The sequence below is a fragment of the Hyperolius riggenbachi genome, chromosome 3 (assembly GCF_040937935.1).
Source record: "Hyperolius riggenbachi isolate aHypRig1 chromosome 3, aHypRig1.pri, whole genome shotgun sequence".
In the NCBI taxonomy this organism is placed as follows: Eukaryota; Metazoa; Chordata; class Amphibia; order Anura; family Hyperoliidae; genus Hyperolius; species Hyperolius riggenbachi.
The window spans coordinates 366,570,943-366,715,121 of NC_090648.1; the positions used below are offsets into that span (position 1 = coordinate 366,570,943).

Sequence of the window (144,179 nt, forward strand, 5' to 3'; positions counted from 1 at the left end):
ACTGCGCTTACACGGCTCTGGCCACACGTATCCTTCGCGTTCCAGTCCGCAATAGTGCTATTGCAGACAGGAACATGTAAAAAGGATACACTTGGCAGGGCTGTGCAGGCTTAATGACCCCTCGACTTACAAATTGAGAAACGAAACGCAGCAGCAGCAGGGAACGGAGGATCATGGAGGACCAGTGCGGGACAGGACGGCTGCTGGGGGCTTGCAGAAGCCCCAAGTAAGTGAAACTGTTTTAAAATTATCTTCAGTTTCGATTTAAACACAGGAAATGGATCCAATGTTAAAAATAGGATCTGCTTCCATGTGTCATAGAATACGGATCCATTTGCTGTGGCACGTTTGACGGAATGCACAGTCCCAATTTAGGGAATTTTACAGACGGGAAAATGCGTCCAATGAAAGCCTGTGAGAATGGACACTGTCCGTTTTCACTAGGCTAGTCGACGCATCCGTGTCGCCCAATTCGATTGCCACCATGATATAATACTCACGGGTCCCGCCAGTCTCTCCTACACAGCCCAGTGGCCAGTGTTAGCATGGGGATCTCTATTGGGCTAGAAACACAAAATTAAAAAGTCTGCACACCTGAATCATATGCAAAAGAAGAAGAGAGTGGCATAGGTGGTTGCTAAAAGTCGATAAATCAGACCACTAGGTCCTAGTAAATTCACTTAAGAAAAATCACTAGCACACCAATAGTTGCAAAATAGAAAAAGTTGTATTATTCTTATCACAATATTAGTCAACAAGTGTATGAAGACAAAATCACAGGGTTGTGTATTCATATACACTATATATACTCAGATACAATAGTATACAGGCTCGGAATACATGGTCACATATGTAAACAAAGAGAGCCTATTGCCGTCAATCAGCAAAGGTGCAGTTCAAACAATCTGGCAACATCAGGCAAAGGAGCCAGTGGGAGCAAGGAAATTGCATAGGCAATAAAGTCCAACAAAGTGACCCTCAGACAGGCATGTCCAAAAACCCTGACATCGCTGTTTCGGTAACTATACCTTTCTCAAATGGTTGCAAGGGCTTCTCTCAGGCTGCTGCTGATCTCCATTGGGCAGCAAAAAAACAATGGGAATCCTCAGCAACAGGGAGAATTCTCATTGGTTCATGTTGTCCCAATTAAAATTCTCCCTGTTGCCAGGGAGATTTGGCCTGATGCAGCCTATGGAGAGACCCTCACTTCTGCTAGCCTCTGGGCTGAATAGATGGACCGATCAGCAGCAGCAGGACAGGTTAGCAATGATGCGTTCAGGCAGACATGATTGAAGCAAGAGCGGACGAGTGGATGTGGAACATAAGGGTAAAATTGTTGCATGCGGATGCACATACCGTTTCCGTTCTGCATCCGCTCAAGTGTGAACCGGCCCCAAGTCAGACTATAGTATAACCCTCACTGATAAGGAATTTCAGACATAAAGCAGCTTCTGAAGCAGAGGATAGATAAAAAGGGTCAATAGTTCATACATCTTAGCTTCTGGGACACTGAAAGACTGCATCAGCATATGAGACAATACTAGATTAAACATTTTTTTTTCTTAACTGATACATAGAACAATAAAAAACTGCAGTATTCTAAATAAAAAAGTAATTTTATTTAAGTGTACCAGAGATATGAAAAGAAGATTTGATACTCGCCCGTGGCTTCCTCCCGCAGCACAAACCCATCTGAGTTCCACCGTCCTCCCGCGGTCTGCCGTTCAGCCCCGGTAACAGGCTCAGTCTGGTTCACTCTGGGTCTTCTGCGCATGTGTGGACTTCCGCAGTAGACCCTGGGACAACTGACTAGATATTTCCCTATGTAAGCACCAGCCAGCCTGCTAAAGACCCACCTTCATCTTTTTTCACAGCACTGGGAATAATGTAATGCATAGAACAAACAAACTTTAAAGGACAACTGTAACGAAAGGGATATGGAGGCTCCCATATTTATTTCATGTTAAACAATACCAGTTGCCTGGCTATCCTGCTGATTCTCTGCATCTCATACTACTTAGCCATAGACCATGAACAAGCATGCAGCATATCACGGGTTTCTGACATTATTGTCAGATCTGACAAGATTAGCTGCATGCTTGTTTCCAGTTTGATTCAGACGCTACTGAAGTCAAATTGACCAGCAGGGCTGCCAGGCTAATGGTATTATTTTAAAGGAAATAAATATGGCAGCCTCAATTTCCCGCTCGTTACAGTTGTCCTTTAAGTTAAAAAAAGAAGTTGTGGAGTCCATGTATAAGCCAAAATGTATTCTAAACTTTTGAATCATCAAAGTAGCCACCTTTGGCAGATATAATGGCTTAACACAATCATGCATTCTTTCTACAATGGAAATCACATTCATTAGAAAGGTCTTTCTAAAGGTGGCCATATACTGGTCGATTTGCCATCAGATTCGACCAACAGATAGATCCCTCTCTGATCGAATCTGATCAGAGAGGGATCGTATGGCCATCTTTACTGCAAACAGATTGTGAATCGATTTCAGCCTGAAACCGATCACAATCTGTGGGGCTGCCACTGCTGCCGCTCCCCCCCCCCCCCTCATACATTACCTGCTCCGGCCGGCGCGAGTCCCCTGGTCACCACGGTTTCCTTCTCCGTTTCGGGCTCCAGGGCTGCAGCTACTGAACTTCCTGTCCAGGGGAAGTTTAAACAGTAGAGGGCGCTCTAGTTCTGTGTAGCTGCAGCCCTGGAGCGGAAAGAAGACAGCAGTGGGGACTCGCGCCGGCCGGGACAGGTAATGTATACCCGCTGTATTGCGTCGGTCATCGGGCATTCGAACGCCGCTATCGACGCACTCCCGACCCGCCGGCGATCGAGAAAAATCTTCTGCACGGACGGATCGACGGGAAACGATGGGAACGATCAATTTTGGATGGAAATCGATCGTTCTGTCAGCGGTGTGCGAGGCGATTTCACAGCCGATTCGATCACTGTGATCGAATCGGCCGTATATCGGCGGGAAAATAGTTAGGTGTATGGGCCCCTTAACTGTGTTGAAGAAGTTCCCATAAATGTGTGGCACCTGTAGGTTGCTTTGCTTTCATCCTTGTCCCAAACCAACTAAATGGAGTTTAAATCTGGAGACTGTGCTGGCCACACCATGTTTACAGGCTTACCATCTTGATCTTTTTTTCCTAAGGTACAGTTGTGGCCTAAATGATTAGCCCCCTTATGAAATTAAACAACATTCCTGATTTTTCCATGAAAATGACCATTAACAGCAAGTTTTTGTTATTTTGGAAACAAATACACTATAAAACACAATCTCTACTAAGTTTAATTAGCATATTTTATTGATACACTTAGTTGAAAGGGAAAAAATTATACATCCAAAAGTATGAACCTCCCTGAGAAATAATAATCAATAGTGTAGTAGACCTTTACTAAGTTGGCACAGGTCTCCGGAGGGATTTTGGCTCATTCTTCCATTGTGGGACACATTGCATGGTTTCTGAGCATGGACATAAACTTTAAGCACACACCACAGATTCTCAATAGGATTGAGGTCTGGGCCTCTGTGCGGTCCACTCCTGGATCTTAGTTTTGGTTTCCTTGAGGAACTGTAGGACTCATTTCAATGTATGCTTTGGGTCATTGTCTTGTTGGAAGACCCAGCGACAACCTAAGCATAGAATACAAGCAGATTTCTGCATATTCTCTCTCAAAATGTCAACATAATTTTCTTTTTTCATGATTCCATGCACCGAAACAAGGCTCCCTCTGGTTTAAGGTCGCTACCTTTTTTGCCAAACATAAGCAACATCCATGACCATGTGCCCAAACAATTCCAGTTTAATTTCATCAGACCAAACACAGACTTCCAAAATTCATCTTTACCTTTCAAACGTTCATGGGCACACCTCAGTTGAAAGGTGATGTGCTGCTCTTTGAGTAAAGGGGTTCTTCTGGGACAATAGCCCTGAAGCCCACCATGATGAATAGCCATCACAACTGTGTTCCTTAAAACAACTCACAAAGAAGCCAGGTCAGCAACAATCATCTTGGCAGATGTCCGGAGCTCCTTGCTGTCATTTCCTCTCTGGAGTTTTTAGAAATCTTGCACTTACAGCCACGGCCAGGTTTATTTGTTGCAGAATTTGTCTCCTTGTACTTGGCAACTATGAAATGTATAGCAGTTCTAGACACTGTGAATCGCTTGTAAATTGCAGTGTAACCTTCCCCCTAATCATGAGCCTCTACTATCTTCTTTCTGAGCTCCAGACTGATTTCCTTTGTCTTTGGCATGGTGAATAACAGTAGTCCTTCATGTGTTCAGGTGCCCTGTTCCTTGGAGTCTTTTTATGCTGTTTGAATGTTGTTAGGAAGCCTATTGACTGCACAGGTGTGGTTTCAAGGCTGATTGGTAAATTACTGTAGGAGTGTTTTGAAAGCAAACATTCACATGAGGCTAATATTTTTAAGCACCCCCTTTCTACTATTTGATATAAAGCAAGCCTAAAAATGTATTTATGTTACAAAATGTACCAAAAGCTACTAGATAGCACTAATGTTGAATGTTTGATTATAACAAGTTTCATCAATGCTGCAAACATTGGGGGAAAAAAAGTTTAGGAAACTGTTCCACAATTCATAATTGTGGCCTCAACTGTAGTTTTGGCATAGCTTGGATTTATGTCTTGGGTCAGTATATTTCTGTGGAATGAACTTCTGACCAACTAAGTGCATATCAGAGTGTACTGTGTGGTACTGCAGATTGCTGTAGTAGCAATTTTGGTTCAGGGAGCCTCTTAGGCCCGGTTCACATTAGCGTTCGCTATCCGGATTTTCCGGATCTGATCCGGACCGCATACTGTACAAACGGAACGTACGTTCCGCATAGCAATGTAAAGTCTATGCGAACGTTCACACGCGTCCGTTCCGTACAGTACGGAGCCGGATCGGATCCGGACTCCGGACTCTTTTCCAACATGCGCTATTTTTTGGGTCCGGATCTCCGGCCCACGCACCCGGACCGGAGCCGGACCTGAGCCTGACAGCACCATCAGGAACATAGAAACCAATGGGGAATGGAAGGCACAGAACACACTGCCTACAAAAACCTGACGTTCTACCCCACTTCCTATGCGTATCCAAGCAGCCATTTCAGATGGGAACACATGGGCCAAGCATGTCTGGAGTGGAGCAGCAGTGACAGACGTGCTGGAGCTGTTTGTGGAGGTGGAGGTGAGGCCTACAGCGGAGGAACCTGATTCTATACATGCACCAGGTGCACCTTCTGCTGACCCCAACATTTTTTTTTCAAATTTCGCTATTTTTTGCACACGGATCCGGATGGCAGCCTGATGCATGCCTGATACAAACGGACCGGATCCGGATCGGAACCGTACGGTTCTGATCAGGATCAGGTCAGGATCCGATCAGGATCCGGTCCGTTTATTTGCCAAAACGCAAGTGTGAACGGGGCCTTTCTCTATACAAGTCACCAACCCTTGATCCAGCAAAACAGTCCAAGACATCACACTTACTCCTCAATGTTTTACAGTTCATGCCACACACAGAGGAACCATCCCTTTGCTTACTCAACCATGTAAAAAAATCCTGGGAGAAGAACCGAACATGCAAAATTTTGATTCATGAGTTCTTAACACCTTCCTCCAGATAATGGGGTTATTGGATTTCAGCCACCTGGAAAGCACCTTCCTACCATTTAAATTTATGAGTACTTTATTATGATGTTTTACCAATATACAGTTCACGCTGACAGCAAATCGGGAAGCCAGTGAAGCGTCATATTAAAATTAATTTTGATGGGAAGGACACCTGCCTGGCTTGCTTCTTGTATACCTGTTTTGTACTGAGCTCTCCCGAGGACGTCACATACCCAGGGAAAAGATGAAGGCCTGCCATAATCTACATCTCCCTAGAGGGCTTTTTCCCCATCTCCATTCATAGATGAATGGTATAAACTCAGCCAAGTTGGAAAAGTTACAAAGACAACAGAAACCAAAAAATGATCTGCTCTCGTGTTTTTCTATTCCATGTCCCCAGTGACCTGCTGAACATATTATGCATCTTTATCCGCTTTTATTACTTGAGCTAACATAAACTGGTGAGACCACAGCTGTTTATGTTAACAGAACCACAAAACAGCATGTACTTTGGTTTCTTTGCATTGTAACTAAAGCATAAGAGAAGCTGAGCCTTAACACTTGTAAACATCGTAAAATGTGAGATATGTCTAGAAAGTCTTTCATCACTTCATTACTAGGGTAAAAGATTGCTGTGAAGTTCATAAAAATGCAGGCAGTAAAGCTTCTGATTTCATGCAGGAAAGACCGGGGAAGCCCCTTGTCTGCCTCTCACAGGGAACTCGCAGAAGCTACATTATTATGATTGCTCTGCATAAACTCTTCTGAAACTGGATGATAATATTTAACATGCAAGGTGAGGTGATTTGCTTACTGAGCTGCTAACGGAGTATTTTGGAGCCATTTACCAGTGCACTATATGTGTCCCTGGGGACAAGAAACCTTCTCATTGAATCCTGTATATCCCTCTTAAGATAGGTCCACACTACTCCGTTTACAGATCGGATCCGTTTGATACAGATCCGGTTTGGTATTTTATTTTTTTTGTCCTCCTTTTTTAACTTTTTGAATATGTTTGGAGCATATGTTTGCAGTCCATATGTTTGCAGTCGCTCCCCCTTCACCTGGGTTGCCTGTCCCCACACCCATCCAGCTATACTTTGGAGGGCGGCATTGCAGGAAGTGACGCAGCGTGTGGAGGAAGTGGAGAGAAGGTAAGCTCCCCGCTCGCCAAATACTTTACATTTTAACCCATTTTGCAAAAATAGCTGGAGGGGGAGCGGGGACGGGGGACCCAGGTAAGGGAGGGGGGCAACCTCCTTCCCCCCGTCCGCTGTCACCCCCGTCCTGGCTGCTACCCACTCCAGCATGGCGGCCCCCTCCCCACCCACAGGCTGTGACACAGAAACAAATCCGTTTCTGTGTCCAAAACTGCATGTGTAGAGGTGGATCCCTTTTTTCCATTGCCCTTCACTACCCCTCCGTGTACGCGGGAGCGATCACGGTCCAGGAAAATGCTGCAAATCCGGACCATCTATTCAGGTTTTTAAAACGGATCCCCCTGAACGCAGTTGGATCCATTTTATTTTATTTTTTTTAAGTGAAGAACGATGCTATTTTTAACATTGGTATTTGTGGCTCCGTTTTTGATCCGGGCCAAAAAAATGGAGCCGCAGATACGTTTTTAAAACAAGTGAGAACCTAGTCTTACTGTTTTAATACCATGCTAGTCATTCTAAAAATTGTAGTAGGCCTGGGACCCACTGGAGCTGTGTTTCTCAATTGCCATCAAACCCCATTGATTCAAAACAATTCTTTGCTAATGTATTGCCGCCATGGTGGTGAACCCACTAGTGCGACTGCGATTTGGGCTAATCCCAATCACAAAACGTAACATTTTAGGTGCATTTGCGCGCAAGACAATTTATAGAAGCGCTGCAAAATTGCTTTTCAAACACTTTGCAGCAATTTGGGGGCCAACCTTTTATTTTTTAAATAAATTGCTATAACTACAGAGTGTCCCGATGACCGGCGTCCTTCAGTAGCTCTGCATCATAGCAGAAGAGATCACAGGCATTTCTCTGATTGGCCCTAGAGAAACACCTATGACCTCTTCCGCTGGGAAGAGCTATGGATGGAAGCGGGACATCGGGACGCAACTGTAAGTATAATAAAGTTTTTTTAATAGAAAAAACCCAGAAACACTAATCAGAAGCTATCTGGTTAACAATGAGCTTGCGGGGTACTCTGTAACAGTTCACTTTACAGCACTTCAAAATGCAGGGAGACACAATGAGCCCAGGCATCACTGCACACTGCAGCGATTCCATGGGTCCCTGGCCCTACTGTATATTTGCTGCGTCTTTATTCTGTATTAGAACATTAATGGCCTGTTTGCGTGCATGAAAAAAGGGTGGCAGGAAAAAAGGGCCCAGCTGGATAAAGAAATGGCGCAGGTGGATAACGAAATCTCAATAATGATAAACATAGTTAAGGAAATTGGTTAACGATAAATACAGTTTTGAAACAGACAGGAGAAAATAGTGAATAGATACTAACGTTAAGAATCGTTACGTAATTAAACAATATAACTTAACCCAACCCTATTCTCACACAGAACCCTCTCCTGGTGGTGCCTAACCCTAACCACCCCCCTTCCCCAGTGTTGCCTAATGCTATCCACCTCCCAGGTAGTGCTTAACCCTAACCACCCCCCCTGGTGGTGCCTAACCCTAACCGCTCCCCCTGCAGGAACACCCTTACACACATAGAAATAATTTGTCTTTGATAACATAAGATCTGTACATGCATATGAAATATGACAAAAACTATAATGTTTCAAGCTTCTGAATGGGAACATGTTTCAAAAACATGATTGTTCTAATGTTAACGATATTTATTGGGCACCCTTTTTTCTGCTTTGGGCGCCGTATTAACGATATATGCATTAGACTCTATGATGGCACCCTTTTTGTCCACTAGTCGCAGGTGCCCTTTTTTCTTGCTTTTGCCTGTTCACAGTAATTAGGCAGCAGTGCCAAATGGTATATATTACTAGCCAACGTGAAGGTCACAGTAAAACATGTTCAAAATAAGTTAATAGGGCCAACAGAGTTCATTTTGTCAAAGTGTGTCTGGACATATTTTTTAAGAACACCTTTATGACACCTCCCTGTGGCACAATAAGTATCATATAAAGTGAGCCCTGGGGGGTGCAATTATCTGCATCATGGCACCGTTCTAGAGCAATGCCAGTAGTTTTCTTAAGCACATGGATGCAGCTAGCTAAAAGTATACTTACGTTTGTTTTGTACAGCAGGAGACATTGGCAGTGCTGCACCTGAAATAACTATCCGCATAGATGTGCAGAGCCCGAAAAACGGGCATATTACACAACTTGCCTTCAAAACAGGTACAGCAAAGGAGGGTGTTAGCTTCAGCAAAAATAATATGTGCACAATTTATTCCATTTATTATAGACTCTTCCACGGCGATGATGTACCCTTATGGAAGAGGCCTAACCACTAGTCTCACTGTAAAAACATAATTCTTACCTTGTGCTGCTAGTCATAAATGGTATACACATTTTTTCTATTACAAAGAACAGCAAACAATTGACAGCGCTCCTAGGCTGCAAATGAAACACACATGCACACCTCTGTTTCATTTCATTTTCAGCCTAGGAGCGATGTCAATGTACACAATCGCTCATGTGGCCAAAATCTATTGAGCACAATCCGACAACACATTTCATGAGAGTAAATTTGGCTTCATTAGGTCAATTCAGTGCCTGTGGCTGCAGTGAAAGGAGCCAGGAGCCTAAGGAGTGCCTCAATAACATAGTGAGCATAAGCTATAACTGACTGAAACTTAATGGGTGTAACTGGAAAAAAAATTGTTTCACTATCATTTTATACAAAACATCAGTTTATTTGCTTGCTGGCCAACTTTCACCATTGTTTTATTTTTCTAGATTTTTTTTCTATATTTGTTAACCCTGAAATATGGACATGACTGCACTTTGTTTTATGCTAGGAAGTCATTGTAATTTTGAAACAGACATGCTTGGATAACCATCATCTATGTACCTTGTGGGAGATGAGAACTGCAGTAAAATAAATGAATAGAATGTGACATAGAACACAGAACAATTAGCCAGCATTGAATCAAGCATGTGGTTTATTATGGTCTCCTGGGAAAGATTCATCCTGAAGCTGTTACAACCATAGAACCTTTTAAGCACATTATACACACAAGATGCAGCACTATGTCACATTATTAGCAGGCATTTCATTAGCCTGTAATGTGTATAGCCAATGACAAGTGATATGTGTCTGGGGAAAAGAAGTAGATATCACTAACATACATTCTGGATGTTATTTAATCATATGTTAAGTTATAATTATGAGGAAAAAATTTCAGTGCTGTATTTCTTTCATGTATGAAATGCGTAAAATCTAAATTGTATACATCACATTTTAACATCAAATATCCTTTTTTTATATTGTTCCTATTTATCAAGTTGACTTCTGCAATTTTAAAACTTATTTTTTAAAAACGATGATCTTCTTGATTAGTGACGATAAACCTTCAAAATACATTTTATCAACAGGCAGTAAGATTACCGGTATATACCTCAGTATTCTTATTACGTTTGTACAACGCTGTATGTAATATAAAGTAAAAAACGCAAAGTTATATGTAAAAAAAAAAGTTCATACCTCACAAGAAAGAGAAGAAGAGGAGTTGCCTTAACTCTGAAGTATCATTGCAGAATCCTTTGAGTGGGAACACATCTTTCTATAGTCAATGCCAGGGGAAAAAAAGGGACATAGAAGACAGAAAGCCTAAGACTCTGGATACCTCAAAATGACTAGGCAGGGCAGATCATGACAAGCCTGAAGGACAAACAACTGTGTTTCTTTGGGCACAAATTATTTAGTTCCATATAGAAACAAACCATGAGCTATATAAAGACAGAGCTCAGTCAGGATCAGCTTGACAATGGGAAGAAGCCTAGGGATAGTCTCGTGAGAATTTCACTGTTAAAAACCAATTTCTTGCCAATTAATAGCAGCATTTAAAGTGTTGATTTAACTTTAAAATCCTTTTTTTCAAAAACTGAAAGTTTTTTGGATTTTTTTTGTTTAAGTTGTAGCCCCTTATCACCTTTATATTCCATGCAATTTGCAGAATTGTTGCATGTATGGGGGCCTTGCTATTTGCTAAATCGATTTCCTGTGATCACGGCTGTGAATTTCCGTGATTGCCTCACTCACTGAAAAAATCCGAGTCGATTTCGGAAGTCCGTTTCAAATCCGGATATTAATCACGGAATTTCCGGATTTTTTTTCACCCACGGCAGAATAGGTAGAATCTGTGATCGGGGGTATCCGAGCATCACTCTGGTTCTGCACATTTTCACTTTAACAGTTTTGCGAATTGCACTGAAGTCAATGGCACAGACTTTAGCAGTTACCAGCAAAGCCCCCGTAAATGCTACAATCACCAAATTTGCTAAGTATGTTAAGGAGAACAGTGGGAACAAGGAAAAAAAACTATTTGTACCTTGTAGTTTTAAATAAAATTAAATTTAAAGTTACAATAGGAAGTTTTTTTTGTTTTTTTTTGTTTTTTAAACTTGTTTAAATGACAGATAATGTAACTGCCCATTGGTGGTTAAAATTCACATACAAAAGGAAGATCAGGGAATTTCCTGCTGGGGTTTCCTGGTGGTCATGACCACCTGGAAACTCCAGACAAGGTGCGACCTTATTGGCAGGGATTGCTGTACAGCCAGAACACTGATGTATAAGGATCCCTGGAAAATATACCTATTTGCATTAACAAAAATACATTTGTAAAAATGACATGGTTTTCCCCTTCCCTAGCTTGTTAACACCTTGTCTCCCATGCAAGCTGGTATAACTAGAATTTGGAGTCCAGAGCATGTGGGGCTCCACACCCTGTGCTATAGCAGCCTGCATGGTTCATGAAGAGAATGGTTGCAAAGGCTCCACCTCTCTCCCAAAGCGGTTGTCTTTAACATGGACGGGGCTCTTCTTAGCCTCCAGTGCCCAGGAGGAGGTAGGGGTGCACATCCTGGGGGTAGTTTATGGAGACATTTATTAAGAGGACCCCTAGATGCCTGCATCCCAGATAAAATAAGGATGGGGTTACTGAAGTACCCATTTAACAAATTCAATAAAGAATTGAAAAGTATTAGTATTAACTAACCATAAATACTTAACTTTAATTACTGTTCCCATGTCAATATCCTCGTTACCTTGATTGAAGATCTCTGACAAGTAAAAGCTTCACATGTCACCACTGGCTCTTGCTATACTAAAGTATTGCATGCCCTGACTAAGCAATTTTAAAAGTGCTGCCGGGGCCCCCCATAAGTCTGTTTACAGACCAATGGGAATCTCCCCTGAGGATGTACACAGTAGGCAGAGAAGACAATGGTTCAGCTAGATTTTGCCTATCCTCATTACTAGTTGTTATAACCTAGCAGGTGTGAGGTTAAAATACACAATCACTTCAAAGTAAAGAAATAGATTTTCGACACTTTATCTGGTATTTGGTGGAGAAGAAAATTCCGGCAGGTATTTTACAGTCTGCCTGAGTCAGGGTAGGTGGAGGTGTGCTGCTGCAGATGGTGCTACAGAGAAATAGGTTGCTGTGTGTGGTAATAGTCCTTATTAGGACTTATGACCCCAATAGTCCTTGTCAGAATTGTGACCTCAATAGTCCTTATCAGAATTGTGACCTCAATAGTCTTTGTCAGGACTGATATTGATTCAGCTGTTAATTTATTGTTGTTACTGTTTGTGGTGCGTTGTAGGCTGCTTATATACCACCTGTATACAGTGTAGTGTGTGGCTGCATCACTGTTACACTGTTACAGCCCATCATGGTGTTTTTCACACACCCCCTGGTGGCCAGACCGCACAATGCCTTTCAATCAGTTCCAGCACACAGACCATGCGATCTTTGGTCACAATCGGTGCGCAGAAACCACTGGAATTTTGGCGGCAGACAGGCTAGAAGGGAGCTTGTGAGTTACAGTAACACAAATTACACACTATTTCAGGATATAAAACTGCCACCACTCCTGCAGAAGGGCAGGAGACCTAACCTCACTGATACTAATACCTGCAAATAAAACGGTTAAAACACACCCTGTTCTGACTAATAACGATTCTCGGTAGCGGATATTCAGAAGGCTAGGATTCTTTCTGTGTGTGGCTGAATAGCAGGTGTAGCTGAAAGATAAATGACGTTTAGATCTCTTATTATAAATGCAATATAAATAATTAATATATACAAAAAAACATTAAAATCAACAATTATGTAGACAATAGTAGCGCAGCATAAAAATAAAAAGTGAAGAAAATACGAATACTTAGGTTCAGTTGAAAATATGTTCTTTCTGGGAACACATGTGAAGTTCTTTGTTTCCAGAGCAAAGTTCAAGCAAAAATGGCTGCTGCTAAGTCCTCAGAGCAACAGCATGCTTTTGTGAATGGAATTTGGAGGACCCCTCCTTTCTGCCTGAAGCTTGGTTTTATAGAAGCTAGTTTTGGGGTGGGACCAAGCCGCCACCTCTGGTTGACAAACCAATCACAGTTCATGTCCTTGGAGAGAGATTTAGGTTTAAACTTATAAAACAATGTAATTAAAAAATGGGAAATGCCATATTTCTGTGGATGACAGATTCATTCTCTTCAGAATATGACAATTCCTATGACACCAGACTTGACGACCATATTATGTTTAGTTCCTGAGAGGTTTAATACTTTGTTGTGGCTTATCCCTGGCCCCCCAAGACTGGTATCAAAATGTCCATCAAAGCACCACGAATCAAATGATCTAACTCACATAACTGTCCCGGGCATGGTATTCCTTCGACATGCAAAAATCATACACAGCATTTATTTTCCCTCTGCCTCCAATGGAGCAGAGAAGTCTGATCTCCTGCTGGGTTAATCCTGTCTTTTCAGGAAGGCAGCAACACTTTGGCCATTTGGGCTTACTGCTGGGAAGCTTTCACACCTAGGTGTCAGTCAGAGACAAAAGGCGACTTCATGAAAAGAGTTGTGCTAGCAGCTGAGATGGCCAGATTCCCAAACTAAGACCCCCCAAGGCTCGACTGCCTGTTATTCCTACAGATAAGATTTTGATTTGGTTTTGTAACAACAATTGGTGCAGGAAACCGATTGCGATTGCATTTTCTGGTTTTCTGGCGTCACGGCTCTTTCATGACAGTGTTAACCAAGATTGAGTGTCACTGACATACAGATGCAAGTCAACAAATCTCTGGCACACAGTGTTGGGGCTAAGGTACATCTGACCACAGACACCTGGTCTTCCAAACAGGGCCAGGGAAGGTATGCAATGTTTATTGCCCACTGGGTAAACATAGTGAGGAATGAATGCGTGACTGTAGAGTGGAGTCCGTGGCACCACCAGCGCTTGCATGCAGGCCAGCCTCCTCTCCTGTTCCTCCCTCCTCTATCCTCTTCACCGTCCTCTTTGGCTGAGACTTCCTCTTCATCTGTGCACTATTCTTTCACTGCGCCCCTAAGCTCCCCAGAGGCTATTCAACCATACAGGTACAACATTGTCATGCTGTGCTGCAGCGGTTGTGCCTGGAAGCTAAAAGCCACACCATGCCCTGCTGTCAGCTCTGCAGACACAGACCAATTTAGTGGGTGACCTCACACAACCTTACTGTTGCAAAAGTGGTATGTGACAATGGTACCAATCTGTTGTCTGCACTTAGATTGGGCAACATTTCATTAACAAGTACCCAGAATTCCAGGATGTCCTTCGGCAGGCCAGGAAAGTGGCTGCCCTTTTCTGAAGATCCTAAATGGCCACAGCTCACCTTGCTAACATTCAAAGCCAATACATCATGCCAGCAAGATGATTAATTTGCGACAATCCCACAAGATGGGATTCAATATTGCTCCAGCAGCACCATTCAGTCATTGAGTAACTCTGTGACCTAAGTAGTAGGACAGGCTCTAAGGAGCTTGTTTATTTCCCCAGCGGTACTGGATACTCATGTGCGATGCCTGCATCCTTTTGAGGAGACCACTAAACTAGTCATTCCCAAAAAAGGAATCAGCGACATCATGCCATACATGAATGCCCACAGCTATCTTTCATCACCCAGTACAAAATATAGTCCTACTTGCATTTGATTTTCACAATGTCTTATTGGGCTGGTGCATGCCATTCATTTCAGACCTCTCATACATTGTCTTTAAGTAAAAATGTATTACGCAGGTAGCTGCCTAATTTTTCAGGACTCAGAGTGGCTGCAATTTAAAATATTTAGGCAGATAACTGCCCAATTTTTTTGAGCCACACATACAGTAGCTGCACATGATTTTTAAGCCAATTTATAGACCTTAATTTGAAAAATATATAAACTATATACGATTTTTCACATTTATGCATGAAAAAAAAACCTTTTTGTAAAATAAATATTTTTTGGGGGAAATGTTGACCTTGATACCCTTCTGCCATGCCAATGTCTGGGTTTTTGGACACTTTTTTTTTTAAGTAATTATGGCTGCAGAAATGCCCTGAAGGTTTTAGAAGTTCACCTGACATTAAAGTCAATGGGGGCTGTTGCAAACTGCTTTACATTAGTTTGCAATTTTCATCCATCACTACCAGTTTTACAACCATTCAAAAATCTTACTCGAAAGTAAACAGCAAATTACTTAAAGCACACCTGATGCAAGAAAGATGTGGAGGCTGACACAGTGGCGTAGCTATGGTATTTGACACCCGGTGCGGATAATTTACCGACACTCCCCCCCAAAAAGCGAAGCGCTCTGCGGCAAAAAAATGGTTGTGGCCATGACATCACATGGGTGAAGCTAACTGTAATGTAACTGTGCAACAGTAAGGCAGTGGGCTAATATAGATAGCCAGAATAGTTGCCCCCAGCATAGGTTAGATTGGTAGGTGCCCCCAGTATAAGTTAGATAGGTAGGTGCCTCCAATATATGTAGCCAGTATAGTTGCCACCAGTATAAGCTAGCTAGGTAGGTAGGTGCCCCCAAAACAGGTTAGATAAGTAGGTACCCCCCAGTATATGTTAGATAGGTAGGTGCCCCCAGTATAGATTAAATAGGTAGCTTCCCCCAGTATAGGTTAGATAGGTAGGTGCCTCCAGTATAGGTTAGATAGATAGCTGCCCCCAGTATACGTTAGATAGCTAGCTGCCCCCCAGTATAGGTTAGATAGGTAGCTGATAGCTCAAACCTCTGATTTTCGCTTTGCGAACCTCGAACGCAAACTTCCGCAAAAGTTTGCGAACCTGCGAACTTTGCAAACTGCAATAGACTTCAATAGGCAGGCGAACTTTCAAAACTACAAACACTAATTCTGGCCACAAAAGTGATGGAAAAGATGTTTCAAGGGGTCAAACGCCTGGAGGGAGGCATGGCCCGGGGAAAATTACGGATTTGGCGCACAGCAGGGTTTTAAGGGCAAAAAATCACATTGCATTGCTAAATTGGAGGTATAAAATGCTTTAAAACATCTTGCGTGCGTATATATCAACCAGGTAGTGTAATTAGTGTACTGCTTCACACTGACAGACCAAACTCACTGTGTAACGCACCACAAACAGCTGTTTGTGTAGTGATGGTCGTGCTGGAGTGGTGCGCACGATGGTGAGAGTGCAGGCGATGTCGGTTTTCAAGCCCATATGGTCGGGCTGAGGTAGCTCAATGACAAAACAACAGTGACTGTCCAGTTGACAATTTGGTCTGTCCACAATGTATTCATGACCTTATTATCTTGGGTGTGCCCCCAACACATTCATATAGGTCATTGCTTCATTGTGATACGCAAGCCCTTTCACCGCGGCAAGGTAACGATCACGAATGGGAATTGTCACATGTACATGCCTTTTGTTTTGTTGTTGCTGCCGCAGTGCAGGCAGAAAAATTAAGCAGGCATGTACACGCATCAGAAAAAAGATTATTATTTTTGTTACCGGCCGCTGCTAGCAGCAGCCTTAAAAATTCAGGAATCCACCTGGAGTCCTGAACTCTGTTGGAGGTGGTGGAGAAGGCAGTCAAGTGGCCTGTAGGCAGAGATGCTATGTGGGGACCAACTTAGTCTTAGGGCAGGCAGTCACAAGGCGTGCAGGCAGAGATGCTGTGTGTGGGGACTGACTTAGTCTTCGGGCAGGCCTGACCGGGCCTTGCAGACCAGGCATCCGTGGTCACATGGACCCTTGACCCAATGCTGTGTTCCAGAGATGACACCACTTGCCTTTCAACATCAAGGTACAGTTTGGGTATCGCCTTTTTTGAGAAATAATTGCGGCCTGGTATCTTCCACTGCAGTGTGTGGCTTTGCTTTTGTGTGCTGCTTTTCCTCAGGTGGTCATCCCATTGCAGTTTGTGCTTTTTCATCATGTGCCTTCATAAGGCAGTTATCCCTAAGCGGGTCTTGGGCTTTCCACGGCTCAATTTTCGGTGGCAGAGAGTACAGATGGCATTGCTCTCATCTGAGGCAGACACACAAAAAAATTTCCACACTGCTGAGTCCTGGGATGATGACACTTTGGTGATAGCTGCCAACTACAGTAAGTGTTAAGTGGGATGCCAGAATCAGAGCAGGAGGAGGGTGATATGTCACACTTCTGTGTGGAAGCTGAGGAAGATGAGGTGTTCTGTGTTAAATAGTCAACTACGTCGTGACAATCTTGGGAGTTCATGGCACATTCCTTCTAAACACTGTATTTTGGTTGCGGGCCACACGAAATCACGTCAGCGTGACCTCGAACAGACCTGCCGGGTGGCCTGCCTCTGGCTCTGCTTCTTCCTGTTGTTTTATGATTTTGGGAGGGATGAAGTGAAAGGTATGCACTGACTTGACTAATACAATGTGCAGTCACACAGATGCAGTGAAGGGTATACACTGACTGCTGGTATAATACAATGTGCAGTCACACAGATGCAGTGAAAGGTACTGACTGCTGGTATAATACAATGTGCAGTCAAACAGATGCAGTGAAAGGTATACACTGACTGCTGTATAATGATGACACGAATACACTTGAAATCCTATAATGAGAATCTGTTCTGGAGGGTAAGTCTGCCATCCATTCAAGTGAAAGGAATGCACTGACTGGTATAATGCAATGCGCAGTCATGTGCAGTGAAAAGGTATGCACTGACTGCTGGTATATAAAACAGTGTGCAGTCACACAGATGCAGTAAAAGGTATGCAGTGACTGCTGGTGGTATAATGCAATGTGCAGTCACACAGGTGCAGTGAAAAGGTATGCAGTGATTGGCATATAAAACAGTGTGCAGTCAAAGGTATGCAGTGACTGCTGGTATAACAATGTACAGTCACACAGGGGCAGTGAAAAGTATGCAGTGACTGCTGGTATAACAATGTGCAGTCACACAGGTGCAGTGAAAGGTATGCAGTGACTGCTGGTATAACAATGTGCAGTCACACAGGTGCAGTGAAAGGTATGCAGTGACTGCTGGTATAACAATGTGCAGTCACACAGGTGCAGTGAAAGGTATGCAGTGACTGCTGGTATAACAATGTGCAGTCACACAGGTGCAGTGAAAGGTATGCAGTGACTGCTGGTATAACAATGTGCAGTCACACAGGTGCAGTGAAAGGTATGCAGTGACTGCTGGTATAACAATGTGCAGTCACACAGGTGCAGTGGAAGGTATGCAGGGACTGGTATTATAATACAATGTGCAGCAGTCACACAGGTGCAGTGAAAAGGTAGGCACTGAATGTGCTGAACCTGGCACAGTATAGCAATTAGCAAGGGCCCGCTGCGACAGACACGGCTGTATATGCAGTGTCAGTGGGCCACACACAAAAAAACACATCATAAGAACATTAGCTCTCAAAAGAGCTGTTTTGGGGTGCTTTCAGCAATAAATATCAGCAAGGAGCAAGCTAAAAGACCTCCTAACTATCGCTTTCCCTATCTCCCCAATGTCTCTCCCTTCTCTCTCTAATATCAGCAGCAGACAGAGTGAGAAAATGGCTGACGCTGCTGCCTTTTATAAGGGGGGGTCCAGGAGGGAGTGCAGCCTGATTGGCTGCCCCGCGTCTGCTGACTGTGATGTAGATAGTCAAAGTTTAGCCCAATGATGTAGTATAGGGGGCAGGTCGAACTCACAAAGTTCACGTTTCCACACGAACCTGTGTTGTTCGCGTGAACAAGTTTGCATGCGAACCATTCGGGCCATCTCTATTAGGCAGCTGCCCCCCAGTATAGGTTAGATAGGGAGGTGCCCCCAGTATAGGTTAGATAGGTAGCTGCCCCCCAGTATAGGTTAGGTAGGTGCCCCCCCCCCCCCATCATGGAGGGGGAGTCAGCTGCGGAGAGGGCAACCTGACCTCTCCCTCCCTTCCTCTCCCCGGTCCACCCTCCATGCTCCCCCTTCCGACTGCAAAGTTAGCATAGGGAAGCGCTGTAAATAGTCAGTAACTCACCTCCCTGGTTCCAACCGCCGATCACTTGCCGCTAGTCTTCTCCTCTGTATAGACGATTATACACACGCTGCTTCCTGTTTAGCAGGAAGCAGTGTGTGTTTACTGCCACTATGCATAGGAGGAGACCAGCACTGAGTGATCAGTGATTGGACCCAGGAAGGTGAGTTACTGACTATTTACAGCGCTTCCCTGCACTAACTCTGCAGTCGGAGGGGGGAGCACAGAGGGCGGCCCAGGAGAGGAAGGGAGGGAGAGATCGGCCTGCCCTCCCCACAGCTGACTCCCCCCTCCATTACAGTGCCCCCCCCCCTTCCTCAGCGCTCAGGGTAGCCGGGATCACACCACCTGGTGCGGGTTGCACTACACCCTTCCCCCACAACACTTGTGGGATGACATTTATTTCCTTTTGAACAGTTTGGAATGTCTGGCTGTCCTGTTGAGCCTCTTTTTCTAATACGTTTAGCCATAGACGCTGAACAAGCATATGCAGATCAGATATTTCTGACTTTAGTCTGACTGGATTAGATGTACAGTATGCTTGTTTCAGATGTATGATTGAAACTCTACTGCAGCCAAAGAGATCAGCAAGACTGACAGGCAACTGATATGGTTTAAAAACTAAATAAATATGACAGCCAACATATCCCTTTCAGTTGAGGTGTACTTTAAATGGAAACTGTTTTTAACAGCTTTTTAATATTGCTGCTAACAGAAAACTGTGCCGACTGGGTAAATATAAATGTGGTCTCTTGGTAATGTAAATGGCAGCAAGAATGCTTTCATCTATCAAGATAAACATCACTGTCTTTGGCCATATTTGGGCTAGTTAGTGCAATGTTTAATTGTGCTAAATGAATCGTTGTGCAATGGGACAGTCTGGCCAGCCTGTGCACTGCACAGACGTCTTCCAAGAAAAATCTAAATGAGTTTTAACAGCAATTGTTTTAATCATGAAAGCTAGCATTGAATAAGGTGTTATGTAATGCGGAACATTCTGTGATGTGACACTTCCTTATTATAGGTGTATTATTATGTCCATGTATAGAGTTCTACACTGTACACCTCAGTGACTCCAGACAAAGATCAGACACCCTTGTTTAGATTTGCCCTTCCCTGCCGATTAACTATTAGCTTATGTCATGGTTGTAAACTGTCAGTCAGAAGAACCACTTCTATTTGACAAGTCCAAGGAATACTAACAAATTATAAAAATGATCAATGAAACATGCCTGTATCCTGACAAACGTTTGTTCTCACTGATTAGGTTAATCATTGAGTCTTTTTTTGCTTTAGAAAACCAGAATGAAAATACTACACTTGTCATGTGAAATTTGGAGCATCAGTCTGAATTATTGCAGTTACAGACACAAAATACACTGCATTTAAAGCGTACCTGAAGTAACAGGATGAGAAACATACACATATAGTACCATACCTACTAAGAAATTATCGGAAATCCCTTTCTGTTTTACAGGACAGCAAGAGTTAAAAAACAAACAAAACTTGAGTTGTTATTGTATGCAAAAGAGTTTCTCGGCAGCTTATAAAATTCAGTCCAGTTTCCTCAACATTGAATAGAAGTCATGACCGCTGAGAAATAGTGAGATAAGGGACCAAATGCTATTCATTTTCCCCCCTTAGTTTTCTCCTAGGTGATATTTTCTCAACTTGTAAATAAAATGCCTTTTAAAAACACCAGCAAACAAACAAATACTCAAAATAATTTTGTCAATACTTAATCACTTCCTGGTACTTTTTCCATTGTAGAGTGCTGAAAAGTATAAGATGAAAAATGATCTCCTAGAGTGAATTGCATATGGCCCAAGGATTCTAATGAGGTTTAATTAGGGGAACATTCAAAGGGTCATCGGTTCTGTATCCTTTTCAGCTAAACAATGCAGAGTGTGGAATCTAAACAGCAGCAGTGAGAGTCTGATGCAATCTTACAAATTAAGTTATATATATCATATATATTAAACGGAAAATAAAAATATGAGACTTATTTCAAAGCAACTAATGTTCTGTTTATCTTCTCTACCATATATAGAATTCATCTCATAAGTTTTATTTTCACTTTAGGTTCACTTTAAAAAGAGGACATTAAATCACAAATACTGAACAACCTTAGGATAGTGTAGATATTTTGTGGCATCTGGTGTTCCTGTGATTACTCTCCAAATGGCTCCTGTGCACGTGGATGTATACAGTCTAGTGTGCACTATTCAGGTAGGTACAACAACTGACTCCAAGCTAAACTTTGACCTGCACTAAGCCCACCTCTAACTGTTTAAACCTTAAACAGAATGTGATGTTTTTTTTAATTGATGGTGATGAAAAATGGAGCAAAGCAGCCCACAGATCTTTAAGGATCATTTTACCAAACAAAGGAGAAGATTCACAAACAAAAAAAGGTAAACTTAAGGTGCACATGTTAAGCAAGCTTACTGCAATTTATGCAATTTACAGTGTGAATTATGCAGAATTATTTAACTTGATTTATACATGCAACTCTTACATTGCTTGTACAACAAGCAATGTAAGTGATGCATGTATAAAGTGAGTAACTCACTGTGTAACTTAAAGAGACTCTGTAACATGAAAAAGATCCCCTGGGGGGTACTCACCTCGGGTGGGGGAAGCCTCGGGATCCTAATGAGGCTTCCCACGCCGTCCTCTGTCCCACGGGGGTCTCGCCGCAGCCCTCTGAACAGCCGGCGACAGGCCCGACTGTAATTTCAATATTTACCTTTGCTGGCTCCAGCGGGGGCGCTGTGGCTGCTTTCCTCTCTGAACTACACGGAAATACCCGATCTCAGTCGGGTCCGCTCTACTGCGCAGTCGCCGGAAACTTGCGCCTGCGCAGTAGAGCAGACCAGACGGTGATCGGGTATTTCCGTGTAGTTGGGAGCCGACAGCCGTCAGAGCGCCTGCGCAGGAGCCAGGAAGGTAAATATTACGTCATGGCTACACGGAGGGCTGCAGCGAGACCCCCGTGGGACAGAGGACGGCGTGGGAAGCCTCATTAGGATCCGGAGGCTTCCCCCACCCGAGGTGAGTACCCCCCAGGGGAATTTTTGAGGTTACAGATCCTCTTTAAGTAAAATGTGGAAAACTTAATGAGCAATGACTTGCTAAGTCTACATTTCTATTGTTAATCTACCCCAAAGGGGTGCCATAAATCCTAAACAATGCCACTGTTAATTTAAGTGCTTCTTAATGCTGATAGTTAAAATATAGGTAATCTTATATTACTGATAATTTACATTTGACTTTTCTCTCTCATTCATTTAGCGTGATTTGCCTACTTAAAACAGAAGGTACTTGCGATAATTCAGCTTTAAGTGAACATCTGTGGTTACCCACAATGTACCGATTTTGAATATGCTAATTATCTCTTTATGCCCCTATAGCCAGATTTGCATCCAGAACCGCTGGTGTATAGCACGCCTATAGCTTTACATTTTACAGAGCCACATCAACCCCACATGCAGACAGCCTGTTTTAGACTTTATATCCTCCTCAGTATATGGCAGGGATTGATATGGATCTGTGGGATAGGGCTTGGACGAGTACAACAGTACAGTAACCAAGCAGCTTGCGGTGACCCAAACCATAGTTTAGGAAAGTATAGGGGACTAAAAGAGACCAAAAAACCCTCCTACTAAAATGTAGTAGTAGGAGGGCTTTTTGGTCTCTTTGGTCTCTATTAGTCCACTATACTTTCCTAGTGGTTTGAGTCACCCCGAGCTGCTTGGTTACTCTCTCATTCATTTAGTCAACTCCAACTCTTCGTGACCATAGGAACTTCTTCACAACAGATGTATCTGTCAATAACGGCTTCTTTCAGCTGTTGCATAGGCATGTTCACAGCTTTACATATGCGATTAATCTTAGCCTCTGCCGTCCTCATCTTCATTTGCCCTTCATTTTTTCAAGCATCAAGGATTTCTCCAAAGAATCTGGCCTTCTCATTATGGCCCATATGCTATTAAACTTTTTCTACTGAGATAATTTTTCAACTTTGTTGTAAAATAACTTTTAGCACTTTGCAATTTAAAAAGTACCAAAAAGTAAGGGAAAAAGTACTATCAAAATTATTTGCAGTATTTTCTTGCTTGTTGGTGGCTTAAAAGGCATTATGTTGACAAGGTGTTAAAGCGGGATTGTCAGCCACAAAATCAAATTCCATTTACCCACTACTATGTGTATATTATACAGCCTGTAACCGATGTAATCAGTATCTAATCAGAAATGTTTCTGCTGTAATAAATCCTAACTTAGTCAAACTGGCTCTATTTGGTACATCCTCACTGATTGGCTGAGGGTAGTTCAGTGTGCATCTTATGAAATTTGATTTATGCTGTGCTCTTATGTGTTTACAAAGCAAGCTAGATATGACAGTGTAGTTTTCTAAGAGGGAAAAAAAGTGTACGGGAGAAATTGACATCAGGATTGGCTTCATTCAGAAGAAGTCAAAATGTAAAATGCTTGGAGCAGTTTTCTCTTTATTTACTATTATAGAATTTACTAAAATCAAAATGCGGATAGTACAATACGTATGTAATGTAGAAGTAGAACAAGTATTATTCAATTTATATATGTGTTTTCTCCCCTGGGATATTATGTCAGTCCATGCTGCTTTAAAATATCACCTAGGATAAAACACAGGAGAAAAAGTGAATTGGATATGGGCCAAAGTATCAGAAGTACTTAAATTGCACTGTCTGATGTTTTCAATTGTGCGTTTGAAGAAAGCTATTGAGCATTCCCTGGACTGCCAGAAGATCAAACTAATCCGTACTTAAAGACATATGACCAGAGTGTTCACTAGAGAGGTTGATACTTCTAACAGTTAGGGAAGCTCCTTGGAACTGTAATGTATGTTATGTAGGACATCATCACCTGTCAACATACAGAGCCTTTGTTGGGTAGCTGATTTCATAAGTAGCATCTTCTCATTAAACAGTGGTGTTTTTAGTTTGGTCACAGGGCTTCGGCTACATATAACTAAAGCCAGGGTAAGTTCTAGACTTTTTGCTGCCTGAAGCATGGTGGCGTGTTTTTTGACCCAATTCGGGATGGATGCTGATAAGCGAGTGTATGGGTCCTAATAGGTGTATGGCTGAGTGTGGATGTGTAGCTGAGTGCCAACAGTTAAAGGTGGCTGGGTAGGGCAGCATGTGGGCACACACACACACAACTTGCACTTGCGCAATCGGCTGAACCCGTGGTCAATCCACTTCAGCTTACTGCGCAGGTGCTCTTTACTGCTGCGGGAAGAGAGCATTTACATTACCTGCTACCCTATGTGAGCAGGTAATGTATAACGCTCCGCCGACACCACTCTGCATTTAACATTTCATTTGCTCTCAGGACCGGGCACCGTAGTCCTTGCCCCCACCCCATGAAGGTGGGGGTCACGGGACTATTTTTTATAGCTCTGTTAGATATAGGAAATGTTTCTGGTGCTGAAATTAGGATAATTAACATAAAACTGGGTTTTTTAAAACTGGTGCATTTTTAAGTTAGGCATCAGTAAGGGAATAAAATGGATAGGGGGTTACAGATCAAGTAGAAGTGTTAATGTTAACAGTTAGGGGAAGAGTAGGGTCAGACATCAGGAAGGAGATAGAATTAAGGGGGGAGGTAGGAAGGATTAGGCTTCAGGAGGGAGCATACTTTTGAGGGATGGTTAGGGCTAGTTATCAGGAGAGAGTTTACTTTTGGAAGAAGCTAGGGTTAGGCAGCAGCATCTATAAACAAGGCACAGGTTAACTATGCATGGTCCAGAAGTAGGTACGGAATATTTCTTGTTACCATACTCAATTTGAATATTTAGTAGGCTTAGTATGCAGCTGGTCCATAATGTTAAATGGACTTACTGTAGAACTCAGGATACTAAAAAGAGTTTTACATACCTGTGGCTTCCTCCAGCTCCATAAGCTCTGATCGCTCCCATGCTGCCATCCTCAGTCTTTTGCAGCACCGGTACCAGGTCCCTGCACTTCCGTCAGTTGCAGCCAGTCTACGCAGGAGACGTGCGCTCTTTGCGTATCTTTGCGTATCTTTCCAGCAGCTGCTGGAGAGCTGCTGGAAAGATACGTAGAGGGCGCACTTCTCTTATGCCAAACTGGCTCCGACTGACAGAAGTGCAGGGACTTGGTAGTGGCGCTGCAGAAGACTGAGGACGGTGGCGTTGGAGCGATCTGAGCTTATGGGGCTGGAGGAAGCTGCAGGCATGTATAAATCTTTTTGGTTCCCTGAGCTCTGGTACACTTTAAGGCTAGAACTGGTTAGGCTAGGTTGGCTAAGCCCAAATGCTGATTCCACCAAATGGTAGTACATGCACATGTGCAGTATGTTTCCTCATTAAATATAGTTGCAAAGAAGGTGGAGACTTACTGCTGAAAAAATGGTAGGTATTTCAGTGGGAGCTAGAACTCATTGCCCGTGAGTACCAATATAAAGAACATCTAGTACAAAGATCGAATTAACAAAACATCATTAATGCAGCCAGGGGAGTAACTACAAATCATGGGGCCCCCAGCAAAACGTTGATAGTGCCCCCTTAATGTTAACACTCATCCCCATGCCTCCCCCTGGTGACCCTCACAGCCTGGGGCCCATCTTACAAGTGTCATAAAGCAAGTGTGGCCATCAGGATCTTCACACCCCTAATGTGTAACCACAAAAACATCTACCTGGAGTATCAGAGTAGTTGTGGCCCTTCCACACCTCTGGGACCCCCTGCAGCCGCAGTGGCTGCTCCCCCCTAGTTATGCCTCTGAATGCAGCCTAATAATACACATTGCAGTCTGCCAGGACCTGACTTTCAAACTAAAGAACCAGCAGAGACACACACACAGACACACACACACAGACACACACACACAGACACACACACACAGACACACACACACACACACACACACACACACACAGACACACACAGACACACACACACAGACACACACACACAGACACACACACACAGACACACACACACACACACACACACACACACACGACTGCACTTCTGCCTTGTAATTAGTTTAGAGTTACAGGGCAAGAAAAGAGAAGAGCAAGGACACATGTAAGCTTGTTCCACTAGCGATGAGCGTAATGACCCAATTACGATTGCGCAAAATGTTGCGTAACTTGCGTAATTACGATTATGCCCGCAATCAGAAATTCGTAATTTCGCGGAATTATGCAGAATTTTCGTGTTTACGCAAAATGTCATTATTCAGATCAGTTCCGTAATGGAAACGGATTGTAATTTCGTGTTTGACGCAGAAATTCGTCCTTTCCTGATATTGTGTTCCAGTCCAGAGTCTCCAGATACATTTAAAGCGACTGCAAGTGCAGGGACCTTTGCATTATCACATATTGCAAGGCCCAAAACCAAGTGTCTCAACATGGCCGCTAAGTGCACCTTGACAAAGAGCACCTGTCTTAGAAGTGGCTACAAGTAGAGCCTCCTTGATACAGTTAAAGCGACAGCACATGTTGGAGCGTTTACAATATCAGTAATTGCAATCAAATGATCGACTTTCCACGAGTTTAGTAATTACTTTTATTTGCATAATTACTATTAGAAATGAAATTACTTCCATTTTCGTAATTTAAATAACTGTTTCTATAGAAAACCCGAAATTCCGAAATTTTGAGATATACACGAATTTGCAGTGGAATGCAAAATTACGTGATGGAAATTACGATTACAGAATTACAGATTACGTTTTGTAATGCAATTACGAAATTACAAATTTGTTCCATAGCGGCTAAATGCAAAATTACGCAAATTTCAGCTCAACACTATGTTCCACATATGTTACTTTTATAGTACTGACTGGATCTAGAGGAGCTCCATAACATGTTTTGTTCCTTCTTTAAAGTGCACCTTAGACAAACAATAGTGCTGCATTTATACTTCCCTGGGGCTTCCTCCAGCCCCTTGTGTGGGCTCCCTCACCGTCCTACCGGGCCACCACAATCATCAGCTGGCCAGCCCTGTCTCTTTGCTCTAGTCGGCTCAGTTGTGCTGCACCAACTAGCTACTAATCGCGCAGGCACAGAAAACTCTGCGCCGGGAGCATGATGGGGCAGCACAACACAACTGAGCTGACTGGAGCAAAGAGACACGCGCATGCCCCATGGCGCCCCCATCTACAGGATTTTTGTGCACTAGGTCACTAGCCTATTGGTTCTCAGTTTTCCTGTGCAGAAATTACACACAAAACTGACAATTGTGCTCCTAGCATTAAAGGATTTAAATGTGCAGTCTGATAAGTAAAGCAGATTCATTTTGCCCACTTTTAGAGCTGTCATTGCAGCTCAGCACATGTGTAAAAACTTATACACATTTGTTGTTCGGTTGAACACAACGTATGCAAATAAGGTTTAATTTGTCAAATAGTTGCCTGGCAAATTATTATTGCCAAGCACAAAATGACAACCACATGGAAAACCACACCCAATGCAAGAAAGCTGCTGGTGGCCACAGGAACCACTCATGTAAAGTCTTCTAAGAACTGTGAGAGTAAACGTACCAGGGTTTGTCATGCAGTTTCCTGTCCCACTTATTGGTGCCGATACAACTCTGAATGAGAACATCTCCCATTATAGCTTTTAGCATTTTTTCCATTCTGCTAGCTGCTGCTGATGGTGGTTAAAAAAATGTAGTTAGAGTAAAGTGTATAGATAGGGACACAATTGTTTATGATAATGGTTGAGCCACATCAGGTTTTGGTAATCGATAAGATACTCTGACAAATTGTACTTCCTGTAGTTAAGCATCAGCCCAAATGTGTTTATAGTGAAAAGCAAATAGATGTGAGAAGTTTAAAATAACAGCTTAATATGGCTTTCTAGAGGAGTTGTTATTGATGGAAGGTACTGATAATAAATATTAAATGAAAACTTGCTGTTATCTAGTCTCAAGAATTTACAGACAAAGACATTGGTTCAAATCCATGGTGTATTACTGCCTACTTCTATTTTTATGCTGTAATATATTAGACAGTTTTAACCTGTAGACAACAACAGTATGGAGAGACCCTCTTTCATGGATGAAGGCAGAACTCTCTACTAAATTACTGTATTGTTGATAACAGGATGGCGGTTTGTGTTGGGCATAATGACTTGTAAATTATGAGCTGTATAGTCATAGGGCTTGATTCACTAAGACAAATAGCATGCCTTATTAGAGTTAGCACGCCTTATGAAAATGAACACTGGAACTGTGTTAATCTGCACTGTGGAAACTAGCAGAGAACTGAGTGACACTGATGGCTGCTGCAGTGTGAAGGCGAGCTGGCTACCTATACTGAAAGGGGGGGGGGGGAGGGATTAACAGAGTCATCTGGCTACCTATACTGGAAGGAAAGGGGGAGGGGTCATCTGGCTACCTATATCAGGGGGCCATCAGGCTACCTGTCCTGGAGGGAAGGGGTCATCTTGCTACCTAAACTGAAGGGGGCGGATAGTGACAGTGGCCTTGGGTGATAAAGAGTACAAATCCGGCCCTGGGAGGAGGTAATAGTATACAAGGGCGGGCCAAACGGGTGAAAGAGGCATGTTTGCACTACTGCTCTGATAGTCTTGGAGACAGGGATAGCTGACCAATCCAAGCAGGCTTTGCATACAACAACCAGCCAATCACCAGTAAGGTACATTGCTTGCCGTGATTGGTTGGTTGTTGTATACTGTGTACCACATACAGTACAGCACAGCACCAGTATCTGTACCTGTTTATACAGTTTAGCACCAGTACATACAGTACAGTATACAAATGTCCAAGAGTCAAGAGGGGTAGTTTTATAGGGCGAGTATATCCCAAAATGTATATTTTAACTCGAAAATTTGGGGGTCGTCTTATACGCCGTTATATAAGGTGTATATACACATATACTCACATACATACATATACAGTATATATATATATATATATATATATATATATATATATATACACACACACACATATACATATACATATATATACATATACATATATTAGTATTTATAAAGTGCCAACATATTACACGGCACTGGACAATAAGCAGGGATACATACAATGTAAACTAGGGGTGACAGACAGAGGTAGCAAACATAGCAAAAAGTTATCCATGCAAAGACATAGCTTCCAAGTGTCCCTCTTTTGGAGAGACAGTTCCTCTTTGGGGACCCTGTCCCTCTTGCCTCCTCATTTGTTCCTCTTTCAGGACTGATACACAGATCTATGTAAATATATGCATTTGTCTAGGTTATTCCTATCCTTTAAATTGATGTATTTCTTATTTCCAAATGTTAATATGAAGGAAAATTAACCAGGATAGAAAGGAGGAGTGTGGTCTGAATTATAAAACATTTTTCTTATGAAAGCATTATGGTATGCATGACTAGGGGTGTGTCTGGGGTGTGGCAGATGCGTGGCTTAAGTGTCCCTCTTCCCTCTTTCTTATCTCAAAAAGTTGGAAGGTGTGTAAAGAGGGTATAAGATGCATGATTATGTGATTTTACACAGACCCAGCAATTCAAGTCCAAGTTAGTCCATGGGAAGGGTGTCATAGCTGGGGTTGCAAGTTAAAGGAGGGGGGAGGGGACGGGAGCCTGCTAAAGGGTTAAAATATATATGTGTGTGTATGCACGTGTGGGTATATATATATATATATATATATATATATATACACACACATATCTATATCTATATATACATACACATACACACACACATAGATAAGCACGCAGAGTCAGTCATACATTTGTTTAACTACATAGTATATATATATATATATATATATATATATATATATATATATATATATATATATATATATATATATATATTGTGAAGTTTAGAGGGGGTCGCAGCCAGCACGCAGTACACAGATGTATAAAACAAAGTCCGTTTATTGTGCAGTAGAAGAAAACAGCTTCAGTGCAGCAGTAATAATTGGAAAATAACAGTTCAGCTTACTTCAGCTTGGTAATATACAGTCCAGCAGGATCAAACAAAGTTCAGTTTTCATCAGGCCAACACCATACAAACAACAGACAGGGTATGGTTTGGCTTCCATCACATACTCCAATATTCCTTGTCAGGAGCTTCCATAGCATACATGCTACTCCTTCAACACCTCTCCTCAGACTGCCTCTGAGGCTGCTTCTTAAGCATAAATTTGCATCTCATCAATACCATAATTAGTGAGACTCTCAGCCTCACTGACAACCAGGTGTGTACCTAGGTGGGATCGGAAGGCCCGCCCTTCCTTCCCTCCCATCCCAGGAGTCCGGCCCTGAGAAGAAAAAAAAACCAAGCAGCAACTGCTTGCTGCTAAAATCCGGACTCCCTTCCTAGGACCACACAGGGTTTTAAAGTGACCATAGTCCAAATACCGGGGAAATATACCTCCCATCTATTACCCAGCCCCGATGGCCCCTACATATCCCCCCCCTCTGCCTCAACCCCGAGGCGGTGGAGGCACATAGACCCACTAAACAGTGGACTCGGGAAAGGGCATCAGCGTTCTGGTGCACTTTACCCGGCCTATGTTCCACCACATAGTTGAACTCCTGGAGAGAGAGAAACCACCGGGACACTCTTGCATTCGTTCCTTTGTTTCTTTTCATCCATGCTAGCGGGGCATGGTCAGAGATCAACCTAAATTTTCTACCCAACAAATAGTAGCGCAGGGAGTCCAGGGCCCATTTTATGGCCAAGCATTCCCTCTCCACTACCGCATAGTTTCTCTCAGCGGCCGTCAGCTTCCGACTGAGAAAAACTATGGGATGTTCTTCTCCATTAATCACCTGTGACAGGACCGCCCCCAACCCAACATCTGAGGCATCTGTCTGCACTACGAACTCTCGAGTGAAATCGGGGGCTACCAGGATAGGGTGACTACATAATGCCGATTTCAGCTCCACAAACGCTTTTTCTGTCTCTGCCGTCCACTGTATCATCACTGACTTCCGGCCCTTGGTCAAGTCAGTTAGGGGAGCTGCTAGGGTAGAAAAATTGGGAATGAACCGTCTGTAGTATCCCACTATCCCTAAGAAAGCTCGAACCTGTTTCTTACTGATGGGGCGGGGCCATTCCTGGATTGCCTCAATTTTGTTAATTTGGGGTTTTACCAACCCCCTTCCAACAATGTACCCCAAGTACTTTGCTTCCTCCATACCTAGGGCACATTTCTCGGGGTTCACTGTAAAACCCGCCTTCTTTAACGCATCCAGGACTGCTTGCACCTTGGGAAGGTGGGACTCCCAGTCTGAACTGAAAATTACGATGTCGTCTAAATAGACCGACGCGTATCTTTGGTGTGGACGCAACATTCTGTCCATAACTCTCTGAAATGTGGCCGGGGCGTTTTGTAACCCAAACGGCATTCTTTTATACTGAAAATGGCCCTCAGGTGTAGAAAATGCCGTTTTCTCTCTGGCGTCTTTGGCCAAGGGTATTTGCCAATATCCTTTGGTCAGATCTAATGTGGTTATGTAGCGGGCTGGGCCTAACCTTTCTATCAATTCGTCCACACGGGGCATGGGATAACCGTCAAATTTGGAAATTTCGTTTAATTTCCGGAAATCGTTACAGAATCGCAGAGTTCCGTTTGGCTTGGGTACCAACACAATCGGGCTTGACCATTCACTCTGCGATTCTTCAATAACGTCCAATTCTAACATGCGCTTCACTTCCTCTGACACCGCCTTTCTGCGGGCCTCCGGGATGCGATAGGGCCTGACGAACACTTTAGCCCTGGGCTCAGTAACAATGTTGTGCTCCACCATACCCGTAAGTCCAGGCAAATCCGAAAATATCCCCTTGTTTCTCTGAAGAAACTCTTTTACTTGTTGGACCTGGGATTTGGAAAGAGTGGGGGCTATTTTCCCATCCTCAATGCTGATTTTGGGTACAACACTCACACCTACCCTAACCGGCGTGGTCTCTCTCTCTCTTTCCAGGGTTTTAACAGATTGACGTGATACAGTTGATGGGGTTTCCGTCTCCCTGGCTGATGTACCTTATAATTCACTTCCCCCACTTTTTCAACGATCTCGAAGGGACCGTGCCACCTGGCCAAGAATTTACTCTCCACGGTTGGGATCAATACTGCCACTCTATCCCCCACCTGGAACTGCCTGATCTTTGCGGAGCGGTTGTATACCCGACTCTGCGCTTCTTGGGCTGCCAGTAAGTGTTCCTTGACCAGGGGCATCACCTTGGCAATGCGTTCTTGCAACTGGGAAACGTGTTCCACCACACTTTTGTGGGGACTGGACTCACTTTCCCAGGTTTCTTTGACCAAGTCAAGCAACCCTCGAGGTCTGCGCCCATAGACCAGTTCAAATGGTGAAAAACCTGTGGAGGCTTGAGGTACCTCCCGAACAGCAAACATCACTGCCGGCAATAAACAATCCCAATCTTTTCCGTCCCTTTGAACAACTCTTTTTAACATCATTTTTAAGGTTTTATTAAACCGTTCCACCAGCCCATCTGTCTGAGGGTGGTAAACAGAGGTTCTCATCTGCTTAATCTGGAACAGTTTACACACATCCCCCATCACTTTAGACATAAACGGGGTTCCTTGGTCCGTAAGAATTTCCTTAGGAAAACCCGTCCGAGTGAACATATTAAACAATTCTCGGGCGATAGCTTTGGACGTGGGTTTTCTTAACGGAAAGGCTTCCGGGAAGCGAGTGGCATAGTCGAGTATGACAAGGATATATTGGTGCCCCCTGGCAGACTTTACCAGTGGCCCCACTATATCCATGGCAATGCGCTCGAATGGCACCTCGATGATTGGCAAGGGCACCAAAGGGCTTCGAAAATGGGACACTGGCGCGGTTAACTGACAGGTGGGGCAAGAAGCGCAGTAATTCTTTACTTCGGCCTTTAACCCAGGCCAGTAAAACCTGTCAGTTATCCGCGCCTCCGTTTTCTCGGCACCCAGGTGACCTCCCAATGCTTCATTGTGAGCCAAGTCTAGTACCATCCTCCGAAACTCCTGAGGCACTAGCAGCTGCTCAACAACCTCTTCTCTGACCTTGGCAACCCGATATAACATATCCCCATGAACTGAAAAATGAGGGAATCTCTCCTCTGCCCCAGGTTCCTGGGGAACTCCATTTACCAGAGATACTTGTTCTCTCGCATGGGATAACGTTGGATCCCGCATCTGCGCAGTGATAAACAACCCTTTTGACACATCCAGGTCAGGGAGCATAGATTGGGGGGAAGATTCCTCATCATCCTCGCCCAACATAACTTGTAATGGGGAATCATCCCCCCCCTCTGTAACCTGCTCAGGGTCCCGACAAGGATGGTCAGTCTCATTTTCATCCATTGGCAACATGACATCATCTTTTTGCAATAATACATGATCATTTTGCAATACATTTTCTGCAACATTTGTATCTAGACTTGGTACATCAAGTTCTCGGGTAGGGGGAGGAGGGGCTAAGTTATTATCAGAGTCCTTAAACAACTTCCCCTTGACATTCTCCCACAGTACCCAAAATAGTGGAAAGTCTCGACCCAATATAACTTGGCACATTAGGTTTCTTACCACTCCGACGTCGTGAGTAATTGTCCCACAGTCCGTTGAAATCGACACTGGCACCACAGGATAAGTCTTTGTGTCTCCGTGAATACACACCACCTTAAGCGGCTTTAGCACAGTGTCAATAGTTCCAATCAGATCAGCATGCACCATGGTTACCATACTGCCTGAGTCCAGCAAGGCTTTGGCAGGTACCTGGTTCACACTGACGGGACACACAAAACTCTCCTGGCACTCTGCCAGGCATACCTCCTGGGCAAAAAAGGACACCCTCCGTAGTACGTCACACTGCATGGGTTCCTCCTGCAGTGGACACTGGGCTCTGGTATGGCCCCAAGCAGAACATCTCCAACACTGGATCACACCTCCCTTCCGGGGTGTAGCCATAGCAGGTGGCAACCCCTGAGCAGCTTTTGGGAATACTTCCCTATTTCTGGTGATGCTGGTTGCGGGGTTCCGTGAAGCACCCTTTCCAGAGTCAGGGAACCTTGCAACACGGGGTAAGATGGGGCCCGCCTGGCCCTTTGGAGAGAGTAGATCTTCCATTACGGTATATCTCTCCACCAACTCCACCAGCTGCTCTGCTTTTTTGGGGTCTGCATGACTGACCCATCGCTGTAGTCCCACTGGCAAGGCACGCAGAAAACGATCCAGCACGAATCGCTCCACCATCTCAGGCCCGGTAAGTACCTCTGGTTGCAGCCACTTTGTCGCCAGTTGGATAAGGTCATACATCTGCGATCTGGCTGGATGCTCCATCCGGTATTGCCAGCTGTACACCCTCTGTGCCCGGACCGCTGTTGTTATACCTAGTCGGGCCAGGATCTCTGCCTGTAGTCGATCATAGTCGAGGGCGTCTGCAGAGTTGAGATCGTAGTAGGCCTTCTGGGGTTCTCCCGTCAGGAACGGTGCAAGGATACCAGCCCATTTGTCTTTCGGCCATCCTACCCGCTCTGCTGTCCTTTCGAACGTTTTCAGAAAGGCTTCCACATCATCTGTGGGGGTTAGTTTCTGCAAAAAGTGACTGGCTCTCACCATCGCCTGGTTGCTAGGGGCAGCTCCTGCTGTCTCTCTCCCCTGGGCCAGCTTCTGCACCGCCTCAAGCAGGATTTTGGCTTGCCCCTCTGAGGCCTCTCGCAGGGCTTCCGTGGCTTGCTGTTGAGACACCATACACGCCTGCTGAGCCACCATACTCTGCTGTAGCTGCACAGTTGCTAAGGCCATTTGTTTCAGCAATTCCTCCATCATGCATACAAGGAGACTGGCCCTTTAAATGTCACTTTTTAAACGGAACTTTTTCTTTTCCTGCAGTGCTGCGCTGCCCGCATCCGAGCACCAGTTGTGAAGTTTAGAGGGGGTCGCAGCCAGCACGCAGTACACAGATGTATAAAACAAAGTCCGTTTATTGTGCAGTAGAAGAAAACAGCTTCAGTGCAGCAGTAATAATTGGAAAATAACAGTTCAGCTTACTTCAGCTTGGTAATATACAGTCCAGCAGGATCAAACAAAGTTCAGTTTTCATCAGGCCAACACCATACAAACAACAGACAGGGTATTGGTTTGGCTTCCATCACATACTCCAATATTCCTTGTCAGGAGCTTCCATAGCATACATGCTACTCCTTCAACACCTCTCCTCAGACTGCCTCTGAGGCTGCTTCTTAAGCATAAATTTGCATCTCATCAATACCATAATTAGTGAGACTCTCAGCCTCACTGACAACCAGGTGTGTACCTAGGTGGGATGGGAAGGCCCGCCCTTCCTTCCCTCCCATCCCAGGAGTCCGGCCCTGAGAAGAAAAAAAAACCAAGCAGCAACTGCTTGCTGCTAAAATCCGGACTCCCTTCCTAGGACCACACAGGGTTTTAAAGTGACCATAGTCCAAATACCGGGGAAATATACCTCCCATCTATTACCCAGCCCCGATGGCCCCTACAATATATATATATATATATACGCACGCACGCACGCACGCACGCACACACACACACACACACACACGTTTTCAGCCCACTTACAGCATTTTTGCATATAATTCACCATACAGTGAATTTGGAATTGAAGTCTATGACAGCAAATTTCACGGTTCATTAGGAAGCCATCATGCTCACATGTGTACATTTAAAAGAACTGTTTGTTAATCTAAGCACAAGATGCTACAGATAGCCTTGGGGGTCTTCCTCCAAATCTGGACCTGACTCTACCACTGCTACCACCACAGTCACAGCTGCTACCTGAAGTTTGGCTACACATTAGCTGAACTCTACCATCACACAGTAGCCAATCTCAAGCACTACCACTACTTTCACTGAAGCTAGCTGGAGTTTGTCTATACTATAGCTGAACTCTGGTGTCAAATTACCTGCCATATCGCGTACGAGAGGAATCGGCGCGGGAGACTTGGGTGCAGGATACAGCCGGTATATGGCTCATCCTGCTGCTGCACAAGTTCCCGCCAGTGTTAAATACTATTCCCCCTTCCAGGCCGCAACACTTTTTTTTAAAGATCTTGTTTTTTTTAGAATATCAGTTTAAAAGTTTAGGCAGGGAAACCTATTTTTAAGCAGGAGCAGTGACTTAAGCTGGCCACTAACGGTCCAATTTCTAGCGAAAAATCATTCGAGCGATCAGAAATTCTGATCGGACGAAAAATCGTTCACTACACCATCAACTAACCAATCATTGCTTCCTATCTATCATGACCACCAAGAAAATCCAAATTTCCATTCGACGAAAATTCATTCGGGCGACATTTTTTTCACTCGTTCATAATCGATTGTGTCCACCAATGGAGATTATTTACAACCAATCCGATCAAAATTTCTGATCGCTCGAACGATTTTTCGCTAGTAATTGGACCGTTAGTGGCCAGCTTTAATCATTCTTTTTAGCTCATTCTGAAGCTCCCAAGCTGCTGCATATGCCAGGTGTTAGTATAGCTCATCAGTAGATGGTTATTTTTCTCTTTAAAAATGTGTGCTTTCATTTAAAATATGTCCATATCTCTCTCTAAAGTTCCACCAGAATGGTTTGCTACACATAAGTGGCCATACACTTATAGATTTGCAGCAGATTCGTCCATCAGATAGATTTCTGTCAGATGCCTGTCAAGTCAAATCTGACAAGAATCTATCTGATGTGTGCCACACACTAAAAACAGATTTCCAATAGATTTCAGAATGTAATCTATTGAAAATCTATCTAAATGCATTATTGGACCATTAGATCCAATGCAACTCTATAGGCCATAGATCTGCTATCAGCAGTAGATCGACCTAGATTTTCCATCCTGTCAGATAGATCAAATACATTGAAATTGATAGAAATCGGCCGCAAATCAATCGATCGATTTGATAGAATTGATTTCTGATCGATCGATTCTATAGAATAAATCGACCGCTGAAATCGCCCAGTGTATGGGCCCCTTTAGGATTTCCAAAATGCACAGGTATTTAATGAGATGCTCTTATTTATCTCCTGGGATAAGTGAACCTCCTGTTAACCATTTTATCACCATTTTTTTTTAACACATGTATCATAACTAACTAATGTTGCTATTGTTTGTTTTACTAAATATTAAATGTGTCTTTGAAATATATATGCATGCATCATTTGCTACGATTAAGAACCATTGAGGTTCGAAACATGTTAGTTGTATAACATGGTGACTTTGGATACGTCCATAATAAAGTAACCTGTCTTTTGCGGACTTTCCCTTGTTGGCAATATATGCATACATGTTGTTGATATGTCCATTATGTGCTCCAAGCCTTTCTGGAGACCATTACATGCTGTGTTGGTTCCTAATATACATTCACATTTATAAACTACTTTAAGCTCCTGTTTGGCCTACTTTTTTCTTCAATGTTGGCACAAACTATTTATGTTCTACAATGAGGTAAACCACATGGTGTCCAAACTATTTCCTTTGTTGTCTGAACTGATATGACTCATACGAATGGTACTGCTTCAGCATCAGTTTCTTTCTTCCCTAAATGACTGAACTTCACCCTAGCCAAAGACTGATGATAACAGCTTAACAGCAAGGTTGATTTACCAGGGCTGGCAAACTTTACATCACACAAGAACAGGGCCAGGCCGAGGCGAGAAAGGCTCCAGCTTCAGGGTGCAGTTTAGGAGGGGGTACAGAATCACTCAGCTATCATTCCCCTATTGTGTTTGAAGCAGATATAAATAAGAAAAGGGTATACATGGCAGTGACTGCAAGCCAGATAACTAGATATTAAGGGGTTGGGAGCCCTGGGGCACCTCTTAGTCTAACAGCAATCTAGCGGTGGTCCCATGGTGGTCGTTTTGGCACCGCAGGAGGTGTCGCTTACACCATGGGACCTAGCGGTGGTCCCATGGTGGTGGTTTTGGTGCCGCAGGAGGTGTCGCTTACGCCATGGGACCTTGCGGTGGTCCCATGGCGGCCATTTTGGCGCCGCAGGTGTCGCGTAAGCTATGGGACCTGGCAGTGGTTTCATGGCGGTCATTTTGGCGCCGTAGGAGGTGTTGCGCAAGCGATGGGACCTGGCAGTGGTTCCATGGCAGTCATTTTGCACCGCAGGAGGTGTCGCATAAGCTTTGGGACCTGGCGGTGGTCCCATGGCGGTGGTTTTGGCGCCGCAGGAGGTGTCACGTAAGCTTTGGGACCTGGCGGTGGTCCCATGGCGGTGGTTTTGACGCTGCAGGTGTCACGTACGTTTTGGGACCTGGCGGTGGTTCCATGGCGGTGGTTTTTGCACCACAGGAGGTGCCGCGTAAGCTTTGGGACCTATACAAAATGGTTGGGATAGGTGAGATAGCTAGGGAGCTGGTTGCTAACGTAGGATTGATTGTTTTTATTAACACGGTTACTGAAATAATTCCGATTTTCATGCAGAAATCCATTTGGGGGCTTTTTGTAAGCCTCTGATTGGTGCAGGAATTCCGATTTTCATGAAGAAATCCTGTTTTCACTTTAAACTTCTTCTAGGGGCTTCCTTGTGATTGGCTTACAAAATTCCGCATTCCGCTGGAATTACGCATCGTTCCGCGGAATTTCCGCTATAGCGCTAAGGCAATTCCGTTCCAATGCAACGGAATGGAACCACCAAATTCCATCTGGAATCGCGTAAAAAAGAATTCCGCAGAACGCGGTGAGCATCCCTATTTGTGAGGGGTTAGTGAATTAGTATTTGTGTTATTGTAGTCAGACAACCCATGTTAGCGGTCTCCCTTAAGATTTCCATCTTGTTAAGTCTTAAGATTTTTAAAGATTAGTAAATAAACCACATTGGCCCTAATCCAATCCACTTTTTCTCCAATTATTCAGCTGTCTACTGTGCCCTTTCATTATTTGGTGTAAACAGTTTTATATTTATATATGATTTTGTTTGCCTTCTTTTTTCCTCCTAATATTTCATTGGCACTTATAAACTATTTAAGAGAAATAAAGAGTAGCACTGGGTTGCCTATACAATGAATCTCCTTTATTGATATATAAATCTCATTTGCATACTTGGAATAACTGATCATAAGTATCTATTGCACTGTTCTTAAAATCATCATTAAAAAAATCAGAAATCTCACTCACACATTCATACTAAGAGCACTCTGATTTGCCCTTTAAAAAAATCTAATTTCAAAAATGACTGCTTCAGAATATTCAAGAGAGAGCTAAAAATGGTTTTACCGTATATTATGTGCACAGTGCTGTTTTACAGGATATACTGTCACTTTTTGTTTTCCACTATATAGGTGACAGCGCTCCACGCTTCAGATGATTTTAAGAGTGCAATAGCTACTTATGAACAAACAGTTATTCCAAATATGCAAATGAAAGGAGATTCATTGTTTAGGCAACCCAGCGCTACTCTCTCTTTTCTTTTTTATTACCCCTTACCTTTTGGAATTGTGAGAAGGGAACCCCAACTCCCCAGAGTACAGCAACAGGATATTAGTGCCTAAACACCCCTTCTGCTCAAAATACAAACACTTCACCCTCCAACTGTCAGAAATACAATTTACTTTGCTCCTCTGTTATCATCTTCCCTTCTCTGTTACCATCTTCCCTTGTCTCCTTCACCTTTCTGGTCCTTACAGAGTAATTGCTATCTGCCACTGTGTCTCCAGCTGCCCTCTCATATGGCGGGCTTACATTTAGCTAAACTCCTAGACAGGCAGAAAGGGTATTCTCCTTTCTGAACACTGTTCCTTTAAACCTCTTACCTCTATCTACAGTGGTATGAAAAACTATTTGCCCCCTTCCTGATTTCTTATTCTTTTGCATGTTTGTCACACTTAAATGTTTCTGCTCATCAAAAACCATTAACTATTAGTCAAAGATAACCTAACTGAACACTAGAATGCAGTTTTAAATGATGGTTTTTATTATTTAGTGAGAAAAAAACCTCCAAATCTACATGGCCCTGTGTGAAAAAGTGATTGCCCCCCCCCCCTTGTTAAAAAATAACTTAAAGGTGGTTTATTACACCTGAGTTCAATTTCTGTAGTCACCCCCAGGCCTGATTACTGCCACACCTGTTTCAATCAAGAAATCACTTAAATAGGAGCTATCTGACACAGAGAAGTAGACCAAAAGCACCTCAAAAGCTAGACATCATGCCAAGATCCAAAGAAATTCAGGAACAAATGAGAACAAAAGTACTGTAATTCAAATCTATCAGTCTGGTAAAGGTTATAAAGCCATTTCTAAAGCTTTGGGACTCCAGCGAACGACAGTGAGAGCCATTATCCACAAATAGCAAACACATGGAACAGTGATGAACCTTCCCAGGAGTGGCCGGCCGACCAAAATTACCCCAAGAGCGCAGAGAAAACTCATCCGAGAGGCCACAAAAGACCCCAGGACAACATCTAAAGAACTGCAGGCCTCACTTGCCTCAATTAAGGTCATTGTTCACGACTCCACCATAAGAAAGAGACTGGGCAAAAACGGCCTGCATGGAAGATATCCAAGGTGCAAACCACTTTTAAGCAAAAAGAACATTAAGGCTCGTCTCGATTTTGCTAAAAAACATCTCAATGATTGCCAAGACTTTTGGGAAAATACCTAGTGGACCGACGAGACAAAAGTTGAACTTTTTGGAAGATGCGTGTCCCGTTACATCTGGCGTAGAAGTAACACAGCATTTCAGCAGAAGAACATCATACCAACAGTAAAATATGGTGGTGGTAGTGTGATGGTCTTGGGTTGTTTTGCTGCTTCAGGACCTGGAAGGCATGCTGTGATAGATGGAAACATGAATTCTACTGTCTGCCAAAAAATCCTGAAGGAGAATGTCCGGCCATCTGTTCGTCAACTCAAGCTGAAGCGATCTTGGGTGCTGCAGCAGGACAATGACCCAAAAGACACCAGCAAATCCACCTCTGAATGGCTGAAGAAAAACAAAATGAAGACTTTGGAGTGGCCCAGTCAAAGTCCTGACCTGAATCCTATTGAGATGTTGTGGCATGACCTTAAAAAGGCGGTTCATGCTAGAAAACCCTCAAATAAAGCTGAATTACACATAGCAAAGAAATGAACAGCGCTACTTAAAAACAGATGAGTGCTTACCTGCAAAAAAGTGCACACCCCACTCATGGGATTCAAATACACAATGAGCATACACATGACCTGTCTACCACTTGGAGGATGTTAGTTTCACTAACAATTTGCAATTTGTTAGGTACTTGTCCCTCCCACTGTCGAAGAAGTCTTTCCTCCATGGGAGGGGACCTAACACTAACTAAATTCTACCTATGCATATGCATAGCCTGGGCGCGCTACCAGTAAAATTGAGAATTGCGCAAAAAAAGTGGGATCAGCGCATCACCAGGCCGCCTCTGAATGGCCTCAGCTCAGAGATGCGCTGAGCCCCCCCAGAAACTGCAAACGCACCTTGAACCCAAACAGAGGCTCTGCATATACACCAAAGGAAAACTATTAAGTGGGAGCAGCTGACCAGAAATAAATCAATCAAACATAGCAAAGAAATGAACAGCGCTACTTAAAAACAGATGAGTGCTTACCTGCAAAAAAGTGCACACCCCACTCATGGGATTCAAATACACAATAAGCATACACATGACCTGTCTACCACTTGGAGGATGTTAGTTTCACTAACAATTTGCAATTTGTTAGGTACTTGTCCCTCCCACTGTCGAAGAAGTCTTTCCTCCATTGGAGGGGACCTAACACTAACTAAATTCTACCTATGCATATGCATAGCCTGGGCGCGCTACCAGTAAAATTGAGAATTGCGCAAAAAAAGTGGGATCAGCGCATCACCAGGCCGCCTCTGAATGGCCTCAGCTCAGAGATGCGCTGAGCCCCCCAGAAACTGCAAACGCACCAGCGCAAAGCTGAATTACAACAATTCTGCAAAGATGAGTGGGCCAAAATTCCTCCAGAGCGCTGTAAAAGACTCGTTGCAAGTTATCGCAAACGCTTGATTTCAGTTATTGCTGCTAAGGGTGGCCAAACCAGTTATTAGGTTCAGGGGCAATTTCTTTTTCACACAGGGCCATGTAGGTTTTGAGGTTTTTTTCTCACTACATAATAAAAAACATTATTTAAAACTGCATTTTGTGTTCAATTATGTTATCTTTGACTAATAGTTAACGGTTTTTGATGAGCAGAAACATTGAAGTGTGACAAACATGCAAAAGAATAAGAAATCAGGAAGGGGGCAAATAGTTTTTCACACCACTGTAGCACCTTCACTATTTCTCATCTTTTGAGGCTCTTGCTGCCTGTGTGTCTGCTTTCCTCACCCTTTCCAGATTACTGCCATTTAATGTCCTCCTGGACCAGCCTCTACTTTTAGAGACCAATTCTCCAGTTCCTCGTGTCCCTGACTGTCTGTCTGCTGTTTCTGCATTCTTGTAATCAGGTTTCCTCAAACTTAACATGAACAAAACAGAGACTGTGATATTTCTTCCATCTCTCTCTGCTGCCCCACCCATAGATACCATTAATGTATAAAATTACCTCAACTCTTAAAGCTCGCTGTGTAGGGGTAACTCTAGACTCTAAGCACCACATATTAACAACCTCCTGCTACATCCATCTAAAAAAATATCTCCAGAATTAATTCCTTCCTTACACAAGAGGCTACTAAAATTGTTGCATCATGTAATCCTTTCCCATCGTGATTACTTTAACACCCTTCTCTGTAGCCTACCAAAAAACAGACTGGCATCTCTCCAGTCCCTACTGAACCCAGCTGTTCATCTCATCACCTTTCCTCCCTCTTTGGCTGCCAATAACCCAAAGGATCCAGTTCAATCTGCTAACACTATCATTCAAAATTCTACAAAGGCTATCCCCTCCATACATTTCCTTAATAATCTCCAGATCATCATCCCTCACGGAACCTTTGCTCCTCCCAAGAGACCTTCTTGTCGCCCAGCTTAGTCACCTCCTCTCACTCTCGCTGCCAGGACTTTCAAAACTCAAAATTTCAAACTTACCCTTTAAACACACCTGTTCAAACAAGGCTATAATGTGCTATAGCTATAATTTAAAGCACAATGCCTCATCTGCTAACCCTTAGTCTACTCCTCCAGGGTCTCCACCAGACTACCCTCTAGATTAGATTGTAAGTTTACAAGGGCAGGGACCTCTCCACTGTATCTCCTGTTTTTGTACATTTTATCAAATGATCATCCATCAGGATTGATGTTTTCAAACTACACAATTGTATGTATCTATATTTGTATCACTGGATGTCCTGGTTGTATAATACACAACTCAAAAAATAAAGGGAACACAAACATAAGACATCCTAGATCTGAATGAATGAAATATTCTTATTAAAGGCTTTGTTCTTTACATAGTTGAATCTGCTGACAACAAAATCACACAAAAATTATTAATGGAAACAAAATGTATCAACCCATGGAGGTCTGGATTTGAAGTCGAACCCAAAATTAAAGTGGAAAAATCTACACTACAGGCTGAACCAACTTTGACCGAATGTCCTTAAAGGGAACCTAAACTGAGAGGGATATGGAGGTTTACTTTTAAACAATACCAGTTGCCTGATTCTCCTGCTGATCAATTTGCTGCAGTAGTATCTGGATCCCACACCTGAAACAAGCATGCAGCTAATCCAGTCTGACTTCAGTCAGAGCACCTGATCTGTATGCTTGTTGACGGGCTGTGGCTAAAAGTATTAGAAACACAGGATTAGCGGGAGAGTCAGGCAACTGGTATTATTTTAATAGGAAAAATCCATATCCTTCTCAGTTAAGGTTCCCTTTAAAGCAAGACAAAATAAGGCTCAGTCGTGTGTGGACTAGGCATGCTCCTGATGAGGTTGAAGATGGTCTCCTGAGGGATCTCCTCCCAGTCCTGGACTAAAGCATCCAATCAACTCCTGGACAGTCTGTGGTGCAACGTTGCATTGGTGGATGGAGGGAGACATGATCTCACAGATGTGCCCAACTGGATTCAGATCGGGGGAAAGGGCGGTCCAGTCCAAAGCATTAATGCCTTCATCTTGCAAGAACTGCTGACACACTCCAGTCACATGAGGTCTAGCATTGTCTTGCATTAAAAGGAAGGAACCCAGGGCCAACCGCACGAGCATATGGTCTCACAAGGAGTCTTAATGACAGTCAAGCTACCTCTGGCGAGCACATGGAGGGCTGCCCCCCAAAGAAATGCCACCCCACACCATTACTAACCCACTGCCAAACTGGTCATGCTGGAGGATGGTGCAGACAGCAGAATGTTCTCCATGGTGTATCAAGACTCTGTCACATGCTCAGTGGGAACCTGCTTTCATCTGTGAAGAGCACAGAACCCCAGTGGCTAATTTGTCAGTCTTGATGTTCTCTTGCAAATGTCCAGCATCCTGCAGGGTGTTGGGCTGTAGGGACAACCCCACCTATGGATGTTGGGCCCTCATACCACCCCCTTGGAGTCTGTTTCTGACCTTTTGAGTAAACACATGCACATTTGTGGCCGGCTGTAGGTCATATTGCAGAGCTCTGGCAATGCGCCTCCTGTTCCTCCTTGCACAAAGGCGGAGGTAGCGCTCCTGCTGCTGGGTTGTTGCCCTCCAACGTACTCCTCCACATCTCCTGATGTACTGGACTGTCTTCTGGTAGTGCCTCCATGCTCTGGACACTACGCTGACAGACACAGCAAATCTTCTTGCTAGAGCTAGCATTGATGTGCTATCCTGGATTAACTGCACTACCTGAGCCAATTGTGTGGGTTGTAGATTCCGTCTCATGCTATCACTAGAGTGAAAGAAACACCAGCATTAAAAATTGACCAAAACAGCCAGAAAGCATAGGAACTGAGAAGTGGTATGTGGTCACCACTTGCAGATCCACTCCTTTATTGGGGGTGTCTTGCTAATTGCCTGTAATTTCCATTTGCACAACAGCATGTGAATCGCCAATCAGTGTTGCTATTTACATAGTTTGATTTCACAGAAGTGTGATTGAATTGGAGTTACATGGTGTTTGAGTGTAGCTATACTCCCCATTATTGTATATTTTTGCAGATTGTACAGCACTACGGAAGATGTTGGCGCTATACAACTAAATTATTGTGATGCTTGCGCACTAGACTCTAGTAATACAAAACTCGAGGAGTCAAAAATAGCCAATGGTCAAACACGTATCAGAATTTGAGGTACTAGTGGTCAGACAAAATCAGAGTCGTTAGTAAGTCGAGGTCAGAACAGAGTATCAGATGACTGCAGTACAGGAAGGATCAAACAGAGACAGAGTCGTTAAGCAGACCGAGGTCAATACCGAGTAGCAAATGACTGGAGTACAGAAGGATGAGACTAATCAAAGTGGAGGGCACGCCGGGTAATACACAGAATCACAATCAGGATAATATACTATATCGGCAGTGTCTGCATGTACAGTGGGTTGCAAAAGTATTCGGCCCCCTTGAAGTTTTCCACATTTTGTCATATTACTGCCACAAACATGAATAAATTTTCTTGGAATTCCACATGAAAGACCAACACAAAGTGATGTACACATGAGAAGTGGAACGAAAATCATACATGACTCCAAACATTTTTTACAAACAAATAACTGCAAAGTGGTGTGTGCGTAATTATTCGGCCCCCTTTGATCTGAGTGCAGTCAGTGGCCTATAGACATTGCCTGATGAGTGCTAATGACTAAATAGAGTGCACCTGTGTGTAATCTAATGTCAGTACAAATACAGCTGCTCTGTGAGGGCCTCAGAAGTTGTCTAAGAGAGAATATTGTGAGTAACAACACCGTGAAGTCCAAAGAACACACAAGACAGGTCAGGGATCAAGTTATTGAGAAATTTAAAGCAGGCTTAGGCTACAAAAAGATTTTCAAAGCCTTGAACATGCCACGGAGCACTGTTCAAGCGATCATTCAGAGATGGAAGGAGTATGGCACAACTGTAAACCTACCAAGACAAGGCCATCCACCTAAACTCACAGGCCGAACAAGGAGAGCGATGATCAGAAATGCACTCAAGAGGCCCATGGTGACTCAGGACGAGCTGCAGAGATCTACAGCTCAGGTGGGAGACTCTGTCCATGGGACAACTATTAGTCGCGTACTGTACAAAGTTGGCCTTTATGGAAGAGTGGCAAGAAGAAAGGTATTGTTAACAGAAAGCATAAGAAATCCCGTTTGCAGTTTGCCACAAGCCATGTGGGGGATACAGTAACCATGTGGAAAAAGGTGCTCTGGTCAGATGAGACCAAAATGGAACTTTTTGGCCAAAATGCAAAACTCTATGTGTGGCAGAAAACTAACACTGCACATCACTCTGAACACACCATCCCCACTGTCAAATATGGTGGTGGCAGCATCATGCTCCGGGGGTGCATCTCTTCAGCAGGGACAGGGAAGCTGGTCAGAGTTGATGGGAAGATGGATGGAGCCAAATACAGGGCAAACTTGGAAGAAAACCTCTTGGAGAATGCAAAAGACTTGAGACTGGGGCGGAGGTTCACCTTCCAGCAGGACAATGACCCTAAACATAAATCCGGGGCAACAATGGAATGGTTTAAAACAAAACAAATCTATGTGTTAGAATGGCCCAGTCAAAGACCAGATCTAAATCCAATCGAGAATCTGTGGCAAGATCTGAAAACTGCTGTTCACAAACGCTGTCCATCTAATCTGACTGAGCTGGAGCAGTTTTGCAAAGATGAATGGGCAAGGATTTCAGTCTCTGGATGTGTAAAGCTGGTAGAGAACATACCCTAAAAGACTGGCAGCTGTAATTGCAGCAAAAGGTGGTTCTACAAAGTATTGACTCAGGGGGCCGAATAATTACGCACACTCCACTTTGCAGTTATTGATTTGTAAAAAATGTTTGAAATGATGTATGATTTTCTATCCACTTCTCACATGTACACCACTTTGTATTGGTCTTTCACGTGGAATTCCAATAAAATTGATGCATGTTTGGCAGTAATGTGACAAAATGTGGAAAACTTCAAGGGGGCCAAATACTTTTGCAACCCACAGTATATATATATATATATATATATATATATATATATATATCTCTGAGAACTAGCTGACTAGGCACAATAGCAAGACAAGGTCCAGCTCTCAGCGAACTGATAGCTATCACGGACACCGGACAAGTGTCAAGACAGGAGTATATATACTAAGTAGAGTGACCAATCCTCGCCCCCTGGAACTTCCAGCTAATCAGCTGCGCTCCTGAGGGAGCTAGTGTCAGCTGACTATGCACACCTCACACTCGTCTCCTCAGCCTATAAAGGCTTCTGTGAATCGTGCGCGTCTGCCTGGGAACACGGCTGCGATAGCTGCGCTGATTCACACCAGCAGGGGAACCGGGGATGCCAGCAGAGGAGGACAACTCGGGCGGCTTCCGCCGCTGCCCGGATATGCCGGCAGAGTACATGTTTTTAGGTGAAACATTTTTAATTGACAGAAAAATAAGAGGATTTTGAGATGTGAAGTAGGAACCTTCTTGGGAAGGACCTACTGCAGAGTAAAAACCTGCATCCACTTCTCTTGGGCCCAGCCAGTACTGGAGAACTATTTGTACCCTCCCTTCTGTTGACCCTGCAGAGCAACCCCTTGTTCTTCAAGATTCTTCTCAATAATAAAAAATCATGCTGGCAATTTAACAGATTTGAACATATATTATAGAATGTTTGGGTATTCTTAAGGACAAATGTAGTGCTCCAGGCAAAGTGAGGAGGAGAGCCAGAGCCATGGAAGCAAATTGTATGCACCAAAAGCTTGACTTAAAAATGATTAGACTCTCTCTTACTGTAGATCTGATGTGAGGTGGCACAAGGGAACCAAAGACTGGAAAGACACATAGGAAAAAACTGCAACACACACAATTGCTAAGGGGCGGTTCACATTACAAACGCGGACGACCACGCATGCGGAACACAACGCATGCGAACGCACGCCATCCGCGTTTGTATGCGTTGCGTGGCTGATCCCATCACTGAAAAGTGAATGGGACAGCCGTGCGTTTTTTTGCAAAAACCACGTGCAGCATGCGTTCCCGGACCGCACTGGTCCGGAACGCATGCAGTGTGATCAGACAGTGCACTCTATGCACTGTCTGATGTCGTGCATGTCTGCCTCCTGCACACATTTCCAAAACGCGGCTGGAAACGCGTGCAGTGTGAACGGGCCCCAACTCCCAGCTAGAGCAATTTCCTGCCTTTATCTGGTCAGCGGACGTCAGTCAGGCAATCAGGTGTACTATTACTATTGCAATCACAAACACTGGTCCGCACGACAGCCGGATGACCGCAGCTTCCAGGACGCGGTTAACAGGTGAGTGGTTAGGAAGGGGACCGTGTGGGAGATGTGACTACACGGGGCGTCCCTGTAACCGATGCAATCTAGGATTGCGTCCAACCGAAGTCTTCCACCTGAATGCTAATTTATGCAATTCCTGCTAGATTGGGTACAGCAGGCAAAGGGTGTATAATAGTACACCTGATTGGCTGACTGGCATCTGATGAACAGATAAAGGCAGGAAATTGCTCTAGCTGGGAGTTAGCAATTGTGTTTGTTGCAGTTAGTATTCAGTTTACAGGCAGTGGGGGTGAGTTCACTGGAGGTGAGAGGTCCAGGGCTTGCCCACACTTCCCTCTAGGTATCGCATGGTGGTTTGGGGGCCCCAGCCAGTGAAAGAGATTGGGACCCCCGGCAGTCGTGCGGACCAGTGTCTGTGACATAGTAAAAAACTCCAGGAGCCAATAGTGCAATTTATCTGTACACCAATGTAATTGTGTGTAAAATAATACATTCGCAAATCTCGGGTTGTAGGAAATTCTGCCACTGTTACGGCTTAGGTAGGAAATCCTGCCTCCACTCTGGTCTGCCAAGTTCCACAGAGGTCGCACTACTGAAAGGTTGGGTAGGGATAAGGACTACTTAATACATACAACCTCCCAAATAGAGGTGTGAAAGGTATAAACATAAAACTGTGGTTGAGCCTTGAGAGGTGAACCACTCCTCTTATGCTTCCACTGCCGTTTCTCTGCACCTTAGGGTGCCCACCCCGGCCCCAGTAATGGCCACTGACTCCTGGCCCTCCATGGCTCTGGGCCCCATAGCAGCTGCTATGGTCTTCTCTACGCCACTGCTTTGGAAGATCTTGGACCTCCATAATTTGAATGCTATTTATTAGTGGCCCTGATCTGGTGAAAAGAAGGGTCATAGATAAAAACGTGTTGGCTGTACAAGCTCTACACCACCTAACAATATAATAATAATAATTTATAAAAATTAATTTTTGTTAAGGATGGTCAGAAATGCCGATTTCCAATTCTGCAGAAATTACGATTTCTGATAATGCCGATTACAGATTCAGCGGATTTCCGAGTAGTGGGTTTTTTTGGTCATTTTTTGCATTCTCTGATTGGCCAAATACCTCCAAATTGACTGTGCATTCTCTGATTGGTCCACTGCTTCTCAGTCCTGTGATTGGGCTAAAATTACTGCGTTATGGTAATGCAGTATTTCCACCTTTGGTGTAACAACTGACCAACCATCGAAAACTTTACTCATCCCTCCCCAACTTGCCACCAACAAAAGACTAGCATATGTAAATAATGCCCAACAGTCTCTGTACCACAGATCTAAAGGATCAGATTTAACATAATAGGATGGGAAAATTGGGCTTTCATAGTGTGCCAAAACTGCAAGTATCTAAGCATCCAATTTGGGAGAGAGTTATATGCCCTTCAATTCAGCAAAGGTCAGCAATTGACCTGGTAGGGCAATATTTTTAAAGAACAAATATCAAAGAAACTGTTGTTCTGTAAACCCTACATACCTATAGAGCTTTTACCCAGTAACACTAGAATGTTTTTCAAAGGTCTTTCAGCACAGCCCGTGTGAAAAAAATGCCTATTTTACCCAGCTGTTTGTAAAAAATTGTGTGTCGGCATCGGGGGAGGTCCGGCAGAGCTGAACTGTAACCTTGCTGTAAACTATTTACTTTACACTGCGAGGCAGAGAGTGAGAAACAGGATTAGGCACACAGAGCTGCTGCAGATGATGATTATTTACACACATTTGAAGCTATATTTCTGCTTCCTACCATTCTGACCACATTTTACTCACAGGATTACTACTATTGAAGATTGTTTCTGTATGCTGGATGTGCTTGATACAGTCCTCCATAGTAATGCTCACAGTGAAAACTGTTCTCTGTAAATGTCATTTTCTTCACATAAATCATGAAAAGATTAAAAAAAAACCTTTGTATCGCTATTTGCTAGTAATTACTGAAAATATATGTGGCATTTAGAATTTTAGTTAACTTTGATAGTTGTCCTTTAAGGAGGCAAATACCCATATGTTTTTGCCTCCTTAAGTTCTATTTTACTTAGTAAGAAAATGTTTGTGTGATCTGTTCTCTCTGTTATTTTGCAGACTTCCTGTGTGGCAACATTCACATTCAGCATTTATGCGCAAGTATCTTTTTTTAGAAGGTGCTGGTTCAATATCTTTTAGAGTTTACTAATTGTACATAAGGTTACAGCACAATGGAGAGGTTATGTGAAGAAAATGTATCTTTGTCAGTAATAGATTTCCTTAATCAAAAATTAGATTATCTCTATGCAGATGACTCTGCAAATGGGAGTTAGACACTTCTCTTGAGGGTTGCTGAAACACTTGGCTGCACATCATCTGTATTGTAAAAATGTATGTATTGAAAAAAACATTTAATATTCTGTCAAAAAAGAGCTCTTGCTGTTTGACTCTGTAGATAGGATTCAGGGCTCCAAGTCAGCTTTTTGAAACAGATCTGTAACATTACCGAGAACAAATCATAATGCTCTTTCTAATGGCATGAAGATGTCAGCATAATATATCACAAATGCCATCAAACACCAGCAAACTGAGCAGTACTGCAGCTGTATGTATTACTTGGTATCATATGCTGATAAATACATGATTCATTGAAAATCAGTGGAGGAACGTTTATGTGTATTGTTGAGTGATTGCTTCAACTATATGCAAGATTACTGTTTATTTTATGTGATTAAAGACTACCTCTGGCCAAAAAAAAAAAGGTTTGAATGGCAATACATTTATGTAGTTTATGCACTGTGTACAGTTAGATGAACTTATATAGTTTAAATTTGGCACATCGTAGTGGATAGAACAGACTCATATTTATATCTGTAGTGGCACTTTCTTCTTTCTCTTCATAATGAAGCCTTGCTAAAGTACGCTCTCAGTATTGTGCCCTCCCCTCCAGCCTGGTTCCCTCCTCTGCCCCTCCCTTCCCAGCTCTAAGCCTGCCTGGATCAAATTACATCTCTTTTCACAGAGAGGAGAGATGGGAGAACTGCTGCGGCCTGTCTTTACCTGTCTGTTTGCTATAATTCTTATTTCAGATGTCTGCCTGACTGGATTAGATAAAATTTCTTTTCACAGAGATCGTAGGCTGGGAGAAGAACGTGGGGGGTAGAGTTATGACATCAATTCCCCTGCATCCTTTCTGCCTATGGATTGGAAAGAAAAGTAAAAAAAAAAATCACCCTGGCCCAATTTCACACTAAGGGCAGGGATTTCAGGTCCATAAGTGGAATACGGACCTGGGGGTGCAAAATTAAACTTCATCATGCGTGATTTTATATGACTTGGCTCATGGTTAGGTTTTAGGTTTAGGTTTAATTACACCAGAGAGGAAATGTGTGCATCAACCAAGTGAACCTGACAAATCTGGCTTTGCAAATTTGGCCTATTGGCTAATCGCGAGACATAGCTCATGCAAATATGCATTTGCTTTCGCATGCCTAAATATGCAGGGTCAAAAACCAAAACAAATCAATCGCCCTGCGGGAATTAGTTCATGCTACATAGCACTATCCAGGGGCGCCATGAGGAGGCTTCCCATTGCCCCCATACAACCGGGGTCCCCGGGGGTCCCAGGCTCTCTCACCGCCTGGAACCCACACAGCGGCACCCCGGAGGGGGAGGCTGGGGGGTGCAGGCGATCTTCCCAGCGTGGCCAGTGCCGGGAAGAGCCGCCCGCACACACCTCCCAAGATTAAAAACAGGCACTTACCTTAACGTCCATTGCGTTCTGCTACATGCGCATGACCAGGCGCAAACAGCCTGCTCAAGGGCTCTCACCTCCTAAAACATGTGAAAGCAAATGCATATTTGCATGAGCAATGTCTTGTAATTAGCCAATAGGCCAAATTTGCAAAGCCAGATTTGTCAGGTTCACTTGGTTGATGCACACATTTCCTCTCTGGTGTAATTAGCATTGCATTTTCTTTTCTTTGGATTCAAGTGGTGAATGGCTTGTTTTAGGAGGTGAGAGCCCTGGAGCAGGCTGTTTGCGCCTTTCCTCCCCTTATGTGTCGCGCCCAGGTCATGCGCATATAGCAGAACGCAATGGACGTTAAGGTAAGTGCCTGTTTTTAATCTTGGGAGGAGTGTGCGGGCGACTCTTCCCGGCGCTGGCAACGCTGGGGAGATCACCTGCACCCCCCAGCCTCCCCCTCCGGGGTGCCACTGTGTGGGTTCCAGGCGTTGAGAGAGCCTGGGACCCCCGCGGCCCCCCGGTTGTATGGGGGCAATGGGAAGCCTCCTCGTGGCGCCCCTGGATAGTGCTATGTAGCATGAACTAATTCCCGCAGGGCGATTGTTTTGCGGTTTTGGTTTTTGACCCTGCAAATGCATATTTGCATGAGCAATGTCTCGTGATTAGCCAATAGGCCAAATTTGCAAAGCCAGATTTGTCAGGTTCACTTGGTTGATGCACACATTTCCTCTCTGGTGTAATTAGTTTAGGTTTAGGTTTAAAGCAAACTCTAATTTATAATGTTGGTACCCTTTAAAGAGAATCTGTACTGTCCGATGTGTACAATGAAAAACATACCAATTGAGTCACTGTGATGATGATCTCCTGAATCCCTCTTTGCCGTTACCGCCCCTCCCCGCTGCTATCCTGCCTTTTAATAACCAGTTTTAGGCAGTGTTTACAAACAAAAAACAAGGCCGACAACCACGAAGTTATGTATACACACACACACACACATACATACATACACACACACACATACACTAATATATGTATGTATGTATGTACATGTACTTACAGTATACTACAAGTTTTTATTACATAGTAAATTATCTGCACTCCAGTCTGAGATTCACACAGTTTCTCAGCATGTGTGACAGGCAGCTCCCTCCTCCACCTCACAAACTGCATAACAGACAAGCTGAAACAGAGCAGAGACGCTGTCTGTAAGGAGTAAACAAAGCACACAGAGCCTGCATAACTTGTATTCATTACAACAGAGGCAGCCCATTCCTCCCTGGGTCGACATAGCTTGACAAACAAAAAAATATTAGATATATTACAGAGACAGTGTAACTATAAAAGGCTGCAGTAATCCAGACCACATTAGAACAGGTATAGCAACTTATAGGATAGAAGAAATAAGGCTGAAAATGTTTCTCTCTTTAAAGGTATTACACGTCCAATGTGAAAATAGACTGAGGATAGGTATAATTGTTTTTCTCATCAGTCTCCTAAAATTACATTTTTACATATCCACCAGTTTTATTTTATATTTAAATCTAGTTTTTAAGTTTTTACTGTTTCATTATCTCTGCTCAATGACACCTCTATTAAAGTGTAACTATCTGGAATAAAATAAAAAATCAATTTATTTTTATTTGGTAAACAAGTAATAAAGATGCTTATCAGGCAATACAAAAGTAAAAAAATCACTATTTTCTTTTTGATAAATGATCATTCCCCAGTTTACTTGACTCTTTTTTTGGTACATTCCTGCTTCTTTACTGCCCTCTCAGACGTACCTAATGCAGCCTGATTGGCTAAAGCCTTTTTCCCCCCTGTTTTCCCCTGCCACACCTCTGTTCCTCTATGATTGACCAATATTTCTTATTCTGGGGGGAAGAAAGGCAATACACAATCAGAGGAGAATAAGAGGGGAAATGACATCAGGATTGGCTTCAAGATAGACACAGTTAAAATGGGGAATCCTAAGAAGGATTTTCTCTTTTTTTACTATAGAAAAATTTATGTACTTATGTGTTTTTTTTAGATAGTATGGCTGACAGCTCCTCTTTAAAGCATGTCAGAGCTCAAATATATGGATTATTGATTCTTTATCTCTTTCCTGCTCTCAGAAGCTATTTACTGAGAGAAAAGTGTTGTATGGCTGAAATTACTTATCAGTGAGGGTAATGCTATAGTCTGACCCAGTCTGACCCAGTCTGACCCAGAAACTGTCACTTGTATACCTGATGCTTAACTTTTTCAGGCAGAGAAAGAAATAAAGGAACACAGCCTAGTTATGTGTGTGCTTGGCACTGTACATACACAAGCGTCTATCTTATCGTGTTACCTCAGTTGATCTTTAAAGCATCCAGTAGTTTAGTAGCTTACTTTACTGCTGAGCCACATTCGTACAATATATTGTCTACTCTATAGTTTATAATTTTCTGAGGAAAGATTGTCTAGAGACAGGCTAGAGGTGTACATGTGAACGTAGGGGACATCTTTGTCCAAAGGGTAATGTGGGCAAAAAAAAAAAAAAGAATGGGACTTCTGGAGGATGTGCAAAGAGAACAGAATAGAAGGCCAAGGACTTAACCTTGGAAACACCAACAAGTAAGGCCATAACTAAAGCAAGATCCTTGAGGCCTTGTGCTACTGGTGGAAGTTCTGGGGGTGGCAGCTCAGCCAATGTTTTTTTCCCTTCTTTAGGCTTCTTTATGGTGTCTCATCCACCTCCCCACATCCTAGACTGGCTAGAGGGAACGTAAGTTTAAAGGCAGTGGGGTAGTGCCAGGGGACCAAGGGAGGATGGAAGAATGCAATGCTAGTTTTCAAATACCAGCAACGCTCTGCCCCCTTCAATTGAAATGGTGCAGCTCAAGGGCCAGCCAAAGAGGATACAAGTGAGGGTGGAATAATCTGGAGTATCATGTATCCACAGGATAGCTGTGTAGGTTGCCTGGAGCTCCACTGTCCTATTCCATTCAGGTTGTGTAGTGATGATGCAGCCCTGAGCCACCTGGGAGCACTCTTTGCACTGTAGTTGTCACCTCATTTCCAAAACATTTTGTGGAACAATGCACAAACAGGAGAAAAAGACAGCCGGCACTGCAACCATGAGTGGGTCTATTTGCAGATCACAGTCATAGCCTAATGTCTTTAACAGAGTTTATGGCTTTTTTTTTTTATTTAGACACATTTTTTGGGAAGCGTGAGTATTTAACTGTAATTAGTTTACAGATCTATCAGTTCAGTATCCAGACTAGTGAATATCATAATGTGCTAATTACAATTTCATGAAATTTCACATAATTTTCATAATTACAATCGTAATCACAAATAATTAAAACCTTAATCACAAAATTTTTTGTGATTTTGTGAGATTTTGTGTAAATTCGACCATACACAAATTTTCTTCATTATGATGATTTTCATAATTACAATAGTTTTCATGACAATTTTTGGAATTATTTTTGGGACAAATTTGTGTAAAATATGAAACGATTTCATGTTACTCATGAATTCATTATTTTGTGTAATTTTCTTGTTGTACATTAAATTACAAGTAACAAAGTTAATCACAAAATTACAATTTAACGCAAAATAACAACACAAAGTTACGAATTACGAAATTATAAATTACAAATTTTCTGATAACTATTAATTACAATTTTGTGTTTTAATTGTCAATATTGTGTATCGTAATTACGAAAACGCGGAATGTGGGCTCACTGATCCAGACTATTACCTAACACTAAACTGCCCCAAAGCTAAAACCTACTTCCTATTTATTTATTTAAGTATTTCCTGTCCTTAATATTGCTATCCTTAATATTTACTAACCCTCTCCCTCCCACCAATATTTACATTTTAGGGCTATTGCTTCAGCCGTAAAGCCAAAGAAACACCATAAAAAACACTGCTTTGATCCATTCTGCTTACACACTCTGTGCTGATGTTTACAAATTTTAACAGCTTAGTAGAATGCATGATCAATATTAAAACTTTCTATAAACATGAAAAGAGACCTATTACCATGAAGTATCTGCAATTTGTCATTTTTCAAAGAAAAGAGATCCACGTCCCTTTGTTAAAATATCTTTAATTAAAAGCTACTTGCAGTTCAAAAGAAGTATTTTCTGCCACACAGCTACCTACAATTAACTTTTCTATTCCTTTATCTTCAGTAGGGAAATAATGATTTTTTACAAATACTAATGCGGGTTATTTTTCTTTTGTTACAGGAAATATGATTTATTTAGCTCTGAAATTAAATCCCAGCTTGTTTTGTGATCATGGACTACACATGTTTCTCTGAAAATAAGACAGTATCTTATATTATTTTTTGCTCCAACAGATGTGCTAAGGCTTATTTTTAGGGGATGTCTTATTTTTCTATCAGGAAGCGTCTCTCAGAAGAACATTTCCTGTTCCTTTGTACTATGCTGTTAGCTGATAACCTTGCTGTGTGCTGGGAGAACAGGACTGGTGCCTGATCAGCACTGCACCGCTGTGTCCTCATTTGCTGGCTGCCTCTTCCTCCTGTGCAATGTACTGATCGGCCACCTTCCCTGTCATCACAGCAAACAGCTGATAACCTTGCTGTTTGCTGGGATAACAGGACTGGTGCCCAATCAGCACTGCACCACTGTGTTCCTGCTTGCTGGCCGCCTCTTCTCCTTCGTTACCTTTGGCTATGGCTTATTTTTGGGGCTTTTATTTCAAGCCAGCTCAAAATTTCAGCTAGGGCTTATGTTAAGGGTAGGGCTTAAATTCAGGAAAACAGGATATAGTTTAGTAGACGAGACATTGTTTGAAATGTAAAAAAATGTAAGGTCAATCTATCCAATGGTGAAGTTTACGATAGTTAACAAATCCTACCTTTTGCAAACAGTAGGTTTGGCTTCCACCAAGGTGCCAAATGTAAGGCCACTGGCCAGACAAACGCTTCATATTCTGATAATTTAATTTTAACGATGATGCCACCTGGTGATGATTGTTCAACAAATCAAACATAATTTTACTGGATTTTTTTAGGTAGCTTCTCTTGTGACATAACTATACTGGAAGTTGACAAATGTTAGGCACTCAAAATGTATGGTGCAATGGCATTGGCTATGAAAGGACTTTGAGGTTGGGCAACCGAAAAGATTTTGTCCTGAACTTTTTTAGGCTTCTCAGGATGAACAGCAAACCTCGAGATTCTGGAGAATGCTTAACATTTTAAGATTATTTGGAAGAGAAATACGGTAAGTGAAAATTACATGTTTACTTCATAGGTCTAATGATTCATGTGAGTTGTAAGAGGAACTGTAACCAAGGATTTAACTTCATCCCAATCAGTAGCTGATACCCCCTTTCCCATGAAAAATCTTTACCTTTTCTGAAATAGATTATAAGGGGGAGGGGGGGGGGTCTGTGTTGCTGAAATTGTGGCAAAACTCTTCCTTGTTGCATTGTGGGAAACAGTTTTTTCAAAATGCCAAGCAAGAATCTCCCTCTCTGCGTAGAACTCTCGGTAACAAACATTCCATACAGATCATCTGGCAGGACTAAAGATTTCACATTTCAGAATGTAAATCAGAGAGAGGAAATATTTTACAATGGGCAAACATTGACTACAGCTATAAAAAATATTATAAACCATAAGCAATTTTGTTAATTATGTAATTTTATGTCATTTTCACAACAGTTCTTCTTCAAGAATCATGTATGTATTGCATGATGTGTTTACCAGGTTTTATAAAACGTACTGGTATTATGATGATAGAATAGAACTAGACTAGATCCCTTAATTAACCTACATAATAAATCACCTGATCCAGTACGATTTTCATTTTGATGTCACGGAAACCTGAGTTTGGGTGGGTGGAACATATATTTTCCATATACTAGCAACCATGCTTTTGTAAGAGGAGAAAAGTCATACAAATATTAATGATTCTTACTTGCATATTACATCTAACGCTAGCAAGGCAAACAAAACAAAATACATTTATTCTTGCCGTAATGAAGATTCACATGAGAAAGAAACATCTAGTATCAAGGACTCAGATTTTATCTTTTATACGGTACTAAAAATACGAGAGTAGCAAAGGCTTTATTGGTAACGTCATGAAGTGTCACAATGTGCTGAGAATCCCCTTGCTGATGGTATTGGTATTATTGGGGTCACACCAAACGCCGCTTACTTAATAATATATTCGCTCATTTCACATAGCTTGATTCTAACAATATACAGTACTCACTGTGTGGCCTGTGGGATCATTCTTATTACATGGCTGTCAGGGGCGGCGCCAGGGGGGTGCTTGGGGGTGCTCGAGCACCCCCTAGAATTGTCCAAGCACCCCCAAAGCACCCCCTGGAGTGAACTGACTTCAGGCGTCTAAAAGACGCCAAGTCAGTTCACACACCGGCAGCACGGAGCAGCAGGCAGGGCTACGGTAAGATGGCCGCCCGGAGCCCTGTTCTGCAGACTTCGGGCGGCCATTTTCCCGTAGCCCTGCTCTCTGCATGCGGGCAGGAAGTCTCGTGGTGACGTCGGGAAGGAAGAGGATCGTGGGCGCGCGGGCGCTGCGCGCCACAATGAGGTCGGGACTCGGGACAGGAGGTCGGGAAAGAAGGTCTTCTGGCTGTAGGTGAGTAAATGGGTTTTTCTTTTCTTTTTCAGGTGATGCGGATTGTGCATATTGGGGTCATATCTGCTACGGATTGTGCATATTGGGGTCATATCTGCTACGGATTGTGCATATTGGGGTCATATCTGCTACGGATTGTGCATATTGGGGTCATATCTGCTACCGATTGTGCATATTGGGGCGATATCTGCTACCGATTGTGCATATTGGGGCGATATCTGCTACCGATTGTGCATATTGGGGTCATTTCTGCTACCGATTGTGCATATTGGGGTCATTTCTGCTACCGATTGTGCATATTGGGGTCATATCTGCTACCGATTGTGCATATTGGGGTCATATCTGCTACCGATTGTGCATATTGGGGTCATATCTGCTACCGATTGTGCATATTGGGGTCATATCTGCTACCGATTGTGCATATTGGGGTCATATCTGCTACCGATTGTGCATATTGGGGTCATATCTGCTACCGATTGTGCATATTGGGGTCATATCTGCTACCGATTGTGCATATTGGGGTCATATCTGCTACCGATTGTGCATATTGGGGTCATATCTGCTACCGATTGTGCATATTGGGGTCATATCTGCTACCGATTGTGCATATTGGGGTCATATCTGCTACCGATTGTGCATATTGGGGTCATATCTGCTACCGATTGTGCATATTGGGGTCATATCTGCTACCGATTGTGCATATTGGGGTCATATCTGCTACCGATTGTGCATATTGGGGCCATATCTGCTACCGATTGTGCATATTGGGACCATATCTGCTACCGATTGTGCATATTGGGACCATATCTGCTACCGATTGTGCATATTGGGACCATATCTGCTACCGATTGTGCATATTGGGGCCATATCTGCTACCGATTGTGCATATTGGGGCCATATCTGCTACCGATTGTGCATATTGGGGCCATATCTGCTACCGATTGTGCATATTGGGGCCATATCTGCTACCGATTGTGCATATTGGGGCCATATCTGCTACCGATTGTGCATATTGGGGCCATATCTGCTACCGATTGTGCATATTGGGGCCATATCTGCTACCGATTGTGCATATTGGGGCCATATCTGCTACCGATTGTGCATATTGGGGCCATATCTGCTACCGATTGTGCATATTGGGGCCATATCTGCTACCGATTGTGCATATTGGGGCCATATCTGCTACCGATTGTGCATATTGGGGCCATATCTGCTACCGATTGTGCATATTGGGGCCATATCTGATAACGATTGTGCATATTGGGGCCATATCTGCTACCGATTGTGCATATTGGGGCCATATCTGATAACGATTGTGCATATTGGGGCCATATCTGATAACGATTGTGCATATTGGAGCCATATCTGATAACGATTGTGCATATTGGGGTCATTGGACGTGTTTTTTGTTAAAATCTGCTCACATTACGTGTATTTTCTTGAGAAAACCTCCACAATTATGTGAATTTTCTGGGAAAAGGGTCACCAAAACTTGGGCCCTCTGTCTTTGCGTTGCACTTTTAAAGGGAACCCGAGGTGAGAATAATATTGAGGCTGCCATATTTATCTCCCTTTAAGCAATACCAGTTGCCTGGCTGCCGTGCTGGTCCTCTGCCTCTTATTCTTTCAACCATAGACCCTGAACAAGCATGCAGCAGGTCAGGGGTTTCTGACAATATTGTCAGAACTGACAAGATTAGCTGCATGGCTTGTTTCTGGTGTAATTCAGTTCACTACTACAGCCAAATAGATCAGCAGGGCTGCCAGGCAACTAGTATTGTTTAAAAGGAAATAAATATGGCAGCCACCATATCACTCTCACCCTGGGTTCACTTTAAATTACAGTTAGCCCCGCCCTCATCCGGTCATGACCACGCCCATTTTTTCGCCGCGGCGCGCTTCGCGCGCCGCAGGTTGTAGCCACACCCATTTTTGGTGCGGCGCGCTTCAAGCGCCGCAGGTCGTCAGCTCCCCCGGAAATTGGTCCAGCACCTGCATAGCACCCCCTAAAAAAATTTCCTGGAGCCGCCACTGCTGTCAGATCACCCATCCTTGCTGAAGCCTTTTGTATGTCAGCTTTTTCCTGAAGGAATCATTTAGCTAAAGAATTCTGAAGAAGAGGGAAAAAAAAGAACATTTATTTCAAAGAGCCTAGAGGGCAAATTATACAAATACTGTGGCTGGTGGTATCACTGCAGTTCCCTTTCTCGGCCCAATAATAAGCTTTTGCTTGAGTCCTGTGGGAACAAGCCTGGCTGAATTTATCGATGTGTGCAATGGAAGACAAATACAAACATTTAGAGTTTTCTTTTGTATTTAAAAAAGAAGAGAAAATCTGTGTGGAATTATTTTATGGTAGAATGCTTGAGGCAAATGGTTTAAGAACAATAATAATAATTCATTTGATTCTCACAGAATAAGCGCACTTATAAAGCACACTTACACTAACAAGTATTGCCATTAATAGCCCCCAATTCAACCCCTTAAGGCTTATGTTAGTACTTTACTTAGTAGTAGAAGCCAAAGCAATCATTATTTTACATTTCTTGTATCTACTCCCCCTGGTCACTAGGTGGTACTGTAGAACAAACAGTAGACAGCCTTTCTATACATTCCCAGGGGAGATGCCATTTGTTATCTTCTGCACCACTGACAAAGCAACCAGAACAGAGCAGTAGCAGATATGTAAATACTCAGCCCTCCAGCTACTAAAATTCTTCATCTCCAGTACAGAGTGGGCACTCGCAGATGGAAATAAGTATCTGAGTAGTGTTGCTCTCTACAAATAGCTACAAGTACTTATCTACTCGTATTCGAAACATACTTGATTGTGGGGGTGAACTTACCTATGCCGCAGCCTAAAGATCCACTAACAGGCCACATAACTCCACTACAACCTCCTTCCGGGGTTTGAAGGAGGAAGTAGTGGAGTTACATGGCCCGCAAGTGTAAAGCATTATCAATAGGTGGCAGCATAGGTAAGCTAACCCCCCTCGGCCGTGGGCAGCATAATCTAATTTAAATTTTCGATTACGAGTAGAGATGGCCCGAACCTCTTTTTTTAGGTTCACGAACCTACTGCGAAAGTTCGGTTCACGCGAACTTTCGCAAACCGCAATAGACTTCAATGGGGAGGTGAACTTTGAAAACTAGAAAAATTTATGCTGGCCACGAAAGTGATGGGAAAGATGTTAAGGGGTCTACCACCTGAAGGGGGGCATGGCGAAGTGGGATACACGCCAAAAGGCCCCGGGAAAAATCCAGGTTGGACGCAAAGCAGCGTTTTAAGGGCAGAAACCACATTGATTGCTAAATTGCAGGCCTAAAGTGCTTTAAAACATCTTGCATGTGTATACATCAATCAGGTAGTGTAATTAGAGTACTGCTTCACACTGACACACCAAACTCACTGTGTAACGCACCGCAAACAGCTGTTTGCGTAGTGATGGCCAGAGTGCAGGCCGTGGCGGTTTTCAAGCCCATATGGTCGCCAGGCTGTGGTAGCTCAATGATAGAACAGTGTCCAGCTGATCAAATTTAGTCTGTCCACAATGAAGCAACAACCTTATCTTTGGTGTGCCATCCCCCAAGACACTCATATAGCCGGCGGTCATTGCTTCCCTGTGATACGCAAGCCCCTTCACCGCGGCAAGGTAATGATCATGAAGGTGAATGGACACATGTACATGCCTTTTGTTTGGTTGTTGCAGCTGCACTGCAGCCAGAAAAATTAGGCAGGCATGTACACGCACCAAAAAAATTATTATAGCAGCCGCTGCGCCTTAAAAATTCGGGAATCCACCTGGAATCCTGGACCCTGTTGGTGGTGGCGGAGAAGGCAGTCAAGCGGCCTGCAGGCAGAGATGCTGTATGTAGAGCAACTTAGTCTTGGGGCAGGAAGCCAGTCACACAGCGTGCAGGCAGAGATGCTTTGTGTGGGGACTGACTTAGTCTTCGGGTGGGCAGTAGCCCTCCAGGATCCATGCCTCATTAATTTTGATAAAGGTGAGGTACTGAACAGGGCTGAGCTCTCGGATTCCGAATTTCGAGTTTGCCATCGGAATTTGGCAGTTCCGAGTAAGCTCTCGAAACCCGAAAATTCGGCAATTCCGAGTACCGAATTCGCGTTTACATTGAAGTCAATAGTGCTAAATTCCATGATTAATTGTAAAGCCCCCTTACATGCTATCATCACTAAATTTGGCATGTATGTTAAGCAGATGAGTAGGAACATGGTAAAAAAAAAAATTTGAAAAGACCTTATAGTTTTTTGAAAAAATCGATTTTAAAGTTTCATAGGAAAAATGTTTTTTAAACTGTGTAAAATGACACTGCTGCAGAACAGGTTACTGCATTCCGAGTTCTGTATACATATTGTATACATTTCATGAAAACAGACAGCGTGGGGTCCCCCCTCCCAAGCCTCCTTAACCCCTTGTCCCCCATGCAAGCTGGGATAGCCAGAATGCGGAGTCCCGGCCATGTGGGGCTTCGCACCCTAAGCTATACCAGCCCGCATGGTCCATGGTATGGGGGGGCTCTGGAGGAGAGGGGCGGCCAACCTCCCCCTCTCCTCCAGAGCCCTTGTCCAATCCATGGACAAGGGGCTCTTCCCCACCTCCAGTGCCCCAGGAGGAGGTGGGGGCCGCCGACGCCCTGGGGGGTTCATGGTGCCATCCGGGGTTCCCCTTTAACAGGTGGACCCCTGAAGCCACCCCCTCCCCAGGAGAAATGAGTATAGGGGTACACGGTACCCCTTACCCATTTCAGCAGAGTTAAAAAAAGAAATAAAAACACGACAACGAAAAAAGTCCTTTATTGTTCTAAATTAACCAGGGATACTTACCTTGGGATAATCTCATGCCGGTAACCTCAGGAGTGGTCCCACGCCAGTATCCTCTTATGACATCCCACCTCCCTCCCACACTGACGAACTCCCACCACTGAATGGTCACAGTCAGCCTCTGCATCTGTATAGCAGAGGCTGAGAACACGAAAATTTTGCCTTCAAAACAAGAAATTTCGGCAAACAGTGATGCAATCAAAATGGCCACTGGGAAATCCCCGATCGCTGGAGGCCACACTAGAGTGGCGAAACCAGTGATTTTTTACATAGATGGTGGGTCCAGGTGACCAGAGCAGGAGGTGCCCTAATCCCCTGGACCCACCCATTCATGTGAAATAACGCGTATTCTGACACTCTGAGGTGGCCTCCGGGGAACGGGGATTCCCCAGCAGCCATTTTGTTTATGACACTGTTTGCCGAAAATTCTTGTTTTAGCAAACAATTTTCGTGTTTCTAGCTTATGCAATACAGATTGCAGAGGCTGTCTACAGCCATTCATCCCCAGGAGTTCTGCAGGATCGGCAGGTGCGCGGGACCTCCTAAGAGGAAAGAGGGGGGCACAGCGCAGGAAGGTGGGAAAGTGGGCACAGAGCGGCGGGGAGGGGGGGAAGCCTCCCCTCCCTCACCTAGGGCCTCCCCTTGCGCACTCCCCCCCACCTCCAGAATTCCAGCCAGCCAGCGGAACGGCTTACCGAGAGTGATAGCTCTGTGTGCCGCTGGTCTGGTATACTTCCTGTGAGAGCGTAATTGGACAATGCAATGCAGGAGACCAGACCAGCAGCAGCACACAGAGCTCTTCTCTCGGTAAGTGATTCCCGCTCGCTGCCGCTGCTGGCTGCAATTTTGGAGGGGGAGCACGGAAGGGGGACCCTAGGTGAGGGAGGGGGGAAGGCTTCCACTCCTCCCCGCCACTCTGTGCCCACTGCCCCCCCTTCCAGCATGGGAGCCCCCACTAACTGGTGACCTGCCTACCTAAACTGGGGACACCTATAGACCTGGGTATATCTATACTGGGGACACCTATATACCTGCCTACCTAAACTTGTAAACTTGGCAGCGAGCGGTTATCACTTACTGAGAGAAGAGCTCTGTGTGCCGCTGCTGGTCTGGTCTCCTGCATTGCATTGTCCAATTACGCTCTCACAGGAAGTACTGCGAGAGCGTGATTGGACAGTGTCAGTGCAGAATACCAGACCAGCGGCACACAGAGCTATCACTCTCGGTAAGCCTTTCCGCTGGCTGGCTGGAATTCTGGAGGTGGGGGGGGAGTGCGCAAGGGGAGGCCCTAGGTGAGGGAGGGGAGGCTTCCCCCCCTCCCCGCCACTCGGTGCCCACTTTCCCACCTTCCTGCGCTGTGCCCCCCTCTATCCTCTTAGGAGGTCCCGCGCACCTGCCGATCCTGCAGAACTCCTGGGGATGAATGGCTGTAGACAGCCTCTGCAATCTGTATTGCATAAGTTAGAAACACGAAAATTGTTTACTAAAACAAGAATTTTCGGCAAACAGTGTCATAAACAAAATGGCTGCTGGGGAATCCCCGTTCCCCGGAGGCCACCTCAGAGTGTCAGAATACGCGTTATTTCACATGAATGGGTGGGTCCAGGGGATTAGGGCACCTCCTGCTCTGGTCACCTGGACCCACCATCTATGTGAAAAATTACTGGTTTCGCCACTCTAGTGTGGCCTCCAGCGATCAGGGACTTCCCAGTGGCCATTTTGATTGCATCACTGTTTGCCGAAATTTCTTGTTTTAAAGGCAAAACTTTCGTGTTCTCAGCCTCTGCTATACAGATGCAGAGGCTGACTGTGACCATTCAGTGGTGGGAGTTCGTCAGTGTGGGAGGGTGGTGAGATGTCCTAAGAGGATACTGGCGTGGGACCACTCCTGAGGTTACTGGCGTGAGATTATCCCAAGGTAAGTATCCCTGGTTAATTTAGAACAATAAAGGACTTTTTTCGTTGTCGTGTTTTTATTTCTTTTTTTAACTCTGCTGAAATGGGTAAGGGGTACCGTGTACCCCTATACTCATTTCCTCTGGGGAGGGGGCGGCTTCCGGGGTCCGCTTGTTAAAGGGGAACCCCGGATGGCACCATGAACCCTCCAGGACGTCGGCGGCCCCCACCTCCTCCTGGGGCACCGGAGGTGGGGAAGAGCCCCTTGTCCATGGATTGGACAAGGGCTCTGGGGGAGAGGGGGGAGGTTGGCCGCCCCTCTCCTCCAGAGCCCCCCCATACCATGGACCATGCGGGCTGGTATAGCTTAGGGTGCGAAGCCCCACGTGGCCGGGACTCCGCATTCTGGCTATCCCAGCTTGCATGGGGGACAAGGGGTTAAGGAGGCTTGGGAGGGGGGACCCCACGCTGTCTGTTTTCATGAAATGTATACAATATGTATACAGAACTCGGAATGCAGTAACCTGTTCTGCAGCAGTGTCATTTTACACAGTTTAAAAAACATTTTTCTTATGAAACTTTGAAATCGATTTGCTCAAAAACTATAAGCTCTTTTCACAATTTTTTTTTACCATGTTTCTACTCATCTGCTCAATAAACATGGCAAATTTGGTAATGATAGCATGTACGGGGGCTTTACAATTAACCGCAGAAGTTAACACTATTTAATTCAATAGAAATGCACTCGGAACACGAAAATTCGGAACACGAAACTCGGTTTTCGCATGCAGTACACGAAATTTCGACGAAATCGGAATTCAGCTGTTCCGATCAGCCCTAGTACTGAACACTTTTGTGACTTAGGCGACTTCTCTTCAGAGGTGTAGCTAGGGTTGTAAACGCCCGGGGACAAAGTCAGTTTTTGCGCCCCCCCTTGTGAGCGCAGCTCACGTGATAACTGCTGTGATAGCACTTATCACACTTTTGAGAATCCAGCCCTATGAGTGCTTTCTGAGTGCTTTTCTATCCATCAGAGCTGTGAGTGTTTTTTTTAAATGCTCCCATTAACTTGCATTAAAATTGCAGTGCAATTGCTGCGATTGCTATTTTTTGAAAAATGGCGATCATGGCAATTTTTCTGCAATTTTAATGCAAGTCTATGGGAGCATTTTAAAAAAAAGAACGCTCAGAAAGCTCTGATGGTCAGCAAAGCACTCAAAAAGTGCTCATAGTGTGTCTACAGCCTTCAAAGGAAACCTGAGATAAAGTAAGTACAGTATAGCCCCCTGTAATCCATCTGCTTGATCTCTGCCCTACAGATCCTCTCCGTTCTCCCGCAGTGGAGTCTGCGACCCAGCCGAGTCGCGTGCACTGCGCATCTGCAGTCCCACGCGGGAAATGCACACACTCCAATCGACACCCCATGGCTGGCTGCATTCTGCACAAGAGATGTTATAGTCTTAGCAAATTGTGTATGTGCAGAACGCTCCTGATTACAGGAGTGTGATTAGTTACAGCAGGGCTGCACATGCGCAGGTAAATGCGACTGGGCCAGTTGGGAAATTTACCGTGCCAAACTACAAGAGAATGCCGATCCACCAGATGAACTACATGGGGCTGGAGGAAGCTCCTTGGCTGTGTACAGAGTAGAAGGTGATCGGATAGGGTGTGGAGTGTATAGAGGCAGAGCAAAAGCATTAGAGGGCCAGACCATGACAGCAGAGGGGACCCCAGCAAAAACAGATGGGGACAGGTAAGAAGCCACCCAGATATGTCTACTTCCATACTTGTTTAAATGGAGGGAGGGGACACAGTGAACAACATAATTTGCTACTCACAGCCTGCAGCCTTTTTCTCCCCATTCAGGATCCACCACCACACACCTTCAGACACCCTGGAGGCAATCGCTATTCCCAGGAAAAACTTTTCAGGGGGAGGGAGAGAGTCTAACTGTGCGGCGCCTGCATGCTGGGGTTCTCTTCCAAATATCAGACCCGGCGTAAGCCACACCGCAAGACCTCCCCATCCACTTTTCTTTCCTGGCTGGGTTCATGGGGTTTGCTGACGTCACAGGACTTCGGGGCCGGGCAAAGCGACGCGGCTGGCTTCTGCCCGCTGTCTTGGAAGCCGCTTCCACTTGGAGCTGAATTCACTGGTGGCACTCAGGACAGCCTGCATGCTCGATGCTGCAGGCTTTCTTCAGCCTCACACTGCCCCGCTCGCATCCGGCGGCGCTCCACACTCGCATCAGTGCACCCGACCTGGCTGTCCCTCCCTGCCTGGTCGCTCCTCCTCACTCCTGTCACCCGGCCAGTAATGGAATAGATGGGGCTGGCTCTCGGCCGCTCTGCGCAGCGTTCCATTGCTATGGACGCTGCGTGGGCCTGCGTTGCGGCGACGTGTGACGTCACTGGGGACGTCACTGACCCAATAGGGAGATGGAGACCCCGGCCCGGCGAGCTTAGTACTGAGACAAAAATACATAAAAAAAAAAGGACACACCACACGGCTGGGCGCCCTTAGGGACTCAGCGCCCGGGGGCACCTGTCCTACCCCGACCCCCCCAAGCTACGCGTCTGCTTCTCTTCTCAGTGACAATGCCTCCAGCTGCGCTGAAGGTCCTTTCTGACAGGACGCTTGAGGCGGGGCAAGAGAGAAGTTGGATGGCAAATTGGGACAGCTCTGGTAACAGGTCAAGCCTGCGCACCCAGTAGTCCAAGGGTTCATCGCTGCTCACAGTGTCTACATCCACACTTAAGGCCAGGTAGTCGGCTACCTGCCGGTCCAGGCGTTGTTGGAGGGTGGATCTGGAAGTGCTAAGGCGAGGCGTTGGACTAAAAAATGTCTGCATGTCCGACATCAGCATAAGATCGCAGGAGCGTCCTGTCCTTGCCTGCGTGGACATGGGAGGAGGAGGATTATTGGCAGTGGCACCTTTATTGCATTGTGCTGTGACATCACCCTTAAATGCATTGTAAAGCATAGTTTCCAGCTTGTTCTGCATGTGCTGCATCCTTTCTGCCTTCTGGTAGTTGGTAACATTGGTAACATGTCCGACACTTTGTGCCTATACCGAGGGTCTAGTAGCGGGGCCACCCAGTACAGCTCATTCCCCTTGAGTTTTTTATACGGGATGAAAGCATGAAAGACATCATCTTCACAAAGTTGGATGCAGACGTACTATCCATCTCCTCTTGCTCTTCCTCAGTGATGTCAGCTAAGTCCTCCTCCTCCCCCCCAGCCACGAACAATACCACGGGAACGCTGAGCAGCACAAGCCCCCTGCAATGCCTGCTGCGGTTGTTCTTCTGCCGCCACCTCCTCCTTCTCCAAAGAAACACCTTCCTCATCACCCGAGTCTGACTCCTCTTCCCCACACGAATCTTCCTCCTCCTCCCCCTCTGTGCTGCCGCAGGTGTTGAGGAAACATCTGATTCTGATGTAAATTGCTCCCACAACTGTTCCTGCCGTAACTGTTCCTCTTCACACTCCTCCACAGCTTGATCCACCACTCTAAACATGGCACGCTCCAGGAAGTCAGTGTACGGGATCAAGTCGCTGATGGTCCAGTTGTTGGGCTAGAACATCCCCATCTCCCCAGATTGCATCCTTTTACTCTAATTGCACAGGTACTGGGTGACGGCTTTCTCCTGTTCTAGCGAGAGAACATGACGAGGGTTGAATTCCAGCGAGCCTGCTAACACATATCAAGCGTCTCACCGGCAAGTTGTTTCTCCGCTGAATGTCCGCAAAGAGTGCCATGGCCGTATAAGACTGCCTGAAATGCCCACACAACTTCCTGGCCTGCTTCAGGACGTCCTCTAAGCCTGGGTACTTTGACACAAATCTTTGAATGACTAGATTAAGCACATGTGCCATGCAGGGTACATGTGTCAGCTTTCCCAAATTCAAAGCGGAAAGGAGATTGCTGCCGTTGTCACACACCACGTTGCCAATCTCCAGCTGGTGCGGGATCAGCCACTGATTCACCTGTTTGTTAAGAGCAGCCAGGAGAGCTGCTCCAGTGTGACTCTCCGCTTTGAGGCAAGACATGTCTAATATGGCGTGACACCATCGTACCTGGCATGCAGCATAGGCCCTGGGGAGATGGAGAGGAGATCACACCAGTAGAGTTGAACTGCCACTCAGCCAAGGAGGAGACAAGACAAGACAAATAACATTCATATTGGGCTTTTCTCCTGGCGGACTCAAAGCGCCAGAGCTGCAGCCTCTATAGGCAGTAGCAGTGTTAGGGAAACTTGCCTAAGGTCTCCTACTGAATAGGTGCTGGCTTACTGAACAGGCAGAGCCGAGATTCGAACCCTGGTCTCCTGTGTCAGAGGCAGAGCCCTTAACCATTACACCATCCAGCCAGGAGGAGGAGGACGACAGCAAAGAGGATATAGCAGGAGGAGAGGAGGTGGCAGGAGGCCTGCTTACAAGCCGTGGAGGTGTCACAAGTTGGTTCGCTGCACTGCCACGTACTCCCTGCTTGCCATTGGTCACCAGGTTGACCCGATGGACTTTGCAAGTTATGGACCTGCCCTGACCGTGCTTGGAAGACCAGGCATCCTTGGTCAGGTGGACCCTTGACCCAACTGTGTGCCATAGATGACACCACTTGCCTCTCAACTTCACGGTACAGTTTGGGTTTCGCTTTTTTAGAAAAATAATTGCGGCCTGGTATCTTCCACTGTGGTGTCCCAATGGCCATACATTTACAGAAGGCCTCAGAGTCCACCAGCTTGTATGGTAACAGCTGGCGAGCTAACAGATCCACCACGCCAGCTGTCAGACTCCGGGCAAGTGGGTGACTGGCAGAAATTGGCTTCTTCCAATCAAAGATTTCCTTCACGGACACCTGGCTGATGTGGGCTGAGAAGCAGGAACTGCTCAAGGTCAGAGGCGGAGTGGAGGAGGGAGAAAGCAGCTAACGATGCTGCTCCTGAAGGAGGAAGAGGAGAAGGAGGGTGGCTTGTCTTTTGGGTGCTGCTTTTCCTCAGGTTTTCTTCCCATTGCTGTTTGTGCCTTTTCTCCAGGTGCCTTCGTAAGGCACTTGTCCCTACGTGAGTGTTGGCCTTTCCATGGCTCAATTTTTGGAGGCAGAGAGAACATATGGCTTTGCTCTGAACTGAGGCAGACACATTAAAAAATGTCCAAACCGCTGAGCCCCCCTGGGGTGATGGCACTATGGTGACATCAGCAGCTGACATTGAAGTGCATGTTGGCTGGCTGTACATAGGTGGTGATACATGGCGCCAGACACTTCCACCAGCTGTTTCTGATGACAAGCTCCCCCTGCTTCATTCAGGAACTCGTCTCCTTCTACTTCTCTCTGACTCCCCCTCTGAACTGTCCCCTTGGTCATCTTGTCTATTAGGAACCCATGTGGGAGCCAGAACCCATGTGGGAGCCATATCATCATAATCATCCTGCCCTGCTTCGCTTGCCTCAGACACCTTCAAAAGTACACCAACAGCAGGTACTTCATCATCCTCCTCCTCACACGTTATGTTCATAGTGTCGCCGCCTAACTCATACATATGAGGTGGTGTAACTTGCTTAGCGCCTTCATCTGGTTGTAATAATAATGACTGTGAATCAGTTAATTCCCCACCAATTAACTCCTCCGAAGTTTCAAATGCAATGGATGGGGTGCTTGTAGCACTGGTGGCTGCGGAAGATGAGGTGTTCTGTGTTAAATAGTCAACCACGCCCTGACAATCTTGGGAGTTGATGGGACATGCCTTCTTCTGAGCACTGTACTTTGGGCCAGGGCTGCGCAAAATAAAATCAACACGACCTCACACAGCCCTGCCAGGTGGCCTTCCTCTGGGTCTGCCTCTACCTCTGCCTGTTTTGTCCGTTGTGTCCATATTGGGGGGGATGAAGTGAAAGGTATGCACTGACTTGACTAATACAATGTGCAGCTTCACAGGTGCATTTAACAGTTATGCACAGAGTGGTATATCACACTGCGTGCACTCACGTAGGTAGGTGGGTGCACTGAACACAACAGGTAGGTATATGCAGTGATGGGTATTACAATGTGCACATGTCACACACAGACAGATAGCGGACAGGCACAGTGACACTGCGTGCGCTCAACTCACGTAGGTGGGTGGGTGCACAGTGAACAGGTAGGTAGATATATGCAGTGATGGGTATTACAATGTACACCTGTCACACAATGACAGGTAGCGGGCAGGCACAGTGACGCTCAACTCACGAAGGTAGGTGGGTGCACTGTGAACAACAGGTAGGTAGGTATATGCAGTGAGGGGTATTACAATGTGCACCTGTCACACACAGACAGGTAGCGGACATACACAGTGACACTGCGTGCACTCAACTCACATAGGTAGGTGGGTGGGTTCACTGTGAACAGCAGGTAGGTATATGCAGTGATGGGTATTACAATGTGCACCTGTCACACACAGACAGGTAGCAGACAGGCACAGTGACACTGCGTGCGCTCAACTCACATAGGTAGGTGGGTGCACTGTAAACAGGTAGGTAGGTATATGCAGTGATGGGTATTACAATGTGCACCTGTCACACACAGACAGGTAGCGGACAGGCACAGTGACAGTGCGTGCGCTCAACTCACGTACGTAGGTGGGTGCACTGTGAACAACAGGTAGGTAGGTAGTTACACGCAGTGATGGGTATTACAATGTGCACCTGTCACATACAGACAGGTAGCAGACAGGCACAGTGACAATGCGTGTGCTCAACTCACGTGGGTAGGTGGGTGCACTGTGAACAACAGGTAGGTAGGTAAATGCAGTAATGGGTATTACAATGTGCACCTGTCACACGCAAACAGGTAGCGGACAGGCACAGTGACACTCCGTGCGCTCAGCTCACGTAGGTAGGTGGGTGCACTGTGAACAACAGGTAGGTAGGTATATCCAGTATTGGGTATTACAATTTGCACCTGTCACACACACAGGTAGTCACTGAATGTGCTGGGCCTGGCAGTGGCGCGCACACACAGTATGAATTATTAAGGCTGTCTATGCAACACAAGTGTCAGTGGGACACACAGAAAAAAAAATAGATCACAATAACAAGATTAGCTCTCAAAAGAGCTGTTGTGGGGTGCTATTTTAGCAATAAGAATCAGCAAGGAGCAAGCTAACAAGCCTACAAGAGCCTAACTAATCTTTTCCTATGAGAGTCCGCAGCTGCAGCAGCTGTCCTTTCTCTATTTACTGCAGGCACACGAGTGAGTAAAATGGCCGGCGATGCCTGCCTCTTAAAGGGGGGGGGAGTGGTTCCAGGAGGGAGTGTAGCCTGATTGGCTACAATGTGCCTGCTGACTGTGATGTAGAGGGCCTAAGTTGACCCTAATGGTGCATTATGGGGGCGAACCGAACTTCCGGAAGAGGTCGCGGTTCTCCGTGATCGCGAACCCCTGGAAGTTCGCCGGGAACAGTTCGGGCCATCTCTAATTACGAGTAGCTACATACTCGTTGTTACTCGTAGAGAGCAACACTACATCTGGCGACAGGGACAAGCACTTCAGATAAATGTAGACTGCAACTACACTTTTCCTTTAACCTCCTTGCCGGTTATCCCGAGCTCAGCTCGGGGTAACCTGCGCAGGAGGATTTCTCAGGCCCCGCTGGACCGATTTGCATAATTTTTTTTTTTGTAACATGCAGCTAGCACTTTGCTAGCTGCTTGTAACATTCGATCGCCGCTGCTCATCGCCGATCCGCCGCTATCCGCTGCGCCACCCCCCCCTCCAGACCCCTAGCGCAGGCTGGCCAATCAGTGCCAGGCAGCGCTGAGGGGTGGATCGGGATTCCCTCTGACGTCTGGACGTCCTTGCCATGGCGACCGGGGAAGCCCAGCAGGAAATCCCATTCCCATTCTGAACGGGAATCAAAAATCTATTCTTTATTTTTATCTGGTAAACAAGTAATACGGATGCTAACCAGGCAATCCAAAAGTTAAAATCTCTATTACTTTTCTTGTTTATAAATGATCAATCCCCAGTTTACCTGACTCTTATTTGGTACGTTGCCGCAAAAAGGAAGTTGCAGGGCATGCTGGGTTGTCTTTTTTTGCTTCTTTATTTCCCTCAGACTTAATTAATGTACAGAAGCAAAAAAGGACAACCCAGCATGCCCTGCAACTTCCTATGTGCGGCAACGTACCAAATAAGAGTAAGGTAAAATGGGGAATGATCATTTATAAACAAGAAAAGTAATAGAGATTTTAACTTTTGGATTGCCTGGTTAGCATCCTTATTACTTGTTTACAAGATAAAAATAAAGAATTGATTTTTGATTTTATGCCCAGATCAATGTAGAATCATCTCTCTCTCTCTCTCTCTCTCTCTCTCTCTCTCTCTCTCTCTCTAGGACTCAATGCCACACGTGAAGGTAACAGGCGGCACCATTGTCTATTGATCTACGATTGACCATTACATGCGCGCTAATCTTCCGGGGTTCCCTGTTTATGGGCCCCGTATGTGAGTTATCGTTTTTATATCTACTGCCTTTTAAAGAAATTTGATCTAAATAAACGGGTTACGCTTAGATATTGCCGTTTTTGTTTTCCTATATAAATTCCTGAAACTTTACCTCCATACGGATGTCCACTGGATCTTCACGACGTCTGATGTTCCCTGGACGTTATCTGTGACATGAGCCATTTTACAACCTTATAATGTGGGTTGTTGGGAGCTGGTAAGCCTTTTCTAGTTTTGATGTTTGGCGGATATCTACCTCTGAGCATTTGATATATTGTGGTGAAGAATTTACCATTCCTTACATATAATGACTTTCTAAACCTGCGCTGACCTTTGATGTATGCCTGACTTCTGAACTTTTGGACATTGTTCTTCTCAGCGGCGGTTCCATTGTCCCTTGGCGCCGATATATTTGCTACTATATATTACATAATGTATGTGAGCTTGCTTTTGACATCCTACAAATCCCTGGAAGACAAGATCCATGAACAGGGAGAAGGAGGGTCAAGGGATTTTTACTTTGTAATCGATTTCGAATCCGGATATCTGCAATATCAGCGGATATCCGTGTCATGCATCCAAATATCCGCAGATAGCTATTCAGATTTTTTTTTTTAAAAATCTGGAATCTGAATCGGATAGCGTAAAAAAGTTTGGATGTCTGGGTTACCCGGATATCCGGAATCCGGATGAGCATCCCTGCTAACTACTACTGAACTTATTGTTTTTTTTTTTTTTAATAATACAGCTTGCTATGGCCCTATTGTCACAATAAATATTTGGATACTTTGCTTAAGCCACTGACACAAAATAGGTATACAGCTTTGTGCTGTCTGTGATTCTGCCACATAGATTCACAGACAGCACAAAGCAATGAGGGTGACTACTTTGCAACATGGCTCAAGTTTGCACTAACACTATTTTTTGCACATATTAAGGTCCAATATCCTAGAAGTGCTGTAATACAGTAAGTCTCCACAGCAGTCGTATCAATTCTTCTCTCACACAAAATGTTTTAGCTAACTACCTCAGAAAAGGGGACACAACTTACTACAAAAACATAGTATGACTTGCTCCTAGATCACATCTGCTTTAGTTTTACAGGGCCCAGGTGGGCATAAACTGGGTGATCAAGGTATCCTATAGACAGTGTTCCCTAACCCTGTCCTCAAGGCCCACCAACAGTGCATGTTTTGTGGAAATCCAGAGGCAGTTAATCAGCTCTGCTGAGACACTAATTACCTCACCTGTGAATGTTTGTGGTTTTCTGCAAAACATGTACTGTTGGTGGGCCGTAAGAACAGGGTTGGGGGGCTCTGCGACGGTCTGCCCCATTAAATTAGTTTTCAGAGTACCCTTTGCTTCCCATGCCAATGATTGGGTACTGCTATCCCCAGGACATCATGAGATGGCCCAGTTTAATATAAAGTGTCCAGAACATGGATTGACTTGTGTGGTAATACAAAAAAAAAATCACTAAAGTCTTATTAAACAGTTCTCAGTAATAAAACATCTGATTTATTAAATACAATTACACTAAATATAATATAAACTAGGAAAAATTAAAAGCGCATGGGATGGTCGCCCCACCATACACCCAGCCAATTACAACACACACAGGTGCACCACCCCAAACACTAGGAATCTTGTAAATATCTACTTGACTTCAATCCAGAGAAAAATATATTGATGAGCAATAAATGCCTATTAATGTCTGTTAGCAAAGTTCCCATAAGCTAATCCAATAAGACCACAAACTTACGGTCTAATGAGCCATAGCAATCAGCGTTCAAAGCAAATGATATGCAAAGTAGCAGAATCAGCAGTCAGCTAGTGGGAAAGAGATGAAGCTCAAGCAGCTGCAAACAGTCAAATAAGCAAAGGAATGATCTCACCAAGCTCCAGATCTAGGTTGTATGTGTATCATCCAGCAATCACCAGTGGCTCAGCTGGAGGGATGAATCAAGCAGCCGAAGATCCTGTGAATGGCATCCGGGCTCCAACAGTAAGATGCTGTGGTAGTACTGTGAGTGTCCTGGAAGGGGGATGGAGGAAATGCAATGTCAGCCCGGAATTTACATCCCAGTGCCATGCTGAAGGTGTAGGGTGGCGTGGCGTCCCATGAGAGAGCAGCTCACACCAGTTTTGCAGGTTTCCTGCTTCCTCAGGGGTTGTGACGTCGCTCATTCTCATTGTCACTTTCATACCCAAATCAAAACAACAACAAAAAAACACGCCGAGTGCCCCCGTGGAGCGCTACCGGGGCAGGATTTGTACTTTTTACCACCCAAGGCTACTATCATCAGCCACCCCCTGACAAACAGCAAAACCCCCACCACATACACACCCTTTTATTGGTCCCAGTAATCAATATATTTAAAGTTTCTTATTAAGGATATTAACAATACAATTTCACTAAACAATCAATCTTTCGATTGATTAGATTGGGCCATGTTGATGGTGCCAGCCGACTACAAATGGTCAATTGTTTTATAAATCTGGGCATCCATATTACATCGGAAATGATCAGAATTGTTATAATTTTTATTCCATTTATGGGCCAAATCGGTTTTCCGATCATTTCCTCCGGATCACAAATTATTGATTGAAAGGTTGATCGTTTGGTAAAATTGCATCGTTAAATGGCACCTTAAGATCTTGGTGGTGCTATTTAAATAACATAGCACATACAATTTGCATACCTCCTTGTCTCTCTGATCTCTTGCCCTGCTGCAGATCCAATCCAAATTTTTATTCTTCTTCAAGGAGCAGGTCCGGGCCGAGTCAGAGGCGAGAGAGGCCCCAGCCTCAGGGTGCAGTGTAGGAGGGGACACACAACTCACTCAGCTATCATTCCTTATTGTGTTTGAAGCAGAAAACTAGAGATTAAGCCAGATAACTAGAGATTAAGGTGTTGAGGGCCCTGGGGTGCCTCTTTCTCTATTAGCAATCAGTGTGTGACGGCTGGGGTGGGAGGGATGGAGGGGCACACATCATTGTCTCAGCTTTGGGTGTTGGAAGACCTTGTCCCGGCTCTGCCAGGGAGGTCATTCGTTCTGTGCCTTTGTCCTGGGGTTTCTCTGCCTCCCCAGCCATCACTGAGCCACATATGATGTGATGTAATGAATCCCCCCCACACACACACACACACAGCTCTGATAGGGTGGAGCTGGGTGGAGGGCAAAGCTGGAGTTGAAGAGCGGCCAGTGGTGGTGATGAGGGAAATCTCAGGTCACAGGCAATGACATTTTACCATGAACACTCTTATTTGGTTTGGTTTGAACCAGATCATATTCCAGTATTTGTGACAAATCTGACTTTTACACAAATCTAAACAGAAAACTAGAAGTTGGCCAATCTCTATGATATTGTTTTAAAAAATTCTCTAAAAGGGAGAAATTATTAATTTTGTGTCAAATGAATCTACCTGTTATACAAAACATGTCATCGCCTAGGCAACTTATCATGCATTGTTTTTTATTTCATCAATAACCGAGTAAGAGCACTTAACTTGTGGATTATGTAACAACTCCATAATATATACTAAATAAATATAAAATTAACAGCACCCTGTAAAGCATTTAGAGCCTTATTTTAACTGTATAGATACACCTAGCATGGGTGAGAGCCAACATCGAGAGTGGAGATATTCCTCTATATAACTGCCATTTACACGATCCCACACAATCACAGAAGAGCAGAATCCCGTGTAATGAATATGTCATTGAAGTAAAACTAGAGAAATGAAATGAAATGAATGAACTTTTAACAACTTCTTGCTTTTTGAAGACTTGTGAATTAAAGTGAAATAAAACTTCGACAAAACATTCAATAAAAATGTGTTTTCCTTCTTTTTATTAACCATTTAGTTATCATATTTTCCCAATGAGTGAATTTCATGGAGCACGGTGGTGGAGCAAACGGTACAAGTTCAGTGGCGGCATCTGGTCAGTTCACGACCTGGCCGGTCAAAGTCTGAAAAGGCAAGTGGAACTCTGCATCCTACATATTTGCACCATAGTGGAGTTGATTTTTAAACTCCATCCATAAGATTCATTTTATATATTTTATTTTAGCATTGAATAGTGTATAGTTTAGAACCTGCCTATGGCTGTTATATCAGTTTGTTTTGGAGAGTATTACAAATAAAACTTTGAGGAAAAGTAAACCCACCACTGCGTTTTCTCAGATTCCTGTCCTTGTGCCACCAGGGCTCATGTTAAAGCTGTGAAGTTGTGAAGTGAGCAGAAATGTCCACAGCAGGGCCACAGACAGCAAAATAAAAAAGCTTCTCTTTTACATACTTCACTAGACAAACATTTTCCTAAGAAATGGTTATTAATGTTTCTTTCAGCTGAAGTAAATGAAGCAACATACAAAGTGTGCTCTTTATGGTTCATTAAATATAAAAAAAATTCCATCCATGGGAATCAGCATAATAAAAATACTTATTTCCCCTTTATACATTAATAATACAATAACCTTGTAAACAGAACTTATTCTGCAGGGCAGCAGTTTCTATAAGTGTGGCCCAATATCCAGTTTTCAACGCCAACTTGAAATGTAATATAAAATGCAAACTAAAGTTAAAATGTAATTTAAACTGCAATGCAATGTAATCCAGTAACTCAGAAAAAAACCTCAGCCACTAAAAAGAGGCTGTCGGTTATTCTGCAGGGAGCTTCGATCAATGAGTGGGATCTATAATCCCAGTCATTGATCGCTGGGCTAACGGCCGGCGGCGGGAGTGCGCGCAGCTTATCTGGATGAGAATGTTCGTCCAGATAGGCTTAAGTGGTTAAAGCTCATCTGTGGTGAGAGAAATAGAGAAGTAGTAATTACTGACCTTCAAAAAAAAAAAAAAAAATTTTTTAAATATGACAGAGATAAAGGCCTGTGTACAGAATCTGTGGTCCAAATGCAACTTGTGGATGTTTTGCATGTATGTATATCAGGCTGTGGTAGAGACATTAGATCTCAAACTCACTGGGAGAAGAGATATGAACAGGCCTACCTACTCTATAAAGTACTACATAATTGGTTTTCTCAACAGAATTGTCTCATTGAAGAACTATTTTTTTTTTGTTCCTTTTATTTTTTTCTCTTTTTTTTTGAAACATGTAGACATATGTTGCACTTTCTTTAAACTGTTTGCTTTAATTTTGTCATATGTCATATTTATTAGACTAAGGGCAACAAAGCTGATTTGACATAAATAAGCTTTTTGCTCATTACAACATTTCTCATTACACTCAACAGTCTTGTTACCATAGAAGCAGAAATGTCCACATAAACCAGCTTGATTTGGCTGTTTCTGTGGCAGACGATGACAGAATAAAGGGCATAGTGAAACAACCTTTTAATTGCTCATACTGTAGAAAAAGTTCACTAAAGTGATTGTCTCCCAAAGCAAAAAAGCTGTAATAAGGCTTGGATGGAACTAACTACTACGGAACTTATTGCTTTTTTTCTTTTTTCTTTTTTTTAATAATACAGCTTGCTATGTCCCTATTGTCACGATAAATATTTGGATACTTTGCTTAAGCCACTGACACAAAATAGGTATACAGCTTTGTTCTGTCTGTGAATCTGCCACACAGATTCACAGACAGCAGAAAGCAATGAGGGTGACTACTTTGCAGCATAGCTCTAGTTTGCACTAACACTATTTTTTGCACATATTAAGGGCCAATATCCTAGAAGTGCTGTAATACAGTAAGTCCCCACAGCAGTCGTATCAATTCTTCTGTAAAGCATTTAGAGCCTTATTTTAACTGTATAGATACACCTAGCATGAGTGAGAGCCAACATCGAGAGTGGAGATATTCCTCTATATAACTGCCATTTACACGATCCCACACAATCACAGAAGAGCAGAATCCCGTGTAATGAATATGTCATTGAAGTAAAACTAGAGAAATGAAATGAAATGAATGAACTTTTAACAACTTCTTGCTTTTTGAAGACTTGTGAATTAAAGTGGAATAAAACTTCGACAAAACAATCAATAAAAATGTAATTTACGTCTTTTTATTACCCTGTCAGCTTCATGGAGCGCGGTGGTGGAGCAAACGGTACAAGTTCAGTGGCGGTATCTGGTCTGTTCACGACCTGGCCGGTCAAAGTCTGAAAAGGAAAGTGGAACTCTGCATCCTTTACATATTTGTACCATAGTGGAGTTGATTTTCAAACTCCATCCATAAGATTAATTTTATAGATTTTATTTATTTTAGCATTGAATAGTGTATCGTTTAGAACCTGCCTATGGTTGTTATATCAGTTTGTTTTGAAACGTTTTACAAATAAAACTTTGAGGAAAAGTAAACCCACCACTGCGTTTTCTCAGATTCCTGTCCTTGTGCCACCAGGGCTCATGTTAAAGCTGTGAAGTTGGGAAGTGAGCAGAAATGTCCACAGCAGGGCCACAGACAGCAGTATAAAAAAGCTTCTCTTTTACATACTTCACTAGACAAACATTTTCCTAAGAAATGGTTATTAATGTTTCTTTCAGCTGAAGTAAAAGAAGCAACATACAAAGTGTGCTCTTTATGATTCATTAAATATAAAAAAAAAATCCATCCATGGGAATCAGCATAATAAAAATACTTATTTCCCCTTTATACATTAATAATACAATAACCTTGTAAACAGAACTTATTCTGCAGGGCAGCAGTTTCTATAAGTGTGGCCCAATATCCTGTTTTCAACGCCAACTTGAAATGTAATATAAAATGCAAACTAAAGTTAAAATGTAATATAAAATGCAATGTAATCCAATCAATGAACACTAATAGAACAGTGTCGCCCAGTGGTCAAATTATCATAAATAATGTACAGATATGCTGGATGCTATCATACGTTTGAATAGGCAAGTCAACGTGCATCTATAAAATACCTTAGTTTAAAATACCGTATATACTCGCATATAAGCCAACCCACATATAAGCCGACCCCCCAACTTTTCTGTGAAAAACCAGGGAAAAATGATTGGAGTAGGAAATGCTGGATTGGTGCAGCCCCCCAGTGTGTCCCAGTATAGCTAGTATAGTGCCCAGTATGGGTAGGTAGTGCCTCAATATAGCTAGTATAGTGCCCAGTATAGCTAGTAAAATGCCCAGTATAGCTAGGTAGTTGCCAGTATAGCGCTCCCCCCTCCCCGCTCCCCCCGCGGCCGCCGCTGCTATTACCTGCTTAGGCAGTGGCTTCCTCTAATCCGCAATCCCCTCTCATGTTGCATATAAGTGTATCACAGCAGCGCGCCCGGCGCTGCTGCTGTGACGATGCAGGGGGCAGGAAAGAGCGTGGCTCCCTGTAGCGGCGATCTGTATCGCCATTACCAGGGGAACCGCTCTTTCTTGCCCCCTGCATCATCACAGCAGCAGCGCCGGGCGCGCTGCTGTGATACACTTATATGCAACATGAGAGGGGAACGCGGATTAGGAAGCAGCCGCCTAAGCAGGTAATAGCAGCGACGGCCGTGGGGGGAGCGAGGAGGGGGGCGCGGACCACCAGACCACCAGGAAAGACTCACATACAAGCCGACCCCCCAACTTTTGACCCCCTTTTTGGGGGTCAAAAATTCGGCTTGTATGCGAGTATATACGGTATGTCCATTTCACTGATCTTTGCATAAAGCAGAAACAAAAATATGGCTGTTGAGAGCATTTATAAAATGTGTACAAATAAAATGTGTATAAATCTGCATAATTTGCAGTCATACATAAACACCTACAGCAGTGAAAAGATGACAGGGAGCCCCAGCACATTCCCCAAATGCATTAAGATCTGACCAATCTGGAATACGTAAACTCCCATCCATATGACATCGTGCTGACCTAGGGATTGATGTAGTTGGGAGGAAGTATAGCTGTACTTTTTATAACCAGAGGTCCAGAGAAGAAAATGACACGTTGAGTCTAATGTATACATTGACATGTCATACAGGACACTTGCTGGGGACGTTTTTTTCCCAGCAAATTTGTTTTGAATGGTAGTTTGTTAATGAATTGCAGTATAATCCTTCAGTCACTGATTCAGGGATGTCACTAGTGAAACAATCATGTAACATGGGATTTAGGGCACACAAGCAATGTTGACAGAGCAATTAGCCTCTGAAATGTGTTTATTGTGAGTTGTAGTAAAAGTCTACATAAGTGGTTAGTATTTTTAGCATTCTCATGTCTCTCAATGCTAGCAACAAAAAGATAGCGTTCTGTCACAAAATAGGCAGCCAAAATTAACCTTATGATGGGAAAAAAAAATCAGTTGATTGGTTGAAAATGACCCTGAATGCATCCATCAAAAGTTCAATTTAACATATCATCTTGCTGACTAGATCAAGGTATTATCTGCATACCGCGCCCCCTTCTTATCCTCCAGCGGGGCGGGTATATGCAGATGAATATGAAATTTTAAAACAATGTAGTGCACTGTCTTAAGAATGTGCATAATGCAGATCCCAGGGGTTTAAAAGTAATGGGAATACACAAGCTTAATATAAGCTCAAGAAGAGGCGATTATGATAAGCAGCTTCTCAGAAAAAAATCATTCTGGATTTATCAATGTGGAAGTCTGTATCCGCTGGGTTTAAATAAAGATCTTAACATAAAAGCTTTCTTATGAATGATTCCTTGCATCTCAATAGGAAAAGAAACAGTGACACTGTGCTACATTGTTTTAAACTTTCATATTCATCTGCATATACCCGCCCCGCTGGAGGATAAGAAGGGGGCGCGGTATGCAGATAGTACGTCACGTCTGAGGAAGTCCAATGGACAAAACGCGTCACGTGTTTACAAATGTTATTGTATTACGTGGTTGTGACGTCCTAGAGTGGGCGGAGCTGGTTTCCCCGTGCCTCCATACTCTTCCTCTCGCTGCATAGCCATCATCTTCCGCAACGATCCACGGGGATTTAGAGCTGCCGCAGTTGGCGCTACGCGCCTGGATAGACACATCCACTGCATACTGGAGGATCCGGTTCCGTGAGTTATAAGCAAAGCTTCATACCTTGTGTTAACAATACTCTGTGCACAAGTGTCCACGTGGTAACTGGTATCCATCTTATATGGTTTGAAGACCAAAATTGCTTTGCTAATGCTGGCTTGAGAGGTTTGACATTGAATTTATATGTCAGTAATGAGTATGTATGTGCATATAGCATAGAGGCGTGCAAATGTCCGCAAAGCACACGGGGTTGACCTATATTTTCTATACTGCTTTGGATGTCCTATTTGTCATCATGTCTGAAGTCTGGGCCTGAAGAGAAAATGTATTGCAATAATTACAGCTATGGATATTCTGATTAGGAGTGCACTCCAAGGATTCATGTTTTTTTGCAATACTCAGCTTTAGGTGGCTGACAAAACGTCATTTTTATAGGGTTTTTTTATATGTGGTTGTTACTGTTTTTTGATACTGCAATGAATAAATGGAGTAGTAATTAAGTATAGGTCTGGCTCCCTTAACCTTTTTTGTTGTTAGTACATATTTTCTTATACTGCTTGCCCCAGAAACCTCAATGCATTTGTGGAAAAATTTCAAGAAATTACACAATATCAAGATTGCCCATGAAATCGTAAAGATAAGAAATTTTAATTGCGAACATAAAGCAGAATGTCAAGAGACCAAAATTACTCATTACAATTACTAATATGTTGTGCTTTAGCCTACATTCTTAATTGTAGTTTTTTTTTTTTAAGAAAGCTAGCTGCATAATTAGCTTTAACCACAGTGGGGCACTGTGCATTGAAAGGAAAAAAAAAATGCTGATGCCAATTGCAGATGGACACGGTTATCAAACTAGAGTGAAGTACCATGGGTATGTTTCCCAAATATAGCTTAAGGCTACTTACACACCAAGACGTTGCGTTTTAGGGGACGTTATGGTCGCATAACGTGCCCCTAACGCAACGTATGGTGGTGTTGAACTTGGACGTCAGATTGAGCTGCGTTATGCAGCTCTCAAAGCAGCCGCTCTAGGTTGATAGGAAGTCCGGATCTTTTAAGGATTCGGATCATTTGAATCGGATCATTGCAAAGATCCGGATCTTTGAACCGAATCATTTGAATCATTTTACTAGGGAAGCAGACTGGGTGAAATGACTAGCACGACAGGACTTTCCCTGCACTGTACATTCTGTATGTTCCTGTTTCTTCCAGACAGACATCCACTGTGAACCGAATCTTTCATTGTGATGATCCGGATGATTTGACTCACAAAAAAGATCCGGATCAAATGAACGATTCGTTCATGATCCGGACAACACTACAGTCCTACCACAAGTCTCTGCAGTGCAGTGAATATTAATTAGCCATGTGGCTGGCGGCAGAGGAGGAGGGGAGACCTCCTCCTCCAACATTACTGAGCATGTGCAAGCAGTCTAACGCTGCTTAGCCCAGTATAACGTACAGCATGCAGCACTTTGTTTAAACGTGCTGCGTTACTATGTTATGCAACGTGGGCACTGTGAACAGCACAATTGATTTTACAGTGCTGTGAGTTAGGCTGCTGTAACGTGGGACTTTAACGTCCCACTGTGAAACCAGCCTAAAGGGAACCTTACCTGAGGGGGATATGGATGTTTCCATTTAAACAATACCAGTTGCCTGGCAGTCCTGCTGATCTCTTTGGCGGCAGTAGTGGCTGAATCACACACCTGTAACAAGCTTGCAGCTCATCCAGTCTGACTTCAGTCAGAGCACCTGATCTGCATGCTTGTTGAGGGGTTGTGGCTAAAAGTATTAGAGACACAGGATTAGTGTTGGGCGAACACCTAGATGTTCGGGTTTGCGAACGTTCGCCGAACATCGCCATGATGTTCGGGTGTTCGCGCCGAACTCCGAACATAATGGAAGTCAATGGGGACCCGAACTTTCGTGCTTTGTAAAGCTTCCTTACATGCTACATACCCCAAATTTGCAGGGTATGTGCACCTTGGGAGTGGGTACAAGAGGAAAAAAATATTTGAAAAAGAGCTTATAGTTTTTGAGAAAATTGATTGTAAAGTTTCAAAGGAAAAACTGTCTTTTAAATGTGGAAAATGTCATGTTTCTTTGCATGAGGACAAATAGCGTGCGGATATAGCAATGCTTTTTGCCGCCATGCAGTCATAAATGTAATAAAGATGAGAGGTTCAATAAACAGGGACCGGAAATGCTAACCCAGCAGCAGTAGCAGCAGCACACGTGATGGAACAGGAGGAGGCGCAGGAGGAGAAGGCCACGCTTTTTGAGACACAGCATCCCAGGCCTTGCATGAGGACAAATAGCGTGCGGATATAGCAATGCTTTTTGCCGCCATGCAGTCATAAATGTAATAAAGATGAGAGGTTCAATAAACAGGGACCGGAAACGCTAACCCAGCAGCAGCAGCACACGTGATGGAACAGGAGGAGGCGCAGGAGGAGAAGGCCACGCTTTTTGAGACACAGCATCCCAGGCCTTGCATGAGGACAAATAGCGTGCAGATATAGCAATGCTTTTTGCCGCCATGCAGTCATAAATGTAATACAGATAAGAGGTTCAATAAACAGGGACCGGAAACGCTAACCCATCACAGATGGTCATTGTTCATGTTACTTGGTTGGGGTCCAGGAGTGTTGCGTAGTCGTTTCCAATCCAGGATTGATTCATTTTAATTTGAGTCAGACGGTCTGCATTTTCTGTGGAGAGGCGGATACGCCGATCTGTGACGATGCCTCCGGCAGCACTGAAACAGCGTTCCAACATAACGCTGGCTGCCGGGCAAGCCAGCACCTCTATTGCATACATTGCCAGTTCGTGCCAGGTGTCTAGCTTCGATACCCAATAGTTGAAGGGTGCAGATGGATTGTTCAACACAGCTACGCCATCTGACATGTAGTCCTTGACCATCTTCTCCAGGCGATCGGTGTTGGAGGTGGATCTGCACGCTTGCTGTTCTGTGGGCTGCTGGTGCATGGGTGTCATAAAATTTTCCCACTCCAAGGACACTGCCGATACCATTCCCTTTTGGGCACTAGCTGCGGCTTGTGTTGTTTGCTGCCCTCCTGGTCGTCCTGGGTTTGCGGAAGTCAGTCTGTCGGCGTACAACTGGCTAGAGGAGGGGGAGGATGTCAATCTCCTCTCTAAAGTCTCCACAAGGGCCTGCTGGTATTCTTCCATTTTGACCTGTCTGACTCTTTCTTCAAGCAGTTTTGGAACATTGTGTTTGTACCGTGGATCCAGAAGGGTATAAACCCAGTAATTGGTGTTGTCCAGAATGCGCACAATGCGTGGGTCGCGTTCAATGCAGTCTAGCATGAATTGAGCCATGTGTGCCAGAGTCCTGCCAGAATCCTCATCATCCTCTTGTGAGCGTTGTGATAGTTGTTGTGATGCATCATAGTCGTCACCTTCTTCCTGGTCTGCTTCTGCTGACCATTCGCGCTGAATTGTGGAAGTCCAACGTGCACCGCTCTGGCCCTCGTCAGTGGTGGCAGGAAATTCCTGCTCCAACTCCAGCTGTTCCTCCTCCTCTTCTTCGTCATAGCTGCAGGGGCAAGCGTTTCCTGAGGCGGATGGCCTGATGTTGGTACCATCACGCTGATCGTTTTCTCCTTCAGATTCCCCCAGTTGCATCATGACAGCTGTTTCCTTGATTTTCAACATTGACCTCTTCAGTAAACACAGCAGTGGTATGGTAATGCTGACTGAAGAGTTGTCACTGCTCACAAGCAACGTGGATTGCTCAAAATTTTGGAGGACTTGGCAGAGGTCCAACATGTTGGCCCAATTGGATCCACAGAAGCTTGGCAGCTGTCCGGATGCGCCTCGGTACTGCACCATCATGTACTGGACCACTGCACTCTTCTGCTCGCAAAAGTGGGCTAGCATGTGCAGCGTAGAATTCCAGCGCGTAGGGACATCACACAGCAAGCGATGGTGGGGGAGATTGAAGCGCTCCTGCATCTTGGCGAGTGCCCCCGAAGCAGTACTGGAATTTCTGCAATGTTTGGCCACTCGTCGCACCTTCAACAGAAGATCGGCCACGCCTGGGTATGTCCTCAGGAACCGCTGAACTACTAGGTTCATCACGTGCGCCAGGCAAGGGATGTGTGTCAGCTTAGCCAACCTTAAAGCGCGAATGAGATTACTCCCATTATCACACACAACCATGCCCGGTTTCAGGTCCAGCGGTGCCAGCCACAAATCCGTCTGTTCCTTTATTCCCCTCCAAATTTCCTCCCCTGTGTGCTGCTTATCCCCAAGGCAGATCAGCTTCAGCAACGCTTGCTGACGCATGCCAACAGCTGTGCTGCACTGCTTCCACGATCCTACTGCTGCTGGGTTAGCGTAGCAAGGTACACAGAGTGGCAGTAAACACAATGCTATATAGTGTGGCTGAGCGAGCGGTGTACTACTATTCCCAGCAGACACAGAGTGGCAGTAAACACAATGCTATATAGTGTGGCTGAGCGAGGTACACAGAGTGGCAGTAAACAGAATGCTATATAGTGTGGCTGAGCGAGGTACACAGGGTGGCAGTAAACAGAATGCTATATAGTGTGGCTGAGCGAGGTACACAGAGTGGCAGTAAACACAATGCTATATAGTGTGGCTGAGCGAGCGGTGTACTACTATTCCCAGCAGACACAGAGTGGCAGTAAACAGAATGCTATATAGTGTGGCTGAGTGAGGTACACAGAGTGGCAGTAAACAGAATGCTATATAGTGTGGCTGAGCGAGGTACACAGAGTGGCAGTAAACACAATGCTATATAGTGTGGCTGAGCGAGCGGTGTACTACTATTCCCAGCAGACACAGAGTGGCAGTAAACAGAATGCTATATAGTGTGGCTGAGCGAGGTACACAGAGTGGCAGTAAACAGAATGCTATATAGTGTGGCTGAGCGAGCGGTGTACTACTATTCCCAGCAGACACAGAGTGGCAGTAAACAGAATGCTATATAGTGTGGCTGAGCGAGGTACACAGAGTGGCAGTAAACACAATGCTATATAGTGTGGCTGAGCGAGCAGTGTACTACTATTCCCAGCAGACACAGAGTGGCAGTAAACAGAATGCTATATAGTGTGGCTGAGCGAGGTACACAGAGTGGCAGTAAACAGAATGCTATATAGTGTGGCTGAGCGAGCGGTGTACTACTATTCCCAGCAGACACAGAACAGTAAACAGAATGCTATATAGTGTGGCTGAGCGAGGTACACAGAGTGGCAGTAAACAGAATGCTATATAGTGTGGCTGAGCGAGCGGTGTACTACTATTCCCAGCAGACACAGAGTGGCAGTAAACAGAATGCTATATAGTGTGGCTGAGCGAGGTACACAGAGTGGCAGTAAACAGAATGCTATATAGTGTGGCTGAGCAAGCGGTGTACTACTATTCCCAGCAGACACAGAACAGTAAACACAATGCTATATAGTGTGGCTGAGCGAGGTACACAGAGTGGCAGTAAACAGAATGCTATATAGTGTGGCTGAGCGAGCGGTGTACTACTATTCCCAGCAGCGACACAATGACTGGGGGGACCCTGGCTAGCGTGGCTGGAGCGCGAACTACCCTGCCTGCCTACCCAAAGCTAAACCCACAGACAAATGGCGGAGATATGACGTGGTTCGGGTATTTATTTACCCGAACCACGTGACAGTTCGGCCAATCAGAGCGCGTTCGGGTCCGAACCACGTGACCCGTTCGGCCAATCACAGCGCTAGCCGAATGTTCGGGGAACGTTCGGCCATGCGCTCTTAGTTCGGCCATGTGGCCGAACGGCCTGGCCGAGCACCGTCAGGTGTTCGGCCGAACTCGAACATCACCCCAACAGGGTGATGTTCTGCAGAACCCGAACAGTGGCGAACACTGTTCGCCCAACACTACACAGGATCAGTGGGAGAGTCAGGAAACTGGTATTGTGTTAAAAGGAAAAATACATATCCTTTTCAGTTTAGGTTCCCTTTAATGCTGGTGTTTCTGTATAAAAAATACCTATGCTTCTGTACTATTGCATTGTCAGTATCTTGCATTCTTGCTTTGTGATGTATAGCATTGCATGTTACAATAAATTATACATAGATGATTGATCATGAGTTAATGTCCTTTAATTCTAGACTATTCTTCTTAGTGGTGATCCCAGATTATTGTCAGTGTTTGACCACCCACCAGGAGGAAAGGAAAGAGGGCCTTAAAGAGGAACTCCAGCCGAAACAAACATACTGTCATTAAGTTACATTAGTTATGTTAATTAAAATAGATAGGTAATATAATCTCTTACCCACACTGTTTTAAAAGAGCAGGCAAATGTTTGATTTCATGATGGCAGCCATCTTTTTGGTTGAAAGGAGGTGACAGGGAGCATGAGACACAGTTCCAACTGTCCTGTGTCCTGAGCACCTCTCCCAGTTGCTAGGCAACGTGAACAACAACATAGGAAATCCCATCATGCTCTGCACAACATCAGGGAAAAAAAGCCCTGGCTTTTTTCTTTGATGGGTGGAGCTTAGCTAAAAATGCAGCTAAAAATGATGCTTTGGTAAGAAAAACACAGTTCTGATGCTGTGAAACTGTTAAAGACACACCAAGCCTTTTTAGTTCTGCTGAGTAGATTTTTAGTCTGGAGGTTCACTTTAAAGATAAGGAACTTTTTTCATACGTTCAATAGAATGGAAGGATAAAGTTGATTGACGTGAGCAGGGTATGAAAATAAATCATTTTCTGGTTTATCTTTTTAAATTATTGATTTAGGAATCTTTGGGCTTGATTCACAAAAGAGTGCTAACGGTTAGCACGGCCGTTTTCGCGCGAATTTTCGCATTGCGGCCGATCGTGAATTTTCGCGCGAAACGATAACGTTTTCGTGCGCAAACACGAATTTTACCGCGAAATCGATATCGTTTTCGCACGAAAATTTGCGTTTGCGCACGAAAACATTATCAATTCGCGCGAAAACGGCCGTGCTAACAGTTAGCACTCTTTTGTGAATCAAGCCCTTTATATTTGTTCAATTAAAAGTTCACTTCCTGGTAGAATAAAAAGGGGAACAGGGTCGGGTGTAAATAACTCACTGGGCGATAAATTTGCTTAGACTAGTTTTTTGTTTTTTTTAACACTCTGATGGGTGCTATCGGCAATTGTATCGGTACACTATAGTCACCTGATTTTCAAGCTCACCAATGTATAACAATGGTGAGTTTACCAATTGGATCAGGCCCATATACTTAAACGGTACTTATCCGTTAGCCGGGCGCATCCGGCAGGTGGCGCTGTTGTAGCAAATTTCGATGCGCTGTTGTATCTAATTCCATTCATACTTAGTTAATGTAGTACTGTGTGAATGGAAGCGCCGCAGGTGGCGCTAATTATATTGATACGTAACGTAACAATACAGTGTTAATGCCAACGAATACATTGTATTTGAAGTGGCCGGAACTGGCACTTAATGGAATAAAATGAAGGCGGCGGCAATGTAACACATGAAGCCGCCGCTTCGTCTGTTGTTCTTCCTCCCCTTTGCCCTCTCGCTTCTATACAATGCTGCCAGCCTGCGGGGACATGCGTGTCCCCCCAAAGTCGTTCGTCGCGGCAGGGAATCCTGCTTGTTTCCTTGCGACGAACGACTGTGGGGGGACACGCGTGTCCCCCCAGATGGCAGTGTGGTATAGAAGCGAGAGGGCAAAGGGGGAAACAGACGAAGGCGGTGGCTTCATGTGTTACATTGCCGCCACCTTCATTTTAATTCCATTAAGTGCCAGTTCCGGCCACTTCAAATACAATGTATTCATTGGCATTAACACTGTATTGTTACGTTGGGTATCAATGTAATTAGCGCCACCTGCGGCGCTTCCATTCACACAGTACTACGTTAACTAAGTATGAATGGAATTAGATACAACAGCGCATCGAAATTCGCTACAACAGCGCCACCTGCCACATGCGCCCGGCTAACGGATAAGTACCACTTAAACTTATCCCCGAGTATGTGTATGGATGTAAAGTAGTTGAGGAAAGCCCTACATGCCCTTTTGAGAGGATTTTTTTTATTTATATTTTATATGAACCACATGCATATTTATAATTTTAAGGGTTATATAACATTAGTCTATGGGAAACGAAGGATGACAACAAGTTCAAGTTCTGATGCCGAGTTCTTGCTCAGTCTGCTGCTTTCCAGTCTTTATTGCCCACAAAGGAACCGAGATCACAGCCCTTGTATGATCTGCTCTTCAGAATTACATGAGATATGACAAGGGAAATTGACCACCAAGGGAATATTAAAACTGTTCTAAAAAGTAACATGAACAGATGATTTATGGGAAAGATAAATTGCATTCTTAGTAGACTGTCTGTTACTTATTAAAAGCCCTGGCCCACCCTAAGTTTTCATTATTGCATTTTTATGAAATGCAGTTGATAAAATAAGCAATGGGGAACTTCCAGCAGTGCACTTTTTCAGGCAATTAGCAAACATTCGCAGGCCCATTTGCCACATTTGCAAGGTCACAAATCCCAAAGCAAGCACAGGTTTGGGTGTGAAACCTGATGCAAACAGGCATGTGCAAGACCCTAATTTCTATCTCCTTTCCCATTCCAGCACAGCTGACTTTAGTTGAAAAGCAAATGCAAAAAATGATCACGTGTGCATAGCCATGAGTGTGTATATCCTGATGCAAAAAAAAAACAAAAAAAAAACAAAAAAAAAACATTGCAATAATGTTTTTTTCTGCTAACTGCCATCCCTACTAAAAATTGTCCATTATAAAAAAAAAAAAAAAAAAAAAGTTGGATGGAGACAAATACAAATTTCACTTGGACAATGTAAACTGCAGCCATTCTTACACTTTTTATGGTAGGGTTCTCAAATGTTACACAATTGGTCACTGGGTGACTGGGATTAATAGTCACAAAAGTGGGTGGAGCCTACAAAAGCTAATCAAAATTCACCTATTGATTTTCAAGGGGAGTATTTAATTGCTGCCATTTTGCGTGGTTAATGGCACAAGCCTCAAACCTGGTACAGTTAGTTGGTCATTGGGTGACTGGGGTACACTTTCAGAAAAGATTATGGGGCTACAAATAGCCAATCAGATTTGCTTCATTTCAATGCAAATTATTGATGCTGCAAAGCTCACAAACTTGGTCATTGAGTAATTGAGTAATTGTGTGTTAGGGTTAGAAAAAGAGGGCACAGCCAAAACCAGCCAAATACATACCTGGGCAACTCAGCTAGTGTGTATATATAGTGTGTGTGTGTGTGTGTGTGTGTGTGTGTGTGTGTGTTTGTGTGTGTGTGTGTGTACGTGTGTGTGTACGTGTGTGTGTACGTGTGTGTGTACGTGTGTGTGTGTGTACGTGTGTGTGTGTGTACGTGTGTGTGTGTACGTGTGTGTGTGTGTGTGTACGTGTGTGTGTGTGTGTGTGTGTGTGTGTGTGTACGTGTGTGTGTACGTGTGTGTGTTTTTTGACAACTTAAAAACGTTAGGGCCTATTCTTCAGACGGGTAAATTCCGGCAGCTGGGCATGCGGTTTACCACCATCATGTACTGCGTTCCACATTGAGAAATGGCAGCATTCATCTCAGCGCATTTACCATTGAATGCCGGCATTCACGCCATGGTTCATTGAGTTTTCAGAGATGCTGTGTGTAGCATCTGTCGTCAACAGCGTTTGCGGTTCTGTGTCCCCTTAGGGACTCAAAATGTGACAAGACAACAAAATGCCAGTAACCGATGCCAAATGCCTTTTGGCATGGTAGCAGAAAAGCATTTAGTAACGAGCCCCCTGCAGCTGTCCGTCTGAACCGGCACCAAAGCTACAGCTGCAGTAAATCACTTTTGCCATTCCGATCTCTCCTCAGAACGCTGCAGTGTGTGGAAAGAAAAGAAAGCTGATAGCAGCATCTTCTTCTGTATGTATAAAAATATTTAAAAATCCTTTATTAAAGGTTATTGTAAATAATTGTAATAAAAATAATTTAAGCACTTTAATTTAATCAAGAAAAATACAAACAATGATAATACATTTAAGTGGAATAAAACACAAAAAACATTCAATAAATATGTGTTGTCCTACTTTTTATTACCCATAAAGTTAGATATTTGATATAATTAGAACAAGATATTTGCTTTTGTGCACAAGTCATATTATCCATTTACACATTACATGTTCCCAAAGTATAGTTTATCTGGTCTGAAAGCTGCCATTGCATTTTATTTATAGCTGCTGTAAATATGTATGAAAATCTTTTAGTGAGCTCTTACCAATTGTGTGCATGCTAGAAGCAGAACATACCTCATTTTCAGCACAGCTAGGAATGTAGCAACAGAGGAATGTAAATAGGGATGATCGGAAAGTGCAATTTTCGGTTCTGCGGAAATCCGGAATTCCGTCAGAACGAAAATCTGTGACCGTTTCATTACGGCGGTATTGAGCGGAATTCCGCATTCCGCCTGTACAATTTCAGCAATCTCATTTGAAACCTCGGTTTTTAAACATCGTAGGCCATGGGACCTAGTGGCTGTTCCACAGCAGTCATTACTAATTTTTTTTTTGGAGCAACAGGAGTTGTCGTAGGTCATGGGACCTAGAGGTGGTTCCACGGCAGTCATTACAATTTTTGTTTGGAGCAGCAGGAGAAGTTTTTTTTTTTTGGGCAGCAGAAGTTGTCGTAGGCCATGGGACCTAGAGGTGGTTCCATGGCAGTCACTACAATTTTTGTTTGGAGCAGCAGGAGAAGTTGTAGGCCATAGGACCTAGAGGTGGTTCCACGGCAGTCATAAAAAACTGTTGTTTGAAGCAGCAGGAGACGGAGTTGTCATAGGCCATGGGACCTAGAGGTGGTTCCATGGCAGTCATAAAAAATTGTTGTTTGAAGCAGCAGGAGACGGAGTTGTCATAGGCCATGAGACCTAGAGGTGGTTCTACGGCAGTCATAAAAAAATTGCTGTTTGGAGCAGCTGGAGACAAAGTTGTCATAGGCCATGGGACCTAGAGGTGTTTCCACGGCAGTCATAAAAAAATGGTTGTTTGGAGCAGCAGGAGTTGTCGTAGGCCAATTATTGCAGTTAGTATATTATTATTGTATTGTAGTAGTCATTATCTTATGAATCAGTGAGAGGGGCCTTGTAATTGTCACTGATCCATGGCTCGTTCATTTTTATGAATGTTAGTATGTCCACATTGTCTGTGGACAGACAGGTCCATTGGTCGGTGATCACCCCACCTGCAGCGCTAAATACTTGCTCAGAAAGAACAGTGGCGACGGGGCATGCAAGAACCTCCAGTGCATACTGAGCAAATTCAGGCCAGGTATCCAGTTGTTTTGTCCAATACTCCATGGGGTCATCATTACTCTCCATATTGTCTGGAGCACTGGCTGACCCCAAGTAATCCTTCACCATAGGGGCCAGCTGCTGGCCGTGACCACTTTGTCCGCTGGTGGTGCTGCTGCTAGAAGGAGTATTTGGCATTGGCTGATAAAATTCCTTCAGCATACTCAGCAGGTTCACAGATTGGCTATTAGTGCTGTTGTGGGGATTGGGACCACCAGACCTTTGCTGAGTGTGATGAGGCTTGGTAGCTTGGGCCCGGGATACAGGTGTAGGAAACGCATCTTCTACCCAACAAAGAAGGGCATCCCGGATCTGGCTCATCCTGGCGTCTGCTTGGGAGGGGGGTATGAACTGGCGCATTTTCCCCTTGCACCGGGGATCTAAGATGGTGGCCACTCACATGTTGAGCCTTGATTTTAGAGTTTTAATCCGAGGGTCCTTACGGAGGCACTGGAGCATATGTGCAGACATAGGGAAGAGATGTCTGCCATTTATCACCTCTTCCTGGCTGTCAGAAGAACTGTCGTCATGCTCCAGCTCCACATCATCAGAATCTTCTTCCCACCCCCGGACAATGGGCTCTTCCGCTTCCACAAGCTCTGCCTCCTCATCCAGGAGTGGAGCATGCACACTCACTCCCCCACTTGACTGACCACTGTTCAGTAGAGCTTCCTTCTCCTGTTCGAGCAGTTTGTCAAGAGCCTTGTCCAGCATGAAGACCAGAGGGAGCACCTCTGATATGCTGCAGTGCTCCTCACTGACCACTTTTGTTGCCTGCTCAAACGGCTCCAACACTTTGCACACCTGTCCAATCAGCTGCCACTGGTCCCCAGTAATGTAGTCCAGTGGCCCTGTTCTGGTGGAAGATGTCTCAGACAGTTATAGCCTGAGGGGAGGACTGGCCAGGGGGGAAGGGAGGATATTTCCCCCCAGGCTGCCTCTCATTTAATGATTTAGGGCTGGTACATGCATTTTTTTGTATAAGGCAATGTGAACCACTAGGCTGGCTGAGGGAAGTAAACACCCAATTACAGAGCAATTAGAGGGCGGGCAAGCTGGTAAATGTACACAGCAAGATGCAGAACAGAGGCTTGCCTGCAGGGTCCGTGGGAAAAAATGTGTCTGGTCTCTCACCATTGTTAAAATGACTGCATGTGCACAGCTACATAGGCTATTATCTAGATTGAAAAGTTTTTGACGCCAATCCACTCACCATTTCAATAATTATTATTGAATCGGATAAAAATCTGTGCCGCCACAAACACGCCCAATCGAAGATTTGACTGATTTTGGGTAGAAATTGGTTAAATGTATCAATTGGAGATGCTGAGAAATCTCGGGCTGATGTGGTCGATCAAGTGCGATAATCATGAACACGACGGAAACCCCAGCCATTGTAATTCAAAATGTATTATGTACCCCCCAGTGCCAGTGCATTTATACTTTACCTGTCTCTGTCCCTCAAGTGCCCTTGCTGTATTTCCCAAGTGGCTACCAGCACATAACACGTGGCGTACGTGTGTCACGTCATTTGGGCTGGGGCTGCCATGAAAACGGGCCTCTAGATTGTGTTTTCCCTCCAGGCCAAAAGGTCCCAGTCCGCCTGACCGCCCACAACCTCTCCAGCATGTGGAGGGTGGAGTTCCACCGCGTCGGACAATTGGAAATAAGCCTGTGCTGCGGCAGGCAATGGTGGCACTGCAGCAGTTTCATGGCCGCGGTGGCAGTTGCGGAGCGACGGATGTGGGCTGACTTTTCGTGCTGAGGCCACAGCATCCTTCAACCCATCAAAAGTTTGTAGAAATGTCTGGACTACAAGGTTGAAGACGTGGGCCAAGCAAGGTAAGTGAGTGTAGCCACCTTCCTAAATGGCGGCCAGCATGTTGGCACCATTGTCAGACACCACTACACCTGTGTCCAGTTTTCGGGGGTCCAGCCAGTGCTGAATCTGATCGTGTAAGGCTGCAAGGATTACAGATTCAGTTTGCCTGTTCTCATCCATGGATTCCAGTTTCAGCACTGCTTGGCATGGATCGTGCTGCAGACCAGTGTAGGAACGGGACCACTAGCTGGAAGGCTCAGCAACGGCAGACTGGCCTTGGATAGTGTTGGGCGAACAGTGTTCGCCACTGTTCGGGTTCTGCAGAACATCACCCTGTTCGGGTGATGTTCGAGTTCGGCCGAACACCTGACGGTGCTCGGCCAGGCCGTTCGGCCACATGGCCGAACTAAGAGCGCATGGCCAAACGTTCCCCGAACGTTCGGCTAGCGCTGTGATTGGCCGAACGGGTCACGTGGTTCGGGCCTGAACGCGCTCTGATTGGCCGAACGGTCACGTGGTTCGGGTAAATAAATACCCGAACCACGTCATATCTCCGCCATTTGTCTGTGGGTTTAGCTTTGGGTAGGCAGGCAGGGTAGTTCGCTCTCCAGCCACGCTAGCCAGGGTCCCCCCCCAGTCATTGTGTGTCACTGCTGGGAACAGTAGTACACCACTCGCTCAGCCACACTATATATAGCATTGTTTACTGCCACTGTGTACCTCGCTCAGCCACGCTATATATAGCATTGTGTTTTCTGACACTCTGTGTACACGGCTTAGCCTGACTATATAGCATTGTGTGTACTGCCACTGTGCACCTCGCTCAGCCACGCTATATATAGCATTGTGTTTACTGCCACTCTGTGTACACGGCTCAGCCAGACTATATAGCATTGTGTGTACTGCCACTGTGTACCTCGCTCAGCCACGCTATATATAGCATTGTGTTTTCTGACACTCTGTGTACACGGCTTAGCCTGACTATATAGCATTGTGTGTACTGCCACTGTGCACCTCGCTCAGCCACGCTATATATAGCATTGTGTTTACTGCCACTCTGTGTACACGGCTCAGCCAGACTATATAGCATTGTGTGTACTGCCACTGTGTACCTCGCTCAGCCACGCTATATATAGCATTGTGTTTACTGCCACTCTGTGTACACGGCTCAGCAAGACTATATAGCATTGTGTGTACTGCCACTGTGCACCTCGCTCAGCCACGCTATATATAGCATTGTGTTTACTGCCACTCTGTGTACACGGCTCAGCCAGACTATATAGCATTGTGTGTACTGCCACTCTGTGTACACGGCTCAGCCAGACTATATAGCATTGTGTGTACTGCCACTCTGTGTACACCGCTCAGCCAGACTATATAGCATTGTGTGTACTGCCACTCTGTGTACACGGCTCAGCCTGACTATATAGCATTGTGTGTACTGCCACTGTGCACCTCGCTCAGCCACGCTATATATAGCATTGTGTTTACTGCCACTCTGTGTACACCGCTCAGCCAGACTATATACCATTGTTTACTGACACTCTGTGTACACGGCTCAGCCTGACTATATAGCATTGTGTGTACTGCCACTGTGCACCTCGCTCAGCCACGCTATATATAGCATTGTGTTTACTGCCACTCTGTGTACACGGCTCAGCCAGACTATATAGCATTGTGTGTACTGCCACTGTGTACCTCGCTCAGCCACGCTATATATAGCATTGTGTTTACTGCCACTCTGTGTACACCGCTCAGCCAGACTATATACCATTGTTTACTGACACTCTGTGTACACCGCTCAGCCAGACTATATACCATTGTTTACTGACACTCTGTGTTCACGGCTCAGCCTGACTATATAGCATTGTGTGTACTGCCACTGTGCACCTCGCTCAGCCACGCTATATATAGCATTGTGTTTACTGCCACTCTGTGTACACGGCTCAGCCAGACTATATAGCATTGTGTGTACTGCCACTGTGTACCTCGCTCAGCCACGCTATATATAGCATTGTGTTTACTGCCACTCTGTGTACACCGCTCAGCCAGACTATATAGCATTGTGTGTACTGCCACTCTGTGTACACGGCTCAGCCAGACTATATAGCATTGTGTTTACTTCCACTCTGTGTCTGCTGGGCCTGGGAACAGTAGTACACCGCTCACCCGCCACTGTATAGCATTGTGCTCTGTGTCGCTGCTGGGAATAGTGGTACACCGCTCACCCGCCACTGTATAGCATTGTGCTCTGTGTCGCTGCTGGGAATAGTGGTACTGTATAGCATTTCTGTACTGCCACTGTACTGCTGCCAGTCAGCGTGTACTGTAAGGATAAGTGAAATGAGGAAGAAATCCGGTGAAAGAGGAAGGGGCAAGGGAAGAGGTGTTTCCCCTGACGGTTCACGTACAGGCCACAGGGGAGCACCCAAGAAAACCCACTCAATACCACCCATGTTGTCCAGGACAACAACCCTCACAAATCCAAAAGAACAGGACCAGATAATTACTTGGATGACCTCTCAAGCGTCCAGCAGTGGGTTAAGCAGCACCAGCACATCACGCACGAGGTCCGAGTCCTCAGCCAGTTACAAGGAGCCAGTGGGCACAAAGCTGACACAACCGGCAGCGACACCACGCACACAACTGCCAGATAACCAGTCCGATGAATTACCTCAGGACACAATGGGGTATTCGCAGGAGCTATTCCCAGCCCAACAAACTTCCACCTTTCAAAGGTCAATGGAGGAACAGCCAGAAATGTTGTGCCTGGATTCACAACCATTAACTGTGGGAAATGCACCGCGCACTGAAATACAAGGCGAGTCCGAGGAGGACTCGGAAACCCAAATCCCAGAGCAAGTTGGGCAGGAGGGGTTGCAATTGCAGGAGGTCGGCCGACAAGATCTGGAAGACGACGTTGGAGTGAGCTGCGCAGAGGTTGTTCTGGGGAGCTCTACTCCACGGCGGCGGCCCCCCACAATGACATATGACGAGTTTGAGGAGATGGAAGAGGAGGGTATGGACAATGTGGACAGAGACCCAGATTTTGTTTGTGAACGAGAACATCGCCGTCGTAGCAGCAGCACAGATGAGTCTGTTGAAGAACCCACTGCTGCACGAGTTCGCCTTGTGCCACAAGGTAGGCGGCGCGCAATTTCAGGCACCACAAGCGTGGAAGTTCAAGTGAGAGGCAAAAGAGCAGCAAACAGAAATCGCCAGCAAGGAGGCAGGTGCTCCAAAGTCTGGGCTTTCTTTGAAGACTGCACTGAGGATGTTACCATGGCGATTTGCAAGGTGTGCAAGACCCGCCTGAGCAGGGGGAAAAGTATTAACAACCTCTCCACCACCAGCATGAGCCGCCACATGCTATCCAAACATCCCACTCTGTGGGCAAACGCAGCAGGACAGGGTACCAGCAACACTGCCTCCCTTGGGTTCACCAGACTCACCACCAGACCCGCCTCAGCAGCAGCAGTAGCCCAGCCATTGCGTGGTTCACAACATTCACAAACATCAGACGACGCTGACACTGTCACTTTCCGGAGTAGTGCTCTTGAGGTCTCCCAGTGTTCATCAAACACAACAACCAACAGCCCTTCCGTGTGCAGCGCTACGGTTCAGTTGTCTGTGTCGGAGATGTTTGAGCGCAAGAGGAAATTGCCAGCAAATGACCCCCGGGCCGTGGCAGTAACAGCCAGCATAGCCAAGCTTCTGGCCTGCGAAATGCTGCCATATCGAGTGGTGGAGACAAACAGCTTCAAGGGCATGATGTCAGTGGCCATCCCACGTTACGTGGTTCCCAGCCGCTACCACTTTGCGCGCTCTGCAGTGCCTGAGTTGCATGAGCACGTGGTCAGCAAAATAACCCGAAGCTTGAAGAATGCCGTTGCCTGCAAGGTTCACCTCACCACTGACACCTGGACGAGTGCATTCGGACAGGGTCGATACATCTCCCTTACCGCGCACTGGGTGAACCTTGTGGAGCCTGGCAGCGATTCCTCACCTGCTACGGCGCGGGTGTTGCCCACGCCGCAAACAGCTGCACCGCCGTCCCTCCCACTGGATAACAACAGCAGCACCTACCTCTCTGACTCCTTCTCCTCCAACGCATCTCAAAGCTGTACCTCATCCGGAAACGCTAACCCAGCAGCAGTAGGATCGTGGAAGCAGTGCAGCACAGCTGTTGGCATGCGTCAGCAAGCGTTGCTGAAGCTGATCTGCCTTGGGGATAAGCAGCACACAGGGGAGGAAATTTGGAAGGGAATAAAGGAACAGACGGATTTGTGGCTGGCACCGCTGGACCTGAAACCGGGCATGGTTGTGTGTGATAATGGGAGTAATCTCATTCGCGCTTTAAGGTTGGCTAAGCTGACACACATCCCTTGCCTGGCGCACGTGATGAACCTAGTAGTTCAGCGGTTCCTGAGGACATACCCAGGCGTGGCCGATCTTCTGTTGAAGGTGCGTCGAGTGGCCAAACATTGTAGAAATTCCAGTACTGCTTCGGGGGCACTCGCCAAGATGCAGGAGCGCTTCAATCTCCCCCACCATCGCTTGCTGTGTGATGTCCCTACGCGCTGGAATTCTATGCTGCACATGCTAGCACGCTTTTGTGAGCAGAAGAGTGCAGTGGTCCAGTACATGACGGCGCAGTACCGAGGCGCATCCGGACAGCTGCCAAGCTTCTGTGGATCCGATCAGTGCTGGGCCGAAATTACGCATTAGCGTAATTACGCATCGTAATTCACTACAAATGCACCGTAAGCGTTACGTGTAAGGTTACGGTATTACGCGTAATTAATTACGCGTAGACCGTGGGTTACGTTTTACGCGTAACAAATTACGCGTAAGACAGTAAACTCCCATTGAAATTACACAGTCTGCCGTAATCGCGTAATATTACGCTCCCGTATAATATAAAAAAGCCGCCGACTTTAAGGGTTAATAGCAAAGCCCCCTTAAGTGCTAAGAGCCTCAAATTTGGAGAATATATTAAGGAGATCAGAAGGAATAAGAGGAAAAAAAAATTTTTCAAAAAGACTTTATAGTTTTTGAGAAAATCGATGTTAAAGTTTCAAAGGAAAAATAGATACATTTAAAAACCCGCCGACTTTAAAGAGACTCCGTAACAAAAATTGCATCCTGTTTTTTATCATCCTACAAGTTCCAAAAGCTATTCTAATGTGTTCTGGCTTACTGCAGCACGTTCTACTATCACCATCTCTGTAATAAATCAACTTATCTCTCTCTTGTCAGACTTGTCAGGCCTGTGTCTGGAAGGCTGCCAAGTTCTTCAGTGTTGTGGTTCTGCTATGAACTCCCCCATCCAGGCCCCTCTCTGCACACTGCCTGTGTGATATTTAGATTAGTGCAGCTTCTCTCTGTTCTATTATCTTTTACAAGCTGGATAAATCCTCCTCTGAGCTGGCTGGGCTTTCACATACCGAGGAATTACATACAGGCACAGCTGTCTGCACTCTGCAGGAAGAAATAGCCTGACACTTCAGTGGAAGATAGCTGCAGGGGGAAAGAAACACACAAATGATCTCTTGAGATTCAAAAGGATGGCTGTATACAGCCTGCTTGTGTATGGATGTATTTTCTATGTGTGGACATACTGTACATCAATCTACTTCCTGTTTTGGTGGCCATTTTGTTTGTTTATAAACAAACTTTTTAAAACTGTTTTTAACCACTTTTAATGCGACGAGGAGCGGCGAAATTGTGACAGAGGGTAATAGGAGATGTCCCCTAACGCACTGGTATGTTTACTTTTGTGCGATTTTAACAATACAGATTCTCTTTAACGGTTAATAGCAAAGCCTGCTTAAAATTTAGAAACACCAAATTTACAGGGTATATTAAGGGGATCAGTGGGAATAAGAGGAAAAACATTTTTTTCAAAAAGACCTTATAGTTTTTGAGAAAATCGATTTTTAAGTTTCAAGGGCAAAAATGTCTTTTAAATGCGGAAAATGTCAGTTTTTTTTGCACAGGTAACAATAGTGTTTTATTTTCATAGATTCCCCCAAGTGGGAAGAGTTTTACTTACTTCGTTCTGAGTGTGGGAAATATTAAAAAAAAAACCACGTGGGGTCCCCCCTCCCAGACCTCTTTAACCCCTTGTCCCCCATGCAGACTGGGATAGCCAGAATGCGGAGCACCGGCCGCGTGGGGCTCCGCACCCTGACTATACCAGCCCGCATGGTCCATGGATTGGGGGGTCTCGGAAGGGGAGGGGCAGCCAAGCTTTCCCCTCCCCCTCCGAGCCCTTGTCCAATCCAAGGACAAGGGGCTCTTCTCCACCTCCGATGGGCGGTGGAGGTGGAGGCCGCGATTTCCTGGGGGGGAGGTTCATGGTGGCATCTGGGAGTCCCCTTTAAAAAGGGGTCCCCCAGATGCCCACCCCCCCTCCCAGGAGAAATGAGTATAGAGGTACTTGTACCCCTTACCCATTTCCTTTAAGAGTTAAAAGTAAATAAACACACAGACACTTTGAAAAAGTATTTTAATTGAACAAAAAACATAACCACGAAAAAAGTCCTTTAATATTCTTAATTAACCATTAATACTTACCTGTCCCTTTAAAAGCCAGTTCCCACGCAATATCCTCGGAAATATACTAATCAGTTACAATGTAACAAAGCTATTACAATGTAACAACTTTGTTACTTTGTAACACCACCGCACCCGACGTCACTTGCCGCCACCGCCGCGTCTGCGCTGACCCGACAGAGCTCTGAGCTATATAGGGAGGACAGCGGGAGGCGGCGGGGACTTAGCGTCCCGCACGGACCCGACAGAGCTCTGAGCTATATAGCTCAGAGCTCTCTTAGCATCTTTGTATTTGGGCTCCAAGGAGCCCCATTGGTCCTTAGCAGACCAATGGGGTTCCTTCTGATTTAAAGGAACCCCATTGGTCTGCTAAGGACCAATGGGGCTCCTTGGAGCCCAAATACAAAGATGCTTAGGGAGCTCTGAGCTATATAGCTCAGAGCTCTGTCGGGTCAGCGCAGACGCGGCGGTGGCGGCGAGTGACGTCGGGTGCGGTGGTGTTACAAAGTAACAAAGTTGTTACATTGTAATAGCTTTGTTACATTGTAACTGATTAGTATATTTCCGAGGATATTGCGTGGGAACTGGCTTTTAAAGGGACAGGTAAGTATTAATGGTTAATTAAGAATATTAAAGGACTTTTTTCGTGGTTATGTTTTTTGTTCAATTAAAATACTTTTTCAGACTTCCGGTTCCGGCGCCCGCATGATCGGAGGCAAGTGGTGAGAGCTCCGTGCGGAATCCGGCTTCGCCACTAATCAGCAGCCAAGCAAAGGACAAGAAGAGGCCCTCCGAACAACCCTAAGTCCCCAGCATACAGAGGTACGGCGAATGGACAAATACCTCACCCGATCCTCTCGGAAGAAAGCCGAGAAAGACGCCCGGCAGGAACAGCGCGCAGGCAAGATGGCGGCGGGAAGAGCGCGCACCTCCCAGAGCCCCGAACCTCACTCACCCGCGAGAACGTGGGAGACAGAGAGTATAGAGGAAGAACGTACCAGGGGGTCACTTCACAGTGAGGACTATAGAGCAATCGCCCAAGAAGTGGCTAAACTCATCACGCCTGACCTTCAATCCATAGTGGAGGGCGCTGTGAAGAAGTCTTTGGGGCATGTGACACGCCAACTACAAGAACACGCTGGGAGGATTGGTGAGGCAGAGAAACGCATAAGAGAGCTGGAAAAAGATGTGGAGGAGGCGAATAAACAACTAGAGGACTCCCAGAGACACGAGCAAATGTTTTACGACCGCATAGAAGAAATGGAGAATCGGTCTAGAAGGAATAACCTAAGAGTGGTAGGCCTTCCTGAGCAATATAAACTACAAGACATCGACGAGTTTTGTGAAAAGACCCTGCCAGAACTCCTAAACATAGAGGGAACCTGCAGAGCGGAACGAGCCCACAGAGTGGGCCCCCAGAGATCAGAAGGCGACAAGAGACCACCCAGGCTGGTAATGGTCCGTTATCTGGACTATAAAGATAAGGCAAAACTGCTCTCAGCTTTTAAAGCACGCAGGGAACCGCTTCTCCTGGAGGGTAAGAAAATCATGATCTTTAATGATTACTCGGCAGATGTCACCAAACGCCGCCAGGCGTTTAATGAGGTATGCTCGGAATTGGTGAAAAGAAAGGTTAAATTTGCCCTGATGTACCCTGCAACTATGAGAATAACGGCGAAAGATGGGGAGACTTACATCTTCAAAAAACCCTCTGATGCCAAAAAATTCCTTTCACACCCTACCGCCTTAAATAGCCCGGCCAAAAAAACTGCGAATCACTCGACAGAGGATCCAGACACGAGCACCTGAGAAGAGACTGTTCAGGAGGTCGTAAGTTACACTGTGATCCTGCGCTGGGGACAGTTTTATGTTACACGTTTTTTCTTGATAAGTTTAATGGCTGCACATACATTCTAAGCAAGTGCTTATTAGAATCCCGCGAAGCCGGGGAAGCAGGAGAAAGGACACTCACTGAGGGAGATAATGGCGGATGAGACATGCGGGGAAGAAGTGAGGTCAGAAGAAAGAAGGGATGAAAATGGGGATCTGAACTTACGGGGAAAACTAACCATTCGCTCAGCGAGCGAGAGTTCTGCGGGTAGGGGAAGGGGGGAGGGATATCTAGTCGGTCACTCCATGCTTGAGGAATTTGTATGGGATTGTTGTCTACTCTATGCTCCTTTGGTGGACAAGGGGAGCTCTGACTCGCGAATTTATGGTCTTAACACCAGGTGTCATACATTCTTTCTGATATATAGATGACATTTAAAGTTATATCATGGAATGTAAAGGGCCTGCGGTCTCCGCATAAGAGATCGCAGGTCCTGCGCCATCTGAAGAAACTACATGCGGACGTGGCAATATTGCAAGAGACGCATCTAAAATTGGGGGAGGCGAAACTTATGCGGAAAAGCTGGGTAGCTGAAGTATTCGAATCACCGGCACAGAACCGCAAGGCGGGAGTTTTAACTCTGGTTAGTAAAAAGGCTCGGGCAAAGTCAGAGCTCCTCTGGTCGGATGTGGAGGGAAGATGTTTGGTGTTAAACCTTGTATTACCAGGAGACAATCTCACAATCTTTAACATCTATGGACCAAATTCGGGCACAAGTCAGTTTCTACACAACTTACAGTGGCAGGTAACAAAAGAAGTGGCTAGCAATCTAATAATAGGAGGGGATTGGAATACGGTAATGCACATAGATGAGGGTAAAAGGGGAGGAAATAGTGCCAGGTCTCACCCAGGGGGTAAAGAAACACCCTTGGCCAAATTCCAAACAGCTATGCAACTCACAGATTCCTGGAGATATATGCATCCATACGATCGTGAATATTCATTCCATTCGGCAGCGCATGGAACCTTCTCCCGCCTAGATTGTATCTTTACAAACGAACGTTTAGTAAATAGAATTCGTGCAGCGGATATAGAGGATATAATAATCTCTGACCACGCTCCGGTATCCCTGGAGATACAGGAAAAAATTCAAAAGGGTTCGGATATAATCTGGAGATTCCCCTCCTTCCTATATGGGGATGAGGGGTTCCATGCGCTGTTGAAGGGATGGTGGTTCGAATATGGGGAAGACAATAGGGAACATGGGGCGACCCCCCTTCTCTTTTGGGATACGGCCAAAGCTGTACTGAGAGGACGTATCATGGCATATGTAAGCGCAAAAAAAAAGGAAACAGCAAAAAACTATACAGAGGCACTATTAAGGGTTAGAGAGGCCTTCAGAAATTACAAACTATCCCCGACTGAACAGACAAAAAAAGAGTGGCTTTCAGCGAAAGCCAATTCAGACAAATGGTTTAGAGACAAGGAGACACTATCCAGGTCATACACAGAGTTGAAATTCCACAAACATGGCAGTAAAGCGGGACGTCTTCTGGCCTTTATGGCGCGAGGACACTACACACCTACGGAAATACACACAATACGGGACGAGAGAGGGAGCCTGTTACATACACCAAAGCAGATAAATGAATGTTTCCGGCGATTTTATGAGGCACTATATGCAGATTCAGGGGAAGTAGATGCTGAGGGGATTCAAAATATTTTGCATAAGGTCAACCTACCTCAACTCACTCGGGAAGAGATGGAAGGTCTCAATGCGGATATCACTGAGGGAGAGATTAAAGCAACTATAACAAATTTAGCTAACCACAAAGCCCCAGGCCCCGATGGCCTACCGGGGGAATTCTATAAAATTATGAGAAAAGAGATAGCCCCCACACTTAGAAGAGTATATGATACTACTTTAAAAGGTAATGGCTTTCTGGGCACAGGGAATGAAGCCCATATTAAACTACTACACAAAGCAGGTAAAGACCCACAAAACCCAGGGTCCTACCGCCCAGTCTCCCTAATAAACCAAGACGTGAAATTGCTTTCTAAAATAATGGCCGATAGACTGGCAGAATTTATGCCCAAACTAATTCAAGGGGAACAGGTGGGCTTTATTAGAGGAAGGGCGGCGGTCATTAATATTAGAAAAGTACTCCTGGTTCTGGAACAAGTCAAGGCGTACCCGAAGTCAAACAAAAATTGGGCATTAGTGACTTTTGACGCCGAAAAAGCGTTTGACGCAGTTAGATGGAAATGGACAGAGGCTGTTCTTATTAAAATGGGATTCCAGGGAGCATTCCTCAATATGTTTAGACTAATGTATAGCTCCCCCCAAGCTCGAATCAGTACACCAGGCTTCCTCTCCTGCCCCTTCTCACTACATAGAGGCACAAGGCAGGGGTGCCCCTTGTCACCCCTGTTGTTAAACATATCTCTCGAACCTATGGCCAGACTATTACATAATAGACTGGAAGGTATACGCATTGGTAACACGAAAATAGTACAGACCCTATTTGCAGATGACATCCTACTCTTCTTGTCAGACCCAGTCCAACAGCTCCCGAGAGCCCTGGAAATCATGCAGGAAGTAGGTCATCACTCAGGATTTAGAATAAATGCATCCAAATCTGAATTACTAATGCTCTCAAAATACGCAGACCATGAATCAGTCAATGGGCTGGGTTTGCAAGTAGCAAAAGAAAAGATAAGATATTTAGGACTAGACATTGGTAGGGATCCAAACTCACTCTATATCCGTAATTTCTCCCCACTCATAAAATCCATAATTGAGCAGATACAGAGCTGGAAAGAGATTCCATTGGGGGCAGTAGGAAGGGCGGCATTGATCAAAATGATCAGTTTTGGGAGACTGCTTTACCCCATGCAAGTTATCCCTTTATTGTTAAAACATAAGGATGTTAGGGCCCTTAACTCCGCGTTTACTAAATTTTTATGGAGGGGAAAACGAACGCGTATATCCCTAACAAGGTTACAACTCCCGAAGGAGAGGGGGGGTTTGAACTTCCCGAATATTAGAAAATACAATCTAGCCTGCATGTTCCGACACGTTAGGGACTGGATTGCCAATACAGGACATTTCTCAAATATAGAGTTGGAGAAACAGGTAGCTGAACCCTGGGAACTGACGGGTCTCCTGCATGCAAGCTGGTCCTGTCTACCAATCCGACTTAAATATAACGTAATATATAGAGACACCCTGTTAACCTGGAGAGAAGTACGTAAACTATTTCATCTCCCTTGGAGGATATCAAAGTATATGCCCCTGGGAGGTAATCCGGGATTTACACCAGGTTCTCTCCATGAACACTACTCAGCTTGGGCAGACAAAGGGATCACGAAACTGGGCAATATGTTGGATCTCCGGGAGCACAGATTCTTAACTCTAAGAGAACTATCCCAAAATTATGGTATCCCAAGAATTGATTTCCTCATATATAACCAAATATGCTCTTATGTTAGAGCCAATTTACAAAACATAGCTTCAATAGCTGATATCTTACCATTTGATCTATTCCTAAAGCCAAGAGGAGAGAGGCTGTCCCTAACGGAGATCCAAAGATCCATTATAGCAATTAGGATGGAAGAAAAAGCAATACATAATATGAGTAGCTGGTCAAAAACATTTCAAATTCCCAACTTGGAGAAAATGATACTAGAAGGCAATAATTCTGTGAGGAGAGTAGTGGTAAGCGAGAAATGGAGGGAGTCCCACCTACTAATGATATATAAAGCAAAATATGCCTTTGATATAATCTATAAGACCCCGAGACCGGGATACATAGACCACTGCCCTAAATGCTATCAACCTCAGGCTAACATGACCCACTGCATTTGGAACTGCCCTTCTATTCAAACATTCTGGGACTCGATATGCACTTTTGCAAGTAAATTGGGAAACTGCACCATAGAAAAAGAGCCGCTCCTGCTTCTATTTAATGCTACCCCTGAAGAAAATACACCAATTCAATCCAAGCGCATACAGGACATAGTACATATAACAATGCTAGCAGCGCGTAAATCAATCTTTAATAGATGGATATACCCAACACCTCCCACATTATGGGATGTTCAAGAGGAACTAAGACATTTAATGCTAATGGAAAAACTGGACGCAACAATGAATATGGATAAAGGGACAAAGTTTTTTTTCAAGAGATGGAAACCTTTCCTACTGCTTACAATGTCGGACTCTGACTTACAACGCCTCGTGCAGCCCTTCAAGTACTCCTCGTGGTACACAAAGGCTGATTTATCTGGCTCTCTGGGCAGACTGAAACTAAGAGCTTGATTTACCCTACTGGACACTGGACGTCAATCCCAAATTTAGGGACCTTGGAAGAGATTCCATTTGACTCTAATCTAGCTAAGCAGGAGTGACCAAGGGGAGGGGAAGGGAAAGAAGGGGAAAGGGTGGGGGGAGGGGGGAAGGGGTTCTTTGAACTGTCTATCCTGTTTGATTTGCACTATACCTTCGCTGTGAAGATCATTTCAGCTGTCATTGTTTATTGAAAATTAATAAAAAAAAAAAATAAAAAAAAAAAAAATACTTTTTCAAAGTGTCTGTGTGTTTATTTACTTTTAACTCTTAAAGGAAATGGGTAAGGGGTACAAGTACCTCTATACTCATTTCTCCTGGGAGGGGGGGTGGGCATCTGGGGGACCCCTTTTTAAAGGGGACTCCCAGATGCCACCATGAACCTCCCCCCCAGGAAATCGCGGCCTCCACCTCCACCGCCCATCGGAGGTGGAGAAGAGCCCCTTGTCCTTGGATTGGACAAGGGCTCGGAGGGGGAGGGGAAAGCTTGGCTGCCCCTCCCCTTCCGAGACCCCCCAATCCATGGACCATGCGGGCTGGTATAGTCAGGGTGCGGAGCCCCACGCGGCCGGTGCTCCGCATTCTGGCTATCCCAGTCTGCATGGGGGACAAGGGGTTAAAGAGGTCTGGGAGGGGGGACCCCACGTCGTTTTTTTTTTTAATATTTCCCACACTCAGAACGAAGTAAGTAAAACTCTTCCCACTTGGGGGAATCTATGAAAATAAAACACTATTGTTACCTGTGCAAAAAAAACTGACATTTTCCGCATTTAAAAGACATTTTTGCCCTTGAAACTTAAAAATCGATTTTCTCAAAAACTATAAGGTCTTTTTGAAAAAAAATTTTTTCCTCTTATTCCCACTGATCCCCTTAATATACCCTGTAAATTTGGTGTTTCTAAATTTTAAGCAGGCTTTGCTATTAACCGTTAAAGTCGGCGGGTTTTTAAATGTATCTATTTTTCCTTTGAAACTTTAACATCGATTTTCTCAAAAACTATAAGGTCTTTTTGAAAAAAAATTTTTCCCTCTTATTCCTTCTGATCTCCTTAATATATTCTCCAAATTTGAGGCTCTTAGCACTTAAGGGGGCTTTGCTATTAACCCTTAAAGTCGGCGGCTACCTAACATTGATCCATGCGTCAACTTTTCCGCTTGGCAGCATGACCTTACGCATTAATTGCTAGTAGGAATTTACGCGTAAGCCTATAACGTAACAACTTGAATTACGGTATTCTTACGCGTAATTGCGTAAGGGCAATGCGTAATTACAGACATGTACCGAAATTGAATGTCTATGCCGTAAGCGTAATTTCGTAATGCGTAATAGCGTAAAATTACGCGTAATGATCCGTAAGCGTAGCTTTTTCCATTACGATCAGCACTGGATCCGATTGGGCCAACATGTTGGACCTCTGCCAAGTCCTCCAAAATTTTGAGCAATCCACGTTGCTTGTGAGCAGTGACAACTCTTCAGTCAGCATTACCATACCACTGCTGTGTTTACTGAAGAGGTCAATGTTGAAAATCAAGGAAACAGCTGTCATGATGCAACTGGGGGAATCTGAAGGAGAAAACGATCAGAGTGATGGTACCAACATCAGGCCATCCGCCTCAGGGAACGCTGGCCCCAGCAGCTATGACGAAGAAGAGGAGGAGGAACAGCTGGAGTTGGAGCAGGAATTTCATGCCACCACTGACGAGGGCCAGAGCGGTGCACGTTGGACTTCCACAATTCAGCGCGAATGGTCAGCAGAAGCAGACCAGGAAGAAGGTGACGACTATGATGCATCACAACAACTATCACAATGCTCACAAGAGGATGATGAGGATTCTGGTAGGACTCTGGCACACATGGCTCAATTCATGCTAGACTGCATTGAACACGACCCACGCATTGTGCGCAATCTGGACAACACCAATTACTGGGTTTATACCCTTCTGGATCCACGGTACAAACACAATGTTCCAAAACTGCTTGAAGAAAGAGTCAGACAGGTCAAAATGGAAGAATACCAGCAGGCCCTTGTGGAGACTTTAGAGAGGAGATTGACATCCTCCCCCTCCTCTAGCCAGTTGTACGCCGACAGACTGACTTCCGCAAACCCAGGACGACCAGGAGGGCAGCAAACAACGCAAGCCGCAGCTAGTGCCCAAAAGGGAATGGTATCGGCAGTGTCCTTGGAGTGGGAAAATTTTCTGACACCCATGCAGCAGCAGCCCACTGAACAGCAAGCGTGCAGCACCTCCAACACCGATCGCCTGGAGAAGATGGTCAAGGACTACATGTCAGATGACGTAGCTGTGTCGAACAATCCATCTGCACCCTTCAACTATTGGGTATCGAAGCTAGACACCTGGCACGAACTGGCAATGTACGCAATAGAGGTGCTGACTTGCCCGGCAGCCAGCGTTATGTCGGAACGCTGTTTCAGTGCTGCCGGAGGCATCGTCACAGATCGGGGTATCCGCCTCTCCACAGAAAATGCAGACCGTCTGACTCAAATTAAAATGAATCAATTCTGGATTGGAAACGACTACGCAACACTCCAGGACCCCAACCAAGTAACATGACCAATGAACATCTGGGATGGTTTAGCGTTTCCGGTCCCTGTTTATTGAACCTCTCATCTGTATTACATTTATGACTGCATGGCGGCAAAAAGCATTGCTGCTATATCCGCACGCTTTTTGTCCTCATGCAAGGCCTGGGTTGTTGTGTCTCAAAAAGCATGGCCTTCTTCTCCTCCTGCGCCTGCTCCTGTTCCATCACGTGTGCTGCTGCTGCTGGGTTAGCGTTGCCGCCCGGTCCCTGTTTATTGAACCTCTTATCTTTATTACATTTATGACTGCATGCATGGCGGTAAAAAGCATGCTATCCGCACGCTTTTTGTCCTCATGCAAGGCCTGGGTTGTTGTGTCTCACAAAGCGTGGCCTTCTCCTCCTGCGCATCCTCCTGTTCCATCACGTGTGCTGCTGCTGCTGGGTTAGCGTTGCCGGTCCCTGTTTATGGAACCTCTTATCTTTATTACATTTATGACTGCATGGCGGTACAAAGCATGCTATCCGCACGCTTTTTGTCCTCATGCAAGGCCTGGGTTGTTGTGTCTCACAAAGCGTGGCCTTCTCCTCCTGCGCCTCCTCCTGTTCCATCACGTGTGCTGCTGCTGCTGCTGCTGGGTTAGCGTTGCCGGTCCCTGTTTATGGAACCTCTTATCTTTATTACATTTATGACTGCATGGCGGTACAAAGCATGCTATCCGCACGCTTCTTGTCCTCATGCAAGGCCTGGGTTGTTGTGTCTCACAAAGCGTGGCCTTCTCCTCCTGCGCCTCCTCCTGTTTCATCACGTCTGCTGCTGCTGGGTTAGCGTTGCCGCGTGGTCCCTGTTTATTGAACCACTTATCTTTATTACATTTATGACTGCATGGCGGTACAAAGCATGCTATCCGCACGCTTCTTGTCCTCATACAAGGCCTGGGTTGTTGTGTCTCACAAAGCGTGGCCTTCTCCTCCTGCGCCTCCTCCGGTTCCATCACGTGTGCTGCTGCTGCTGGGTTAGCGTTGCCGGTTCCTGTTTATGGAACCTCTTATCTTTATTACATTTATGACTGCATGGCGGTACAAAGCATGCTATCCGCACGCTTCTTGTCCTCATGCAAGGCCTGGGTTGTTGTGTCTCACAAAGCGTGGCCTTCTCCTCCTGCGGCTCCTCCTGTTCCATCACGTCTGCTGCTGCTGGGTTAGCGTTGCCGCGTGGTCCCTGTTTATTGAACCACTTATCTTTATTACATTTATGACTGCATGGCGGTACAAAGCATGCTATCCGCACGCTTCTTGTCCTCATGCAAGGCCTGGGTTGTTGTGTCTCAAAGCGTGGCCTTCTCCTCCTGCGCCACCCTCCTCCTGTTCCATCACGTGTGCTGCTGCTGGGTTAGCGTTACCGGTCCCTTTTCCTGGAACCTCTTATATGTATTACATTTATGACTGCATGCCGACAAAAAGCATGTTACCTGTGCAAAGAAAACAGACATTTCCCGCATTTAAAAGACAGTTTTCCCTTTGAAAGTTTAAAATCGATTTTCTCAAAAACTATAAGCTCTTTTTGCTAAAAAAAAATTTCCTCTTGTACCCACTCCCAAGGTGCACATACCCTGTAAATTTGGGGTATGTAGCATGTAAGGAGGCTTTACAAAGCACAAAAGTTCGGGTCCCCATTGACTTCCATTATGTTCGGAGTTCGGGTCGAACATCCGAACATCGCGGCCATGTTCGGCCTGTTCGGCCCGAAACCGAACATCTAGGTGTTCGCCCAACACTAGCCTTGGACAGAAGAGATAGCAGAGGGAAGTGGAACAGGCCTCCCCTTCAACCCACATGGTGGCACCACCAGCTGAGATGCCCCAAATCTTGCACCCTCCTCAGCAGCACCATGGAGGGTGACCCAATGGGCGGTAAAAGTTAGATATTTTCCCTGCCCATGCCTGCTGCTCCAGCCATCCATAGTGAAGTGCACCTTGCCACCTACAGCGTGATCCATGGACCGGCCGACACACTCCACAATGTGCTGGTGTTGGGCAGGGATAGCATTCCTGGCAAAATAATGGCGGCTGGGGATCCGCCATTGTGGAGCAACACTGTTCATCAGTCTGCATTATTTTTACTGCATTATTTTTTACAACAAAAGGATCAGTTGCAGGGAGCTTCCGCTTCCGCTGCAACATTTCTGGCACAGAGGCCTGATGCTGGAACACTGGTGATTCAGAGCAAACCAACAAGGGTGATGATGAGGTGCTTGCCAAGGTCTGGAGTCCACTACTAGCCTGGCATGCAGAGGGATATGAAGTAGAATGGGACTGAGCAGGTTGGATAGGGACAGGACGAGTAGAAAAAAAAGAGGAGGGGCCTGTTGCTGCTGCTTTTCCTCCACCCACCTTATTGTAAGTTTTTACATATTCAAACTCCCATATGTAGTGGTTGCCCAGATGGCTTATCAGCCCTGAAGTGCCACACCTGGTGCCCAATTTGCCTCTGCTCATCAATTTACAGCACACAGAACAGACTGCCCTGGATTCATCCTCTTCCAGAACAGTAAAATAATTCCATGCAGGGGACGTGCGTGCATGTGGAACAGTGGTGCGACCTGTTCTAGCACCTCGATGCTCAGCATTGGACTGGTGGCGGGTACTGACAGATGGTAAAGCATTTGCAGGCTGCTGGCCAACCGTCTGCTCTGTTTCTACAAGCTGCTCATGCCTGATAGTGCCTTAAGCAACAGGTGGCAACCACGTTCGATCAGCCACCTCATCATCCATAATATCATCCAGTTCAATAAGTGACTCTTCTGGACCCTCCACCTGGCCACCGAACACCTCTGTAGTTGAGTGGTGGTGATGAAGACGTTGACTGGTGACACTGGATGAAGAAAACACAGTGGCCATTTCTGTCACCACAGAACCCACCCCTTCTTGGTCTCCTCCAATGCCTCCTGCTAAACCTTCTCCACATCTCTCTCAGCGATGTAGGTGTGCTTTACTTCTGGAGTGGAGTACTGGGAGGAAGAAACCTCGTCAAGAGAAGCAGCTGCGGTCGGGTTCTGGTCATAAGGAACCTGGCAGCCACTACTGGTGCTGCTGCAACTAGCTTCAAGTTCCTCAGACTGGGTAGAGGGTTCCTGATCTAAATAATCCACAACTCTCTTCACCTCCTGCTCTGTCAAAATTCTCCTGCGTGCTGCGAACACAGGGAAGACATCTCTGACCGGGGGGGACGCTTCCTGCTGCTGCTGCCACCCTCAACCTGATCGCGTACTTGACGTGATCCACCAACACCACCATCACTCCATTTCCTTTTAGGAGTGGCAGGAAGTTGCTGCTGCTCTCGCTCCATTATTTTGGGGCCACAAACTTTATTGGGGAAGGGGTATGAGCAACAGAACAGATCAGAAAATAAGGGGGTGAAATAAATAAAAAAAAAATAATAAATAAATAAAGCAAATTAAAAAAAAATTAGGAAAAAAAAGAAAAAAATTGCACTACACTCAGCTAATCAATCACCTAACTCACTCTGTCAAACACTAAGCCTGCGGCCTGGCTGGCTGTCTGTCTAACCCTCTCCACACAGCAACTACTGTCTAGCACACTACACTACAATCTATCACTCAAACTAACAATCTATCTGTCACTCTCTCACAAATACACCTAGCTAGTACTATAGCTCACACTCTATTTAACTCTCTCTCACAGAGTCTTTAAAAAGACTTTTGGTTTATATACAGTCTTTAAAAAGACTTTTGTTGTATGTTAAAACCAGTTTTGGGCCGAAATTTCGCATGTGCGAAATGTCGCATCGAAATTTGCCATTTTCCATCGTAATGGTAATGCAAAATTTACGGGAAAATGCGTAATAAATTGTGTGAACCGTAATTATGTATCGAAATTTTGCATAACTTCATAATTTCATGAAATGACGGTTCATTATGAAATTAGTCATTTAGTATCTTTTGACGCGTATTTTGATTAATGTACGCTTACAAATTTAGACGCGCATGCGCTGTTTAATGCGTATGTTTATACGCATTATAAGCATGATTATACGCATTGATATACAGTGTATAGTATGCGCATTGGCAAGTTTAACGCGGATTTTCAGGCGTAAGTAACGTATTATGTTACGCAATTTGGTTTACAAGCGTAGTACCGTACCCGTAATTACGTTATACCCGTAATTTCGTAAAATACTATGCAAAGTTTAATGCAAAGTTTTACGATGCAAAAAACTTTGCAAAATTTGCGAAACAAAGTTTTTGTCCATTACGAGCACCACTGAGTTAAAACAACTAGTATAGGTCTGACTCTCCTTTCTCTCCAACACCAGACTGAAACCCACAAGCTTCGTGACTGCACACCTCTCTTATATACAAAATGGGTGTAATAGCTGCTGATGGGTAGCCAGGGAGCTGGTTGATAACGTAGGATTGGTTGGTTATTCTTAAGACTCTAATTGGTGCAGAAATTCCGATTTTCATGCAGAAATCCTGTTGTTTTCACTTATAAGCTTCAGTCTAGGGTCTTCCTTCTGATTGGCTTAAAAAAATTTGCATTACGACGGAATTCCGCATAGCAATTCCGGAATTACCGTTTAGCGCTATAGCAATTCCGTTCCAATGTGACGGAACGGAATCGCCAATTTCTGACCGGAATCGCCGAAATCTCAATTCCGCGGGAATCCACCGAGCAACCTGAAATGTAAACAAAAGATAAGGTTCTCATATTTTCAGATGCAGACGCAGAAGGAGCTTTCCACTGAAGAACAAAGTTATGTTTGAATGCTGTTCTGCTACAAAAAAAAACATTTGGGGGTAGTAAGTAGAGATGGCCCGAACGGTTCGACCGCAAACTTATTCACGCGAACTTATACTACATCATTAAGGTCAACTTTGACCCTGTACATCACAGTCAGCAGGCACATTGTAGCCATTCACGCTACACTCCCTCCTGGCAGTCCTCCCCCCCCCCCCCCTTATAAAAGGCAGGCAGCACCAGGCATTGGACTCACTCGTGTGCCTGCAGTAATTAGAGAAGCGAGAGCTGCTGCAGAGAGAGCTATAGGAAAAGCTTAGTTAGGCTCTTGTAGGCTTGTTAGCTTGCTCCTTGCTGATTTCTATTGCTAGAAAAGCACCCCTCAACAGCTCTTTTGAGAGCTAATCTTGTTCTCGTGATGTATTTTTTTTTTTGTGTGGCCCACTTGCATTATATACAGCCCTGTCAGTCAGTCGCAGCTGGCCTTTGGCCCCTTAATTTCTACTGTGCCACTGCCAGGCCCAGCACATTTAATGACTACCTGTGTGTGTGACAGGCAGCTGCACATTTGTAATCCCATCCCAATCACTGCACCTTTTCACTGTTCAGTGCACCTACCTACCTACGTGAGCGCACGCATTGTTAATACCACCAGTCATTGCACTTGTTCACAGTACGTGTGTGTGACAAGTGCACATTTGCAATACCCATCACGGCATATAACTACCTGTTGTTCAGTGCACCCACCTATCTATGTGAGCGCACGCAGTGTGCAATTTAATACCACCAGTCATTGCACTTGTTCACGGTACGTGTATGTGGCAGGTGCACATTTGTAATACCCATCACTGTATATACCTACCTGTTGTTCAGTGCACCCACCTACCTATGTAAGCGCACGCAGTGTGCTATTTAATACCACAAGTCATTGCACTTGTTCACGGTACGTGTGTGTGACAGGTGCACATTGTAATACCCATCACTGCATATACCTACCTGTTGTTCACTTCATGTTTGCAAACCAAAAATCGGAGGTTCAGGCCATCTCTACTACCTACGTGAGCGCAAACAGTGTGATATACCACTCCATGCATACCTGTTAACTGCACCTGTGTGACTGCACATTGTATTAGTGAAGTCAGTGCATACCTTTAACTTCATTTCCCCCCCCCCCCCCCCCCCCCCCGATATGGACAAAACAGGTAGAGGCAGAGGCAGACCCAGAGGAAGGCCACACAGAAGGTCTGTTCAAGGTCGTGCTGATGTGATTTTGTGCGGCCCTGGACCAAAGTACAGTGCTCAGAAGAAGGCACGTCCCATCAACTCCCAAGATTGTCAGGACATGGTTGACTATTTAACACAGAACACCTCATCTTCTGCAGCCACCAGCACTACTACAAGCATCACATCTGCTGCATTTGACACTTCGCAAGAGTTATTTGGTGGGGAAATCCCTGATTCACAGCCACTACTGTTATAACAAGATGAAGGCGCTAAGCAAGTTACACCACCTCATATGTCTGAGTTAAGCGACACTATGGACGTAACGTGTGAGGAGGAGGATGATGAAGTACCTGCTGTTGGTGCAGTTTATGAGGTATCTGAGGCAAGCGAAGCTGGGCAGGATGATTATGATGATGATACGGATGTCACGTGGGATCCTAAGAAACAAGATGACCAAGGGGACAGTTCAGAAGGGGAGTCAGAGAGGAGTAGGAGGAGACGAGTTCCTGAAAGAAGCAGGGGGAGCTCATTGTCAGAAACAGCTGGTGGCAGTGTCCGGCGCCATGTATCGCCACCTATGTACAGCCAGCCAACATGCCCTTCAACGTCAGCTGCTAATGCCACCATATTGTCATCACCCCAGGGGGACTCAGCGGTTTGGACATTTTTTAGTGTGTCTGCCTTAGATCAGAGCAATGCGATCTGTTCTCTCTGCCTCCAAAAATTGAGCTGTGGAAAGGCCAACAGCTGCATAGGGACAACTGCCTTACGAAGGCACATGGAGAAAGGGCACAAACAGCAATGGGAAGAGAGTCCTGACTCAGACAGGAAGTGACTACAGTGTGACCCTCACTGATAAGAAATTCCAACTATAAAAAACTGTCCTAGCAGAAAATGGCTTCTGAAAGCAAGAAAGAGATAAAAAGAGGAATTTCTTATCAGTGAGGGTCACACTGTAGTCACTTCCTGTCTGAGTCAGGACTGAGTCAGCCACTTACATACCTGATATTTAACTCTTTCAGGCAGAGAAAGAAAAAAAGGAACACAGCCTAGTTATTTGTGTGCTAGGCACTGTACATACACATGTCTATCTCATCATGTCACATGTCAGTTTGGGTATCCTTTAAGGTTAGCTGTGGTGGGGGAGGGTTTGGGTTAGCCATTGGGAGATGGATGGTTAAGGTTAGGCATAAATAGTGTGAGGGTTCAGTGTGAGAATAGGGCTAGGTTTAGCTATAGTAAAACAGCAGTATGTATTACCAATTTGCACCCTTTTTGTATGTAAGCAATAAATCAGTCATGGATACATACTACTATTAATCAGATCCCAATAAGAAAGCCTTTTCAACATACTTAAAGGAACTGTAACCAAAAGAACAAATACTTTTTTTTTTACAATACTAATTTATAAATTATTTAAAGGATACCAGAGCCCAAATGAATATGAGAAACTGCAGTAGCGTCCTGCTGGGCCAGCACAGGCACAGTGATGCCCGACCAGGAAGAGGGTGTCAGGGGGTATTTAGGAGGATCGGAAGGGCAGATTGGAGAATGGGGGGAGCGGTGAGCATCAGGACAGATCACCATACGTGCCTGCTCCAGCCATTTCTCATATTCCTTTGGGCTCTGGTATAATTTAGTTAGTCAGTGTTTGCCCACTGTAAAATCTTTCCTCTCCCTGATTTACTTTCTGAATTTTATTACAGGCAGCAACATCTTTAGTAACTTATCTGTTTAACTTATCTGTTTAGCACCTTGTTGGCTGTTTAAAACAATTCAATGAGCATAGACTACTGTCTAGTAGATAGATCACTTCTACAAGCAATCACAAAAACAAGTATTGGCAGTATTACATCGTCTGACCATGCCCCGCTGTACATAACAATTAACAAACAAGCTAACACTAAACCCCCCTCTACATGGAAACTAAAGAACCACATTATTACAATAGATAAATACAAAAACAGAATAGCATCTGATCTTATAGACTTTTTTAATCTAAATACTAATGAAGAAAGCTCAATGCCAACGGTATGGTGCTGCCATAAAGCGTATATTCGAGGGATAATTATCAAAATAAGCTCCACCCACAAAAAAAGAAAAAACCTATTAATAACTGGTTACAAAAATTTAAAACACTGGAACGGTAAGACAAGCAAAAAGCAGACCCCAAACTTCAATCTGAGCTATTCTACGCAAGAAACCAACTCAAATCAATCTTAGCCGAGCAGTATGAGAAATGGTCTAGACATCAATACTTCTAGATATCTTGAAGCAGACAAATCATGGAAAAATTTGGCCAACAAAATTAAAGCTAAAAGAATTAAATCCAGAATTGTAACATTAATTCACCCACGCACTAAAATACCCTACTCTAATCCCAAACATAACGCTTTTCACGACTTTTATAGCTCACTATATAACCCAAGACCCGAACACCCCACAACCATAAACTGATAAAATTGATCATTATCTTCAAAACATAAAACTCCCCACCCTACTCCAAGAGCAACTCCTAAAGATGAACGCCCCCTTTACAAAGGAAGAAATACTAAGAACCATTAAATCCCTTCCCCGAAATAAACCCCCAGGCCCAGACTGCTTCTTTAATAAATATTATAAAACATTTTCCAACATTATCGTATCACACTTAACCAAAACATTTAATGCAATAGCCTCCACATCCCCACCCAAAGAAATGTTAGAAGCCATAATAACTACGATCCCCAAACCAGGAAAAAAAACCAATGACCCAGCTAACTATCGCCCAATCTCTCTCCTTAATTCTGATATTAAAATTTACTCTAAAATTCTAGCTATCAGATTAACACACATTATGATGTTCACCCAGATCAAGTTGGCTTTGTGAAAGGAAAACAGGCCCCAGATGGCACAAGGAGGACTATAGATATACATCAATATCTCAAACAATCCAAAATTCCCTCTTTATTCCTATCCCTGGACGCTGAAAAAGCATTTGACAGGGTACATTGACAATATATGAAAGAAGTTCTCAATACATTCGGCTTCCAGGGCTTTATATTACAAGCAATACAGGGTTTATATACCTCCCCGTCAGCAAAAGTGTCAGCAAATGGCTTTCTTTCAGATAGCTTCAATATTACTAATGGAACGAGACAAGGCTGCCCGCTGTCTCCAATTATATTTACACTGATTATGGAACCATTTGCAGAGACTATTAGAACAAATGAAAAAATACAAGGAATAAAGATTGGCTCAGAAATACACAAACTGGGACTATTTGCAGATGACGTTATACTCTTCGTCACTAACCCTTCCACATCTTTGCAAGCCATTAAAGAAGAATTAACAAGCTTCGCTTCTGTCTCCTTCTACAAAGCCAATGAAACAAAATCCTTCATCTTACCAATCGATCTTAGGACATACATTATACAGACACTAAAGACTAAATTCTCATTCCCATGGGCAGAAAATCACATTCAATACCTAGGAATTAATATCCCCATAAATGTTAAAGACCTATATAAATATAACCATGAAAAATGGCTTAACAACTTACCAACAAAATTGAACCAAATGAATAAAACTGAAATTTCTTGGATGGGCCATATCAATGCCTACAAAATGTTGATTTTCCCCAATTCTATATTTATTCCGGACCATCCCTATCACTCACTATACCTCACTCATTCTTCAAAAATCCCAATCAATATTAACCTCTTTCATCTGGGCAGGAAAGAAACCTAGAGTTAAATTTAAAGTCCTGCAAATACACCCAGACCATGGGGGACGGGTTTACCCAACCTATATCACCAAGCAGCTATTTTAGACCAGATTAAACATATTTGGAACCATAACTCCCTTCCTAGATGGGTACAGATTGAGAATCATTCCTCAAGTCCACAAACACTTAAAGAGAATCTGTATTGTTAAAATCGCACAAAAGTAAACATACCAGTGTGTTAGGGGACATCTCCTATTACCCTCTGTCACAATTTCACCGCTCCTTGCCGCATTAAAAGTGGTTAAAAACAGTTTTAAAAAGTTTGTTTATAAACAAACAAAATGGCCACCAAAACAGGAAGTAGGTTGATGTACAGTATGTCCACACATAGAAAATACATTCATACACAAGCAGGCTGTATACAGCCTTCCTTTTGAATCTCAAGAGATCATTTGTGTGTTTCTTTCCCTCTGCAGCTATCATCCACTGAAGTGTCAGGCTGTTTCTTCCTGCAGAGTGCAGACAGCTCTGCCTGTATGTAATTCCTCAGTATGTGAAAGCCCAGCCAGCTCAGAGGAGGATTTATCCAGCTTGTAAAAGATAAGAGAGAAGAGAGAAGCTGTCCTAATCTAAATAATACACAGGCAGTGTGCAGAGAGGGGCCTGGAGGGGGGAGATGCATCACAGAACCACAACACTGAAGAACTTGGCAGCCTTCCAGACACAGGCTGACAAGTCTGACAAGAGAGAGATAAGTTGATTTATTACAGAGATGGTGATAGTAGAACGTGCTGCAGTAAGCCAGAACACATTAGAATAGCTTTTGGAACTTATAGGATGATAAAAAACAGGATGCAATTTTTGTTACGGAGTCTCTTTAAAGACCTTCCTTTCCTGCTACCTGTTCTCTCAACATTTTAGCAATATCCCTCAAAGTATCCTATCCCTCTAATCTATATCTAAAACAAATTTATTAACTTGTTAAAAAGGTCACAGCCCCTCGATTGATACTACATAGAGACATTTTCAATGATTTAACTTATCCACAGAAAGTAATTAAAGGAATAAAAACCTTCTATAATATTCTATCCGAAGCCCCAAATTCACAATATATTCAACGTAACAAGTGGGAAATTCTTCTCAACACTACTATAACCACTCAACAATGGAATAAATCAATCACATGCCTTAGGGAATTTTCATATTGTGTATCTCATTGGGAACGACTACTAAAAATTAAATGGCAATGGTACTATACCCCCACATTATTGCACAAATTTGACCACACCAGCACAGACATGTGCTGGAGAGATTGCAGTCACAAAGGAGATATCTTACATATATTTTGGAAGTGTCCTCTCCTTGCACCAATGTGGCAAAAACTGAATTGTATTATAAAGAACATCTCCCAATCTACTATTAATTTGTCACCACAAATTGCAACCCTTCACTTAGATATAGACTCATACCCTAAACACGCAAGAGCTTCAATCACTCACTTATTAACTGCAGCAAAAAAAGTTATTGCTCTGTCATGGAAAACTAAAGACCCTCCATCACTACAACATATCCTATCTATATATCAATACAATATGGAAATTGAAGAATTCCATCGAAAGAAACGCCACTGTCCTTAGTAAATGCATGAGAATTAAATCTACCTGTAATGAACATCATCTACCTGTAACAAACAAAACCAACATATCACGTCATATGCAGTTAACAATCCTTGTACCTCAACACTACTAAATCTTCTTATAGTGTTCTTCATGATTATGCTTGTTATGAAAACAACATTACTAACAGTATTTCTGAACCTGTTACTATTCAGAATTTCATTCTATTAAAATTAAAAAAACAAAAACAAAAAAAAAAAAACAATACAATGAAGCTCCATGTTTGCTTTAGTAACCCACCTGCACTTTCAGATGAGCTAGTGAAAATTGTTAAAGTTAGCCTACCAGTGTGTGTCCAGCATAAGACTATCAAAATTGTATTTTTTAACATGGGCTTACATAGGCTCACATGTCTGGAATATGCCAATTTCTTGCTAGCTTCAGTAAGGTGAAACATTGCTAATTGCTATCCTTCAGCTTGGTACAGGCATGCGCTCAAGGGAGGACACCAGGAGCCCACGTCCGGCCTGCTCCTCGCTTATCGTCATAAAAAGCCACAGCGCCAGGTGTTACGTAGTTCTAGGCATACAGTAGAGCCAATCCACCTCCAGAGATCCCTCTTGTATCCAAAGTGACTGTAGTGCCACTCTGTGCATCCCAAAAGAAAGCAAAAGAGGGATTCTCTAAGTGGATAAGTTTCAAGACAGCTTTATTCATAAAAACATCAGCCAGGCATATACAAGTGTCACTCACATTCCGAGGGTCCTATGCCATTTAGGACCCTCTCCGAATAGTTCGCTTCCCACCCTTGTGGTATCAGATTACTTGCGATCTCTGGTGTGTAGTCCGCTCTTGTCCCGACTAGTTTTGGCGCCTCGCCGTCATCAGGGGATACGAGAGCAAGTGGGCCAATATCACATACTGTATAACGAAGAAAATACATAATTATCCTCCCCGTATGTGTCTGCTGTCACCCCCACGATTGCCGGCTGCACTGTGCATTACTTCTGGTCGGCGGCCATACTGTTTCCGGTGACGTCACTGGAACACACATGCGTTCCAAGAGCCGGCTCTAATGGATCTCTATTCATTCGTCATAACTCTTAAAGAACTACTATTGTATTTTAATTGATTTGTAATGCCATCCTCGTGTGTCTTGGTCACCTTCCTCATGCGTTAACACTATGCGACGATAACGGCGCACAAATAGAGACGCATGTTAGTTATCAATGCGACCATAAGTGAGATGGAAGGTCTCACTTATCGAGAAAGGTTAGATAAACTGGGTTTATTTAGTCTAGAAAAAAGACGCCTTAGAGGGGATCTAATTAACATGTATAAATACATCAGAGGGCAATATAATACCTTGGCGGATGAGCTTTTTGTCCCTAGGCCTTCTCAAAGGACTAGAGGACATGATCTGCGCATGGAGGAAAAATGTTTTAGCCATTTATTTAGGAAAGGGTTCTTTACAGTAAGAGTGATTAAGATGTGGAATGCATTGCCACAGGAAGTCGTTATGGCAAACTCTATACCTGCATTTAAAGGGGGCTTAGATGCTTTCCTTGCGTTGAAAGACATCCATGGCTACAATTACTAGGTAATGCCTAATGATGTTGATCCAGGGATTTTATCTGATTGCCATCTGGAGTCGGGAAGGAATTTTTCCCTTTAGGGGCTAATTGGACCATGCCTTGTAAGGGTTTTTTCGCCTTCCTCTGGATCAACAGGGATATGTGAGGGAGCAGGCTGGTGTTGTACTTTATACTGGTTGAACTCGATGGACGTATGTCTTTTTTCAACCAAAATAACTATGTAACTATATAATGGCGCATGAATAGAGCTCCATGCGAGCCGGCTCTTAGAATGCATGCGTGTTCCAGTGACGTCACAGGAAACCGTATGGCCGCCGACCGTGGAGTTGACAGCAGACACATACAGGAAAGGTAATTATGTTTTATCTTATATATATGTGATATTAGCCCACTCGCTCTCGTATCCCCTGATGACGGCAAGATGCCAAAACTAGTCGGGACGAGAGTGGGCTGCACATCAGAGATCACAAGTGTAATCTGAGTACCACAAGGGTGGGAAGCGAACTATCCGGAGAGGGTGCTAAATGGCATAGGACCCACGGAATGTGAGTGACACTTGTATATGCCTGGCTGATGTTTTTATGAATAAAGCTGCCTTGAACCTTATCCACTGAGAGAATCCCTCTTTTGCTTTCTTTTGGGGTGCACAGAGTGGCACTACAGGCACTTTGGATACAAGAGGGATCTCTGGAGGTGGATTGGATCTACTGTATGCCTAGAACTACGTAACACCTGGCGCTGTGGCTTTTTATGACTGTTTCTGTGGATGAAAGAAGGATATATCCCAGGCACAGCTGCAGAGTTTGTTTTTTAAAGAGAAAGGAAAAGGCTATTAGTTTGGGGCGCCTCTAATCACCAACTCATCCTGCTCCTGGCTTATCTTGGCACTTGCACCAGTTCTAGAGAAATGAATAGCGAAACAGTGCATATGTGATGAATTCCATATTCATTGCTGGACACAGCACCACTTGATTGACAGGACGCCTGTCTAATTCAGCAAAAGTACATGCAGTGGCTCTGTATTTAACATTTTACTAATTTCAGCTGGCCAGTTTAACCTTCCATAACCTGTCAAACTTGCATAAACATCATAATTCCTAAGTGGCATATCACAAAATTAGTTACAGACAAGGCTGTCTGCTTTTATTCATGCATGCAAGAAGAAGAAATGCCAAATATACAATGAGCAGTTAAATTCAGCAGGTCCCGGAGGCTATGTGGCAATGATCTATGAGGACAGTACTGTGTAGAATGTGGGTCTGGCCAGCATGAGCAATGCATCTCATCTGAGGTTTGAAAATTAAGTTTTTTTACATTAGCTTAAAAATGTTTACTTTTACAGTATATGGGTTATTTAAAGGGTGATATATGACATATAAGAGTTATATCAGCAAGAGGGATTAAAGAGGGTTTAGACAATAAAAGTAACGCTGATCATTTTACCATCAAGTTTTTTACTGCATATAATTTCAAGTTATGAATGTACATGCTCAGTTTGCACAGTGCATGCTCAGTTTGCACAGTACATGCTCAGTTAGTACATGCTCAGTTAGTGCATGCTCAGTTTGCACAGTACATACTCAGTTAGTACATGCTCAGTTTGCACAGTACATAGTTAGTACATGCTCAGTTTGCATAGTACATGCTCAGTTAGCAGGGACGGATCTAGACCAAGTTGCCCCAAGTTGCGCCTGGGGCAAGGTCAGGTTTTGGCGCCTAAACTGCCATTCCCCATCCACATTTTGCCGCCTTTTTAAGAATTCAACAAACTGCGCCTGGGGCAAGAGACCCGCTTGCTCCCCCCTAGATCCGTCCCTGTCAGTTAGTACATGCACAGTTTGCACAGTACATGCTCACTCAGTTTGCACAGTAAATTCTCAGTTAGCACATGCTCACTCAGTTTGCACAGTGCATGCTCAGTTAGTACATGCTCAGTTTGGATATCCCATGATCGTATTAGATGTACTTTAACCACTTCCTGCAAAATGGACATTTATTAATGTCCTATTTGTGCACCTTTGCACCTTGTGCAACTAGGGCATTTATAAATGTCCATGTAAGGATCCGCTCCTCTCGGCCGCAGTATGGTCTGAGGCGACGATTGAGGTAGAGTCAGCTAACACTTAGCAGGGGTTTATTTTAATAATATAAAATTATAGTTTGTGACCGTGCCTAGGATTGAACCCTGGTCTCCCACATCAGAGGTGGTGAGCTTGACCACTGTGCTATGGCTAATACACTCAGAAAGCTTTGCTGGTCAGCATTGGGTGGGTCAGCTGACCTGTTGTGGTCATCTGTTTCAGCTGATCTCACTGTCAGCTGATTTATGCCTGTGTGTGATTGGCTGCTGTATGCATGTGGCCGGCCACTGATTGGTTGCATGTAGTATATAAGTCTGCTGAGTGCTTCCTGTCATTGCCCGTGATAGCGTTAGCTAGTCTAGCTGCTGGGTGCGTGTATCCTGGTTGGAAAACTATTCTTTGTTGGATTACTTGGCTTTTTGACCTCTGCCTGATTTTGGACCTTCCTTGCTCGCTGCCTGAACTGACCCCGGAAACTCTCGACTACTCTCTTGCCTGCTCCTTCTGTACTGCGAATCTTGGATACCTGTGTTTGACCCCGGACTGTTATTGGACTCTGCTTTTGTTTCTTGTTTGGTGTTGGTGATCTATCTATACCCACCCTGCATTCAGCCTCAATATCTTGCGCCCTAAAGGCCTGGGTGTAACCGAAGTCGGGTAGGTGTTGTCTCTCACCTCCCGTTCAAGCGGGGACGCGCCACACAAGGCGAAGACGGCGGAGGTAGATTGGGACATTGAGGCTTAATAGTGGGTGGATAGGTTGCCAGGCCTTACAGTCCAACTATTCTGCTAAAGCACATGTGCACGCACTTTAACCACTTCATGTCATGGGCTGAAGGGTTCTAAAAGAACATATTTGTTGACAGACATTAGTGGGCCCATTTTTCACGACATCTGTCTCCAAGAAAACAACTTTGATAAAATGTACACACAACTTAACTTTAAGTGTTTTGTAAGAAACTAAAGGTAAGATAGGCACTCAAGTCAATAAAACCGATGAAGTAAGTGTGAAGGACAATAAGAATTGACTTACCACCTGTAGGAAAAGGCACACAAATACACAATCTATAACAGTTGTCCTCAAACTAAGGCCCGCGGGCCGAATTTGGCACCCTGAGGCTTTTTTGCCCCCCCCCCACACACACGCATAAAATGTATTACTTATAGATGTGGTCAGCTACATCTTTAAATATTGTTGGTACGCATATAGAATAGCAGTGCTGACACCACCCATCCACATGGAAGACAGAAAGCAGTAATTTGCTGGTTTCCAATCAAATTTCACATCAGGTAACACTGCTGTCCAATTGGACTGCAGGTTGTCACCCGGGTATGCTTCACTGTCTGGCCCGCAAAGTTTCTACATCATTTTATGTATACTCCGGCCCCCTAGCAGTCTGAAGTATGTTGACCCGGCGCTCGACCCAAAACGTTTGGGGACCCCTGATCTATAAGAAGGTTTTGTTATGGACTACATGCATGACATGCCGATGCTAGTGAAGGGCTAAGTATAGTGTTGATACTTTTATTTATGGTGGAAAGCTGGTGTAGGGCTAATAAAGAGCTAAGGCTAGTGTCAGTATGGCAAATACCCAAGGCTAATGTCAGGGCTACTTAAAGTTTAAGGCAAATCTCAGACTGGTCAAAAGCCAAAGCTACTGTAAGGGCTACTCAAAGTCAAAACTAGTGTCAGTCTGATAAAGGTAAAAGGCTTTACTGAAGGGTTAAGTCAACTAACTGAGCTAAAGTGTGGGAAAACAGGCAGTTCTTATTTGCAGATGAGGTAACCCATTGTGTCCACATTATCTTCTGATCTATGCTGTTACACTTACTTCCTGCAAGTTAGTTATTGGAACTTCTTCAAATGCACAGCAGAACTTGTGTGGCTTCATTTATTGGGTCTGAGTACTAATACCTTCACCAATCAGAGCGCTCCATCCACAGTGCTGATGATGATTTCACTATCAGTGTCTGGATACTCCAGTGGGTGGAATAAGAAGAAAAACTCAACAAAAATAGCACATTTTACAGTACATTCCACTTATGTCACTAGCCCTTACGGTAATGGCAGTTACATAATTACAAGCATGCCATTTCTTCCCACATAGTGGAAGAGGATATACTGATTAAATCAATTTACAAGTAACACATTTTGTTTTATTTAAATATCAGTCATAAAAGTCATGCCACTTCAACCTTATGAATATAAAATAAGCCTTTAATAATTTATATAAGGAACACATTGTTATTTGATGGGCTCTTCGCAATAAGAGTATATGCACTAAATCACATATCTGGAAGGAACCTTCTGACAGCCATTAATTAATCATGATAATAATTACTTCATTCCACAGAACAATTCCTTCTCTGATCAAATTCTTCTTTGAATAATTACCAAGTAATTGCATTTTGATTTTCAACCAGTCCATGCCAATTTGTGCCAGCATCATAATCCTCTCTGTTGGCTCCATTGGTGTTTATATTCCTTGTGTAGGTCAAATGAGTCAAATATAAATGAGTAGCATTGGCCAACAGAGCTTCAAAGTACTTTCACAGTCTACGTACGTAAATATCCTGTCTGTGATGTAACTGCTTCGACCTTTGAGACAACGGATGACAATAAAGTAAAACAGCGGAATACAACACTATCCCGGTTTAGTGGCAGCATTTGTAGTCCTAAACATTTTAGTAAACCGAGACATATGTAGTGCTCCCTAGAATGGACACTGCAACAATGATCATTGAAAGAAAACCCTAAAAAACGATTGTGTATCCCAATTCTTCATGTGAGTAGTTACTAAAATTATTAATCTCAAGGAAGGACAAAGTGAGACATATCAAGAATCTTTAAGGATACCAGATGTAAATAAAAACTAACATGCAGTGGGTAGGGGAGTAAGAGCTAATACTTACCGCTAATTCCATTCCGCTCAGTCAGCCGCCATTCTCCTGTAATCCTTCCTGGTCTTCTCCGCAAGTCAGACGACTCTTCTGACTTGTATTCCGGACATACTGTACCGCGCTCACGCAGTATGTCCTTTCTGCTTCTCTGTGGCTGCGCATAATGATGTAGCAGCCTGCTACGTCATTATGCGTGGCCACGGGGAAGCAGAAAGGATATACTGTGCATGCGTGGCACAGTAAGTCCAGAATACAAGTCAGGAGAGTCATCTGACTTGCGGTGATTTGCGGAGAAGACCGGGAAGGATTACAGGAGAATGGCGGCTGAAGAGAGGTAAGTATTAGCTCTTACTCCCCTACCCACTGCATATTAGGGTTTTTTGAAATCTGTTATCCTTTAAGCATACATAATTTTTGGGGGATAAAGCCAGGTTAAAGAGTACCAGAGACAAGGGGAGGAAAAATGTTATACATACCTGGGGCTTCCTCCAGCCATCTCCAAGCAGATCGCTCCCTTGCCATGGTCCAAAGCCTCTTAGATCCCCGGTAGCCTTTTTTTCCGTGCCCAAGCGTGCTCCCTCATGCTACCTAGTCTCACTCCTGAGGCTGGTAGTACTGCACAGGCACAGAATGCTCCCGTGGCTGGGCCATGCATGTGCAGTATGTCTGACTGCCCGTGGAGAACGGGGTTGCTACTGGGAGATCTAGGAGGCTTTGGACAGCAGCAAGGGAGTGATCTGCACGGAGGGGGCTGAAGGAAGCCCCAGGTATGTATAAAACTTTTCTTCCTCCTCATTTCAAGTTCACTTTAAAGGGAAACTGAAGTAAGTTTTAATAAGTAAGTAAGTTTTAATCAATACCAGTTGCCTGGCAGCCCTGCTGGTCTATTTCTCTGCAGTAGTATGTGAATAACACCAGAAACAAGCATGCAGCTAATCTTGTCAGATCTGACTTTAAAGTCTGAAACACCTGATCTGCTGCATGCATGTTCAGGGGCTATGGATAATAGTATTAGAGGCAGAGGATCAGCAGGGCTGCCAGGCAACTGGTATTGATTAAAAGGAAATAAATATTGCAGCCTCCGTATACATCTTACTTCAGTTCCCCTTTAAGAGGATAAGTCTGACATTGCCAAGATGAGATTTAATTTATGGGAGTGACACAATACACTACATTGGTAATTGTTTTTTCTTGCTAGTTTTTAGTTAGGCATCTTCCACATGAGAGGCTTAAGGTGGTGAACCTGTTAGGTGGTGAGAAGGCAACCACACTGAGTCATCCCGGAGTGTGGGCATGCTCACATGAGCTAAGACTAAGGAGTGCTTGCGGCTCCAATACTTATTTGAATAAACAATGGAGTTGTTTGAATAAACTTTTAGTTACCCAGTTGAATGGTTTTACCTTTAAAAGTATTCTTTACTGGCCTGGCTGAACCCTTATCCAGCTCCAACCTAGATGATAATAGAGGGGTGAGCCAGGTTTTTTTTACTCCTATCCATGCTCAGGTGTTACATGTCACAGTTTTTTGCTGCTTGTTAAATGCTGACAAGTGTATAGCTATAAACTCTGCCATTCAACTATAATACACTGCCTCTGAAAAGCATTTGGGGCTGGCAGACAAGAGGTTGAACTTGGACTGCTTGACAAGCATGCAGTTCAGCCATCCATCTGAACAAGGCTTCAGAAGAAACAAAAGGTTAACAATTATAGATTTAATAAATTACCATTAATTGTGCTTTATCAACAAAAGGGTTGCATGAATATATGCTGTTGCTGATAGCAATGCCAGAAAGGAGTTATCAGGACAAGGACTTACAAAAATGATTTTTTTTATATTGTGCCTTATTTTTGGTTAAAACCTTCAGCTGATCAAAATAGTTTTAAAGAGAATCTGTACTCTAAAATTCTTACAATAAAAAGCATACTATTCTATTCATTATGTTCTCCTGGGCCCCTCTGTGCTGTTTCTGTCACTCCCTGCTGCAATCCTGGCTTGTAATTGCCAGTTTTAGGCAGTGTTTACAAATGAAAGACATGGCATGTGATAGGCTGAGAAGAGCTCAGTCTGACTCACACAGAGCATGCAGGGGGCATGGAGAGGGTGTGGATAGCTTCTGCCTATAACAAGCAGAGAAGCACTTTCTTGCCTGAGTGCCTGAGCCCGACAAAACCGTCAGAGGAAAGAAGATTAGATTATACAACAGAGATAATACAGCCACTGTGCAACTAGGAAAGGCTGCAGTAAGACAGACCACATTAGAATAGGTATAGGAACTTATAGGATAGAAGAAATAAGGCTGAAAATTTTGTTACAGAGTCTCTAAGATTCCTTAAAGGAAACCAGAGATGAATATTAGTCAAAGTTTTATACATACCTGGGCGTTCGCCAGCCCCATTCTCACGGATCGCTCCCACGCCACCATCCTCAGCCATCTCCATCTCCGGAAACGGGTACCGTAACTTTGGCCAGTTGTGGCTAGTCTGAGCATGCGCAGTGCGCTCTCTCCGGCGTATAATAGTAATGCACAGGCGCAGTGTATAAAACTGACTAATATTTGTCTCTGGTACACTTTAAGTTTGTCTAAAGCACCTCCTCTATCTAAAACCAAATTTACCAACCATTTTAAAAGTAGCTATCATCTCAAGACATCTAAGGAAAAAGGAAAACTCTGTTAGCACTTATACAAAGGAGATAGACCTCTTGCAGCCCGAATAAATCTTTGGTGTGTGGGAGATCCCACGTGCTAGCGGCCCAGCCGTGGTGATGGCATCCTCACAGTTTGGCTGCAGTTTGCGGGGAACCCATGCGCTAGCGGAAGGACTGACTTCGAACCATGCCTCCACGTGGGTGGGCCTAGCACGCCAGAGTGTCCGCTGGGACAGATTGACCGCATGGTCCGGGAGCAGCATCGATGGAGGCAGAGAAGACTTGTGGCAGTGAGTGGGTTGGAGAGCCTGGGTGCTTGCTAGAGACCTTATTTATCCGCGGGGGGGGCACTTGGATCCAGTGGTGGTGGAGATCCCCTGGTGATGGCAGCCATGGAGATCCTTTTAGCAGCCAGCTTTGTGAGGTGCAGGCTTCGGAGAGTCGTTCTCGGCACAGGTGGGTGGCCGGAGTTGTGTTCACCAGCTAGTGCGGGGGATCCAGGCTGTGTTGAGACAACTCCTCCACGTCGATGGCCAAAGACAGTCTTGCTGCCAGCATCAAGGTCCTGGTAGAGCAGCCGGCATCAGGGTCCAGGGTCAGAGTAATCTGACTGCTCTAAGCCTCTTACCAAAAAAATGTTAGACTAGGATGTTTCTTTATGGGAGATTCTCAAGGTTATGTTATGTTTAATGAGTAGTCATTAGCAGCAGCTACACAACTTTGATAAAACACTTTACTGAAACAGTGGTCTGTCAGTTGCTCTATGTTGTCACATGGAGAGTTTGCGACTTGAACTTTAATACAAGAGCTTTTTATTACAGTGGTGCCGACTAACCTAACAAAGATGGCGACTGGCCATCCTGCCTAATTGCGCAAACACCATTCAATTACTTGGCCTATGCCATTGCCATTCAGAAAGTTCTTATGTAAACAATGGAAAGCTCCAGAATCTAATATGAAAAGAAAGACTAGTTGAAAAGATGTTTGTTTTAAATGGACTGTCATCCAGGTCAATAGGATATTGCCGTGGGGTCATTAAAGGGACTCCGAGCTCACCCAAAAAAAGAAAGTTGTACTCACCAGGGGCTTTCTCCAGCCCAGTGATGGTCGGGAGGTCCCACGACGGCGTCCTGGCTCTTCTCCTTCTCCCCGCTCCGGAATGGCTGACAGGCCGCAGCCTGGGCGACACTCGCACGAGTGTCGGGCTGCTCCTTCCGCGTATGACGCGGATTACGTCACACGCTGGCCGCCTCGCGTCATCACGGCGGCCGGCGTGAAAGTACTGCGCATGCGCGATTAAAGCGCGCATGCGCAATACTTTCACGCCGGCCGCCTCGCGTCATCACGGAAGGAGCAGCCCGACACTCGGGCGAGTGTCGCCCGGGCTGCGGCCTGTCAGCCATTCCGGAGCGGGGAGAAGGAGAAGAGCCAGGACGCCGTCGTGGGACCTCCCGACCAGCACTGGGCTGGAGAAAGCCCCTGGTGAGTACAACTTTCTTTTTTTGGGTGAGCTTTGAGTCCCTTTAAGGTAAGGGTTTCTCATTAATTAAGAATGATAAATATGTTTTTAAAAATGTGCCAGTGTTTTTTTTTTTATTTTAACTTTACAACTATTTGTGGAAATGGGTACTAATATACTCATTTCTTCTGGGTACGTGTTGAATAGATAGCTTAAAATAAATATTAAATAAGGCTTTCAGAATCCAGACCCTATACATCACAGTCAGCATGCACAGGGTAGCCAATCAGGCTACACTCCCTCCTGGAGCTCCACCCCTCTCTTATAAAAAGCAGGCAGCGTCAGCCATTTCACTCACTCGTGTGGCTGCAGTAATTAGAGAAGGGAGAGGTGCTGCAGAGACATTATGGAAACGTTGCTCTTTCTTGCTGATACTTATTGCTAAAAAGCACTCCTCGTTCTCAACAGCTCTTTTGAGAGCTAATGTTGTTTTTTGTGCCAAATCTTGTGATCTATTTTTTGTGTGTGTGTGAGTCCCACAGACACTTGCGTTGCATATACAGCCCTGTCAGTCAATATTAGCTGCTGGACCTTGGCCCCTTGGTAATTCCTACTGTGCCACTGCCAGGCCCAGCACATTCAGTGACTACCTGTATGTGTGACAGCTGCACATTTGTAATACCCATTGTGATGATATATAGGGGGGATTGTGATATGTACGGTAATATGCAGGACATAGCAGCCATATTAAATCTTGTGAAAGCCATATCGTTTCATTTTTCATCTGCTGTGTATCTTTCAGAGGGGTATGCAGGCCGGTCTGGCTTCCTGGAGTTCCTTATGTAGATGTAAATTACCTCTGCATTCAATGGCCAGCAGGAGAAGCTACCATTGTCTGCTTCCAATTAGGAAGGAGGTAATTAGACAACGAGCCCCTCTTGTTTGGCATCATGCAAAGGTGTTGCCTTGCTTTTATCTTTGTATTCATGTAAACCGCTACCTGTTGGTCAATATACAAATCAAGACTACCAGAGTTTGGGGACTTCAAAGGCTATCAGGAAACTCTGCAGTTTACATATGACAGCCTACTGGAAGTGGGTGAAGTGTTTGAAGTCTATGTGTAAAAACAGGAACGCTTTGAAGTGCATCTCACAGAAAGGATATGGCACGCGTTATGTAGGAAATGGGATTATTCCTGGACCTGGACATTAGGGTGGCCTCGGGCCACCAATTTTGCTATAAAACAGCAGCTAGGATAGTCACAACTCGGAGCTCTTTGGAGATAGCAAATGCTAGGGCTATCCTGGTCTGACCAGAAGCTGCATTCTCCCGCAAACAATGTTTAGACCTTCAAGTTGGTAACGTTTTGATTCGCGTTTTATTCTTATGCAAATATCCTTGTGTGTATCGTTTTAACTTTTATCTTTGTAACTTTTTACTTTGTTTTGTAATCTTTTGTATATATTATTTTCTGCATTGTTCCACTTTTTTTTGGAATATTAAATCGTTATTTAATAATTTTGACTTCTGCTGTACTAAGCTAACGCTCATAGCCTAGAAGAGACTGCGGTGTAACTTGCGTTACAAAGTTCAGTGCCTGATTGTGTCTGTACTGTGTGTGTGTTCGTGGCGTTCTCGTAATCGGCCTAAATGCAAAGCTGACCCGAATATGAAAACGCGGATTGCGTGCAGATTACTCAACAGCAGAGTGGAAGTGTCTAGCGGCAGCTAGTGGTAGCAGTGAGAAGTGTTCTGAGGGGTCACAGCCTTGTTTTAGCTTGAATAAGGCTGCTCCCCGCTTGATTTGGTCAAACCCGCAGTCAGGAACCGTATCTGCAGGCTTGCCGCGGGGCCGGTTCCTGACATCCATCACTGCATATACCTACTTGTTGTTCAGTGCACCCACCCACCTACCTACGTGACCGCACGCAGTGTCACTGCACCTGTTCACAGTACCTGTGTGTGTGTGTGTGACAGGTGCACATTTGTAATACCCATCACTGCATACCTACCTGTTGTTCAGTGCACCCACTTATCTACGTGAGCACACACAGTGTGATATTTAATACCACCAGTGACTGTACCTGTTCACGTTACCTGTGTGTGTGTGTGTGTGTGTGTGCGTGCGTGCGTGCGTGCGTGCGTGCGTGCGTGTGTGTGTGTGTGTGTGTGTGTGTGTGTGACAGCTGCACATTTGTGTATGTGTGTGTAAGACAGCTGCACATTTGTAATACCTATCACTGCATATACCTACACATATATACCTGTTGCTCAGTGCACGTACCTACCTACCTATACCACCAGTCACTGCACCTGTTTACGTTATATACCAGTCCGTGCATACCTGTTAACTGCACCTGTGTAACCACACATTGTTGTACCAGCAGTCACTGCAACCTGTTCACTACACCTGTGTAACCACACATTGTTGTACCAGCAGTCACTGCAACCTGTTCACTGCACCTCTGTAACCGTACATTAGCCAAGTCAGTGCATACCTTTCACTTTATCCCCCGCAATATGGACAAAACAAGAGGCAGAGCCAGAGGCAGACCACCTGTCAGGTCTGTTCGAGGTTGCACTGTCATGAAGAAGGCACGTGCCATCAACCCTTCCTCCTCCTACTCTGATTCTGGCACCCCACTTAACACTCCGTCGGCAGCCATCACCAAAGTGCCATCATCCCAGGGCTCAGCGGTGTGGACATTTTTTTGTGTGTCTGCCTCAGATGAGAGCAATGCCATCTGTACTCTCTGCCACCGAAAATTGAGCCGTGACCAGGACCCGCGTAGGGACAACTACCTTACGAAGGCACATGATTACAAAGCACAAACTGCAATGGGATGACCACCTGAGGAAAAGTAGCACACAAAAGCAAAGCCACACACCGCAGAGGAAGAGACCAGGCTGTGATTATTTCTCAAAAAAGGCGATACCTAAACTGTACCGTGATGTTGAAAGGCAAGTGGTGAGATCTCTGGCATACAGCATTGGGTCAAGGGTCCATATGAACACGGATGCCTGGTCTGCAAATCATGCTCAGGCCTGCCCGACTAAGTCTCTCCCCACACACAGCATCTCTGCCTGCACGCCATGTGACTTCCTGCCCCAAGACTAAGTTGGTCCCCACATAGCAACTCTGCCTGCAGACCGCTTGACTGCCTTCTCTGCCACCACCAACAGGGTCCAGGACTCCAGGCGGATTCCTGAATTTTTAAGGCCGCTGCTAGCAGCGGGCACTATAGTAATGTTTCTGGTGCGTGTACATGCCTGCCTAATTTTTCTGGCTGAACTGCAGCTGCAACAACAAAACAAAAGGCATGTACATGTGTCAATTTGAAGGGGCTTGCGTATCACAATGAAGCAATGACCAATGGCTATATGAGTGTCTCGGGGGGGGGTGACACCCAAGATAATAAGGTCGTTGCTTCCTTGTGGAAAGAACAAACTTGATCAGCTGGACAGTCACTGTTCTGTCATTCAGCTACCTCAGCCTGGCGCCCATATGGGCTTGCGCAAAAGGTGGATCAGCGCAACACCAGGCCGCCTCCGAATGGCCTCCAATCAGAGATGCGCTGAGCCCCCCCAGGAACTACAAACGCACCTTGAACCCAAACAGAAGCTCTGCATATACACCAAAAGCATGGCTGTTAAGTGGGAGCAGCTGACCAAAAATGAATTAAATTAGTACATAGCAAGGAAATGAGCAGCGCTACTTAAAAACAGACTAGTGTATGCTCGGTGTGTATTCGACCCCACAAGTGGGGCTTGCACTCTTTTGCAGGTAGGCACTAGTCTGTTTAAGTAGCGCTGCTCATTTCCTTGCTATGCCCATATGGGCTTGAAAACCGCCATGGCCTGAAGATCAGGGAGTAGTGTGCCCTCCATTAACTCATTGCCCCTGCCTGGCTGTGTACAGCAGCCATGAATAGGAGTATTCTGTGGATGCGTACTTCAGACGTTCTGCTCACATGCACAAGGATGACGGGGAAAAGAAAAGTAAAAGAAAATATTTATGGGAAGACAGGTGGATTATCTGGAGGGGGAGGAAACATTATTCCATATTTCACCATATGTCTCACTTATCTCATTACCCTGCCTGATTTGCAGTGTGACCTGTGTTGGTAGTCACAGCCAAAATAATGTTATCATTCCATCATTTCATCATTCCCTTTTATAGGAGGTAAGTGTACACATGTGGAACAAATGTAAAGCAATTCACATTGTTTTGAATCAAGTTTATGTTCCTAGAGCTCAAACTTGGAGTAAATAGAGTACTAGGTGTATACAGCAATACATTTATTTGCCTGACTAATATCACAAATAATGTGTTGTGTACCTACGATACTTTGTAGATTTAATAACTGTCCCCACAGGGTTCAGTTACTGAACAGTTACTACAGTGTAATGATCCGCTCAGCTGGCTGCACAGGCAGACAGCTGTTTGACCATTCCTTATGTCTGAGGGATGCAGGTCTCTGGAAAAGAGACCTGGCTTCATCTTGCAACTTTCAGAGTTGCTTTGCTGAGGGATTTGCATACATGCAAATTGCCCAGATGTCTCCTTTGAGGGCTGGCAGTATAAAAGCCTTCTGCTCCCAGAATACTTTGCTGGTCATCAATCTTGGTTTGTTGAAACACTCCTAGAGTGTCAGCCATGCTATTTCTTGTTGAAGTTATCTTAGAGTAATTCTTGGGACTGCACTAGGCAGCTTCCCTAGTGCAGTTAGCTTATTATCTGTTTTGTCTGTATTGCCTCTCTGTTACAATTGTCCTGTCGCCAACGGTGGTCGTCAGGAAATCGTACTGTCTGTCTGGGGGTGCTAACCAGAGCAGCGGTTTCTACTGGTAGCCCCTTCTGTTAATCTGTCTTGCTTGGATCGCACTAGCCTCTAGCGGTAGCGGCTGTGGATCCTTCTGATCTGCTTTCTTGGAGTATAGCTGGAGCAGCGGTTGCTACCAGCTATCTCACCTGCCTGTCTTGCTTGGATCGCACTAGCCCCTAGCGGTAGCGGCTGTGGATCCTGATCTACAATCCTGTTTCTGTACCTGGATCACACTTGCTCTGGCGGAAAGAGCTGTGGATCTTCCCTTTCCTGTTCCTGAACCCGGATCGCACTCGCTCTGAAGGAAAGAGCAGTGGATCTTTCCTTTCTTATTCCTGTTTTCCGTTTGTCTGTCTTGTCTGATACGAACGCCTGCTGTAGGCTCGGTGAGGTAATCGTTAAGCAAGCGCTCACGTCCTCTGTTCCGTGTTTGTCTGTCGGTGGTTAGTTAGGGTGGCGTGCTTGTCTCTGTTGCGCTTAATGTGCGGAGACCACGCTGTGAACGCGTTCGCTGTTGCAAATGAGTGCGGTGTTCACGTTTAGTTAGCGTTTGTTGTTTTCGTTATTTTCTCATTGTCATTTGCTGTGCCTTTGCTACTCTCGTGTTCTGTTCTGATCTGTCTTGTGTCACTTCTGGCGATCGCCTTTCTCGCGATCGCGTTCCTACTTTTGTTTCTGCTGATGTGTGTTCACCGTCGCAGGGTCACGACTAGACAAGACAAGGCAAATAACATTTATATTGCGCTTTTCTCCTTGCGGACTCAAAGCGCCAAAGCGACTAGATTGGTGAACACACATTCATCCTGTACCTGTGCTCTTTCTCTTTAAGGGCCGTTCAGCCCCGCATTGTCTTGATCTGTACAATCTCCATCTGGCATTTGTGGCCGTGCAGAAGCTGTGCTCGTCTGCACTCCACAGCGCCATCTGCCGGTGGGAATTGCCCTCTGCTGGTGCATTGCACCTAGCGTGGGTTCACTTAATTATACGCTTGTGGAAGGTTTTCGCTGTGTCAGTGCGCATTTTGTGTGCTGACCGAGAAAAAACGATTCTGCAAACGTTACATACAGGTTTGCAAAATTTCAGTAACTGACCAAAGATTTACTCCTGACTAAAATCAATATACATATTATATTAATACATTTAAAGTTATTTGTTGTTGTTTTGCATAATTGCGTGCTTCCTTTCCATCATTATGAATGTAAATAATGTGCACATATCCGTAAATACACTATTGGAAATGTTTTGTGAAATGAGTCGCTGTCAGTTTACATCTGATAAGCAACAAACATTTTTCGGAAACTGTCATGGAGTAATGCATCCTTCCAAGAATCAGCATTATGCATTCATTCTAATCAGTTAATATTATGGCTATTGCAATGTATAATACAGTTTGCTATAGCAACCAAAATTAACCAGCATTAAATGTCAGCTGTATTGAGCTAGAGCATGATTTTAGACTGACATAAGTGCAGTAGCTCAGGCATGAAATAATGGGCTGGATGGAAAAACAGAACTACTCCCACTGAATGAACAGAAGGTGAACCTTAATACGTGGGATCCAAATTAATGTGTTGCAAGTTCAGTATTGTGAAAATATTGTGAGAACAGTTAGGAATTACAGATGTATATGGACAAGACCTGCTGGAAATGCAACATTACATCCTAATTGTATTCAAAAAGTTGAGTTCTGGGATCGATCGGGTTTCAAAGACTAAGAGGAAAGCTGTCCAACATCTATTGATATTAACAACAGACAAACCAACAAATGAATTCCCTCCATTTTAAGTTATCCTATCCAAGGATTAATTCATTTTCAGTCTACCTATTAAAAAATGTTCTTTCATTTTACCTTTACAAATGATTAATGGTTTGTGAAAACAAATTGTGAAGCAAGTTTACATTTGTTCAAGGATAGATATGTTAATAAACACACTTGGGGCCTGAGCCAACTCTATTTTTCTCCTAAGTTTTCTCCTCGGTAATATTTTCTCACTATAAATACAATGCCTTTTAAGTCACAGCAGAAGAAAAATACTTTTTGGTGCTTTTTCAATCGCAGAGTGCAAAAGTTATTTTAAACAGAAGATGAAAAATTATCTACTAGGAGAAAATTTAGGAGTATTAGTGAATTGGATCATGCCCTTGGTTGTCTATTCAAGATATCATGACATCTGGTAGACATCAAAATTGTAACGAATGTGTATTAGTACAGTATAAATTACAAGGTTTATCTTGAACTGAAAAACACCAGAGAACATGAGTGATGCAGCAAACCCGTCTGCCAAACTATCTCTCACTAAGTGATACTATTTGTCGGTGACAGGAAATTTGGGCGCATGAGGCAGGTGGACAAAAAAGGGCCCCGCCATTGACTCCTATATTAGATATCGTTTGACGGGTGCTGAACAGAAAAAAAGGGCGCCCGTCGGGATCATTTACATTTTCAAACTTCATCTGTGATAATTTATTTCCCAACTTTGCCGGCGACCAGTAACGTTTGCACATAAAATCATACTCATTTATAGTTTTTAGCTAATTTTTAAATAATAAGTAAATTTTAAATAATAACTTTTCATAAATCATTATTTTCAACATATAAGGCCCGGTTCACATTAGCGGTCGCCGTCCGGAATCGCCATGCCGAAGCCGGACCGCATGCAGAACGGACGGAACGGACGCACGGCATAGCAATGAAAGCCTATGCGTCCGTTCACATGCGTCCGTTTCGTCCGGACCGGATCCAGGCCGGATCCGGACTCCGGCATAAGACCCAACATGCGCTATTTTTTGGTCCGGCTCCTCCGGCAGCCATATCCGGAGCGGAGCCGGACTGCACCATCCGGCCAATACAAACCAATGAGAACCGGAGAGCGCACAACACACTGGCTAAAAATCCGGATGTTCTAACCCACTTCCTATGCGTATTGAAGCGGCGATTTTGGATGGGGACACATGGGCAAGCATTTTGGAGTGGAGCAGCAGTGATTTTAAACGTGCTGGAGATGTTGGCAGTATGTCGGAGGTGGAGGTGAGTGCTAAACAGCGGAGGGCCTGATTCCACAGGTCCACCTTCTGCTGACCTCCCAGACCCCAACATTTTTATTCCTTTTCTACTAATATTTTTTCCAAACGGATCCGGATCGCATCCTGATGAACACCTGATGCAAACTGACCGGATCCGGATCGGATCCGGATCAGAACCGTACGGTTCTGATCCGGATCCGGTCCGGATCCGGTCAGGTCATCCGGTCCGTTTGGCAGAGAACCGCAAGTGTGAACGGGGCCTTAAGCTGACAACAAATAAATTGTAAATATGGAGAGGAAAAAGCCCTTGCACAAAATGCAGCAGGGGTGGATACTGCCACACTGAGCTTACCTGCAGCGTGCTCCAATGGTAGTCCACGATTTCAATCAGAAGAGAAAAAGGAGATGGACACAGAAACCTCTCTCTGATGAAGCAGGGCTAGTCCCTGCAAAACAGCTATCAGACTTGTCCTTCCCCCCCACTGCTGTAAGCTTTTTAGTGTCAACCCAGCCACACTAAAAGGGTATTTTAGCAGCTGTGCCCATCTCCTTCTTCTCTTCTGATTGAACAAATAAATTGTAATATACTTTTTTTTTAATTAACACTCTGTAAAACATTATTATCCACCAAATAAACTGCACAACAACAAAATCATAATAAATCATTTTCACACTTAATACTTATAAAACACTATTATCCATCTGATAAACCGAGCAATAGCTAAATCTGATGAATAATGTTTACAAACATACTAAACCTATCGTATTTAACTAAAACGTTATTTAAAATGTTATCACTTACTCTTTGTAAAACGTTATTATCCACATAATAAAGCGATCAGTGAGTACATTGTAATATATTTTTTACAGTCACTATTTGTAAACCATTATTATTCACACAATAAAGCGATCACTAAGGGGGGATTTCGGGTTAGGCACCACCAGGAGAGATTTAGGGTTACGCACCTCCAGGGGGGGTCTTAGGTTTAGGCACCACCAGGGGGGGTCTTAGCGTTAGGCACCACCAGGGGGCGGTCTTAGGGATAGGCACCACCAAGGGGGTCTTGGGGATAGGCACCACCAGGGGGGGGTCTTGGGATTGGCACCACCAGGGGGGGGGTCTTGGGGTTAGGAATAGGTAGAGGGAGGGTTATGTGTGAGAGTAGGGTTAGGTTTAGTTGTAGTAAAATGTTAGTAATATTTACTAATGTTTTACTAGTTGTTACAAATGTACTTGTATTTTTAATTATTTGATTTTTTTGAAATACGTGATTTAAGTTTTATTCTTTACTAAATTACTTTTTAAAGGTTAATCAATTTTATAATAAACATTGTTACAAAATATCGTTTAGAAACTTTATAGTAGTATAAAACGTAAAGATATGTTTTTGGATCCTGATCTGGTTAAATCATTAAAAAAAATATTTAACAAACAGTACTTAAACATCGTTTATGTAAAATCAGTTTTAAATCATAATAATTACAATCATCATTGTGAATATACAAACGTTATTGTAAGTTCCGTCTATTATTAAAGAGAATAGCATTTTACCAGTACAACGTTTCATATACATTATTTAATGATTTGAACTTGTAAAACATTATTGTAAACGAAATATTAAAATACATTTTTTTTTATATAAATGATATTTCAGATTAACGTTTACACCAGGCGCCCTTTTTTCCCCAATGCCCTTTTTGCATGTACACCTATTTGTCACCTAGTAATATATTAATCAAAACAATAAGGGTGCATATGAGCAATATACATACATAAAAAGTTTAAAAGTTAACACAGGTTGAGAATAATAGGTCCCTGCCCAATCCTACTTAGGCCTTGTTTCCATCTGTGCGCTTCTATCCGCTTCTTTTCAGTAACATGTATCAATCTGTATTGATTAGAGATAGTCCGAACGGTTCACCGGCAAACTGTTCCCGGCGAATTTTGGTGGTTCGCGTTCGAAAGCAAACTTTTCCGGAAGTTCGGTTTGCCCCCATAGTGCATCATGAGGGTCAACTTTGACCCCCTACATCACAGTCAGCAGGCACATTGTAGCCAATTAGGCTAAACTCCCTCCTGGAGCCCCACCCCCCTTATAAAAGACACGTGTGCCTGCAGTAATTAGTGAAGGGATAGCTGCTGCAGACTCTCATAGGGAAAGCTTAGTTAGGCTCTTGTAGGCTTCTTAGCTTGCTCCGTGCTGATTCTTATTGCTAAAAAAGGACCCCACAACAGCTCTTTTGAGAGCTAATCTTGTTCTTGTGATCTATTTTTTTTTCTGTGTGTCCCACTGACACTTGTGTTGCATAGACAGCCTTGTTAAATCCTACTGTGTGTGCCACTGCCAGGCCCAGCACATTCAGTGACTACTACCTGTGTGTGTGACAGGTGCACATTGTAATACCCACTGCATATACCTACCTGTTGTTCACTGTGTACCCACCCACCTACGTGAGCGCACACAGTGTCACTGTGCCTGTCCGGTACCTGTCTGTGTGTGACAGGTGCACATTTGTAATACCAGTCATTATATAATTGGTCACAGTACCTGTGTGACCGCACGCTGTGTAATATACCATTCCAAGCATACCTGTTAACTGCACCTGTGTGACAGCTGCACATTGTATTGTAGTACCAGTCACTGCATACCTTTCACTGCATCTGTGACTGCACATTGTATTATACCTGGCCTATTGTATATTGATAGATAGCGCTCCACTTCTACTCGGGTACATCAATAGGCAGTAAAGAGAAAGAAATCCCCCCTTGGGGCCACACTCACCCGACCTGTGTGACCACTGCGAGACTGGTCAGTGTGCACACTGTAGTCCTTCTATGGCCGACTGCCCGTCCAGGCTCAGATGATTCCTCTTTTGAATGATTCCTCTTTCAGGTGGATG

General features: G+C 44.4%; 1 long non-coding RNA gene across 2 annotated transcripts; it reads left to right on the top strand.

Annotated features, from left to right (window-relative positions):
- The first annotated feature begins 19,800 nt into the window (after window positions 1-19,800).
- Window positions 19,801-80,280, top strand: LOC137561572 (uncharacterized). 2 transcript variants are annotated; one of them, XR_011030054.1, is made up of 7 exons: window positions 19,801-19,820; window positions 21,171-21,317; window positions 50,559-50,600; window positions 50,736-50,831; window positions 57,349-57,425; window positions 77,908-78,021; window positions 80,084-80,280. It is a non-coding gene; the product is annotated as an uncharacterized lncRNA (long non-coding RNA). The 2 variants fall into 2 exon arrangements; XR_011030055.1 differs by lacking the exons at window positions 77,908-78,021; window positions 80,084-80,280 and adding an exon at window positions 61,387-61,472.
- The last annotated feature ends 63,899 nt before the right edge of the window (window positions 80,281-144,179 follow it).